Below are 129,246 nucleotides of genomic sequence, written 5' to 3' on the forward strand. Positions count from 1 at the left end.
TGCACACAAGCTGGTTGGCTAATCTCACTGTCAATCAACACATCAATAGCCCTGTTTCTCAAACAAAATGAGCCATCATGGTTTCTTGCATGTGAGCTTCAAAGTTTGGTTGTGTCCCATTTTACCTTCTGGCAGAAGAGACGTTAACAAAAAAACAGCAAAGTGCGGCTTTATTAAAAATGATTCATTTATTTATTCAAGTCTGAAAACAAGACATGGTAAAACACAAAAAAACACTTAACTGTGGTTTTTAAATGCTCTACAAAGGAAGAACAAAACAGCTTCATATCGACTCCTCTTCTTCTAATCCACATTAAATCAACTCCTATAGTCTGAGAAAAGTTGTACACCAGTATACTATTTCACTGAGCGCTCATGGGAAAACTCGTTCGAATATCAAATATCACGAGCTTTCAGAGTCGCAAGACGAGTGTGGACTCCTAAAGCAAAACATGTAGAAGAAAAAAAATACAACTCAAGTCTGTTGATTCGTCGGTCAGTCCATTTGTGTGAGATCAACATAAAGAGCATAAATGCTTGGTCCTTGGTTTGTGTGTCAGATGGGTAAAAGTGTGTGTGTTTAGTCAGACTCTTCCTCTGAGCTGGCAGGTGTGGACACAGCCTCTTCCTCCTCCTCATCAGATTCCTGGTTAAAAATACAAAGAGGGGATTAGTACTGTGCGTGTGTGTATTGTGTAATAAAGACAAGATGGTTTTTGTTCCCTATGCAATCTGAGATAATCCATCAGATTTGTGTAACATACAACTTGGAAGGTAGTTTCCACAGAAATAAAAATTATGAAAAGGCCAATACCATTTTTTAATGTGTACCATTGCCAACGTATAAACTAACTTGTGGCAAGTTGCGGAGGTGAGGTTTTGCAGTAACTGACAAATGAGCAGTGGGGTAGTCACGTTACAAGGCAGAGAGCCAGCTGCAAAATGAGTCAAATTTAAAAGCCTAATGCTTCATCCACACAAAGCACATTGCTATCGCCAGATGAGTGACGGCTTTTTCGGCTCGTTTTCTGTGACAGGTGAGGTGTGGGGGCACGGCGGAGTAAGCAAGCTAACGTTAGCTAACTAACAACTTACAACTTGTCTGCTGGCTGGCTTGCTAGTTCCGCCATCCTTTAACGCTACATTGATTACAGAGAATGAGCCGAACAGTGGGCTGGGTCTGCTGACCTGCTGCCGCTGGGCCCTCCTCCCTACGGCCTGGAGCTCAGGAGAACGTCTCCCACACTGCGTCAGACCGCTCTCCTCCCAGCAAGCTGCGACAGACTTTCCGGCCCCACTGACGCGTTATTATGGATCCCACGTAACTTCTAGGCAAGTCCTGCCCTACGAAGCAGCTCAATTGGTTGGGGTTAGGCATTGACCTTGACTGGTTAAGGTTAGGATAGCCGATTAGTCAGGGGATAGGACCGGAACAAATCCGGTTACCTTGCGTTAGCATGGACGCTTGGCCAATAGTAGTGTGTGAATACTATTGAAGGGTGGGCCTTGCCTCGAAGTTGCGTGGGTTCCTTAATAACGACCCACTGACAGGTGTTGTTCAATGGCCTTTCCATCCATCTTATTCCTATGGTATTCTCCCTCTTATACCACAGCTTCTTGCCAACAAAATGACAGATGCAATCAAATTAAAAAATACCAGTCATTTACTTACTTTTATAACAAATTTTGGTCTTGCTTTTTCATTTTAAATATTACGAAAAATATTTATTGTAACTCTGAATTCCTGCTGCTTGCGTTGCTAGGCTCTTCCCCTCTCTAGCTCTTACCTGCACCTTCTCCTCATCGCTTTATTTTATTTTGTCACAAGTCCTACCTGGTCCTTTCCTTTTCTTCTGCGATCAGACCTGTCGACTATCTTATATAAAAAGTCCTCTCTCCTCCTCCCGCTATTACCATTAGTTGATTTTGATGTGCAGATTTACGCCAACATAAAAACACATTTGAAAATAAAAGCCTTGTTCTCACTGAGCAGCTATTTATCTACTATTACCTTCTTCCTCTTGGACTTGCTCTTATGGTCAGAGTCTGATGAACTCTCGCTGGTCTCGATGAACTCTTTACTTTTGAAGCTGTCGTTGCCTCCTCCCCGCTCCCTGTCCTTGTCTGCACTGGCAGACTTCCTCTTCTTCTCCTCCTTCTTACCTCCAGATTTTCTGCTCTCCCTAACAGGTTAAGGGTGGGGACAAAAGAAGTCAGACATATTTAAGACCGATTTTATCAAAGAAAAAAACAAAACAAACACAAGTTTATGTCTTGTAAGTCTTACTTTTTGGAACTGGAGGTTGCTCCTCCGCCACTCTCTTTGAACTCTTGCTTTGCTTTTTCATAATTCCTCTTTGCCTCTCCAGCCTTTGTGTCCCACTCCTGAAGGAACAGAAGCAGGGAGTGTAAAGGAGAGGAATGAATAAAACAACATGGGACAAATGAATACAGACTGGGTTTGATGAAACCCAGCTCTGCATAGCACAAGTTCAACGTGTAATTAAACCACCCCATCTGGCTGTAGTTCTTTGAGATAATGCACTTCAAAACTTTAATGTCAACTAAATGTATTTAGATTGATTTATATGGGCATACATATGTAACCCATAAAATAAGTGCAGCCTCCCTTCTGACAACTGTGTAAAAAAAGTTTAATTACGTTAATTTTCCATTTTAAATGACAGAAACACTCTTGATGACACACTAAGTAACATTGACTTCAGAGAATAAAATAGGTGCACATCCCAATGTGACATCATGACTTTGCGTAAACATACACGCCACTTTCTAAAGCCAAGTGGCGTGTTATCTGTACACATTTTGAGCTATCCGCGTGTATGTCTACGCCGTATACAGCAGAGGGGTTGGGTTTAGGGAAAGAATAACGGGGTTGACTTTAGTAAAAGAAGAAAGCGACGGTTGACTTTAGGAAACGTGACACGCGGGACACGATCCCCGGTCTCCGGGGTGAAAGTCCTGTGTTGTTTGACCCATCCTCCACCCACCACCCACCTCCCTCCCTATGTGGATTTTCGGGCTTTCATACTACTCGCTACGGCGTAAATTGCCACGCAATTGCAAGGTAATGTAAGTCAATGGAGGCCAAACGGCGTTGATAAACACGCTAAAAAGCGAGTATGTGTCTTGATAACACGCCAATAATGGCATACGAATTGGCGTGTCATACATACGCCACTTATTGAGATCAATCTGTTAAAATTGAAATGATCATACCTACAACTTTCATACTTTGCTTTTATATTATTCTATAGTCACAGCCACTCTCTAACACAATCCTGTCCTGTTGTACTCACTGGGAGCCACAAAGCAAACATAAATGTGAAATGCAAACTAATATTTATCTTAAATATCTAGTGTTGTGAGAGCATAGGAGTAAAATTACAGCAAATCATCTCTCCTCCTTGTTCTCCTGCCTTACCTCCTTCTCGTCTTTGCCTAGTTGTCGCCACATCTCTCCAGCCTTCTTGGAAATCTCGGTGATGGAGATGCCCGGGTTCTCTGACTTGATTCGCTCGCGGCTGGAGTTGAGCCACAGCATGTAGGCACTCATCGGCCTCTTGGGACCGCCGGTTTCTTTCTGCTTCTTCTACTCAGATTGAAGGAAGGAAGGGAATTAAAGGGAAAAGAGTGCAATTACACAGGTTAATATATGCTACTAACCATCTGTTTGCAATACTAGAGGCAAAAAAAGAAAAATCACTGCTGGATTCACGTCTTTTTACAACCTAATATTTCTCTCATGTTTTCTCCCTGTCCCACCTCTTTGCGTGGTTTCCTCTCTTTTTTCTCCTTCACCACTTTGGGTTTCTTGGCCTTCTTCTTCTCGCTCGCATCATCGCTATCGTCCCCATCTTCGCTGCTGTCGCTCGCTGAGGCATTGCTGTCGTACCTGATTGACAGAGGTGGAGAAATGGGGAAAGTTACGTCAGCTGGGTTAAATAAGCCAGAGTGGGTCAACAGACTTAAAACAAATAGAGAGTTTAAGAAGAAGCCGCTTACTCTTCTGCAATGTCATCATCTTCTTCTCCGGGATTAAACGACTCATCTAGAGAGATACAAGGCAGAAAATCAAACCTACTGATCTTCTGAACTCAACATGTGTTGCCTACTTCTGTCATACTGAGACGGTTACCGCTTTCGCCATCTGACTCCTCGCTGTCGTTGCCCTCCTCTCTGATCTTGCCCTCAGCCTTCATCCTCTCCAGGTAGGCGTCGTGCTGGTCGTCGTCTGAGTCACTGTACTCATCAATCTTACCCTTCATGCCCTGAAAGTAAACTGCACGGTCAGAAACAACGAAAACAAACCAACAGTACTCACAATACAGCAAAGCCATTGTAGAGTCTTCCAGGACCTACTAGGCGCCAGGCAACACTCATGTTAGATAGAATATAGATTGTTCATTTATTCAATAAAATGCAAGAAGATACTGCAAAATGTCAATCACAATTTCACAGAGGTCTAGGTACATTTTCAAATTGCTTCTTTTGTCCAACCAATAGTCCATAAGTATTTATTTGAGAAGTTTGTGGGGATTTTTACTTAATATAGGACTTACACGAATAATCAATTATCAATATTGTCTATTTTCCTTTGATTGACTACATTTATTGGCCAATTAATAAAATAAAATAACGCACCATGTTTGGTTGGATGTCATGAATTTTAACATTGGGCCTCATGTAAGTTTCTGTATTCTTAACCAACATCTCTCCTACTGTTTTCTGTGATGCTCCCTCATCGGAGTGTTCCAAGCCGGAGTCAGCAAATTCTCTTAACTTCGTCACCTTGTAGTGAATTACAAATAGCTACCTGAGGCCTCCTGTTCTTCTTTAGTCCTGCCAAATTTATTTCATAAAAGATGCCACCCAAGAGTAAAAAGAAGACTTTCACACCACGGCATTGTCGGTCAGCAGATGAAAACATAGTGTCCCTGTATTGTAATGTTATCTTAGACCAAATCCAAACAGTTTTCCCATGTCCATGCAGCAATATCTGTCTGCCAGGGGACAGACAGACGGCAAGTCAGGGAGGCGCTTAAAACACCAACAGGAAATGGAGAGCAGGCCCATTCATTTTCATTGACCTACTCTACGGACCCTGTCACCATGGCAACAGATGGCCCAGTAACCAGAGACACTGAGTTGCTGCTTGGACTTTGTTGTCAGACAGACCAGGGGAGGTTTAGTGAACATTCTGGGTTTTCTGTTTCAGAAAGGGAGGTTACTTAAACCTGAGAGAGAGTGGGGTCACTCCAGCCCGTTTCAGAAAGAGAGGTAACTTAACCTCCGAGTCAGTTACTATGGTAACTGAGCCTGTGAACCTAACCAGGTCAGGAGCAGGTTTTCTTCAATAAACCTCAAATTTCTCAGTCTCCTCCCTCTGACACAGCGCTCTTTCATTTCCTCATTCATTCATTCAGTCTGTATCAGGCGCACATTAGTAAAGCCAATGTAGCAAAACGCCGACAGAAGAGTGTGACTCGCTCTGAAACATTTTTTAATATTTTTGTAGAGTTCCCTTGACACAAACCAGTAAGAGACATTAAAAAGAAATAAATGATTGTAAATCATAATTCTGTTGATGGTGCTGCAGCCTCAGAATGGGATTAGTAGTAGTTTACTTTTTCGGGGCTAAAATCGGCCTAATTATCCTGCCGTGTGAACCAGGCTTAAATCAAATTATAGGTGTAGCCTACTACCATTCCAGTTTTCACCAGTAATATTATAGATTACCTGTGATTAAATATGAAATTAATACACTATATTAGAGCTTACGCATTGACTCAAGCAGCAATTCTCTCCCACACCAATTCTCGCTATTTTACAGCAGCAGCCGTGTTGCTTTTTTTAACAAAATATATGTTCAATCTCGCTGTGCGCATGAGTATTTCCGGCGACCAGTTTGTTTGTGGTTGTTGCCATGGTGAATCGTAGTATCATGGCTCCATTCATGCTGCCTTTTTATTGTGGTGGTGCACGTGCTTAACTCTGAGTGAACATACTCGGAGTTGATTGAACCAACTCAAATCAGCTGTTCTGGAACCGAAAACCCAGAGTTTCCCATCTCAGGGTAAATCAACTCAGACATCAGGGTTAGACTCAGAGTTTGTTAAACCTCCTTCCTGAAACGGGCCCCAGGAACTTGTACGTGTCAACAGACAGCATTAATGCAATCAGCACTGCCTATGTTCGGCAGTGGTCATGCTGACAGCTGTGTCGAGTGTTAAAGCACACCAAAAGCCCCCGGGCCACACATTAGTCAGCACGATGCAAACAAAAGCGCACACGAACGAACACACACACACACACACACACACACACACACACACACACACGTTATCAGAGTCTCACACTCCTTCACCCCCATGTCCCATGATTAGTCATAAATCACTCAGAATGTATCCGGTTCAACAGCAATTGTACTGGTAACCTCACACCAAAATCAAGATTATAGGAAACAATCCTCAGGAACACACACACACACACACACACACACACACACACACACACACACACACACACACAAGCACGACATGCAAGCAAAAATCAATCCACACCGATAAAACAAAGCGCCTAGTTCACACGTGACGCCCGTGACCATACCCACCTTCTTCTACAGGGGTACAAGGACGGACACACAGGAGAAGGGCAACAAGCATCAATAACTGGGATGGAAGTCTGACAAAACTCATGAAATTTATTTGCTTACAAACTGGGAGATGTTTAAATGACTTACTTCTTTGAACCCTCTGTTCTTGATGTTGAGCTTCTTAGCGTTAACAAAGTCAAACAGTTTTCCATACTCCTCTCTAAAAGAAAAAGAGAAATAAGACCGGGATTATTTTGGCTGAAATTCACTAGAGAGCTTCAAGCTGGACGAGATGATCTAAAATCTATATCACGAGACATTTATCTCAATAACAATGAATGCAACTTTTAAAGTATTTTTCAAATACATCAGTACATGAAATTTCCACTCTCATGCTTGCTTATTTTTTAATGTTTGTATAGATTCATTACAGTATGGATGGATTGGTTGGCTGAACTTCTTCTGAGTTTCTGCGTGTAGGGTCCTCACCTCTCAATGCTGCTGAAGGTGTACTGATTTCCCTGCTTGGTTTCGATCTCAAAGTCAAAGGATCGCGTTGTGGTGGTGCCTCGGGCGAAGTTGACGCAGGAGATCTCCTCAAAGCGCAGGTGCACGGGGGGCTTGTGGACATAAATGAAGCCCCTCTCCAGGGGATAGAGGAGGCCCGAGGACGCCTTGTAGGAGCAGGTAATGCACTGAGCTCCAGAGTGACTGTGGAAGAGTGACGCACATTTAACCGGATTTACTTACGTATATGAGAAAATGTGTTTTGTCTACTAGGTTCTTACCCCTGGAAGTTTCCAGGCACAGTGATCTTGCGGTTGACCAGGGCCTTCATCACCCTGCTGACCATCTCATACAGAGACCCTGACATGTTTTTACTGAGTTTGCCCTCAAAGCGGCGCTCCACATCCTCCCTGTTAGACACAAACACAGGAAAAGACAGGCTTAACATCTTCACATAAACACAGCTTTCTAGTATGTGTAAGCAACAATGCAAACAACAGAAGAAGTAGCTGGTGCCACTGTAAACTCATGTAAATTACTCCATACCTTTGCTTCCCCCTAGTGGATAAATGCTTTACAACATCAAAAAGCAAACTTGTGTTATCATTAAGTTGAGTCCCCATGATCAACACATATATATAGCTCATATTGCACTTGGCTTCATGTAGCCCATAAACTCATGGTGTCCTTTACTGCCATGGACTCACTCGCTCATGTTGAGGGTTAGGGTAAGGTCCTCTTCCTTGGAGAAGAGCAGGATGAGAAAGTGGTAACGCGTCTGACCCTGCTTGATGGGAGGATCCAGACTGATCTATTAAGACAACAACACAATGACAAACAGGGAGAAAGAGTGTGAGAAGGAACGAGAGAAACAGCAAGGGGAAAAAAAGAAGCTTGTTCTGGGTACATATACAATAAAAGTGACAAAATTAGGCACAAAAGTCCACTTACCACAAAGAACATCTGCCTCTGATCCTTGTGTGGCAGCAGGAATAGACGGAGGACGGTGGTGTAGGGAATCTTGTAGTCAAAGGTCTTACCATGGAGGTGAAGGAAAGTTGGGTAGATACGGATGTCGTATCTGAGTGAGGAAAAAAGAGAAATGAGAGATCAGTTTAGCTAAAGTCTGAAGTGAGTGGTGTAAATGGTATAACAAATGAGGAAATCTGTGAGTGACTTTGTTTTGTGCTTAAGTGTTGATCGTCTACCTTCCTCTGGGTGTAAGACACTGCAGCTCTTTGAAGATACACACAGCGTCTCCTGTGGCCTGGATCACATCAGCCTTAGACAACACATTCTCAGCAAACGCCTGTAGGAAAACGCACACTTTTAGCACTATTATCAACGCAGATAAAAAAAAGAAGAAGAAAAAAGGTGATGTATCTGAGAAAGAACTAGAAGTATAAAAGGAAGTAGCCCATCCTTCCTCACCTCCACAGGGTCTTGTCGTTCATCAGACTGGCTGGGCGGGACGTAGAATCGGACCTCCATGAGGGAGACCTCTGTGTCGTCGTTCTGGTGAAACTCCAGAGTGACTTCATTCTTCCCTGTGGCGCACTGGGACACGTTGGACAGCGGGACCTCGAATGCTGTACTGTCATTTACTTCAAATGATAACAGCGGTCCTGCGGTGGGAGAGGCAGAGAGAAACAGGAAAACCTAATGTCAGCGGCAGCTTATTTTTCAAATCTTCAAAAGTAAATATGTTTTGTTTTTTTTCCCACGGAGGTGCCATCATTATAGAGCCTTTTAGTTAAAAGATATCAAACATCAGCACATGAGAAAACTGTCTTTATGCTGTTCTTTACAGATCATTTAGGTTGATAAAAATACATTGTTGAGAATAAACAACCTGACACTGTAGCTGCTAATTTGCACCCTGCTGTTCATTTTCAAAACCAAGTACATTAGAGCTGAAGAACAGAAGTCGATTAACCAATAAGTTTGATAGAAAATTAATTGACAACTAATTATGATAATTGATTAATCGTTTGGGCCATTTTCAAGCAAAAATGCAAAACATTTGCTGGTTTTCAAATGTGAGGACATGATGCTTATCCGTCATATAAAATAGTAAAAGGGAATATCTTTGGACTGCAGGTTGCATTTTTTTTGACAAAATTATCAATTGAAAAAAAGAGTCTAGTTTACGTTGCTACAGTGACCAGAGGCCTATACTACGAAGCAAGATTTGGCGTTAACGAGGTAACTTCAGGTTCAACCCAGGGTTTTCTGTACCACGACGGTGGATCACTTGTTACCGGGTTCAATCGCCGTGGTAACTTATGCTGAACACCTAACCTGGTGAGGAGCAGGTTATTTTGGAGATTAGAGATCAACCGGTGTAAAAGCCCCGCCTACTGACCAATCAACACTCGATTGATAACGGCGTCACCGCAACCGGTGGAAATTAGGACGGTAAGATCAGGCGGAGCTCGGTGTGCGGAGAGGGAGAGAGAGAGGGGGAGAGAGGGATGTGCTCATAAAAGTTAAAACATTTAGAGACTGACAACCCCGTTAACATTCCCTGATCGGTATTTTTATGAAATATATAGATTTTAATGGGAGGGAATTACATATAGGCTATCGACATCTTGAGCCGTGTGTTGCCAATGCGCACATCGGTTTGAATTATGTTTTTATATATTTTATTTTATTTGCTCTCACGATCGCTTCCACTGCCAGGGTTGCAACTGAAATAATAGGCTAAAGCAACGACAGTTTATGTAAAGGACAAGTGTAATTATGGTCAGATCTAGTGCCTGACTGATGGGGAAGATATTGATAAGCGTTGTGATTTATGCATTTACAACGTCGGCTATTTTTTGTCAGCTTTCCTCCTGTTTTAGGAAGCAGCGACTGTATTGCGTTTTGCCTGCAAAACCGTGTCTGTGTTCTTCATATTTATGTAGAATTATAATTTCCTCTTATATAAAATATGCGGCTCTGGTAGATGTTTGCGATTGGTCGTGCTGTGCAAACACCGCCTCTTTTATATGAACACTCACGCTGCTGGATTGGGAAACCCTGGGTTGATTGAACTAGTTGTTAACCACCGTCGTGACACAGCTTATGCAGGACCGCGATTGTTAGGATTAGTGAAGCCAGGTAACTAAATAACTAAATATAGGGCATCTTGATTCGTGGTACAGGCCTCCTGTGTCAAAGCTAATCTTGCTGTAACCTACTGGTGAGGACATTTTGACTGTTGTGTTTTTACCTGAGAACTTGGCTGTTCCCCAGTTCCATCCCTTTACACACATGTCCTTCTCCGTCAGCTCCACCTTGTAGTTGGCCTTGAAAAACTCAGAGATCTTCTCAAAGTCCTGATGGACAAGAGGTAAGAGGGGGAACAGAGAGGTGGGGGGGACATAAGGTAAAGCAACGACGAAGTTGACAGGAGTGGAAGTGTTGAAAAGAGGAGGAAATAAATGAAAAAGAGGAAGGCTTCATGTTAGTAAGGCAGTAACACACTGGCACCGCATGGGTCAAAGCTTAGAAAAACACCCTCCAAGAAGAGTGAGGGGATGGAGAGCTAATTAATCACGACGCAATTATAACCACGCCCACCGCCGAGGCCTCTTGGGAACGCTGGAGGTGAATGTAATCCATCTGGCCCCTCTGTCCTCCTCCCATCCCCACACCGCCGCTGACAATCAGCCTGTTTATTTATCCTGCAGACCCGCTTACAACTGCAAATGACACACACAACCAGTCACACACAGCGACAAACACATGCTCTCTCTCTCACACACACACACAGAGTAGTGCACACACATGTGGAAGTGATTGTGGTGTGCGAGTGTGTGCCGGGTAGAGACTCTGTGGGAAACAGAGTTTACGCACCTGGATATCTGCCTGTCCATAAGGTTATTACAGCCAATTAGAGCCCAGAGAGAGAGAGAGTGTGTGCGTGTGCGTTCATCAGCATGTTTGTTAGCCTGGATTAAGGCATTGTTTATATAGGAGAACATGTGTGAGCAGATGTGTAAAATGTATAAAAAAAAAAAAAAAAAAAAGAGTTTGTGCAGAAGTGGTCTGTTTGTGTCGTTGTGTATGTGTGTTCAGTCCCAGTGTCCTCATCAGGCCTGTTGAGTGTTTCTCTACTCCTCATTACAGTTTTGGCAGATTTGTTGTTGCTCAGTTCATTTAATCATAAAACACAGACCCCCACCCCCCCACTACCCACCAAAGACCCACACACAGTCTTACCCAACATAACCGTCTGTCTTTTATTAGTACATTTTTCAACCATGCTTTCCTTTCAACCTTCAACCTCTCATTTGTTATAAAACTATGGCCGTATCGGGGAAAACTGGATAATGCCTTCCTGCTTCCACATTTTTGGGCACATAGTCAGCCAAATTGATCAATACTCACTAATCTGAAACTAACTTGCCAATACGCCGGCAAATATTTTATATATATATATATTTTGCGAAAGTTGCAGTAGTGATACAAAAAGCTCTTTTCTATACTTTACCTTGAGGAATATACACAAGTTTGACTACAAAACCCTTTTGTTAAAATGTTGTGTACAAACAAGCAGCTGTACAAGAGCTGTGCCTAAATAAGACAGTCCAAAGCTGGCTAATCCATATTTTAAATCAGAAAACTGAGGAAGCCCATGAATTTGACCAAGCATTTTAAACTAATTTTTGATACTTGACGTATTCTAGACATAGATTTTCCTGTAACCAAAAAAAATATTGAGGTTTGATACCCACTCCTAGACAAGACCACTCAAGCTAGATATTATTTTATATAATGGGTACCAGTCTGAGCGAGCATTGAAACTAACGATTATTTTTTCTATTAATTGATTTGAGGTGGTGATGTCTTGTATTGTCCAACCATCCGACTAAAACGATATATAATTTTCAATTATATAAAACAGCAGATACTCGTGTTTGAGAAAGCCAGAACTAGACATTATTTAGCATTTTTTTCATGACTTGAACAGTTAATTGATCAAAGAATTGTTGTTTTTTTCGGACAATTGAATAATCGACTAATTGTATTGGTTGGTCCAAAAAAAGTTTTGTTCAATACTCGGCCCTATTACCAAGATGCAACCACAGCGGGCAGCTGCGTACATTCAATGCCACACTCTTAAAATGTAAACGATGATGTCTTGGGCCAATAACAAACTACACATGTACATGACACAAACAGAAACGCTGGACATGCCTCTGGTCATGCCCTGGTCCTCAAGTAGACAATTGCAGGTCAGCTACATAACAGCCTCTCTGGCAGAGACTCGCTGTCTTGCTCAAGGACACTTCAGAGGGACAGATGCATCGATGCTCCTGTACAGCTTGCCAGCGGCTAAACCTCCAGCCAACTCCCGATTACTGACACTGGCTGTGGGATAATAAACAATGACATCACGCCCTGTGCTCCGGGACGAACAGATCCATCTCCAAAAAAGTATGCTGATTAACCCCAGGAGACGCGACCGCTCGCAGCCACAGACTCCAGGTTATACCCGCTCCTCCATCCCAGTTTTTTTTTTTTTACTTGCGTGCTGACATTCGCCATACACTCAGAGCAGCGGGGGAAAGAAAAAAAAATAGGGTGATAAAAAAACTTTTTTTCTTGTCTGTATTCTGAGCCAAATTGTTTCAGTGGATTGATATAAACACTGACTCACATGAGCCGATGATTACACTGTTTATAGAACACACATGCTAGCGCTGGTTTCCCTCATTAATCCCATTAGGAGCTTTTGAGAGAAGAGCCGACTCATTCACATACTTTTGACACACACACACACACACACACACACACACACACACACACACAGAGTGGCTTTTCGCAAGATGGTAGCGTTTTTTTGTGGAAATATCAGACACGGGATAGAAGTTGTTTATCGGTGGTCTCCTTGCTTGTGTTACATCTCGTCATAAACACAGCGCTGAACAAACCAGCAGTGTGTCAGTCTGTAATATTCCACTGATGCCTTGTTCTCCTCTGTGTAAGGTAACAATTACTTCCCAGAAACAGAAAAATACAACCAGGGAGAAAGATTTAGTCTGTTGAGGTATCACAACAGGAAAAAAAGAAAAAGAGGAGGAAAATCAGTCAGGAGCTCGAGAGCGTGATTCGCCTTCTAAACCTTAAAAACGGTGAAATCGCTGGTTTATTAAACCGCACTCACCGTGTCCCTGAAGCCGTCATATTTGTAGACATGTCCTGAGCTGGTGCCCAGCTTGATGCCATGACCTAAACACACTCGTCTCCACTGGGCCAGGGTGAGCTCTCCTGCTTGGATGCTGTCCACCTTCCCAGTCTTGCTGCTCTTATAAACCACATTTTGTTTGCTGAAACGCAGCCGCCCATCATTCTGCAGCGACAAAGATACAGACACAGACAGACACAGGACTCATGTTAAAAGGCTGGGATTCTAAGGCCAGAGAAAGAGTTTGATTATAGTAAAGCTGAAAAGAGATCGGCCTAGTCAACTGACAAAAATCAATCGGCCCATTTTGGCGATAGATTCATTGTTTAAGCAAAAACGCCAAAAACTTACTGGTCCCAATTTCTCAAATGTGAACATTTTCTGGCTTTCCAAGTCTTATATTAATAAAAAATGTATCTTTGGGTTTTGGACTGTTGGTAAGACAAAACAAATAATCTGAATTCGTCAACCTCGGCTCTGAGAAAACGTGATGTAATTTTCCCCTTTTTCTGATATTTAATAGACTACTTAAAGGAAAGAATTGGCAGATGATTGAAAATAATTGAAATAACTTTTTTGTGGCCCTAGTTCATAAGAATAACTTCTAAAAATGATTTTGCAGAAAAATAATGATTGATATTTTTCCACATCCCAACTTACGATACACAAATACAATTTTGCCCCAAAAAGCTCAAACATAACTTAACTTTTAAATTCAGCATAGAGATGTCTGTAGAGCCACAAATCAACAAACTCAACCCCCTTGCTTCAGTGATTCCTAAAGTGGGGTCCATGAAAAGTTTTCAGATTCATTCACTTAAATTAGCATGACTTTTTTTTTCTTTTACACTTTTACTTGTTTTTTTTTTACACTTTACCTTGGCTAAAAATCTGATAGATAACCTGTGTTCTAGATAATCAATTTAAAACTGGGATGCACTTATAGATTATTTAACTGTATCAATAATTTTGTATGAGTTTCAGTAAATACAAAGTGGGTTCATAGTTTCAAAAACATGCCTATTATACAGCTGTTACATGGTCTTTAATTTGACACGGTATTTAATTTTCACTTATTTCAAAGCTATATTCAGGAACACAACCTTTAGCTCTACAAAGCTTTTTTTAAGTGAATCTCAGTCTGTATTGATAGTATTCCGAACTTCCTTCCAGTTTGGGTCCTCTTTACATATCAGTTTAGAGAGGAGAGGTGGTTGATGAGGGTACTGACCCAGGAGCCTTTGACTTCCTGGTAAATGTCGCTGAACTCCAGTGTGTCTCCCATCTCGGCTACAGGCGACGACTGATGTTCTGCAGACAGAAAAAAATGCATTAGATGGAACCAAACATCCACAGGGCGTATACAAGCACTGCATTTTAAAACTATATTCACAGTTTGGGGCATGAAGTATCCTTAAAGCGGTCATTTTTAATTGCTTCCATTTTTAGTATGAGCTCCTTGATATTGATGAAAACATGATGGAGACACTTAACGTTAGCTAGCTGCTGAGCCGAGCACTGAGTCACACTGAAGAGAGAGAGAAACCTGACACCATGTGATTGTGTAACGTTAGATACTAAACGCAGTATTATATTGTTACCTGTTGGTTATAAATCGATTAGTAAACGGTCAGGTCCAACTGTTTTTTTTAATCAAAGCGATTTCTAACATGCATACTGCTGCGCCACTAACAATAGCTAGGCTAACTTGAACTGCACAAGGTGCGTTTCTTTTACAGAACGATGCTGCACTGACTTCGACTGAGTCCTCAATTTAGTAACAGGCAACACTCGCTACAAGCACCGACCCACTGGAGACACAGTGTACATCAAATCGAGCGCTCCAGCAGAGCTAGGCCGGTGTAAAGAAATCAAGTGATATAACAGAGTTAATTTTGCAAACAGAATAGCTCCAAACAAAGCACGTAGGCGAGCTTCACTCCCATGTTACGTGTACATATCTCAAAAATTAGTTTCTAAACAACCGATAAAACACAATTATAAAACTTCTTACTGTCGATGTGATGAGCAGCTTCGCCTGTTTCCCGCGTGTAGCATCTGGAGCTAGCGCTACGTCACAGGAAAGAACCAGAAGGTGTTTGTAATTACTTCCGGTTTGACGAAGAGTTATTCTTTTCACCATTAAAACCTTATATTTGAAATCATACACACTCTGAAGTGTTTTCTATGCAGGCGTTTGTGTAGTACTTGAACTATCGAATTGATCATGGCAACTCCTGTTTGAAAACATAACGTTGTTGGAGGGCAGAGCACACCGCAGTGACCACCTATCACCACTAGGTGGCACGCAACACATCTAATGAAATAGGCCTATATTCTATTCTATTTTATTCTAATGTCAAATTGTAACATAGAACAGTAGGCTACTGAACACAGAGTAGCCTACAGCACAGCACTCCAAATAGTTATTTAGATGTTGAAACTGCATGATACTGATCAGACTTAATGTGTCTGGGAAGGCCCTGGATCAAATAAAACTCATTGCCAGATTAACCTGCTACGAGCCTTTGGACAAAAATTGCCCACCTAACCCTCTGTTACTATCACTCTCTGTGCAGTGTGTAGTTTTTATACTAGGCCCTGGATTTGCTATAGGCTAATTGGATTAAACAAATCAATATAAGAAAATATGACATTTAGCAAAAGCACAAAACAAAGAAATTAACAAATGGACACTCTTCAGAACAGAGCCTCATTCCATTTAAGGCCCTTATGATAAAGTATAATGGTGTATACTCCCCAAAACTTTAAAGTAAATCAGACAAAACACGTTGGACGGAATTGAAAAGAATAGGCTATACAGCGTCAATAAAAAAAAAAAACTAGAAATGAAGGGAGAAGAAAGAAATGCAGTGAAAAGGAAAAGACTTCATCCGCTCCCTTTCTAAGAAACAGACAGAAAAAACAGAATGTTTCCTTATAGGGACTCAGTGTATTATGCTCCATTGATAACTTGTGTCGTAACTGTATCGCAGTTTATGGGAGGCCTGTACATTTATAGGCCCTAGTGTTCTTATAATATTCCTGTCGACAACTATTCACATTATTGGCTGCTCAATGAAATCTTACCTCGCTTTTAGAACCGTGCTATTGTTGAGGACTTGTAGATATTCCATGATATTTAAAAGTTTTAATCCATATGTCTATTAATTATTTAAAAAGTAGGCTCATTTGGGCCTTATTTCGCGTAAAGGCGAGGAAAAAATGAATTGCACTCAATTGTTAATTATTTTTATTTTTTATTTAGGCCCAGACAAAGGCCCATGCCTGCCTAATAAAGTAGGCTATTGATGGAGAATTGAAAACAATGAATATTGTAGCATATCAAAAGAAAGGCAAGCAAACACCAGATGAGAGATTAAAGTTAAGAGTGAATAGGCTACTTCCTGGATGATTTGCGGGTCGCACGTTTGCCGGTCCTCCTGACCCGCAGTGATCTGAGCCAGCCGGACTCGCACCTTGTTAAAGGGGAGCAGATTAAAGATCAAACGGCCGCAGTCAGATTGCGTTCATGAAGATGACGAGCGCAGAGAGACAGTAATGAGTTGTGACAAGTCCCGTGGTTCAGCGGCTCTGTCAAATTGAGCTGCGATGCGTCAACCCGGTGAATCACCGGCACCGAGGAGGAGGATAACGAAAGAAGGAGAGACATGGATGGAAAGGAGGGGAGGAAGAGGAGAAAGGGGTAGAAAAAGAGCAGGAGGAGGTAGGCTACAAAAAGGCTCCGCCGTCATTCAGTCTGTCACACAGACCACACACACCAAGTCAGCGGAGCGTCAATATTTAAACGTCACCCTTTAATATAATCAATATACCCATTTATAGGATTACCATCACGTGCATTTTTCCTTCATCTTCTTTAGAGTTGTGTGAGGAAGGGCGAACTAATCTACAAGAGGAGAGAAGACATTATTATCGGTTTATTTCAGCTCTAAAATTCACCGGTGGATGAACTTGTGAGAGCGAACTGAACGGAATAAAACGATTTGGAGAAAATGAAAAGGTTTTGCGGAGGTAAGTCAATTGTAATACTTTTAATGGAAGTTTAGGCCTAAAAACTACAGACAAGCACTTATGGGCTACTTTTCTATCATCATCATATGTCATGCAATAGGCTAATAGGCTATTATTATTCCGTGGAAGGTTTCTTGTCGTTCGTCGATATTGAGATTTATTTTCTTGCAAATCTAATTACTGTTGTATATGGTGTAACATGTGGGTTCAGAATATTAAGCCATGTGCTTTCTATTTTTTCACACTTTCTAAATATCCTATCTTATGATTTAATTGCACATACATTTGCAGCTAAAACTAAATAATCTAGCCTAGTTAAACATGCTCTTATATTCTATTGAATTGTCTTTGTAACTCTGGAAAGACATTTTAAACTTTAAAAAAAATATTTTATTTATAAATGTTTTTTAACAGTTTATTTGAAATGTGGTTGTAAATCATTTCTTTACATTAGAAGATTCATGATGAAAAACAAATGAGTTTGGTGGCTCATCAGCAAACCTCAAAGGTTACCAAAGAAATAATTAGACACAGAAAAAAATACATAGCCTATCGAAGAGACTTGTTCAACACAGACTTTTATTCATTTTAGAGATTTTTTTTATGTATTGTCAAAGAAATGTGAAGGCTGTGTGAGAGGAATGTGAGATTAACAGACCACAAAGAGAGAGGGAGTAAAGCCCAATTTAGCTTAGACAGTGTGTGTGTGTGTGTGTGTGTGTGTGTGTGTGTGTGTGTGTGTGAGTTTTCTCACACCCTGACTAACGTGAATCATGTACTTTCTCATATCAGTGACAGCTAACTAGACAGGGGCTTTAGCTGCCTCTGACCCCTCAACCCCTGTCATTTTTTACTGTGAATAAGAACCCCCCCTCTCTCTCTTATACACACACACACACACACACACACACACACACACACACACACACACACACACACACACACACACACTTTTCCCTGTGGGACAGCTGGTGCGGCTGCTGCTCCGTGTCTATGAAAGGAAGGAAAAGGAGGTGAAAGAAAGAGGGAGAGACAGTACAGAAGGATGGCTGTGTGATGAAATGATGCACTGAACAAAAATCACCAAGTTCCTCTCTTCCATTGTCTCCCTCCCTTCCTCCCTCCCCCCTTCCCTGCTCTCCTCATCCCATCTAGGTGGTCATATCATGAGGCCAACTTTTCTGATGGCCGGCTGGTTCACGTGATGTGACCACCTAGATGGGAAGAACAATCTGCTGCTCCCTCTGAAATTCAGAGCAAATAAATATACAGAAAGCTCAGCTGTTGAAGAACATGCCACCTTTGACACACACACACACACACACACACGCACGCACGCACGCACGCACGCACGCACGCACGCACGCACGCACGCACGCACACACACACACACACACACACACACACACAGATGCAGACACACATAGACAAGGCCTGTTATTGCTGGGAGGGTTGAATTAGTGTCGGTGTGTTTCAGATAAAAGCGTTAGTGTGTGTTGGGCCAGAAAGCTCAAACACACCCTCCAATAAGAGGAAACAAAGGAAGAGTGAAAAGAGAGAGAGCATGGGATGTGGAAAGAGAGGAAAAAGTGACCCTTTCACATCTTTTGATTCGCTCAGCGCCATCCTCAATTCTTCACGCTATGGATGTCAGGAGGATTTGTGGAGGTGGGGGCAGGTTGTGTGTGTGTTGGGGGGGTGAAAGAGAGTAAAGAGAGGTAGAGACAGATAAAAGTAAATAGAGAGAGAGGGAGGAGGGGAGAAGGAGAGACAAACTGGCGGTAGAGGGGTTAATGCAGTGCAGATTCCCGATTGACAGAAGTTAGCAGCACCCAGAGGGAAAGACAGAGGAGAGAGTAGGGGGGAATGATATAAAATGAGTCGGTCACGCTTTGAACAGTTACACATGCTGTTTACATTTTTCCCAAATTAACATGGCCCCTCGCTTCAGAAAATCTCCCTCTCTCTCTCTCTCTCTCTCTCTCTCTCTCTCTCTCTCTCTCTCTCTCCCCTCCACCAACTCCTTTTCCTCTCCCTCCTTCCTTTCAAATCCTCTCTTCCTCCTCCTTCTCCCCTCTGTCTCTATCCTTCAAGACCCCAAAATATATTTCCTCACTCTCCAGAATCAGAGCCTTACAATATAAAAATACTCTCAGATACTACTGTTAAAAATGACTCGTTGAAAATGACTTATATTGTATCATCAGCGAAATATGTTCAAAAACATTAAAGCATTAAAGTAACTTATTATGTAGGAAGAATAGCCCCTGTCAACGTTGAATTAATGTGTTGGATTATTTTTATTATTATATTTTATTATTATTATTTTTATTTTCAACATGTTACACATTTTAATGTTGTAGCAGGTCAGGGTGGAGCTGTTTTAAGTTGGATAGTTTAAATGTCAGTATAACAATGCATCATTCATTCAAAAAATGCGAGAGATTTTTTTTAGATAATACAGTAAAATCTGCAAAGTAATTAACTACAGTTTTCAAATAAATGTAGTAAAGTTAAAATTAAAATACTTACCTCGGAAATGTATTTGAAGTACAAAGCAAAAACTCAAATAGATTGATTAACCGATACCTTTTATCTTCAGAGGGGAAACTGTTTGGAACAAATAACAAAAGATACACAAGTCAACAGCTTACATCAGAGATTAGACAAACAACAATAGTAACACAAGACATTAGCTCTGGAGCAACTGAGCCCACCTAGCCACTAAATTAAAGACAATATATTGATACAATCAATTAATTATTGTAATAAAAATACCACAAGTAAAACACCTTAATAAAAGGACCAGTAAAACAGGGGATACATATGAAATAAAACATGTAACAAATAGATTACATATTTAAAAGAAACTTACAATAGGGCTGTAAATAACGTAAATATTTTTAATAGCAAATTTGTCAATTGATCGATCAGTTCTTTGATCTAGAATGTCAGAAAATAGTGACACAATTTCCTAAAGCCCAAGTTGACATCTACGAATCACTTGTTCGATCGACACAAAGTCCAGAACCCAAATACATTCGCAAATAAGAGAAAGCAGCAAATCCTCTCATTTGAGAACCTGGAACTAGAGAATTTGTATTGTTTTTGCTTAAAACAGGTGTTAATGAATCCATTATCAGAATAGTTGCTGATTCATATCTGCCGACTGACTATTAATTGACTTATCGTTTCAGCTCTATACTTCTTCTATCTCAGAACTGTCAGAGCTGTATCTCTGCTACGTTCCACTGCTGCTCTCCTACTTTCTTCTAATAGTAGGGACAGAGCAGTGACTTTGAAATTCATTAGTGTGTTCTTGTGTGATTCTATTTTGCGGTATTATTTAAGAGAAAACCCTGAGGTGGAGATGGGGAGTAGCCGGGGTGAGGGGGGAGGAGGGGTTTAAGAGGTAAATTAAAAACTGAAGGTCTGAAAATGGGGAAGGAGGTAGTGAAAGATGGAGATGGGGGAATGAGTGGAGCCAATTAGTGAAAGGAAGAGAGGGCAACGGTAATTAGGGAGAGAAAGGAAGGAGACTTTAAAATGGAAGTTTGATGTTTCAGGAAGATTTAGGGAGAGAGGGGGACAGATGAAGCGACAACGAAATTGAAACCAAACATGGCGATAAAGCTTGGAGCGACTGGAATCCACAGATTTAAAAAAGAAAAAAAAGAAGAAGAAAAAAGGCATGGATGGATTGGCTTATAAGGTGAAGAGGGAGACAGACATCAGGGTAAAAAGGGGAACTTAACAGAAGACGCTGAGTTTATGACTAGGGAGAAATAGTTTCACAGAGTTTCTGAGCATAAAACTCAATTTCTATTGGATTTTTAAAATCGTTTTCCTTTGTTTCCTTTATTTTTGGGTAATTTATGTAGTTTGGCAACCCCAGTGTGTGTCCGGTGCCAAGAGGATCAATTTAAAATTCAGTATGAACAAACTCCAGAGGAAGGAATCTCATGGGACAAGAGATGGGAAAAGTGTGCGTGTTTATTTTTTACATGTATTTATTCAGGATAACGACTGCGTACATAGATCTCCACTGCACAATCTGGATGCACGTGTGTGTGCATGTGTGTGCATGTTTGTGTGTGTTGAGTTAGTAAAGGAATGCACATTTGATCAAGTACAGACTGCACATAAATTTGGCCTTTAACTGTACACAGACACACAACACCGACCCTGACCCCAGACTGTCAAACCCCCCTTCACCCCCACTCACCCAGCGCGCGTCTCTGTCCACTTCCACTGTGGCTCTATCCCTCACATCAGCCTGTTAATGTGTGCATGGTTTTTGCCCCTGGCATCCTGCACAGGTGTGTTTATGTTTAGGTTGAGTGTTATGACAGAATGCAGAATTGCCACCAGGTACAATGCCACGCAATAATTAAAAAACTATGCAAGAGACAAACAGCTCCTCAGAGTTTGGCTCCGATGGGTCTTTTCTGTCAACAAAGCCACAATGAGCCTCCAGCTCCATCTCTGACAAGTAAGCTACGTGACAATAAATATGCAAGACAAGTCACAGGACGGGTGCATGTTCTTGGAAAAAAATAAACCTCACACTTGTGAGGTTTAAAAATTGGTAACAGATAACAAAAGGTAACGTCTCAGCATAAACAGTATGTGGATTTTAGTGCTATTGAATGATGAACTTAGTTGGGGGCAGTAGCTCAGTGTGTTGGGACTTGGCTTGGGAACTGGAAAGTTGCCAGTTCAACGCCCCGTAGGGACTAAGTATGTAGTGTAGACTTGGTAGCTGGAGAGGTGCCAGTTTATCTCCTGGGCACTGCTGAGGGGCCCTTAAGCAAGACACTGAACCCCCAACTGCTCAGGTTCCCGACCAAGGGCAGCGCCCTCGCTCTGGCATCTCTCTATTTAATTCATGTGTGTAGGTCCTGTTTGCATGTGTGTGTATTTTGGGCCTGTGTGTGTAATGTCTATATGAGAACAAACTGAACCTTGGGGATTAAGAAAGTATGTCTCCTTCTTCTTTTGTTTAAAGACTGTGAGAGAATCATTCTTGATCTTGGGAACATAAATCTGTGATCAAATAAAATAAAGTACATGTTCACTTGCTAGTTTTTTTGGAGTCTTCTTCATTGAATGGAAATTTCTCAGGTCTCGTCAGGTGTCAGTGCAGAACTTTGGTTGGTGGTGACGCCTGAACAAATTCGGTCTCTGTGAGACAATTAAAAACTCTGGAAAAAGCTAATAAGTGAACCTTGAGTTTATGGTGCATTCACACAATGTCAGCAGAATGGGAAGGGCAGTAAAACCTACTGATAGCCCTGTAGTCATATCATTTAATTTGCCTAAATTAGCTACTTATGTGTTGTTTTTTTATCACTGTAACCTTTTCTTCTTATATACATGTAGCAATTTGGAAAATTAACTAATGTTATGAACTCAACTGAGACAGTTGTGTTCAGAATTGCAGCCCAGATCAAATTATCAGATCGTAATCAAATTTTGTGGATAGAAAAAAAACACAATAAACTTCCAGATTTCTGTCTGCAGATTCTCAGATTGAATTTCAATCTTTCTTTCAAATAACTCACAACATGACATATAACATGCATATAGCATGAAACTTTTGCGCCTAACGTTGCATTGTCCTCTGACATAGCAGAGGAGTTCTGCACAGTGACTAGACAACACTGAAGTGTGTGGAGTGGGAGGATGTAGCCTGTAGCATGTTGTTTTGGCTCTGGAAAACACACCACAGATGATGTTTCAACATTTTGTTCCAAAATCAGGCTGCATGGCTTGATTAATGTTACATTTTGTCAAAGTCTCACAATGTATGCTCACCAAAAGTATGGCATCACAATATACTGTAGTCGTCCTAATCAATGTTGCACTGGAAAAATACATAATAAATAAACATCTAATTTGGACTGGATTCTAACATCTACATACTGATGTTTCCTTGCTGTTTAAGACCTCTTTCAAGTGGTTAGAACAATGAATTGCAACCTCTTCTGGCTTTGGAGCTACTTTTTCCTGGACCAGACTGGAGAGATTAACTTGCACATGGTTTTCCCACAATACCAAATTCTGTTTAAGTGCTTGCTTAAAACCTCAAATGGTGATGCATGTTGGGAAAGATGAAATACTAGTCCTCTCGGATGGAAGCGGTACAACACCCACAAACACTGGGTCACTGGTTTACCAAAACACTGTCTGGAGTGTAAATGTCAAGTGTGTTACGAGGCTCTTTTTGCCCCCGAACACAACCTTGCGCACCAAAATTCAACTCTGAACCATGACCCTGTGCTGATGTTTGTTTTTGACCTATTAGAAGCTCAAAAGCTCTGGCGCCCGAACATTATGTTGAGCTCTGTACTGCAGATGGCAGCCAGACAACAGAGTGCCAGATCTGACTTGACAACAGCGAATAAACCGTAGATAAAAAATATGATCTGTTGTGAATAATGGAGCCCCCCTGTGTGTGCATATGTGTAACCCTTATAGGTATGTGTGCCAAAACATGTAGAGATTCACACACACCTAAGTGCAGAGAGGCAGTTCATGGTCGGCTGTTGTAGGGAACCCCTGTGTTGCTGTAATGCAATCCTCCAACACAAAATGTTCTGGTTTCAACCCTGCCCTGCGGAGTGTGCTTCCATTGCCAGGTACACAGCCTCAAGCCTGCAGGGCTCCCCTTGAAGTCGGGCTATATGCCGACTATAGTGTAGTTGCTCAATGTAATATTATTAAACAACAACATGGCTCTTGGGTTGAACTATCTCAGTTTACTCGTACAAAAGAGCGCCTGTTTTTAGCCACAGCAGAGGATGCTTTTAGACATGTCAGCTCTCAATCAAAACAACAAGAGGCTTTCATGTCTGGCAATCATCTCCGAGCATGTGGCTACAGACAAAAGGAAACCGTTTGGAACAGTTTTGGTTAATTTTTGCCAAGGAGACTTTTCTTTCTCCGTCCCAGGCACCTTTTTTTCTGTACCTGTTCATTTTTTCCCCTTTTTGCACAATGTGTGTCCTTTTCCTTCAGGACTGTTTACTCAGCGATGTTGTGTTGATTTTGAGGTATTTTGATGCTAATGTAGGATGTGCGGTGGGAGGAGACTGGTGCTTGATGAGCTCCAAATGCTCAGGCGTTGCTGAAAGATGCTTATTGCTTCTGACAGGTGATGAGGCTTTTGCGCTTCAGGAGATTGGAGAAGGCTTGGCTGACGGGGGTTGTCCTAGTTGACTGATTTCAATGCGTGTGTGTGTGTGTGTGTGTGTGTGTGTGTGTGTGCGTGGGAGCATGTGGGAGTTGCCTGGGCGCAAACACAGTGTTTCAGAAAAATAGTCTGGGAGGAAGCTTTGATGTAGCCGACAACTCAGGGTCAACAGGTAGTGGGAGAGTTACCAGCTATGAAGGAGGCAGTTTTTTACCCTTTCAAATCAAGCAGGTTTTTGACAAGCATTTCTAATCCTGTTTTAATTGCAAACTGCCAGTTGCCTAATCTGTCGTTCAATCTGTCACTAAAACTCAAGTCAATTGATGAGTACAACTTTTTTCATGGAGCTTGAGCTTGTTAGGTTAAAAAAATATATGTAATCACAGTTACTCGTTGCCATGTCATCATTGCAAATTGTAACATAATCAAGGGGATAAACGGTACTTGTCAATGCATTCTGATGATTTGGTTTACTTCACATGTTTGGTTAAAGGCACAGAAGACAAAAAACCAAAATATTAGAATAAATTTCTCTTCATTTCTCAACCATATCTTTTCTTCTATGACACATTTTATAATGCTAACTGTAAGTATAACACATTCTTGTTTTAACACATCAGACTACAGATTTTTGTCTATTGAGTAGTATATAGCGCATAACATCATCAAGTTTCTACCCAACCCTTGTTTGGGAGTGCATACCGATACCTCAAATGTAAGCAGTTGAGTCAGAGGAAAAAGGTGTTGACTGTTTTAGGTCAGAACTTGTTTTCTTAGAACCACTAAAAACGTGTTGAGGGTAAAGGTTTTTCAAGTGTTTCAAGCCATTCACTTCTTCCTCCTGTGGGGCCCGTCCTGATTGATAGATGAAAGAAAAAATGGTAATAAAGGGAGAGAAGCAGAGCTAATCAGGGTTAATTGGCTGCTTTTATTTTGACCTGAGGCAGAAAAGAGATAAGAGCGTCGAGAGGGAGAGGAGAAAGGTATGTTGGGAAAGAAAGCAAAGTTTGAGAGCAGTGTGACAAGGTTAAGAGGAGAAACAGGATAAATTGGTGAAGCAACAGGAGGCCCGAGGTGAGTCAAAGACAGAGAGAAAGTTGACTGACATACATTGTGCAATACATATTTCACCCCTGTTGAACAGCAGCATGTTTTGCCCATAATTACAAGCATGAATCACTGCCTAGTGTCTGGATGTCAGGAGGATGAGAGAGAGCGCAGAGAGGATGGAAAAGGATGTCGGAGAGCAGAGACGACGAAAGAAATGTGTGTAACACTTGAGCGAAGGGCTTAAGAGGTGTCGATAGAGAGTTAGAAAGTATAGGGAGAGAGTGTGAAAAGTGGCAGCGTGCGGAGACAGCAAGCCTGGGACGAAAAGAAGCAGACGTACATGAAGTTCCTAAATGTTGAAAACCACCTTTCAGCTCCAATTTTCTCTGTTTGAAACCAGAGACAGGGGCACTAAAAGGTTTCCAGTGTTACAACCCCCTTTGTCACACACACACACACACACACACACACACACACACACACACACACACACACACACAAACACATTGTATACACTCACAGCGATGTGAATTTCATCCACATATACGATTACGACAAACATTCTCACCAACACTCAGAGTAACATAAAACACCTACACAAACACTCTGATACCTAAACAAGAAGTCCACAGCAAACATACAACTGATACAAACACATTAATGTTTGTGATTGTAAAGAAAGCCACATGTCTTTGTTTTGGGGATTTCGGTCAGGAATGAACGCGTGTGTGTGTGTGTGTGTGTGTGTGTGTGTGTGTGTGTGTGTGTGTGTGTGTGTGTGTGTGCGTGCGTGTGTGTTAAAGCGGCTGTTTGCCTGACAGGCTGGTGCATTGAACATAGGTGTAATTTGTCTGACTGTCTGAAGCTATTAAGCAAGGTTTTATTTGAAGCCAGAGTAAACCTCCGACAGCCAGAAACCTCTAAAATTAGATTGGAAACTGGAAAAGCTTTATTGGCAGTGTCAGTTGACCTGGCAATATGTAAACAGACGAGGCCATCGCCATAGAGACAAAGAAATAAACCAGAATATTGTAAAAAATCTTATAAACAGTGTGATAGTGCAGCGACTGGAAACTGTGGCTGGAGGTGATTTTTGTCTGTTAAGCTCTCAAATCATCAAATTCATTAAAAACCAAGCATCCAAGTTAAATAATCACAACATGTCTGAGAAAATAATGGCCGAGATAAATTTCACCTCATTGTTATGATTACAAATACCTCTGTGGTGTGTGCTATTTATCACTTGGACACGCATGATGTGAGTGCCCTTACAGAAACATCTTTTAATTACTTTTAAATTTCTCTACAGTCAATCAACATCAGCTCGTCTTGCTATTGGCTGCTGCCATGGCAACAGCCCTGGATCCTTCACACAACCTGGCAAGTGAGAGGAGTTCGATAGAAAGCACGTACGAGCTGACCAAATACCTGGAGTATCAGCTCAAGGAAATCAAAGACATATATGTGAGTCCTTTTTTGTGATACCATTCTGTTTAATTTTTATCTCTTTTTTATTTAATCACAATTAGAAACACTGAAACAAAGTGTACCATTAAATCGTTAAAAACAATACTTTTTATAATGATAATGTATCAATGGCAACGTGAAAACCATTTGAAAGGTTACACATGGTTACTCTATAGAGAACTGTCACCTGAATCAGCAGCTCCTCTCAGCTTTACAGAGCTTAATAACGAGTCTCAGCTCATCGTTTAGCTGTCGGCTGCAAGTTTATTGTTTTGGTTCACTTTCACTGCTCTCAAAGCGTCGTTTTTGGCCACAGCAGGCAGTTCTTTTCAGTGAAATAGCAATAAAAAAACACTGTATTCTACCAGCTTTTTATTCCTCACTGCTCCATCCATCTCTCACTGTATTTCCTCTTCACCAATGATGCAGAGGGACGTCTACACCAATCACAGGTTGCAGTGTTTCTAGCTCCACCTTTAAGTACTGGATCAGTGTGCTAAGTACCTCAACAGAGATGAAAAAAACAGGAATGGGCACCTGGGTAGCTCACCTGGTGGAGCAGGCGCCCATATACAGAGGTTTACTCCTTGATGCAGCGGTCTCGGGTTCGACCCCACCCTGCGGCCCTTTGCTGCATGTCATTCCCCCTCTCTCTCACCCCTTTCATGTCTTCAGCTGTCCTATAAATAAAGGCCTAAAATGCCCATAAAATACAACTTTTGACAATGGAAACGCAAAAATAACCGTTCTGATATGTACTAAACTGAACCAGACTGTTTGGTGGAAACTAGGCTATAGTGGAGCATTTAGCAGCTAAATAGCCAGATATTTCCCTGCGTTGGCAGAGACCAAAAACAATTGAAAAAGAGTTATACTGGATTTAGCCAAACTAATTCAGAAGAGAAAACAGAAACAATTTAGAAGTTGACTTCCTGGTTCAACTTTGACCAACTGTACTTGACTTAGATGTGCACACACAGTTGTATATTGAGGGATTATTACAGACATGACAGGAGCACTCACTTTCAGTTTAATCTCCAAATAAAGAGGTTTATAAACTGGCTAAACTGTTGGCTTTTTTACAACCTGTCTGATCTTATGTTTCTTGGCTTGGCTGACTTCACTGTAGCAATGAAGCTGTATAAAGTGTTATGATGAATGATGGTCCAAACTATGAATCCAGAGTTATCCATTAAACCTTTTCATCCTTTCTTCTGATTTTTGTATATCTCCTCCAGCTGACCTACCTAGGCCCCCCATTCAATGAGAAAGACTTCTCCCCTCCTCGACCCAACAGTACCGCTCTGTCCCTGCCCAGCGCCGCCACCCGCCTGGAGCTGTGGCACGGCCTGGAGAACCAAGCTCGGCTCGCCCAGAACCAGAAGGCCTACTCTGTCCTGCTGGCAGCCGTCAGGGAGTTGGCCCGCTCCACCCTCTGCCCCGCCCTCAAGACATCCCTACTGCACTTTTGCACAGGCCTGGATGGGCTGCTGGGCTCCATATCCGCACTGATGACCACCCTTGGTTACGCACTTCCTCCACCATCTGCAAACATGGAAAGTAATGCTGGAGAGCTGCAGTACCCTCAGAGGGGGGTAGGGGGCGACCGACCTGTTCCACTGATGAGCCAGAGCCTTTACAGGTCCAGAGCTGGGACGAGGACAGAGTCCGGTCAGCGTAACAACCAAAGAAGAAGCAGGACAAGGGTGGTCAGAGGAGAGAGGGAGGACGGCGTCACCGTAGACCTGGTGGAAAAAAGGAGAGGGAAAGAAGGAAGGAGAGTGGAGGCGACCGCAGCTGGAGAAAGGAGTGGCGGATCGATGGAGAAGGGAAGAAGAGAAAGAGGAAGGCGAGGGAGGAGGGAAGAGCTGGAGAGTGGGAAATGGACTGCCAGCGAAGAAGAGAGAGTAGCGGAGGAAGAAGAGGAGGAGCTGGAGCATGAGGGAGGGGCGGAGAGATGGGGAAGGAGAAGGTTATTGAGTATCAATGAGGTTGTTGAGGAGAAGGAGAGGCAGCCTGAACCCAGGGTAGAAGTTTCATACCCGGGCACAAGAGGCTCCAGCTCCCTTCAACAACCGACCATCCAAACCAACAACAACAACAATCAATACAGCTACAACAAGAACTCACATCACATAAACGCACTCAGAAAAGAAGATGGATTTATTGTAGAGAGAAGCAGAGGGTTAATGTTGGAGGGGGAGAAGCAAACAGAAATGGAAGCTACCTCCTCTTCCTCCACTTTCCATCTTCAGCGTCGGCCTCCTCGCTCCCTCCTCTCCCCTACACTCCAAGCTCCTCTGTCAACCCTCTCCCTGCTCTACCAGTTCGGAGCAGGCGAGGAGCACACCCTCCTCTCCCAGCCCGTCCCTCTGTCTTTACAAAGGGGCACCTCCCTCCTTTCGCCTCCCCTGACTCCGCTCCTTTCCTCCACCTCCTCTGCCTCTTCTTCGCTTTTGTCAGTGCGGCCGACGATGAACGACTTTGCCAAAAAGGTGGAGGGGTTTTGGATATTGAGAGAGCTGCAGAGTTGGCTGTGGCGGTCGGCGAAGGACTTTAACCGCCTCAAGAAAAGACTCAGAGGCTGAGACATTGAGACACACAAGTGCAGTATATCAGAAATCTATTATTTGCACACAATAACTGGAAGTGGAAACAAATTAAGAGCTTGAACAGACAAAAGCACAAACCCACACTCATGCTTAACACATTCATTCATACCGTACTGGAATAAGTGAATGAAGGACTATTTGGCAGGTCACCAGAAGAGCTAATGGAATATAACACACACAAAGCCAACACATTACCAGCACTGTCACCCGCCTGATGCACACAGCAGCTCATTGAGCGAGACACACTGAGACTGGTTACCGGACTTCACGACTCATAGTTCAACAGAAATACCACTGTAGGTGGTTAGACACACACATTTCTGAATGGGTAAAAGACAAAGGGAGATGAGGAAATAACCAGAGGGATGAAGAGGAGAGGAAGACGGGAGGAGGCGTGAGTCAAGGGATGAGCAGTGGCAATAACGGGCAGAGGGTTATTGCTGAGTAATCAGAAGTCGGCCGGTCAGTTACAGTAACTCTACAACAGTGCTTCACATACTGTCTAGATACACACACACACACACACACACACACACACACACACACACACACACACACACATTATTTTGTGCCTTAACAAACCATTTCTATGCTACTTTTGATTCAGTGCTCACCCATTTGCAACACTTTTTAATGATTTCACTACATAGCAACAAATATTTAACACAATCTTAAAATGTTGTATAACAGAATGAATTCCCCTAAAAATCCCACAGTTTTGTGTGTCTGTACAAACAAATAGTTTGACATTTTGGGAAAAACACTTAATTGCTTTTGTGCTGAGAGTAAGATGAGAACATCAATACCGCTCTCACTTTTGTGCACTTGATATGCAGCTGGAGCCAGCTGCTGGTTAGCTTTGCTTAGCTTAGCATAAAGACTGGACATGGGGGGGAAACAGCTCTGTGCAAAGGTATTCAAATCCAAATACCAGCACCTCTTAAGCTCACTAATTAACATGTAATATATTGTTTGTTTAATCCAGACAAAAACGAAGGTATAAAACAACAAGTTGCCATTGTGAAAACTTGTGGTCACGGTGAGGTTGCTTGGCAACCAGCGGAGACTGCAGGAACTCACTGTTCTGAGCTATGAAACATAAAACCATAAAACCATGTGTTAATTTTAAACTTGTGGTGGGCAGATGGATGTGGCATGTTACTCCCTCTATCACCACAAATTGTCATTTTCTAGATTTCTGTTTGTGTTTAGAGATTATATTTAACATTTAACAGTTATGTTTAACAGATATAAGGTATACGGTAATCTATCTTCTCTTCTAACTCTCAGAAATAATGCAAAAATGCCAAACTATTACTTTAAACACAACACATTAGACACATTGATGTGAATTGTTTGTGCCTTTTAAATCATGAAATCAGATACTTTTTTCTTTGGCAACTCACAGAAGGCTTAATTTCTTTTCCAGAATAAATCTTGTGTTATGTCTTTACAATGTGCCTTGGATGATATGGTTAAAGGTTATGGATCATATCTCTATAATATTTATTGAACAAGATGTTTATTTATTGTTAAATCCAGTGTGAATATACTGTATTGTAACTCAAAATAGAATAAATACTAGCTTTTGTACAGAGCGTGGTGTTATTGGTCATTTGGGAGCCCATCGGGGGAGAGACAAAAAAGAAATGCTTATGGGATTTTTGTTTGCAATGGTTTCAGTTTTATAGGGATGGTTTCGGGTGATTGGCACAAGGGGAGAGGAGTTTGGGGTCGGGGTGTTTTCTGGAAAACAAAGACCGGCTCACATTCATGACAAAAAATAGAACGAGAGAGGCGGGGTATGAGAGAGTTTTTATTTGTCTGTCCGGGTGAAAATTTACGATCTCTCATTTTTCCTTTCATCTCTCTCTTCCCACCTCCCACTGCATCATCCCTCCTCCCACTTTGCTTTCTTTTCTCATCACACTATCTCACGAAGCTCCTCTTCCCCCGAAAACATCCCTCTGACCTGTCACAGTAAGGGATTTACATGAAACAGGCACAGGTACAAACACACCTACTCATAATCCCACCAACCGCCCGGCTCTCTTGTTGTGTCTGTGTTTCAAGGCCGCCGCACTCCCTGTCTCTGTCACCGCCTCTGCCTCTTATCGTTTTTCCTCTTGTCTTCCATACCCACTCTTTAATCGCTTCCTCATTCGTTATCTTTTTTCTTCCTTTCTTGTTTGGCTTTATTGCTCTTAACTACGCTTTTTTCCCACATGCTCTGCAGCTCTTTGGCTTCCTCTCCACGCCCCCAGGCCAGATATTAAAGGATCAATGAGAATCTCCTTTCCATCACCTCCGAGGTACACACCTGCACACAACCACACACGTCCTCCCTGACACACATGCACACACGCACACACGCACACATGCACACACGCACACACACGCACACGTAAGCATGAACGCACGCATGCACGCACAGATGTGGACCATGTGCTGACAAACAAGTGCCCGCATGAACCTTAAAAAGCAGCATTAGCTGAGCAGGAAGTGACTTAAATGGGAGGTTGACTGTGTCAACGCTGACACATCATCACACACACTCTCACTAAGTGGGTGAAAGGGTTAACGCTGACAGAGACGTGACACATATGTATACACACACACATACACACATATAAGACGTGTGTTTTTTACATTCAGTAAGCAAAGACTGAGGGGCCACCATCAGTCAACAAAGGCAGCTTTGTTTGGTCTGTGTGAGTGTGTGTGTGTTTATCTGTGTGTATTGTTTGCGTGGGCTTGCAAGTGCAGCACGTGTGTGAATCATCTCTATGTGTCAGAACTTTGTTGGAATGAGGCTTGTCATGCGTAGCTATCTAACAGCCATCACTCAGCATTGTCTCTCTCTTTCTGTCTGTCTCTGTCAGCGAAGCAGAGACAAATTGCTGTAACTAATATGCAACAGGATCGCCGAGCCCCGTTTGTATGACTCAGCCGGCGAGTCCTTCGGTAATAACTGATACTGTGAGTAACAAGGCATCGACATTATTGACTTGTTCAGTCTATCAGGCAGCTGCTGACAAAAGAAGGCTCTGCTGCTCAGACAGGCCTGTCTGTGTGACTGGCAGGCCGTGATATAAGACTTACGACCTACAGTGGAGTCCATGTGCAGGCCACCTTGTTGAAGAACTTTTATTTGCTCATGGAGAGTACCTCTTCTGGTCTTTTTTCTGGCTCCTTCGCTCCACACATTACCTCCTTTTAGTCTTGAAGAAAAACACCAAGATTTGGGGAAATTTCTCTGTGTTCCCTGTGGTCAAGTATACAAAATACATATACATCATGTTGAATGATAGTAGGCTACTGGCAGCATCTCAAAATGTAGGCTATAAAAAAAAGGAACTTTTTGGAGGACTGCACTGATTTAACACTGCACTCTTATAACATTGTCCGACTTCAATGGACAGTTTAAAAAGAAAATCTAAATGGATGCAGGACGAGCAAAGATATCATCCTTTTTATTACACACATTCCTCTTAGTGAACAGCCCAGTCTCATGGGAGTTCGTGAAATGGTCACGTTATTGAATCTATTGATTTGTGTACTGAACACGTTAATGCCATTATTTTGTGTGGTGAGCACGAATTTTAAAGTAATGTATTTCAATGGGAAACATATTTTGTGATCACAGAACGATTACGGTAGTGAGTAGTATTGATAAGGCGCAAATCCGCGCAGGGAGGTCGGTCGGGCTGGTGGATGGGTCAAACAACACAGGAGAACGGGGAACGCGCCCCGCGTGTTGCAGTTCCTTTCCGTGTTATTCTCTTCCTAACCACAACCGTCCAGTTGTTTTCTGCGTCTCCTGCGTGTGACGAAATAAACAAGAAAATCGTGACCTGTACACAAATCAATAAATCAAAATAACGTGACCATTTCACGAACTGGCGTGAGACCGGGTTGCAGCAAACAGTTAGGTCGGAGATTTGGGACATTACTTGAGGCAATTTATGAGACTTCATGCAGCTCCATCTGGGGCCACAAATGACTTTATACACCTGTTTTTACCTAAACAGCAGTACTCCAGAAGACCTGTAAACAGACTTTCATGTGTAAGATTGTTACAACTTAAGGACTAGCCTATTTATTCTCTCTAAAAGTTGTATTGTAATAGTAAAAGTCTGGATCACTTACTATCGACACTGTAACTGGAAGTCAAAGTACTTTCAATGCTTGAATAGTCAACAGATGAGCAAGTACGTTAACAAAAATATTAGACTCTTTGACAAAATATCAAAGGTAAGGTAAAGGTTTGTGTATAAAAATGTAGGCCTAGCAAAGGTCAAGCATTTCTGTAAGAAACATGTAATCATAAGATAATTCCTTTGTATGCACGGCTAACAATTAGCTAAAGCTAAAGATGATGCTTTGTAAAAAGTTGAGGAATTGAACACCGACTGTGACATCTGCTGGACATCCTGCTAGCCGGTGTGCAGGCGTTGGAAAGTGAGTTCGCTGGCCTCTGTGCCTCCGTGCCTGTTTCCAGCGGGATCTCAGGAGCTGTGTTGTCCTTTCGACGAGCCTGGATCGTGGAGTGCTGGTGCCATTCAACCGGGTGACTCTTTTTCTGTGTGCTGGTCTGACGGCCACATTTATGTTGAAACATGCACAAGTTGAAGGAGTTGATGGAATTACATTTTACTGAAATTGTACCTCGACATTTACATGTGACAAGTATATCACAGTATTTATAGCCCTACTTCTTGACTGAACTGAAAAAAAGAAAATAATTGAATTTGGCAACAACGTAAATGTATTCTATAATTATACGAGAGACTCACTTGTTTTTATTTTATGGAACATTGAAGATATCAGTACAAGAAAACCTAGTAAGTTGCTAAAAGAAGTTTTCCATCAGTTTTGCTTGTAGATTATGAGTGCTTGGATGCAGAGGTAAAACACCTGTTTATACTTCAATCTTGTTGTGGCTTAGTACTCATGTAACAGAATCACAAAACCAAATATTTATGTTAGTTACAAAGTTGCAAAATCTGTATATATCACAAGGGTTAGGAAATGACCAGAGTGTTGTCTGGTTTAAATAAAATGCAGTAATATGCACCAGTTCATGTTCTCCTCCAAAACACCTACAAATATAAATGGACTACTGAAGTAATATATCAGTCAACAGGCCATACAAATAAAGTGTTCCTTATACCCAGATAGCATTCAACATGATTCAACGTGATCTCATCATTGAAGCTGACCAATCTCCCAAAAACCTGTGTATGCCTTTAAGATACACAGATGCGCTGGTCAGACGTTCTCAGACCTCCTCTTCCTCCCTGTCTGTCTTTCTCTCTATTTATCCTTTTTTTTGTTCACACTCTGTCTACCAATCTTTTTTCCATATGTCCCTCTGCCTTCCTTCACTGTGTCCATCCAATGTATGCCATCCTCTCTCTAATTGCATGACTAGTCATTTTGTGTCACTTTTGCTTCATTTTCACCCCATGGGTCCCCTTTTCTCTGCTACAATCAAACCCTTTCACGCTTTCCTCAAATTCCCTCGGCCACCCCCGCATTCACTTTTTCCATCTGTCTCCTTCCAACTGTCTCCTCGTCTCCTCTTCCCTCTCCCTCCCTCCCTCTCTGTTCTGCTCACCTGCAGCACATAAAAATTCCTCTTTTCTTTCTCCAGAGGATTGTTCAGTCGCTTAGGGATTTACTGCATTCCTCTATGCTTTCTCTCCTTCTTTCTCTCCATATCTGTCTGTCTCCGTTTTGGCAGCACTACACAGCGTTTGATTCAGATCTTCTCCTTTGTCTTTTTAACACATTTGTATCCCTCTTTAAGTCCCTCTGTGTTTTCTTTCTCCATCCCTCCCTGTCATTTTAATAATACATACTAATCCTATACCTGTCGTTTCCATGACACCACCCTAATTTTTTTTACTCCATAGCACCCACTATACCTGCCCCACCTGGCCTCTCCCTCATGCTGGGTTTCTGCCATGAGCTGAAACATACCGCCTCCACTTATAGCTGGAGGGCGCAGGGTTGGGCTGCAGCTTCTCACCGCCGTTTTTTTGGGGTTGGTGGGGGTGGAGGTGAAGGGGCGCTCCAGGGCCTGGGGCCTGGGATGAGGTTGATTTATGAGTTAATCAATTGGTCGTCCGTGTGAGTGAGCAAAACCACAGAGGTGGTTGAGCTCTTTAATGTCACTGTCTGTGCTTGTTGACTTAGTCCCTTAGGAAAACACCAGGAGCTGTCATCTCCCATGTTGCTCAGCTCCCCGACATGTTTTCAAAAGCAATTAGGGAGAAAATGGAGCTGGGTGTTCATTCATCTGATGGTTGAATTGCTTGTATGGGTGGATGTTCGTGTATGGTCATGTGGGTGTCTTGCAGAAGTCTTTTACCCGACAATGAAAAGTAGTGACATCACACGTGCAAAAGGTAAACTTTGGCCTCAGAAAGAAACCCAAGCCTTGATTCATAATGTCAATTTATCAACTTCTTATGGGCGATGTGACAGCAAACAACTTTCCAACATGACTTCCACACCCAGCAGACTATCTTCCTCACCTGTTGAAACTTTGCCCAATATCCACATAAGTGTTAAAACTGATTTGGTCTGCGAGCTCCTAAGAAAAATGCCTTTGGCTCATTCATGATAGATTATGAGAGATGATGTAAAAGACATTTGCAGATTACTGTCAGGGACAATTAGACTGAGTGCAGATTTCCATCTTTAATCACCTCAAACTTGAGTAACATGTTCAGATTTGTCCCGCTTAAAGCCCATTAAGAACTCAACGTTTGATAAAATTGTGATGGCTCAGTTTGCTCTGAGGATTGGTCAACAGGCTCAAATCTAAAATAACAACATATTACAAGACAAACCATGTCGATACCTCGGGTCTGTGTAATCTTGAAAATCAGGCGTTGCTGCTTCAGAGAATCATTGTGTTTTTTCATGCAGTTTTGTGTTATTTTTGGGGCATTTTAGGCCTTTATTGACAGGACAGTGGAAGAAATGAAATGGGAGAGAAAAGGGGAATGACATGCAGCAAAGGGCCGCAGGTCAGAGTCGAATCCGGGCCCAATGCACCGAGGAGTAAACCTCCTCTATATATGGGCACCTGCTCTACCAACTGAGCTATCCGGGCGCCCCAGTTTTGTGTATTTGCTTTGCTTGTGCTTTTCTTTCTCTTTCTCTCTCTCTGTCTCATTCTCAGTGCCTGTCAGTCTTGTCAACGTTTGCAATTAACGTATGTTTTTATGGTTATGTGGGGAGAAAGTGATGAAAAGAGAAAACAAGCAAGTGCTACTATAAAGGAGAGAGAAAGAGAATGCCAAGCCAGATGACATGGCATCTAATAAGTCTGATAACTGACATGCATCCTGGCAAAAGCACAGACGCACAAATTCAAAACAGAGGGGGAAACGAAACAGAGCGACGTAAACACACTCATCCAAACACAGGGTATATCTCAGCACCTTTGTTCCTCGAGCCAAGCTATCCTGAGGTGTTCCAGCAGTTTTAGCCCGGAACTTCCCTCTGTGCATTTGTTTTGCTCATTTTATGACAATCATATTCCTCCCCATCCCTCGTAAAATTTCACTTATGATTAATGTCTGCAGTTGTGTGTGAGCAAAAAGGTTTTTTCTTCTCTTTTCTTTTCCCCGAGGCCTTGGGTGGGAGTCAATGAGGCGTTTTACATATTGCTGTGTCGCGGTCTACATTACATGTTTGACGTGTTACGGTTTGTTAGAGACTAAAACGCCTGTTTTGGACCAGCTGTCCACCCACACCGGGAGGACTTACAGTGCTCTGTATCACTCTTTCTCACACACGCACACACACGCACGCACGCACGCACGCACAGAGACACACACACACACACACACACACACACACACACACACACACACACACACACACACACCTCAATCCCACTCTGCGACCTGAAAATGGGAGAATGGTGCGAAAGGTAAATAGAAAGCTTTTAAACTGTCTGCGCGACGCACAAAGACAGAAGATTATGGAAGGACTACAGACTCCCTCACACATACACACACAGTCGCACACTTGTTTTTGTCACTTATGAAGAGACGCTGACTTACATTCATTCCCTGGAGATCTACATGCCACAACCCTTAATAAAACTTAAAAATAAATCTTGTGATATTCTGTATATATATATATATATATATATATATATTCTTTATTGTCAACAAATCACATGAAAAGTCTAAAACGTACAATAAATGTAACTGTTTAATATCCTAATAAAGCTTATTCCTCTGTTTCATAGACCTCTATTGTCTTAAAACACATAAATGAGCCATTGTTGCACTGGGTGACATGTTCCTTTATTATGAAAGTTTTGAGTATTTTGATTTGAGGACATACACCGTCCTGCCTTTGAGTACTCATAAGAGCACCAAATATAGTAGTCCCCAGCAAATGCACTATTCAGTTCTATTTGAGTGAATTTTTCACCTTGCACGGCAGCTGGATTCTCGCTATATCATGAAATCACGTGAGAATCATGGGGTCACACATCACACGAAAATCCTTCTTAACAGGCTTCAAGTAGTCTGGATCAACGGCAGTACATTTCCAGGATAATGCTACTTGGCAGGTATTTGCTGTGGACGAAATACACATGGCGATACACTGGTAAGAGCAAATTTCGTTTCACCATGTATCCAGCTAATTTAGCTCATGTAACTGTATTGTGTAAACAGTTACATTAACTTTGTTTAATATAGTATGAGGTGTTTTCTTTGGCGGGGTGCAAATGTTCCACCAAAACAAATTCCTTCCTTAGACCAGTGGTTCCCAACCTTTTTTCCTTGGCGCCCCCCCTACTCATGTCTAAGTAAGCTGAGCCCCCCCCCCCCTGAAACCGGAGTTGAGGTAACTCTCGAGATAGAGCCTTACTTTCTTTTTTGATACAGAGGGGTTATCAGCACTTTCACGTTTCTCCGCCATGTTTCATTCATAAAATAGTGATGCCGTGGCGGCAGGAAAAACAAGAATGATAGCAGCTAGCAGCTGACCTGATGACAGCAAGGGTCCCAGGTTAAAAAGAAATGCAAACAACCCAGAGCCTTTTTTTCTCCTTTTTGTATCTGTGGTGTAGCCAGACCTTACTCCGCAGCACTGTGGAAATAGGTCGGGCAATGCAAGACTGTGCTTTAAAGTGTAACTCTCGTCAAAATGCAACCTAGGGTCTTTTTGTGAATGTACCCGAGTCAAACTTTCATTTAAAAGCATATTTAGGATGGAATCACCACTTTTAAGATTTACCGTATTTTCGTTTTTCGGTCACGATGACCTTTTGAATGGAAGTGCTAAGGGCACTTCTATGCTAGCCTCAAAATAGCTATTTTTAAAACACTAAGAAGGCTCGACACAACATGAAACTTTGCTCGAAGTATCACCAGGGTCTCTACACCTTAACGAAAGCATTGACAACATTGTTTGTGTACCCAGAGTTTACTAAAAAGAAAGGTTTTGAACAACTCACCGTAGATCTTGTTGTTTCCGGCCGCAGCCATTTTATCAGTCAAAAACAATCGATTTCCGAATGCAACATAACAGGGAGGAGAGTAAAGATGGAAAGCTCCTAAAGCTTAGTTCCATATAAATGCACGGATTATTTCTTGTTTTGTTGTTATTGAAAAACAATATTGACCTCGTAGTTGAAAAATGAGCCTCAGATGGAGTCCGTTCATTCGCATTCGGATATCGACTCGTTTTGACTGCCGAGGTGGTAGCGGCCGGAAACAACAAGACCTACGGTGAGTTGTTCAAAACCTTTCTTTTTAGTAAACTCTGGGTACACAAACCATGTTGTCAATGCTTTCGTTAAGGTGTAGAGCCCCTGGTGATTGGTCCGAGTAACAAACCATCTGGCGCGTCATGTTAGTGAAATCACCCACTTTTGAAAATTAATTTAAGCCTTTTCAAAGAATCAAAGTATATTTCTGCAACCTGTTCTCAAAGATTTGCATATTTAGGAATCAACATCAGGCGTGGGGGTGGAGGATTCAGATGAGTTTGAGCGACAGACTAATTCAGGGGCGATTCTAGTATCAGACCTTTAGGGGGGCTCAACCCCTAATGAGAATGTGACACGGATACAGTACCTTGTTAGAGTTAACCCCTAACGAGTAGGCCTAATAACGACCAATTTGACACAATGTTCTAACATTCAGCAGTTTTAGTTGCTTACGTTTCAATTTGGGTTCTAATCATGAAAATGTCCAACTTCTTCTCTGGGGACTACCAACGTTAAACTTCACAACCGGACTCCTGCTCTCCCTCTGACAGATTAGATAGAGACTCAGCCAAAGGCGGGAGCCTGGCACAACCACCCCGATTGGCCAAAACTATGTTTCTGTTGATGGTAATTGTTTATCCTCTGTCACTAACAGACCCTAAAAAGGGTCTAATCATTGTTGGTTTTTGGGCTTTTCATGGGATTTGTAGACAACAACAAAAATACAGAATATTGCAAGTCTTATTTTTTTTTTACCTTACCTTAACCAAAAACCTGAAATGTAAATGAATTGGTTTCCTTTTTTCAATGGTGTTCGCCCCAAATCAGAGGCGAGTCTCCACAATGTGACCGTATAAAACAGAAGGTCTACTTTGTCCTCACAACATGAGCTATAAAGGAAAAGCTCTGTCTCCTAAAAATTACGTTTACATACAACAAAACTGCATTCTCAATGAGGGAAACATATTTTGTTTTAGATTATGTTTTTTTCAGAGATTTCTAATCAAAGTCCGCGTTCAAAGTCGGCATAGGGAGAAGGTCTGGGTGGATGGATGGGTCAAACAAACATGGGACTTTCATCCAGGAGACAGCTGTTTATGTCCCATGTGAAACCAAAAGTCAGTGTTTTTTTTTTTTAAAGATTATTTTTTGGGGCTTTTCCCTATATTATGAAGTGACAGTGAATATACATGAAAGGGAGAGAGAGAGATGGGGGATGACATGCAGCAAAGGGTCAGCAGGTCGGGTTCAAACCCGCACCACTGCAGGACTCAGCTAACATAAGGCAAACGCTCTTACTGGGTGAGCTAGAGGCCACCCATTATGTACATAAGTTAAGTACAAAACCTAACGTACTTAGCATACATATGTTACTTTAGTTACGTAGCAAACATACTTATTTTAACATAAACCATGACCTTTTTCTAAACGTACACAAGTACTTTTGTTTCAATCCACAACATTAACCACATATTTAAACCTGCGACCGTCTCACAACATGCGCCTGTCGCTGTTACGAGACGTTTAATCTGGGAGAAAATACGTTTTCCCTGGAAAATACATTTCCCTGGAAACGTATTTGAGACTGTATGTAATTTTTTAGGGGACGGGATTGATAAAAGAACACACACGCAGATACACAGACAGACAGACATTCATAAGCAGACCACTTTATTGTTATACCTCTACAGTGTGTTATTCACACCTGCACAATACAGACTCACACTCATTCACACTTCCGCTTTTGCTTTCCTAAAATTCTCACAAACACTGGACCATTTTTTTCCTTTCCCACAGTGCACCATTTCAAAAGCGTAGGAAAAGGCAGAACCAAACATTTTCCCATTCCAGGCCTGGAAAGTACACAGTGCATATCATACATATCTTTTTACGGTCCTCTTAAGAACCCCATGGTAATATGATTCTATTTCTTCATTCCGTCACGCTGTCTGAGTTTTCTTTGCTTTAATTCCTTTTTTTTGTCTTTCACCATTTGAGCACATTAAGACAAGACTGGACCAAAACAAACTCCAGCAAGGCATGCTTGTGTCTGCCTGGAAGGACAGACAAGGATGAGCAAAAAAAAAGAAAAGTTTAGAGAAAGAGAGTCTGGATTTAGCTTTTTTTCTCTTTCTGACCAGATGAATGAGTCTGAGTGGTTTTGATTCACATCCTATTTGTGACACCAGTTTGATGTTTGACAGAGACCTGAACTCTTAAACCTGCAGAACCACCACACCACTACAGTTATCCAGAGGAGAGATTCCCACAGTGCTGAGTCTCAGCGCTGGCAGTTTTAATGCAGAGTTTTTACATCTTGAATATTTAAAAAAAGAGAGTATAATCTCACATGCCATGCAAGTATTTACTGCTAGGAGCAAGAATATTCAAAGGGATCTAGAACAAGTTGTTTTAAATAAGTTTGTGCTTTCATGTTCAGTTTGCTTGGTAGATGGAACAAAGATCAGATGCACTCGTCAGTTTCGCCCTGGGTTCCTCGGTTCTGTGTGACAGTCAAAGAGCTCGGTGGGAGCTAAAATAACGAGTGACTAGAATTAGATTTTGCGCAACGTGCCCCGGCTTGATTGACACATTCTACAATCAAATCAAAGTGCTGACAGCTGGGACTGATTTCCCGCAACTGTTGTGGTTTAGGGACAGAAAACCGAACGAATGGGAAAGAAAAATACAGAGAAACAGTAAAACAGATACAGAGCTTGAAATAAGGGTAAAGAATGGGACTTTTTTTTTCCTTGACATCACATGAGATTATAATTTGGTGCTTGGGTGCTATTTGTTTTCTATTAGACTGACTGTTGTCATTTTTGACAGGGAGGGTGACTGAAAAAGTAGGAAATTGAACTGTACCGCAGAGATGCTCAGATATAGTTGTTTCACAGTCTACAGCAACTGCAGTTTGCCAAGCCAGCAAGAAAGTCCTTGTATTATTTCGTATTATGGGTAACACGTTGGGTTTAAAGTTTCAATTCTCACAAGTTAAAGCTTAGATGAAGCACTTTTTAAAGGAACACGGCAACTTATTGGGACTTTAGCTTATTCACCGTAACCCCCAGAGTTAGATAAGTCCATACATACCCTTCTCATCTCCGTGCATGTTGTAGCGCTTTCCGACGGCTCCACCGGTAGCTTAGCCTAGCACGGATCCTGAAGGTAATTGGTTCCAACTAGCCTATTGCTCCGAATAAGTGACAAAATAACGGCAACATTCTCAGAAAGGCGAAGCACTGCTACTTCTGCTACTTGGGCGGAGTGATATGCTTGCACCTGAGAAGCACCGGACAGAGAGTAGAAATGCTTCGCTTTTCTGAGACTATAGTTCCCAGTTTGTATACGGTTAGAAGATGGCTGTGTCTCATGTGACCTTGTTATTTGTACACACTGTGACTATATTAATCACAACATGTAAATAGGAACATGTTGGCGTTATTTTGTCACTTATTTGGAGCAGTAGGCTAGTTGGAACCAATTACCTTCAGGATCTGTGCTAGGCTAAGCTACCGGTGGAGCCGTCGGAAAGAGCTACAACGCGCATGGAGATGAGAAGGGTATGTATGGACTCTGGGGGTTACGGTGAATAAGCTAAAGTCCCAATAAGTTGCCGTGTTCCTTTAAGGCAACTTTAAACAATTGTTGTTTTTTTTAAACAGTAAAGTTTAAAAAAAAAAAAAAAAAAAAAGCTGAAAGACCCTAAAACGCAGATGGGAATATAGAGTTGGATGATAATTGTCTGTGGGTTAATGGCTACAAGTGACTCACTTTCACATTACACAAAGTCATCTGACCCATTGTTAATATACAAATGTTGATTAGAGCAGCTTTAAGGGTTCAGTTTGGTTGAAATCACTGACTGTAAAAAGTTGAAACAAACTAGGTTTTACAATTTGTGCAATCGCGTCTAAAACAAAAATGTTGATACCTGTTTCCAATGGCCACACTCTAAGGCATGACATCATATCCGTCTGGCTCAATCACACTTCCTCCCTGATCTCTCTTCAAAAGTTCTGTGTATTGTGTGTGTCTCTGTAGTCTCGACACTTTGAATCGTACAAATGGGAGTGCCAGCATGTCTGACCGTCTCTTCTCGAAGACCTTCCTTGTGTTGCACTCGGATGTTGCCTATACACAAAAAGTGATGGTGGTATGTGCAACACTTCTGCATGCTTGCTCGTACTGGAAGAGGGATCCCACCTCTTTGCTCTATCTAAAATGTATTTTTGTACAATTAAAGGGGTTTTATTTGGGAGTTTTTTGGTACCCGAACAGTGGGTGTAATGATGAATGACGTCTTGTGCTGTACATATTACAAAGCTTTTTGAGACAAAGTTGTATTTTGTGTATATAAAACTGACTTTACTTGACTTGGTAGTAGTAGTAGTAGTAGTAGTTGTATAAAGACTGAAAAAAGACTTTATTTGAAGTATACTGAGACCTTCAATCTGACACATATGATTCCAATAAAGGTCAAAGTTTCAAGTTGACTCAATCAGTGTTGATTTGAAGCACAGCGATGAGGTCGCCGTCTCCTTGAATCCTGAATTTTGCTGTGCCCTCTCAAGGCTCCTTTTCTTCTACAAAGAAACTGAAGTTTTAGTTTTTTTTTATGTTTTCCCCCGGCTGAAAATTTTGAAAAGAATGGTGAAGAAAGATAGGAATCCACATGGCTGTTCAGACTGTAAATAGAGAAACATGATGAGTGTAAAGAATGGCGAGAAGGGGATTCAGGGTTAAATGCAAAATCAGGAACTCAAAAACGTCTACCACGAACATGTATTTTCCTAACCTACATGGGACCCATCTTTGCTTTTCCCTCTCTAAAGCTCTCGGTGGAGTTTCATTAAAGTATGCTTTTAAGTTAATGCAAGATCTTATCACGCATCTCCACTCAGCTCAGCTCCTCTCTCTGCCTCTCTCGCTTCATCTGTTATCACTTCTAATCTTCTTCTTCCTTCCACTGTTTCCCACTGCCTCGCTCAATCCACCCCAACCCCCTCTCACCCACACCTTTTCTCTCCCTCCGTTGTTCTCTGTCTGATTTACTCAGCCTGCTTCAAGGCACTCATTATCTACTTGAAGTTATGGAGTTCCTTAAAAGGCAGAAATAGAAGAGGGGTAAGATCTCTGCCATTCTCTCCTCCTTCTTCAATCCATCTTTTGTTTTGCCTTTCACTCCCATCCCTCTGTCCACAGTTTGTGTTACATCAGTAGCCCTGTCTCTTTCTCCACTCGCCTTCTACATGTTTTATTTCCCTGGCTCATCCATCATGTGCTGTCGCCAGCGGTTGTGACGCTGTCATGTAATTATCTTATATTTATGTGAATATGCTTGTCCTGTACTAGTGCTGTAATTGGTTTTATGCACACTCAGAGTTCCTTTGACTCCATGCCCCTGGCTTAAAAAGATTCATGTCATAATTCAAGCCAGAGGGAGACGTTTGATTGCCCCACAGGCCCAACGGCACAGCAGGATCTCTTTGATTTTTCACAGCTCTCAGTGGTAGCTGTCGTTTTCAGACAAACAAGTACGTGCTAATAACTTTAAGGCACCTACTCGCCTCACAGGGTACAAATGCACCATAAGCAATTTGGAGGATACATTTTATTAGTGCTCTTTCAGTACTGTGTACATTTGAGGAGCCACAGTGGGAGTCTAACCCCCTAACCACAGCACGGCTGTTGCCATGCTCTGCCCATTGAGCTTCAGAGCAGGAGCGTGCACAGAAACAGCAGGGAGGGTAATCACTGACTACATTCAATGCCCTGAAGGTCCAAATGCCTCTTGAAAGCATAACTCAGGCCATGTTCAACCTGGACTCCATTTTCACATCTTCTTTCAATTCTGACCAAAGTCTTATTTGCTTATAATAAATCTCTGTACATCTTTCTTGCCAGCATGCCTGGCTCCTCGCTCCAAAAAACAACCTCAAAAGCTCCCAGGGTCTGCTGATCTGTAATGATGGATAATGTAAAAAGGTTTAAAGCCAAAAGCAAAAAATTCAATTTTCTTCACTTTTTGTGGAAAGAAATATAATCTACGATGCAGCTATTGCAAGCATTTTTCCATTTTTCATAAGAGAATAACCCCATTTTTGGAATATCTGTGGAAACTACTATAGTTTCGATGCTTTAAGCCTTGTTTTTTATGCAGCAGCAGCAGCAGCAGCAGCTCACTGACATCTTATGGCCAACATTGCCATTGGTTGTTTACTTTTACAACACTCAACATTTGGGACCAAGATTGTATTTCACTACCAAGCTAGGTTAATTAGCTTACTAGTAAGCCTGATTCCCATGACACATTACTTTTAATTTCAACACCTGTTGAGTGGCATTGTCAAGCTTCCTGCACTAATGCCGCATTTCCACCACAGGGTTTGGTTCGGCTCAACTCAACTACCTTTTGGTACCAGGTCCTTTTCTTTATTTTGTTTTCCACTGTAGATAGTACCTCCTCAGTGTGGGTGTGAAACTGCCATGACATCATTTTCATCGTTGAATCCTTTCATTGGTAACCAAACAGAGGAACTCTGATCTGTCAATTGTACGTAGTAGCTTTGCAGACAGTGCAGTGTTTTAACTCCACCATCTAGTATCGGCTCAGCTTGCTTGGAACCTCGACCGAGGTGGTAAAAAAAAAAGTACCAGGGTCGATCCACATTTTTTGCTAATAGAAAACCAAACAAGAGCGAGTAAAGTTGAGTACAGCTGTACCGTACAGTACCGTACCATGCAGTGGAAATGCGGTGGCTTGTGTTTCACTTTAATTCAATTCAATTCAATTTTATGTAATGCAAAGGAGGGGGTCTAAGCTGTCTTTCTTTGCTTGACGGTGTTTTAAGCCCCAAACGTCTCCTTCCAGGCAGCGCTGCGATCACCTAACCCTAACCATAACCATTGCCTAATCGACTTCAAGGCGGCGCTGCGGCTGTTGACTTCAAGGCACCTAATCCTAACCTTAACCCTAACCCTAACCATAACCATTGCCTAATCCTAGTGCCTTCCAGGCAGCGCTGCCTGGAAGGAGAGGTTGGGGGCTTAAAACACCGATAAACTCTTTCTTTCATGTGGTGATGACAGAACTTACAGAACCAGATTGCTCTGTGACCTCAGCACTCCATTTGTTAACATGTGATTCAAATCTTTGATCAGCTGAATCAACTGTATTAGTGCTAATATTTGATTTTATTTAGGTATAACTGCCAGTGATGATCGCATTGCAACCATGTTGCCAGTGGTTTGTTGACTTTTTTTCCAAGAGTGTGATTCAGAAATTCACAGTTTTTCCCACTATGCTGCTTGTAATACGGTCTAAACTACATGACATAAAAGTGGCAACAAATAGTGCCCACCATACCAGAGACTGTACCAATTAAACTACCAGTACCGATGTTGTCAGTTACCAAAGATTCATCCCCTACAGTAATGTACAGTAGGAGGCTCAACCAGATAAATAAATAAAACCTACATTTCTTCTTTTAGATAATTACAATTTTGAGTCAACACAAATGCCAAGGATGACACCAAATTTTAATTTATTAAAAATTAAAATGAATATTATTAGCAATTCAACTTAAAAAAAACAACATTTTAAAGTAATATGTTCCTCATGGAGTTTTGTTGTTAACTTGCCCACTATTGTCTAAGTAAATGAATGACAGGTGTGCATTAGAACATACTGTGGGGGCTGCTTTTGGGGTTGATGTATGGTAAATCCATTAATTTTCCAGGATTGACAGGCCGTACCCACTTTAGGAAGATGTATGAAGCTCTGCAGTAAAGCAAGTGATGAGATATTGGGCAGAATCAGTGCAATGAAGAGAAATGGGAAAATGCGTTCCAAGTTGGATACGACAAGAGCTTTATGGCTTTAGGAATGAAAAGGATTAGAAAAGCCTCCAAGTTACTGGGGAGAACAAAAGGCTGGCGAAAAAGCCAAAAAGATGTATTCATGCTTTGTTTTTTTTGTGTTTGGAGATCACTGGATTACATTAACAAGAAAGCTCCTGCTCCAAATCTTACCAGAGGGTGAATAACCTCACTGGAAACTGTTTCAGCCCACAGTAAATTTCCTAAATGATTGGCCAGTAGTTAAAGAGGTTAAATATACTCCTCTTGTAAAAAGTAGCACCATGCTGTTTTTATAGGCCTCTGTTGCCCTCCTCTGGTAAACAGTGAGTGTTACTATTAGTGGTTCATGCGTCCTCAGAAGTAGTGACTATGTTTGACCACCTGTGTGTAGTTTTGAGCTGAGAAGAATGATGTGTTATGGTCTTCTGCTAAAAGAATCATGGGATTAGATATGTTTTATGTTTCAGGTACTGTGAGACTCTCCCGCTCCTCTGCCAACCCACCAACCATCCTCACATTAATGAAAATTAAGACCACATTGAGTTTGAGTTTTGAGAGTGTATGTGTGTGTGCATTCACTGATTACTGCCTGGACCTTATTTAAGTAGAAACAGATTGAAGAATGATAATTAGGTCTAATAAGATGGAATTTCCCTAACTATGTCAAACAGCAGCCGCATCACAGGGCTGCTTTTAAAGGGGCTTCAGGTCAATTGGAACCACACACACACACACACACACACACACACACACACACAAAGCGCACACAGCACACACACACACACACACACACACACACACACACAAAGCACACACACACTCAAGTCACATGATACTCTTAACTAGATAACTGCTATTATCTTCATAGTAAAAATGTTTTAAAAATTAGAAATAATGTGGGTTCTGCTACACTTTTCAGGCTAAATGTAAACTTAAAGGTACAATGAGTTTTTTTTATATATATTAATTGCTTTGTATTGACAATGTGTGAACAGATTGTACCGTAACTTAACAACTGAGACCTTCCCCGACTTTCTCAGTTACCTATAACAGCCTGTGGACTGATTTCTATGTGAAGGTTTCGTGACAGTTTTGCTGGTAAAATTCAAAGGATGTGATGTTTATGCACGCTCAGAGTACCTTGTCTCTCTTTAGCTCCCCTACAGCACCAACAGTGTACAACACTAGCTAACATTAGTTCAGAACTGATGCCAACAAACCCACCACAACACAGAGTCAAACACAAAGTCCACTTAAGCACACACAAAAAAATGTTTTATCTAGTGAAGCCCAGCAAGCTGTAACTTGACGAATTCTACCTTGTACGATTTCATGTGACAGATAACAATTGATTGATTAATTGTTTGACTATGTAGTTTCTTTTTGAAATTGTTAATGCATAGTCTTGTTCCTCAACTCTTTAACAAAAGTGGCAGCTATCCTGTCTGTTTGGAGCAGACCTGACACGTATGAGAAATGTTGGCCTTTACCATGAGAGAAATGCACATAAGTTTGAGAACCATGCCACGTCACGATCAAACACAATACATCAACATCTCCAGAGGGATGATGTTGACGCCTGTCAGTCTGGAAATTCTTCCAAAGTCATTCCAAAAGCTCCAGGACTCCACTGAATCCCAGCCAACTACATGTCGTACAAGTGGAGAAACTGTGGGACAGTAGTGAATCTCCCAAGAAGTGATTGTTCTGCCAAATTCTTTCGAAGACCAAAGAATAAAAATTATACAGGAAGTCAAAAAGAACAGCTATTTCAACATCCAAGGGTCTGCAGAATCCTTTTGTCCTTGGCTTCGGTCAGTGTTCATATGTCCACCATCAAAAAGAAGCTCAAGATTCATGGCAGGGTACCAAGACAGAAACCATTGCTCACTGGGAAGAAAAAATAATGCTTGTCTCAAGTTTCCCAAAAGCACCTTGTGATCCTTAAGAGTGAAAACTTTTTCACAAACACACAAACAGTAGGCATACAGTAGTTCATAACAAATCCCTGCTGTTTATGACAGAAAAACATTATTGAGATATATATTATAGTCTAACATAATATGAGTAGCGTTATTGTTGTTGCTTCATTGTCAGTGCATCTGGATTCATCAGACTTTGATTACGCTGATCAGAAAGCCTGCAAGTTACATTATCAAAGCTTTGGAATTGATCTGGATGCTCTATTAAAGGAGAATTCTGGACGATTTTTACCTGAATCTTGATCGCTAGATGTCTCTGAGTATTGTCGATAGGAAAAAAAACTACCAAAATCAGTGCTAGCAAACTGGACTTGCTGCAGCTAATGGCCAGAGCTCCTAGTTAGCTAAAATGCCAGTTGTGGGGGCATGCTATCCCTGATTATGGTCGTTTTTTTTCCTTTTGACAGTAGCCTACTCGGAGACATCTAACGATCAAGATTCGGGTAAAAATTGCCCGGAATTCTCCTTTAAGTCAGTTATTTCTGTTCCTTGTTAATAGGACTGATGTTTTTTCTTTAGAAAGGCAAAAGCATTTGCAGTCAGTTAAGGAGCTATAATAAAAAAAAAACTTCCACAGCTACTCCTGAGGTAATGGGCCTTTTTCATAGCAGACATTTTGACAGGTGTTATTGTGGTGTGGGTTGTACACACCCACATCATCACATGTTCAGTTATTTTAAGTTGCAGTCACATTATGGCAAATAAAAGACATTAGTTTGTTTGGTAATTACTTTATTAGCACCTAGACAGTTTCTACCACACAGTTTACATTGTTTGTCATGTTGCTATTTAGTTTCATTTTATATTAATTCATTTCTCATTGTCTTTGAGCTACCTGGCTGCAGTTCTCTTCTTGGTGAACAAAAGATTGGGCAGACGGTGGAGCCTGATTTTATGCAGAGGCCCCAGCCTTGGACCATTCCAAAAGATCTGACAGCAGGGGGGATCAGGGTTTCTTCCTGCAAGTTATTGTCCATGTTGTCCTCCCCTCTGTGTGTTTTATTGGTCAGTTTGTATATAAGTGTTCGTCGCTTCTCATTTGAGAGGTCTGTTAATTGAGTTAACATATTGATTTTGTTAGCATTATTTTTCAATAGAGATATGTTTTGTTGACCTTTTTTCAAGGGCCCTAAAACTCTTTACTTTATTTGCTTGTTGAATCTTTGTTTTGGGGAAAATAAACCCAACTTTTTTTACTTTAAACCTGTGTTCCTGTGTTCCTTCGCTTGGTCCATGACAGTCATATTGAAGTAATCATAATTACAAGCTTCCGACTTCATTCACGTTAACTTCCAAGTTGTAATGAAACCAAGATTTTAATTAAAGCTTACTAATTGCCAGAAAACTAAACAAATATGGACACCTCACATCAGCCACAGACTGTTGTTCAATGAAATTAAACCCAAATTTAATAGCGCTAAATTCTCTGTAATCACACAACCATTTAGATGATGTGAACATTCTTTTTTTTTTTAAGTCACTTAACATGAGAATCTTTCCCATCTCTACCATCCACCCCAAATTGATAATTTAAAAAACATTCCATTTAGGTGAGGCAGTTTCAGGGTCGTGCGTGCTGGCTCACGGTCGTGGCTTACATCGACACTTGATGGACTCATTGTTAATGACATATGTTCCACTTGTGCTTTTCCTGCTATGACAAGTCAATATGTCTGCTGTGAAAATGCCTGTTATACTCACTGAAACTAAAACAAGCACATCATGCTATCAAACCACAAATGTCTCTTCGGCTCAGAGTGAGAGGAATGCTCACTGTGAGAAAGCGTGAGAAAGTGTTTGGCTGCAAAGGTTAACTTTTATAACTACTGAGTTGTTTTGAGTTAGCAAAATAGATTATTGTAAAATTTACCGCAAAAGAAAAAAGGCATTTTGCAGTGTTTCAGAGGAACATAACAGCCTGTAGATTGAAGGAAATACACAGCCTAAAAACAAGTTGATGTAACTCACGTATCTTGCTTGTAAAGAGATTCTGGTCAAAAAGTCAGAGCACAATATGAATGACACTTCAAATGGTTGAAATGTAGGGCATTGATTATGATGTGTAGAACTGATTACGTTTTGGCATAGATGTGACTTTCTTGATATCTCACAGCTGTTTTATTGTCTGTTTGGGTTTGCACATTTTTCCAATACACTTCTTTTTCTTGCACACATGCAATGAAAAACCCCTAGTGTAACTGTGTAACTGAAATGGACAAATCTGAGTCTGTCACAGTCACACAAACATTTAAATCCATCTATGAATCAGTCAAAACACTCTCTGTGCAGTCCATCTAACTCTATTGAGAGTCATCCATGGAAGTCAGATGCCCTCACTGAACTCAACGGACTCAGTATTGTTTGTCAAAAGTTTGCTGTCTCATGCAGCTACCAGTCTGTGGCAGAAATTTGTGGCTTTAATACCCCACTTTGATGTATATGTGTAGAGTGCACTGACGGCCACATTATACAGCATTTGGTTACTATAACTATTTGAGATAATCATTTCTCAATGAGTATGTTAATGACATATGTCTGTATGGAGAAGCTTCATTAATACATTTTGCAGTTGACTGATTTCCATGTGTTTGGTCTGAATGTGTCAACTATTAATTAATTAATTACACACATCATTCAAACTGCTACTTTGAATCCCCTTTAGGGGCTATGCTGAAGCTGCCCTGACCTGAAAATAAAAGGTGCATTTGGATCCATGTAGTCTTTAGGCTCTTCTGTGACTGTGTGCATGGTTAACACGTTATTCTTCTCTGTGGTGGTGGTTGTTGTTGTTGTTGTTGTGGTACTGCTGCCTGTCCAGCAGGTGGTGCCCTTTATCTGGAGTCCAAAATATGCATCCTTTGCAAGTTTTTTCCTCTGAGTAGGATGAAAAATTATGACTGACTCCAGTACAGAAAAACAAATGAATAAAAATAATCTAAACAAAAACTATGCACCTAAAAAAGTCTATACAGTCATCACTTCTTGTTATTAATGGATTTTCAATAAATTTTGATTTATTTAGATTTTTGATACTCTGTTAAACTTGTACTTATATAAGTTGTTGATGTGTTCAATAATGAAATATAGATGTTTAAATATACATCAAATATGTAATTATATAAACGAAGGCATGACACACACAGTGTGAAGAAATCAGTTCTGGCACTTACAACCTGAAGGGGAAAGACACCACAACAGCAATATATTTACTATATGATGTGACATCACAGTAAGGCCTCCAATATTACTGTAGTACTTGAATCAACAATGTTTCTGACCACAGGCTATAGAAAAACATAGACTGATGTGATCTTTTGAAACCTGGATTTTGGGTTTACTGCTGCCTGTATGGAGTCTCATGCTTTTTGGCTCCCTCCTGGAATTAGTAGAATTTCCACTTTCATCATCAGGATTAACAGTCTGTGAGCAGTTCAGGTTTTAGCAAAGATCTGACAGGGCAGCCTCCATACTCACCTGTGGTGGAACGTAGACCGCTGAAGCTATTGTATTATGTAATACGGTGGAGTTGTTTCTGCATCGTGTCCACTCTGTGTGTAATCGCTCATATTTCTATCAGGCTTCCCTGCTGTGAGGTAAGTAGAGAACAACATTGTCAAACTGAGTATAAATTGACCTGACTTTGTATTTGCTCACATAGACATTGCAGTTTGCAGGTAGGGTTAAAGGTGATATTTCCAGGTGTCCACAGCTGGAGAGAGCTCACACAAATTCCAAAGGGATTATTTTATTAAGAAATTGGGGCCCACAGTTCCTAGTTACTGAGTTGCCCCTGCAGCTGGAACAAATGTTTCATGACCAACTGTAAATCTGTGCCTGTCAGGAACCTACTATGGCAATTTTCTGTATGTTTAAATGGAAAACTGGACACTTCCCTATAGAGCCCAGCAGGGTACAGATTTTGCTTTGTGGCGGGAGCACCATTGGAGTGAACGAATAAGCAGGACTTAATGCTTTTGAATGGAAACCAGAATTACTAGAGAATTACTAGAGCTTGCCTGTCAATCCAAGAAAGTAATAAAGATGGAAGATGAAAGTTCTGTTCATTCAGGAAAGTCAAGATCTCTTGCCTGTAGCTTCCCTTTAATAAATATAATTTTCAAGCTATTTTGTGCTTTATTACCAATGGCCTCAATTGTTAGTGTTTTTAAAGAGCTGCACCAGTGTGTTTGTGGGAATTAGGTATCTTGAAGGCCAGAGATCCTGTATATGCCCTAATAAATCAAAGGATCTAATTGCAATGCCAAGTCACCAGATTTCATCGCCGGCTTTCCCATTCAAACAAAAGGCTTCTGACATGTGACAAAGCTCTACTGTATATAAAAGACGTCTTTCCATTATCTCTCTAAATCCGCCTCTAAAATTCACTTCACGTTCTGTCTGAACACACAGTAAGTGTGTCATCCCCAAGGAAATCTTAAAGGACCAGTATATAGGATTTAGAGGGATCTATTGGCAGAAATGGATAATATTATTTATAATTATGTTTTCATTAGTGTATAATCACCTGAAACTACGAATCATTGTCTTTTAGTTAGCTTAAAATGAAGCCTTTATATCTACACACAGTATAGGGAGCAGGTCCTCTTCCAGGAAGCCTGCAATTTTGCACCGCCATGTTTCTACAGTAGCCCAGAACAGACAAACCAAACAATGGCTCTAGAGAGGGGCTTTCACGTTTTTACGTTACCTGATCCACAGTAGGTTCTCTACACGCTTGGAAAGGGAGGGTTGAGGGAAAGGGTATTCAGTTGGTTGCAATATGCAACCCCACCACAAGATGCCACTAAATCCTACACACTGCTAAAGAGGTACCATGCACACACCAGCACAGCTTCTGACCACTAGTAGCACGATGGAGCAATGTTTTTATGATTGGAACCCATTTAATTGTTTTCGTGTATACGCATGAGGACGCATGTGAAGCAAATACACATTTCTGCCAATGGTTTATAATGATAGACTTTGGATGAGCCAAGAAATGCAACAACGTCCCAACAAACATAGGAGAAAGACGCTAGCAAGTAGACATGGATGTAAACAATGTCGATTGATGTTGTCCAAAAAATCTTCTCTGCAAAAGTTAAATGAGGGAGGAAATGCATTCAACAAGTTTGTAAGGCCTCAAGGAAACAAACAGTTAGCTTTGGTGATTAACAGTGAATGTAAACAGAAACTTTGTTTGTTTATAATAAAACTCCAAGCGCTTTAAATTTTAAGTTTTAACTTTAAGTTTTGAGTGAAGTATTTCTGCTGAAAACCGCCTGCTGAAGGCCACAATATAGGTTTCACAGTAAATATAATTTATATACATTCATATCATTTGTACATTCATTTACAAGTTTTTGTAAGTATATAAGATAACAAAAAAAATGTGTTGCCATATCTGCTCTTTGTTTTGTGTTATTACTGTAACCTGGCTGATTCATTGATTCAAATTTCATAGTAGAGTATAGAGAGTAAAAGTACTAATACCACAATGTAAAAATACTTTTTTAAAAGTAAAACTCCTGCATTGAATATGTTACTTAAAGTGCTCATATTAAGCTTTTTGGCTTTTCCCCTTTCCTTTATTGTGTTATATATCTTTTTTATATACCTTTTTTGTGCAAGTTATAGGTTTATAAAGTGAAAAAGCCCAAAGTCCACCCCAAAGGGACTTACCATCTTCCAGAGAAAACACTGTTCACAAACTGCCCCAAACAGCTCTATTGTAGTCCGGCCTTTACTTCCGTGACGAACGTGCGTCACTTTGTAGCACATGTTATAATGCTCGTCTAGCTGCTAGCATGGCACTCCTTCAGACTAGCTAGCAGTACTTACTGTGCACATAGGCACCGATACCGTGGGTGCTCCGTAGCTCGAGCACCCACGGAAAATACTGAGCACCCAGTGCCAGACTGCCAGTAGGCTACATTCATTTAAAATTAAACATTGCAGTTGGTGCTAAGTGGAGCGTCTGTCATAGTGTGCCTAGGCTACTAGACAGTTGGAATTGATTCTTAATTTCCCACGAAGCTGATCGAGGTTACGTGTTCATCTCCAATCCTATCTGTATTTGTGAGAAGTGGCGTTGTCCTGAGGTGAAAGATAGCCTACTTTACGGCTTTATTATCGAGTCAATAGGCGTGTGTGTTCGTGTCGGCCGCTGTCCTTTTCCTAAGGTTCTGAAATGCAAACATTTTTTGACTACTTTTTTTTAAAAGGACGTGCGCCCGTGACCACCCACGGAGGAAAACATAAATCGGCGCCTATGACTGTGCATGTGCGACTCCCAAATAAGATGGTAAAGAAGTGAGATGCCTGACTCTGAAGCTAAAACAGAGAGCTCAACACACAGGGTGAAAAGAGGAGCTGCAGCAATGTGCAGTAGAACAAATATATGGTGTTTTCTGAAAATTAAACCACATAAACCTATTCTGGTAAACCTCTAAATACAATTATGAACCTGAAAATGAGCATAATATGAGCACTTTAAGTAAAAGTGTGTAAGTATCATCAGGAAAATGTAATTAAAGTATTAAAAGTATAAGAAATATCCTCCCATTTTAGAAACTGTAAACGATCAAAACAGTTCTGTCAATCTGTCAAGTGTTAAATCGGCTGATCATTTCAGCTGTACTTGTGGGCCTGTATATTGTTGGGTAGTTTAATTTATAATTTATAAAATGTAGTAGAGACACATTAATGCTGTTTATTTAACTGTGGTACTGATGCAGATTTTTTGTTTTAGAGAATTCATTGCGCTGCTCATCACTACAATCATCAATTCCTCTCTCTGTTCTGGATCAGTCCCCACAACACTCAAGCTTGCATCAGTCACCCCCATCCTCAAGAAACCTGGTCTAAACTCGGACACCATGTCCAACTTCCGACCCATATCCAACCTCCCCTTCCTATCAAAAATCCTGGAACTTGTTGTCGCTGCCCAAATAGAAACCCACCTCTCCTCCAATAACCTGTTTGAACCATTTCAATTTGGATTCCGCTCACAACACAGCACTGAAACAGCCCTCCTCAAAGTCACCAATGACCTCCTCCTCTCCTCTGATTCTGGCCACCTCACCATTCTTATCATGCTTGACACCATCAACCACTACATCCTCCTGTCCCGACTGAAGACCTACTCCAACATCAGTGGCACCGCACTCTCCTGGCTCCGTTCCTATCTCACCAACAGACAACAGTTCATACACATCAACAACTGCACCTCCTCCATTGCTCCTCTGTCACAAGGCGTCCCCCAAGGTTCGGTGCTTGGTCCTCTCCTTTTCATCCTTTACATCCTGCCACTCGGAAAATACGCAGACATGGTCTTCACTTCCACTGCTATGCCGACAATGTCAAGATCTACATCTCTACCAAATCCATCACCATAGCTATATCCTCCACCCTGACCAACTGCCTCACCAATATTTAAACCTGGATGCAAACCAACTTCCTCCAACTCAGTTACAATAAATCCGACTTGATGCTCATCGGCCCGATATCCCTCACAAAGAACACCCATAACTTCTGTCTCACTGTCAACAACTCCACCCTGTCTCCATCCTCACACATCCGTAACCTGGGAGTCATCTTTAACAGCAACCTCACTTTTGAAAACCACATCAACCATATAACTGCCTTCTTTCACCTCAAAAACACTGCCCGTCTCCGCCCATCACTCACCTTCTTTGCTGCCGAAACTTTGATTCACGCCTTCATCACTTCCAGAATTGACTACTGCAACAGCAATCTCTATGGTTCACCTGCAAAAGCCTTAAATAAACTCCAATACATCCAAAACTCTGCTGCCCGTCTCCTCACCCACACCCGTTCCCGTGATCACATCACTTCCGTCCATCAGAACCTCTACTGGGTCCCTGTTTCCCAACGCATCCAGAAAAACTGGGCTATTAGAATATTTGTGCTGCAGTGAGGAGCTGCTCCCCCTGCGACCCGATACCGGATAAGCGGACGAAGATGGATGGATGGATGGCAGTGAGGTCACTTGAATGTTAAAAAGGTTGTAGGACCATAAAGACAAATAAATAGATAAAACGGAACATGAATCTCAAAGATATATATTGATTTCACACACACAGCAATAAAAGCTAAGCCAGTCTCCTGTCAGTTTTTTGTTTGTATTAGGAGTCAAACAGTGAAAAAATAAACATTGTAACTTATACAGTGGACAAAATATCTACATTTTTTCAAAAAAAGTCCAGACGCTTTTGTCCACATTCACTTATGCCAATACTCAAAATAATAATTTCATATTTGTTGATATCATACACACAGCAATGCCACACAAGCATTTGTGTTGTCTAAAACAGTTCTATATATTTGGAGTCATCCAGTGCAAAAATACACATAATGAACATTTATAACTCATATAAAGGCCAAACTATTTACATTTCTTACAATATGGTGTATCTTGGATGTAACAGTATGGATTAATTGCACAAAGATCCCAAAAATTCTGGACTTCTATGCTGGATACAAAACTTTCTGTAAGGGCTAGGAAGACAACAAAGATATCAGCAGAACAGTGCGACTGATAGCTTTTAGCTCCAAAAGACCGTATGTTTCTACTAGTTATAATTATAAAGTTATTAAGTTATGAATCAGAAGTGCCGTTTGGTGTCGTATATGACGTGCTCGACCTCGTAAGGAGTAAAAGGGCCAAAACTGGTCTACGTTGACTATAGCGTCCCCTAATGGCCGATCCTTGCCAAATTTGGTACAAAACCTCGAAGCGGCATGCTGAACAAGCATCACGAGTTTCATGTTGATAGCATTTACTGTGGCAGAGATTTAAATGCATTGAGTAATTGGCCAAAAAACATAAACGTTGATTATAGCGCCACCTAATGGCCAATCTTCGCCAAATTTGGTACAGAGCATCGTAGTGCAATGTTGAACAACGTTCTCAAGTTTTTAGCTGATGGCATTTAATTTAGCCGAGATATGATAAAGTTTGTGTTTGGTAGCTAGCTAGGTCAATTTGTTTGGTCGTCAAATGCACATACTTAAATCTAGCACAATTGTTTCCATAACTTTTAGTCAGGTCCATCTGGAGGTGCTACCTACCAGGTTTTGTGCAGATCGGTCGCACGGCCTAGGACGAGTTCGAAAAAGTTGGCTTTACACATTGCGCAATATTGCGAAAATTCTTAGCAGAAATGGGCGAGGCCTACATTATGTGATTCAGCTTAATTCAAGGAACACGTGGATGTAAGGTTTTCTAATGTGCGATGTGTAATGTGGGAGTTAAAGGCAAAAAAGCATTATAGTGCCACCTAGTGGTCCACATGTGTAATTTTTGGTAGGTGAGGTCCATGACCCATTGTACATCTACCCTGTAAATTTAAAGTTGCTCACATTAGTGTAAGTGGTGAATCCAAATGTGTCCCATAGGCCACGCCCACTTTGACCAATCAGTACCCCACTGTAGGGGTGGCCTCAGGAGTGATCAAAATCAAATGAACCGTTCATGAGATATAAACTTGTTGTACTCGTAGCGCCCCTAGTGCCAATTTTCGTAAAATGTGTGGGGGACCTCCAGAGGGTCATGGCAAACAAGAATCTAAAGTTTCACGTTGATAGCATTAATTTTGGTTGGTGTTTTGTTTGTGCGTAATTTGCGCAATTATTATCCTATCAAAATTATTTTCATAACTTTTTGTCAGGTCGGTCTGGCTATGCTACTTGCCAAGTTTCGTGCAGATAGGTCGCACGGTCTAGGAGAAGTTCGGCAAAGTAGGTTTTCGATAAATCGCAATTTTTCACGCATAAACGTCAGGCGGAAATGGGCGTGGCCTATATCAAGAGATTCAGTTGGATCCAGGGAACGCGTGGATATGTGTATTTTTAATGTGCGATGTATGGTTTGGGAGTTAGAATCTGAGTAGAGTCCCACCGTCTGTACCCCCCCCCCTGAAAGTTTCACCTGCGTAACTTGTACGGTGTAGGCTGCAGTATGACTTTTATACCAGAAGTAAAAGAATAAAAATCTTTTTTTCCCTCGGGCTTGGACCCCTAATAATATATAGGCTTTTATTCTGAAATGGGTCTTAGCTACATTTACTTTTGGTACTTTACTTTAAGTATATTGTGATGCTACTTTTTTATTTACATAAGTAAGATTTTAAACGCAGGACTTTTACTTGTTTCTAAACTTGCTACTCAAACAAAAGATCTGAATACTTATTATATTGCCTATTTGTTTAATAATGATTCATTATTTGATGAATAGCTAATTTTAATTCATGTGTTTTGTATTTGAAACGTTAAGCTGCAGGCTCTATGAAGGACATTCTTGGATTGAGTTGAGTTGAAAGACATTGTATGTGAAGTGGTAAATGACTTCTCTCCTCCCATAGAAAGAGGGAGGGAATTAGAAGTCACATTAGTAGAAGAGGGGGGCGTCTGTATGAAACCAGAGAAAGAAAAGAAGTGTGGAGTCTCCCATGCACGTTACCTCCACAAGAAACAATTGAAGCGGAGAGAGGAAAGGTTCAGGGGTTTACTACCACCAATCAACAAGAACAATCAGCTGTGAGAACAGAGTTTTAATCCTTATTTTTTCACTCAGTGAGCAACACAAAAAAACCATTTTAATTTCTCTCTGAGAAGACGCACAACTGAAGTAAGTAAATGATTTTCCCCGTATTTTAACTAGGTTGCTACTGTAGGTAGATTATCTGCAATGACTTGTGTGTAAACTGGCGGCATGAAGCGTCAGCAAGACGAACCGGCAGCAGATCCTCACACGTGGCATGAAACTGCGACTTTTACATTACATAGAAAAGGCACAGTGTAGCCTATAGTCTGTATTTATCCTGCAAATATGTAGAATGGGGGTCGCGGAGTGTTTTCACAGAGAGGTGAATGTGTCAGTAGAAAACCACAAAATGAGGGTGAGTAGTAGAGTAGTAGTAACCTGAAAGAAGGAACTGGCTGTTTCGGAAGTCACCATTCAGATGCTGTTAGTTTGGTTATCTTTCTTTGAGGGGTAGCCTAAACTCCCAAATCCTGTCATTATGGTGCTCGCTTTTAGCCCTATAATAAGAACATAGCTACAATTAGACACATGTTTTATCACACAGTAATTCAAATGTTATTACCAAGAAGCAGTGGTCGCAGTGGTTTGGGTTAGTGAAATAGTCTGTGTTGTCTTCAAGGGCACCCCTAAAGTCAGATTTTATAAAAACCTTTTATCATTCGATTGAAATCGTTAAAAAAAATCAATTTCAGAATAAAGACGTCTGTAACAAAGGACGTGTTTAAGTGGGTTGTGTTAATTGCAGTCATTCAGAGAAACTGGTGGTGATAATTAACCTACAATGTTAAAAAAAGTGTCTTGTCTTTTAAAATTAGGGCTGAAACTACATTTTTGATATTGATAAAAACAATGTTGTTATAAAATAATAAAGGGGGTGGCAGTAGCCCAGTCCGTAGGGGGTTGGGAACCGGAGGGTTGCCGGTTCAAGTCCCAGTACGGACCAAAGTACAGAGTGTGGATTGGTAGCTGGAGAGATGCCAGTTCACCTCCTGGGCACTGCCAGGTGCTCTTGAGCAAGGCACCGTACCCCCCCAACCGCTCAGGGCGCTGGTCCAGCACTGGCAGCCCACTCACTCTGACATCTCTCCGGCCTGTGTGTAGTGATTTCTAACAAACAGAGTGTAAATTGTAATTTCCCCACTGGGGATCAATAAACAGTATAAATTATTATTAAATTATAAAACATATAACATATAACAAACACATTTTCTCAGAGCCCAAGGTGACATCCTCAAATTCTTTTTCTTTTCTTTTTTTTAACCATCAGTTCGAAACGCAAATTATAGCCTATATGCCTATTGAATTTACAGTTATAGGCTATAAAACACAGAAAAGCAGCAAATCCCCACATTTAAGAAGCTGGATCTGGCAAATGTTTGACATTTTTTGCTTCTTAAATTACTTGATAAAGCAATTAGCCTATTAGAATCGTTGACAATTAATTTTATATTGTTCAATTAATCATTTCAGCACTAGGCTACTATCCTACAACTGAACTAATAAATCTCTTTTGCCACATGTCCTTGACAGTGATTTCATGTCTCTTTTTACCTCCTACACTGTCACCTGTAGGCACGTGGTATTATGGGAAACAGTAGCCTATACTTTTTGTGTCTTACTTGTGCGTTGAGCTCACAATTCCGACGTTTCGGACAGCACATGGACGCGGCAGCAGACTTGCTCCGGGACAGGTCTTTTCAGCGGCCGCCCCGCCGTTCCGGTAACCGGACCCCGGGCTGAGGTCATGTCCGCGGAGAGACAGCTGCTCGCCGGCCGGGCAGCCTCGGGGGTTGCGTTTTTGGACTCCTCGGGGGACAGAGGCCCCTAGGGCGCGTGGTTTATTTTCTTGGAAACTTGTGAGGATAAATAGTTTGCCCTGCGGTCCTTTATGTCCGGCAGAGGTTAATAAACACGGCTGGTCAAGGTCAGAAACATCCCCACGGGGAAAAAAGAGCAGGGCTGGATGGGAGCATCAACAGAAATACTTGAAAGAAGGCAGGACATGTGAAGACTGAAATGTGTCAACTCACATTTTAATACAGAAGCAGCTGAAAATGTTTTTTTTATCATAATAATCTAACATGTAATATAATAGGCTATATAACCTTCTCCACTATGAATACCAAAACTCTCCATTACCATAACAGTGGAGTTAGTCATGACAACATTGCATCAGCTGCTGATGCTCACTTGGGTGTTTCACAAAGCATCTTCCTTATATGGTGTTCAGCACACACACACACACACACACACCCACCCACACACACACACACACACACACACACACACACACACACACACACACACACACACTTCACAGTGTTATGGCAGGGGATCACAACTGCCTGCCAACCCGATAAGTCTTTACATGTTTGTGTTTAGCTTGTTTGCAAGTCTTTGTTGTGTCACAACACCAGGCCACTCCTTTTTAGCCCAAGACAAAAAAGACACAATTCCTGCCATAACACGCAGCATAAAACAGGCGGGAAACAGAGTGTAGGAATGTGTGGTAGACAGAATCTTGTTAAGAGCTTGAACTTGCATGACTTGTGTGTGTTGTATCAGTCCACATCCTACTAACCTGAGGTCAAATACACACTGAGGAGCGACTGATGCCTTTCTTACAGTTACACACTCTGTTGTCGTGACACCAAGTGTCCATGACTCCGGGTTGTATTACAACATTGTCTCCCAAGCAAATGAGTGTGCATGTGATGTGTATTTACTGTGTGTTGCTGCCACTGGGCCGTAAATCCAATCCATGTGACAGTCTATAAGGCCTCTAATGGACTGTGTCGGTTCAGGTTTGAAAAACTGGTTTGTCTGTCTGCAAACAGCAATGCATAACCTTTACATCTATGTTGTGAGACTAGTTCTGCACTTAACAGTTTTTTCGATTGCTAACAAGCATTGGGCAATACTGATGCCACTTTTTCAAAAACCCTTCATACAGTCTGCATTAACCAACATGTATCTTGGCCAAACAGTTAATCTCACCTCCACAACTCACTCAAACCACCAAAACACTTTATACATGTCTTACTGTAAAATAAACTCGGTGGACCAAAACACTGGCAACAAGTCAGAAAGCAAACATTGTCACTCATAACTCACTGGCCTAAACAACAATAACAACAGGGAGCATTACATAAATGATAAACTTTTATCTTTGAAGTTTTAATGGTTTTTCACATCAGTATTTCATTATAGAATAAGAATAACATTTTTTTTTTACTTTATTGACTGCACCAAAGTTTATGATACAAGAATGAATCCGAAATTTGCTTTACCTTGGCCAATATCCTATTTTTTCTATCGCTCTACATTTGGCCAGAAGTTCTCATCAACATCACATCTGGCGATGCAATCAGCTATTTTGAATGATTATTACTTCATTTTATTGTAAGATTTTCTATATATTTAAATATGGTTATTGCAGAAATGCATCATTCTGCTTTGAATGTGTTTTTAACAGTTTTGAAACTAGTGTGTTATTGAACACTGTTCTGCAGGTACATAGTGTTTTGCAGGTGGTGGAGGATGAAGGTTCATGGATTTTGGTGAATGTGGTCATTGAATCCATTTTGTGTGAAAGCAATAAAAAATGATTCACAGTTTGGTCCACATAGACTTCTGTTTCGCTGACTGTGTGAAGAGTTTTTACAATGTGACTTCAGTTTTGACCAATGCATGTTAGCAATCGGAAAAAAACTGTAACAATTCTCTAACATGTTAAACAAAGATACAAGACTGTATCTTTTAGCTGGTCAGATAGAGGGGATGTGGAGAGGATTAATAGTGCTCAAAGTGACACAAAGCTGTCACTACGCTGCATAGTAGTGGAATTAAAAGAGTTCATGTTTTCAATGTTAGTGTTTTTGTCCCATTCTGCTGATCTGACCCCCTGCCTTTACAGTAAGGTCTTGGTGTTACTAGAAACAGATAATGTTAAATTAAAGATATTCTGATTAACGATATTCAATCAGGTTGTCAGGATCAGTTTTCTGCACTTTTTGCATCTTATGGCAGCATCTTTTTTATGCTATCGTTAGCAGCGGCTGCTCTAACTGATTCATCTTCTTTGGCTTGTTTCCCCGCTTCAGGCATCTTTACCAATTTGTTGGAGTTATAAAACCCTAACAGACAAATGCTCTTTTCGCTGACAGAAAAATAGTTCTAAAACTTTTAAAAGTGTAACTTGATTAATTTATGGATTATACATTTACAGGACTGAGTGAATGAGCACCGTCTCGCGCGTCACCTCGTTGAGAATTGGGGAGTTTGTGTGTGCTGAAGGGGTTTTCAGCATGGGGTGTCAGTTACACAGAAATCCTCTTTTTCAAAGTCTCTTTTCAGCACAAAGGCAGTTCATTGTGCTGTGCATAATCGCATTACATGCACGCCTCATGAGCACATACGCAGACCCATGGACGCACACAGACAAATCTGTCCCATTAGAGCCTCTCGTCTTCTCACACACACACACACACACACACACACACACACACACACACACACTGAAAACATGCCCTCATTAGGAACTACTGAAAGTGTTTCCTGTTTAAGGGCTTGACTTGCCCCCCCATGCGCCTGTCTTCAAATCAAGTGGCTGAGACTTTTCCTCCCTTTGTTACTTTCCACATCTTCTCTGGTTCTCCGCCAAATGGAATAGCTGGTTATATTTGGATCTTTATTTCTTGTTTAGATGTTTCCCAGATGTGTGTGTGATTCTGTCAGGGCGGTCAAGACTGAATCCTGTGTGTTGGTCACTAATGTCCCATTGCCTGTCCTGTGAGAGAGAATGTGTGTCTGTGTGTGTGTGTGTGTGTGTGTGTGTGTGTGTGTGTGTGTGTGTGTGTTTTCCAGGTGGGCATGACTTGTGACTGACCTGACCTCTATTTGGTCAGTCACATCATCAGTTTCTGTATTCTGTTTGTTTGTCATTGTTTACATAAAAGCTGCTCACTCACTCACTTTTTTGACCCATTAATCTCAGTGAGATAAACCCCTAAAGCTAAACTGTGGTTACATGCTGTTAAAAGACTCCTAGAATGAAACTTTCACATTGAAATGTCACCCTTTTAAGATGCTACCCCTATTTCCAAAACAATAGCAGACATATCGAGCGCTCAGAATTTCCTCCAGTCAAAATCAAGGGAAATAGCTGCTCTGTTGGCAGCACTGTGGGAGGATTTCTGAGGACAATGCAGTGCAAGGTGTCAGGTACCCAACTGTGATTTATAAAACAATGACTGGGCAAACTGAGAGAAAAATGTCCCGTCCTGAGGGCCTCCATTAGGTCTCTGAAGCAGTCGGCGAGTTGAAGCAGCCGTGCTGTGTGTGTTTGACCAACCAGCAATGATCATACCTGCAAACCCCACCCCGAAAGTTCCTGTACTTTCAGAAAGTATTACCCTCTGATCAGGGACTTCTGGGGGGTTATAAAGCCCTGGAAAATGTCCCCAGAACTAAATTTAGACCCTGGTTCCTGTGGTTGAAACGCAACAAGTTCCTCAGAAGGTTCCTAGTTCTGGGGTTAAATTCCTGTGGTCGAAACGCGGCTTAAATGAAAGAACTCAGAACTCTTTTTAAACTCAAGTTGCAGCAGATATTAAAGAGCAATTGGTCATAATGAATGATATCATGCTTGTCATTGAGTTTTATGGTTATTTTATTGCATCACATTGTTTGTGTTTTGTGCGTTTGAAAATTAAGCTGCACATTTGAATTGCCTTGTTGCTGAAATGTGCTATACAAATAAAGCTGCCTTGCCTTGCAAACATGTTGATAATCGAATAATAGTTTGAGCATGTTTAAAGCAAAAATAGCTGCAATCATCTGATTTCAGCTTCTAAAAATGTGAATATTTGCTTGATTTCTTACTCTTCTATGAAAAGAAATAAAATGTATTTGTATTTTTGACTTAGGCTATTGGGCTATTATACATGCTGTGGTATGAGGCAGTGGTCTATTTTATATGCTTGTATTGCTGTCAATTAACTTATCCACTAGCATGGCCTTACATCTCAAAATGCTAGTTTGAAAAAACAAATCGATTCTCACCTCCCTCCTTGCCCCTCCTCCATCACAGAACAGCAGCGATGGGGCCCTCTCTCCTCCAGGCCTACAGGAGACGCTGGTGGATGGCGGTGACGGCGGTGATTGAAAACCTGCTGTGTTCGGCTGTGCTGCTGGGCTGGGGCTCCCTGCTCATCATGCTGAAAAGGGAAGGCTTCTACGCCTACTTGTGCTCAGGTAAAATCATAGACTGTAAAAAGTAGTGCACATAGTATGCATGACGTCACCAATTGGTTTGTGGACTGTCGTTTTGAAGTCTCTAGTTTGGCGATACGGGCGTGGCCATCTTGTTTTTTTGGAGGGTGGAGCTGGGGAGGATGAAGCCAGGTTTGTTCATGCTTACAATGGGGCTGCGCTCAGTGCTAAAGGGGGGAAGTTGCTGATTTTCAACCCTTCTGAAGCGAGTCATCCAGTGATTCACCGGCGGGTAAACGCGGACCCCCGGGTGCTGCTGCCAAAACCTGTACGGCAGTACAGAAAATCAGCAAACTTTTCCTTAAGTTACCAGCTAACACCAGCGGTAGCCAGCTAGCTTGGTTGGCAGAACACTGAAGAAGACATTTACTCATAGACTTCTATAGAAACTGCCTCCTTTTGCAACCAATGGAGTCGCTCCCTGCTGTAAATTACCATTATTTTTACAGTCTGTGGGTAAAATCAGCAGCTCTCCATCACTTAACTCTGAATTTAGCTTTTATTCAGAAGAAAAGAGAAAAGAATATTTACTTTTTATACACACTGTACTTAATCATGAGGAAGTGAAGCCGATGTTTAAGACAAGACCAGTTATTTTTAGAGGCAGGATTAGGAAATAATAATAATAATGTATACTTTATTAATCCTGCAAGGGGAAATTAATTTTCCCATTAGTGGCACAATCGTTTCACTCTGTTGTTATTACACATTACACACAGTTTAATGATAGCCTGACATATTATTTTGGGAGGATGAAGGCGTTTAAAAAGATGTCATGTCATGTAAACGGTTTGCCAGATTGGATGTCTATACTAGAAAATGGGGAAAGTACCTGAGCTTTCTGGAGGGCTCCTAAGAAGCTTTGTGCTGGGGAGAGACATGTATGATGGGCTTATGATGTTGTCATTAATGTTTATTTGGTTTATTGTCTATTTTGTTATTGTTTTGTTGTATGGTTTGAATATTGTAGTTACTGAGACATCTTGTTTTTGATTGGTCTTTCTCTGTTCATATACTGACCGCTAACCTCTCTTATCCACCCTCCCACAGTGAATGAGTCCGTGCTCGTGTCATTGGGTAACTCCTCCAGCAGTGAGGTGGAGGAGTGGCTCAGCTGCGTGGACCAGGAGGAGATGCTGAATCTGGGCTTCACCATCGGGTCCTTTTTGCTCAGTGCCACCACCCTGCCACTTGGAATCCTGATGGACAGGTTTGGACCACGCCTCATTCGCCTGGTGGGCAGGTAACAGTTTTAAAATGGTCACAGACATTTATAAAGGAATGTGCACATTTGCTGGGGGTTGACATGTTAAAGTGTCTTTTTTATGTTCAGTATAATTCACGAAAACCTAAATCTCTTTTTTTAAGATACAGATTTGCTTTATGAAAACTTCTTGACTCTGTCCATTGGAGGTTTGACTACTTCCCTTTTTTTTTATAAATGTTATGATGGTGAAGTGAATCTGAAGTGAAAGTCAATTCCTCAACTACTACTGAGGTTATAGTAAAAAACCCGACAGATCACATTCCCAAAGTGGTTTGACAGTATATGAATCAATAAGTGTAGGTGGGGCAGTAGAGAGAGAGTGTGTGTGTGTGTGTGTGTGTGTGTGTGTGTGTGTGTGTGTGTGTGTGTGTGTGTGTGTGTGTGTGTGCAGTAGGTTGTGAAATTCTTTGTCATTGGGTGTGGACACACACACACACACACACACACACACACACACACACACATTCTCTCTCACAGGACAGGTCACTGGGACATTAGTGACCAACACACAGGATTCAGTCATGACAGCCCTGACAGAATCACACATACATCTGGGAAACATCAAAACAAGGAATAAGGATCCCTGACACACACACACACACACACACACACACGCAACTTTTCTCTTTCTCATTCAATGTCAGCAGCTATGACATTGAGTAGGCAGACACTTTGATAATAAGATGAAAGTTGATAAAAACTGAGAAGCTTATCTGCAGTTGCAAGCTGTTAAACCACTGACAGTTTCGGTCTTTGACAGAAAATCAACGACTAAACCGCTGTTTTGTGAATGCTACTTTTTAATCTTATTCAAGTATGAAAATATTGTGTAAAGTATGCCGGTATATTCACATCTGCTGGCCATATTAAACTGTATCTGATCTCATTTGAATCACACTTCCACTGAATAAAGTGGCAGTTGTATGACTCAAGGCATTTGCGTGCTGCGTGACCAGCAGTTAGTTATCCTGATATTTCTATTATGGCCCTCTGGACGTTTCTATACGTGTTGCATTGTTCCCACAAACACTAATTAAATGTGAGTTTCAGCATGCTAAGATATGATATGCAAGAATTTAAAACATCCTGGTTCTTTTGTTACAGTTCGTGTTTCGGTCTGTCCTGTGTTATGATGGCCGCGTCTGCCTACAACCCTCATGGTGAGTACAAACACAAGCACATACACTAAAACTTGCATATGCCAGGTATTAATTAATGACACACTCACAGCTCACAACACATGAAAGGCTACGTTTAGAATACTTAAATATACAACATAACAAAAACTACATAAAACTGTATTACTGTAAGTGGTGCCATTTATGTCTTCATAGGTCCAATGATAAAATGCATAAAAATAAGGGCATATAAATAAATTAATAAACATACAGTGTCAGTAGTAGAACCTTGTAAGCTGAATTATGGTCTTTTACTACATCTTAATAGCATATATTACATATTGTGCTGTTTGGAGAGTTTAAAAGCAGTAAAAGGCTCCTGTCACTGGACAAGACAGTGTGCGCCATGTTACCCAGTATTACACTTTTCAACACAACAACACTTACACCAGGTGCAATTGGACAGGTGTGCAAAGGTGTAAAAATGGGCAGAATCCAAACAATCCACAAATTGCTTTCATAACTGTCCATGTAACTATGCTGATTGCCTCCGGCTGCAATGGAAACACACATTTTTAAAACACAGTGGCTCAGCTGGTATTAAATACACACCAGGAAACGCCTGTGTGCTACCTAAAAATGCAATATTTTATTTACTGTAGCTTGTTTATTGAGCTCTTGTACCAACTGCTACTTCCACTTTAAAAGGACGTCAATATGCTTCAAACAAACTGGCTGTTGGATCGTGCAGCAGCGTCTGACATCCCCCCCCCCCTTTACACTTGACAAATGTACAACAAACAAGATAACAGACACAAGCAAACCCACTAAAAAGAAGACAAAAAAATATAGAAAAATGACAAATAAAAAGAGAGTAAATAAAAAATAGATGAATTCACAATTACACTTTTCAGATGTCAGAATTGGGGTAACTGCACTAAAATGTTTAGTTTTACCCTGTTTATGACAATTAGCTTCTCGCCTCATCTTCGAGTGTGGTCATAAAAAAAAAAGTAAAACGTTGATTTTGACTCTACTGCTTCTGTGTTTCTGTTTTTTTTTCTCTGCAGTTCTGTCAGCGCTCATTTTCTTGGCTCTCTCCATGAACGGCTTTGGAGGCATCTGCTTGACCTTTACCTCACTCACGGTGAGACACACAACTGACAGGAAACATTAAAGTCTCACTGATTAATGGAGGATAATATATATAACTATATAATATTGATGTGTACACATAAGACTTGATATCACCTGGGTAATTGATTGTGATAATTGATAATAATCAGTAGCACAAACATTAGATAGAGCATTAATGTATGGCTGCATAGAGTAAATATATATCTGTATATCTGTGGTCAAACAGTTGATCCTCTTTAATTATATGTTGGTTATGTGATAAATCAAATCCAGTGTCGCCCAGCTTCTGATTTACAACAGAGTGATATCCTCGTATCTTTTCTGGTTTTCATAGTTAACTGATTTGTTATACATGCTTTGGGGAGTCGATTACTCTTTTCTGTGCCAGTTCTCATTGTTTTGGTGGATGAGGTCCTGTCCACATGCTCAGCGACACCGTATTTTGATGGCTATTGTGTTTGTTGTCAACTTCTGTACATAAGACCTGTTCTGACCTTGTAGAGAAAGAAAGTAATGAGATAAAGGGAGAAAAAGAAAATGACAACTGGCCTGTTGAATGGACTGTGTTTGGGAGCTTTGTTGTGCAAACCACAAATTGGATTAGATGGATCTAATGCCTCCGAGGCTGCCTTTGCTTTGACACTATGTACTATATGTGTGTCCCTGACCACCTCCCAAAAACATTTTGTCAGTGGGTCTTATATTTATAGTGTATTTAAAACTGGAACGGACAGCCATAACAAATGTAGTGTTGCAGGGCCAAATGTTTAAGGTGAAACCAAGGTAAAGAAAATAAAACACAAAAATCATTGAATGTTTTGTCAGATTCTCAAAGGAAAATAGGAAGGAAACAGGTCAATTTATCTCTCTTCCTCCTTCTGTCAATGTTTGAGTTGTTGAACATACAAGTCAGAGAATGTGATAAATTAAAACAAGCATATCTCTTAAATCAGCATCATGTTGTCAACAAGAAGACGAGCATCATTTTTAACGGTATTCATCACAATTTGGCATCAAAATTTACCCTTTTTCTTTCTGACAGCACCATGCAGCCAGCGCAAAATTACAGCTCTGAAAGTATCTACTGTGGTTACATAACTTATATTCTGAGAAAGTTGTAATGTAAGGTTGTGTTCCTGGAACAAATGAGCAGAGCAGTTTTGGTAGCTGAGAGTCTCAGTGTGGTCGGGGCCTCTATTAGTCTCAGCTGAGGAAACAGTGTGTGCTGTGATTGGGAGCTGGGTTTGTTTCCATTCACGTCAGGCATGTGTGTTTGCGCGTGATGTTTCAGCTGGTACTAACGTTATCAAGTGTGTTTTATTGTTGCTGCTGCCTCCTGTTTCACGGCAAGCATTCAGGTATGTGTGTGCGTGTTTGTTAACAGTGTTTCAGTCAGAGATGCACATGACTTCTCCCAGATGGAAAGTCTCCCATTTATGTTTCCACCAATAACAGCCTGCAGTTGACCACACACCCTCCCCGAAGCTCAGCCCACTCACCTCTATTAAAGGACTTATGGCCACACTTTCCCTTGTCTCTTCTGTTCCCTCTCACTACCTTCCTTCTTCCTTTGTTCTTTTCCTCCCATCTTCCCACTCTCTCCTGTTTCTGTTCTGCCCAGCAGTCAGCAGAAAATCAATGTAGAACCTTTTCAACTCTGCGTGACTGTGCACACGTGAATGTACACGTGTGTGTGCATGGTTATGTACACACACGGAGACAAACATAAAACAGATGTTTAGATAATGAAGCTGAGTATGGACAGACTATCCTCTCCCATGACCTTCCTCCTGTATGGTGACTGCAGCATGTCTCTGTAGAAAAGAAAAGTGAAGACAACTGTCTCTGTCTCAAATTAAATGGATATTCTGCACTTTTACAGTCAACTGCGCCTGTATATCTCTCTTTAACAAGCAGTGTCCAAACTCATGATGTGCAACCACACGTTGTTTAAACTCAAATGTATTTCAAATTCTTGTAGAGATCCCAAATGTGCCAAAGATACGGAAATATGTTAGGCTGGATTTTGGGGGGAATGTGTTTAAAATGATGCACAAGACATCTGGAAGAGCTGCAATGATTAGGTGATTAATCAGTCGATCGAGAGAAAATTGTCGGCAAGTATTTTGATATGTTCATTTTATTAATCATTTTATCATCATCATTAATCATTAAGCAAAAAAGCCAAATATTTGATTTATTTTAAGTTTTAAGCTGATTTTCTTTGTCTTTAACTATATATATTAATAACCTTAAAGCTTTAAGGGAAACAGAAGAGGAAATGGCAAGTTCGGTTCATAGTTGAGAAAATCAGAAATTTTACACACTGGATCATGTCTTAATCCTGAGCCTGAGACTCATTGGAGCAGCATCACAGCACCATGCAAACTTTGTATAGTATTTGGCCACTAACACACACTCACATAACTCTCACACAGGAAGGCATTGTACTCTTTCTATTCTATTAATCACTCACAAACACAAGTTAAATAATATTACACACACACACACACACACACACACACACACACACACACACACACACACACACACACACTTGAGTAACAAAACAGAGTAACACCCTCCTCCTCTTTGACTGACCTCCACACTGTTGTTGTTGTTGTTGTTATTGTTGTTCTGAAGAGCGAATGACAGCAGAGCACAAGGACTGAGACACATATGCACTCATCCCATCATGATTTAAATCATGTGCTCTAGCTCAAAACAAGACAAAATCTCTGTCGGCCTAGTTATTGTAAAGAACACATGTCCTTTTATAGTCAGTTGTAATGAGGGACATACAGTAACTCCCTGATATAGAGAGTCGGTTAAAAGATTAGACACAATTACATTTGGAAATGTATAACATACAATTACAATATATATGCAACATTATTTGGTGTGGTGGAAATCATTATATAATATAAAACATTAAAAGGAAAGTTTTGCTGAAGAAATAATCTACCTGTATGACCTTGATCAGTGTACTTAACTCCTCTTTGCCCTACAGACACTATTTGCACGCATGTTTTGTGCACATTTACTATGTGTATAGTAATAATACATGAAGTCATGCTGCAAACAAAAGCATAAAAGTGGCAAAGAAATATAAATTCCTCAAAAGGGGCCAATAAATTACAGCAAAGGGACCAACAGATTATGGGTTTTAATTCAAGGAGCAGTGAGGGAAGTTTTAAATGATCAAGTCACTTAGCACCAGTCTAGCAGTTCACCTGAACAATTTATTTTCTGGATAAAATAACATTTTGAAGATTGCGTGGATTTGTCATTTGCAGTCTGTTAACACAATATCTTAAATTGGCTCTCCTCCCCGATTTAACGAGGTTAAAGGTGTTTGCTAGCAGGTGAAAGCCAACCCCAGATTCACCAGCATAGTGTTGGAACAAGCTTTGTATCTCTATACTTCTTTTTAAAGATTATTTTTGGGGCTTTTCCCCTTACTACATAGAGACAATGGATAGGCATGAAAGGGGGAGAGAGAGATGGGGGAATGACACGCAGGAAAGGGAAACAGATCAGATTCGAACCCACGCCGCTGCAGGACCCAGCCAACATCGGGCGAACGTTCTCACTGGGTGAGCTAGAGGCCGCCCCATGTATCTCTATACTTCTACTTCTCACATGATTTATTACCTCAATAAAAGTTTTCATAATGAGTTTATGGTCTCAATCGCTAGTTTCAAGTCTTCTTCATTGCAACATGGTGTTCAATTTGTAAATTATGGTCCCATTTATTTTAAAATAGACAATAAGCTAGAAGATGCTTTGGGGCAGGGCTACACGCCAACCTGTCAATCAGGACTGAGGCTTAGCAATGTTACATAAAAAAAATAGCCGTGAACTTGTTTTTAGGTGCTTTCCATGTTTTCATCTTAAACCTTGACCCTCTCACTGTGTGTTTTCACTTTACCAAAGTTGATTGGAACATTTTGGTCGCCTAAAAAATGTCTAGTTTAGCATTTGGTAGCACCTAGCCAAATAAGATAGCTAGCTTGCGTTAGCTGGTAACTTCAGGGAAAGTTTGCCAATGTTCTGTGTACTGCCGTATATGCAGATGAATGGCGCCAGTGCCCGGAGGACGTCCACGTTTACCCGACAGCAAAACTCAACCAGAAAATTGGCAACTTTACCTCTTTAGCGTTTAGCTTAGCGCAGCACCATTGAAAACATTGGCTCCACCCTCTCATCCAAAATTCATCACTTTTGGTTTTTAAAAAAAACAATGGCCATATTGTTAAACTCAAGGCTTTAAAACAGAAGTCCACAAACCAAGGGGTTAAGTCACAGCTGCTACGTCCAATATTTTTACAGTCTATGGTCATGAGTGATGATTGAGGGGGATTATTTTTGTTTGAGTCTATACATTGCTTTTTTTAGGAAAAATCCTACTCATTGTGCCTTTAACTTGATGAAGGTTTGTGGTTTACCTTGTAGCTCAATGTGGCTGCATCTTTTTTCTTAATTTACAATAATACAGTAACATTTGATAAATGAAAATGTCCAACTCTTGCACCACACCAGTTTTTTAGTTTACTGTAATTAACCTGTGTGAACACACCCCTGTCGTTTACAGAAGCAAATACCAGCAGGATGTCCTGGTTCACTCATACTTAACTAGCATTAATGATTGTTAACTATGACTGTAAGCTTGTGTGTCACATTGGCAGTGAAGGAATGAGGACAGTCTTCTTGCACTTACTGTAACAGATGCAGAATTGCCCTTCAGCAGCACTGGGGCCTGTCTGATCACACGCTAGTGAGAAAAGTGCACTTGGCTGTTCATCGCTGCTTCCACGTGTTAACTCTGGTTTCAGCTATCAGAGAGAGGCTGAGCTTGTTTGAAATTTGCTGAACGAATAGAGGCCACTACAGGAAATTGGGATGACTCTTAGAAAGATGCTTTGGGTAAAATACCAAGAAATCACAAAAGTGAGAGTATGACGTCGAGGGCAGTTGAATCACCATCTTTACTTTAGACTACTTTTTTGTGTTATATACAGTAAGTCTAGTGCAGCTGGACTGTGCCAACGCTGTGAGGGATAAGGGTTTGATCCATGAACAGTGAGAAAGGGCGGCAGAGAACTGAGGTGGAGAGAAGAAGCCGGTGCTAATCAGCTGTGGTTTAGTGTTTCCTGCTGGGATCTCCACAGAGAGAGGGGCTGCAGCTGTGGCTTGGGGAGATCAGTCAAACCGAAAAAAACTTTCCTCCCACTACCTCTCGTCAATCCTATCCTTGCTTATTTTATACACCACTCTCCTTTCTCCTTCTCCTGTTCCCATTTATTCCACTTTCTCGTCCCGCATTTTGCATCTCTTCCACATGTTCAGAGCTGCATCAAAATTTCAATCCTCATTAAGCTACTATTTGGCCCGTAATCAGCGATTAAGGTCTTAATTAAACTCAGTGCCAAAGACATGTGTGTGAGCACAGCAGGTGTAGAGCCTGAACTCATAAGTCGTGACAAGCGAACGGCCAAAACTCCATTTGTCTTTGACTTCCTGACACCAGTTGACCCTTGTGTTGTCTCCATACAGTCACATGTTTCTGTCATTAGTGTTAATATGCAGGACATGTGCTGCAAGGCCCTGTTTTGAAACATGTATTTTATGAAAACTGCCAGAATATCAGCGTCGGCTGCTGGCACATGCACATAGATATAGACATGCACACATTTCACACTTTGTCTTTGCTTTCTCCCTCACACACAAATCTCTCAGAAACATAACTACACTTCTGAAAGCAAACATCAGTTAGCTGACATCTCACATGGCTGGAATATATTTGCTTGAGATGCAAACACCCCTGTGTGCTCAGAGGGCCCTCTCGCTTACATTCCTCCGCAGCCAGAAAGTCCAGCACGGTAGATCTCATGGCCACAGTCGGGCTGTGAAGTATTTCGATTCTCAGAAGCGCTGAATGAGGACTGGTGTTCTCCGGTATGTTTTTCTCGTCTCGCTCAGACAGTCAGGCTCTCTCTTGAATATCCTGTTTACCTGCCATTCCTGTTGTTCTGTCAGCCCTTTGAGTGACCTCTTGCTTCCCCATGCAACACACGCACACGCACACGCACACACACACACACACACACACACACACACACACACACACACACACACACACACACACAGCCAGCCGCTAACTTGTCACCACAGCCTGATCTCCAGACAGCTATACTTAAATCTACTATAATCAATATTTTTTATATTAACAATGGATCAAATGACCACTTGTATGTGAAAGGGGTTACTTGTAGTTACAAACCCTAATCATTATTGCTTAATTCTGCAGTTCCCCTCAGCTCTACGAGACTTTATTTTAATTTTATTGCTTTGGCTTCCTGGCCCCCAAGTTTACTGTTTTGATTCACTCCCACATTCCTAAAAACCCAACTGTATACTAACTGCCCAGCACCAAACGGCAAAGTAAGCAGCTAGCTGGTGATCATAGTAGAGCATTTAGCAGCCAAAGAGCCAGATATTTCCCTAAGCAGTTGGTGAAGACCAGAAGGAGATTAAATAATGGACTTATATTAATCAGGTGGCCCCAAGCACTACTCCAAAGGAATGTCCATATCTGCTTGATGTGTAAATAAGCAACTGTTTGCTAACATGTTATCAACTCTATAATGGGTTGTATTTGCTGCTTGTTGTGCTGCCACCAAGAGGCCAGAAATTAGTTAATGTAGGTTTAAAAAGCCTAAATGGACACTGAAATACTTTTATAGAATCAACACATTTTACAAACCCCATCTTCACCTTTTTCATTTGCAGTGCATGTCAGCAAGGTTTGTAGACTTTGTAATTGAATTGTAATTGTGATCATCCTGCATCCTTCCACCATTCATCTCTCCAGCCTTCATTTATCTCCTTTCCATCATACAAATTAAAGAGTGCCAACGTCAGCATTAGACTCATAAACGTCTGAATTTGTCATCCTGGTGACCTAGTGGTCAAGATGCATACTAAATAGCTGCAGCTATACGCCTCTTTCCACATGTTTTCTGTCTGAATCTTCACTGTCAGTCTATCAGTCTATCCAAGAAAGTAATCTTAAAAGAATGAAATTGGTTGGTTCATTGTTTTCATTAAATGTTAAAAGTAAAAAAAAATGTTTTAATCATTGTCAGCATGTTCCCAATTTCCCAACTCTGAATTGATGGCATTTGGTCCAGTCTCAGACCAGAGGCTCAGATGAGTGAGGAAACTGCACATTGTGGGAGGAAAAAAAGGGGCACTGACACTACACGGTGAAGTCTGACCCAGCAGGGAGATTAGGTGACGCTAGCAGAAGTTTGAAAACTGTGGTCAGTGTTGAGAGAGAATAGTTAGCTTGTCATGCAGCACACCTAAAATCCCACACATGTGATTTGATAATCGTGATTGACTCATTTAAAACCCTAATCAAAGGACAACGAGTGTGCTGGCAGCACAATAGGTCATTGTTATGTTCGCTAAGCTTCTTACTACTGTAAATAGGTCAACATAATATATGATGTGTTAGTGCCTGGTGCCAACCACCTTGTTCTCTTTGCCATGTGTCAAGCATGCCCCCACGCTGGGTCCTGAAGTTCATCGAGAGCTGCCTATAGATCGGCTTCCACAGTTTTTAATCCTGAATCAAAGAATTTGTTGAAAAAGCAGGAATAAAGATGATGGACGACAGTCGACGTATAGCTTAGTCTGTGTTTGAATTATAGGGTTAGGACACAAACTGGGTCAATACTTTGTTTCTAGTTGCCTCATGACATGGACATTAATATTTTTTTAATGAGTCTGCTCTGTGGGGAGAGGGAAGTGTGACTGGGTGCAAACTCCAGAGGCAGGACCAGTTCACAGTCTGGTTCATCGTGCTGACACACAGCTGCTGTCTGCCCTCTGCTGGTCAAAATAATATTCTGCATCTTGATTAAACCACAGTTTTGACTCAGGACAGCCCATATAGGTTACATACAGGTGTAATGTGCTGAGGTCTAGGTGAACATGTTATATTAGTGTAATAACTGACATCTATTGTATCTACTCCTCTGTCCCTGCAGCTCCCCAACATGTTTGGTGCTCTGAGCTCCACCGTCATGTCTCTGATGATTGGCTCCTACGCTTCCTCTGCTGTCACCTTCCCTGGAGTCAAGGTAAATTACAAAGGTTAACAGAAATGGACACTAATATTGACGCATTCATCATGGTGCTTTCAGAATATAAACAATGTTGTGGGTAAAATTAGAGAGCATTATTGGCATTATTTTTTTTTTTAAGACAAACATATATAATTCTTTCAATGAGGTCTTCTGTTGACATCCCAAACAGCAGGATCAAGTGATAGATTTTCAGTGAAGCCACAGGGTGTGAGAAAACAGTGTGTTTCAAATCACTTTGAATTTAAACTTTACAACTGCTCACATTCATATTTTTATAGTAACACTGGATCAAAGGACAGGGGTAAACCCACCGAGAATTATCACCTGACTTCCTTAGCTCTACATATTGTTTTAGTGTCTTTCAGCTAATTAAGCCTGTGTATGCTATATTCACACGTAACTTTACTCGGTGAGACTATGCCAGTGGTGTGTTTACAGCATGTTCTGTTGCCCCCAAGTGGCCAAAAACATCAATTGATGCCACTGTAAAGCAAGATGCTTAAAAACAACCCTTTTCCCCCCCTTCTCTTCTTCCCAGCTGATCTACGATGCAGGTGTGTCCTTCCAGGTGATCATGTGGACGTGGGCAGGTCTTGCTGCCTCTGTCTTTTTAAACTGTCTTCTCAACTGGCCCTCAGAAGGGTTCCCAACACCTGACGAGGTAGACTACAGGTCAGTGTGTCCACCGGTCGGTTACTTCATCTCTTTCCCAGACTCCAAAGCACAACAATATTTATCAGAACAATGCTCTTTCACTCCAACCTCAATGTGTGTGTGTGTTTATCTATCTTTATTTATTATTATTATTATTATTATATTTATCTAACAGTAAGATCCTCACACTGCAAGAGCTGCCTTCATCTGACCAGAAGGCTGTTGGAGAAAGACTTAGCCAGAAAAATGGAGACATCCAACACTCCACAGAGAAACTTTCTAGTGAATCTGACGCTGCACCCAGTAGGTCAACAAACACACACACACACACACACACAGCCTCTCATTATACTCTCAGCCATTTACTTTATACCAGTGCCTCCCAGTATTACCCACTTAAGCAAAAAGTGATTCATTCTCATTTACAAGAAACCATTAAGTTTAGCAGAATTTAGCTTTTTCTGCTTGTCTATCGTGTTAATCATCTTGTGAGACCTCAGAAATATCTTACAAGATGATTAACAGGATGGGTTTAAGGGGTTCGCCTTGGTAGGTTGCATCGCCCAAGTTGGAGACCACTTTTTATTCTTTATGACATAACTGCTTTGCTGAAAGACTGACAGACTGGATGTCTTACAATGTTTACACTCAAACTCTAATAACAAATTCACCTGAGCTCCTCTCACAGGAATATAAAAATAAATACATTCACTGACGTTGGATAAAACAAACTCCTCCTCCTCTCTCAGCTGCTGCTCCCTTTCGTCGGTCTGTGTTCTCTCCCATCTTCCTGTGGAGTCTGGTTACAATGGGGATGACCCAGTTGAGGATCATCTTTTACATGGGGGCGATGAACAAGATGCTGGAGTTTATGGTCACCCACGGTGAAGAGAATCGTGAGTGTCGAACCCTCAACCCCATTCCCACCAAAACAATTACTGTTTTCTATTTAATGTATTGTACGTTATCATTTTACCATTTAAAAGTGACTGACAGAGTGGGTCTTTGTTTTTATATTTCAGCATCTGAGCAGCTGGTGCGTGACACAGAGGAGAAAGGTGAGTAGTGTAATATAGCTTTAAATTTGTAAACTTTATGTAACTTGTCTGGCTTGTCTTTTTAGTTTCTTAATTTGATTTAATGTGTTCTCTTTCAGTGAGTTTCTACTCGTCCATCTTCGGCACGCTGCAGTTGCTGTGCCTTGCTACGTGTCCTCTGATTGGTTACATAATGGACTGGAAGATGAAGGAGTGTGAAGAGGAGAAGACCATCCCCCCAGGCACAGAGCAGAGGTACATACAGTGAGTCTTGGTGGTTTAAAAGTGGTAGAATTAACAATATTGATAAAATTGTGGAGGCAAGAAAATCCTCATTATGGTCCATTTTGTTTGATGTAAGGAGATATGATAGACATAAACATGAATGTTGGATGGTGTCGTTATAATGGTCGTGGTCCAGCATACTTTAATGTTAAAACACCTCTGTGTCTGTGCCCTACCAGACAGACCAGTGTTCCCATGAGAGACCGTAAGATCCAGAAAGTGACCAACGCCATGAGGGCCTTCATTCTCACCAACCTGATGCTGCTCGCTTTCGGATGCTGCTGCCTCATAGACAACCTGCCTCTACAGGTAGCGCACACGCACACATGAGAACACACACGTTATGGCAGCCAGAGAACAAGGTAAGTAAAGAATAAATAGTCCCAACGCTCAGGATCCATTGATTGCGTTGCTTCTTTTTTTCTTTTTCTCTTCCTCAGATCTTAACCTTCATCCTCCACACTATGGTCCGAGGCTTCATTCACTCCTGCTGCGGAGGCCTTTATGCTGCTGTGTGAGTGCTAATTCATCAACTGCATCTTCTGCAGCTCTGTTTAACACATTCACATCTGAGAGGAGATGGGAAAACATAACCTTAGGGGTGTAATGTTTCACAAAATGCACGCTCAAGTGACATCATTGAATATATTTTAAACAAAGTAGAAATACGGAGAAACGTGCCTTTAGTTTCCAGTTCATTAATAAGATAATAAACATTCAGCTTATACTATCAACTATTCAACTGTAACTGTATAATATATGAGGCATGGCCCAGTTTCCCAGCACCACATAAACACCACACACAAAGCAGCACTTTACAGTGTGATAAAAGCAACCAGATGTGTTGACAAAAGTAGGGAATGCTTTATTATATGTGTTAAACAACCACACCACTGCAACCATTCAACACATTCATTTAACAAAATTCATGAACTGCTCGATAGTTTAGTCTTGAACAATGCAGTAGGATATTATAAGATGGATACAGGTCAGTGTTGAACCCCTGTTGTTTACCTACAGAACATGCTGTTATGTAGGATTTGTATATATGTAGTAGTATATAGCTCATTTGATTTATGACATGTTCCTTTATAATCTGGGGCCTTATGTCATTTCATTTGATGTTTCAAACTGTCGGTAAACACCTGTATCTCTCCCACAGCTACCCGTCCAACCACTTTGGCACTCTGACAGGCCTCCAGTCCATGATCAGCGCTGTGGTCGCTCTGCTGCAGCAGCCGCTCTTCATCGCCATGGTTGGAACCCTGAACGGAGACCCCTACTGGGTGAGGACGCACACTTATCTCTAACTCCATACACTTGTGTGTGTGTGTGTGTGGGGGGATGGCACCCACTAGGAACTGTATGACTGTAACTTTCCATGTCTTCATTCTTCAGATCAACCTCGGACTGCTAATATTCTCATTGGCTGGCTTCCTGTTGCCAGGTTACCTGTTCTACCACCGGAGACAGCTGCTGAGGGAAAAGGAAGCCAGAGACAAGCGGGTGGCCGAACAGGAGATGCAGGCGCTCAACAACACCGAAGCCAATGGCTACAAACCTCACAGCAACGGCCTTGCTGCTGTGGAGGCTTAGAGCGACACAGAGCAGAGGGTTGGGGGAATTGTAGGATTTATGTGCCTTTTAAAATGAGCACCAGCAATCGCCTCATCCATATATATTTTGTTTTAATATTTCCAGTGTTTTTGTTTTTGGTCATTGCTGGTGCACATTTTGCTCACAACAAACCATACCACAGAGCAAACAGGATTCCTCATGTTTTGTTATGACTAAGAGTTAGACTTTAAGTTCCCTGTGATTTCGGGAGATGTGTCATCATCATTTGTTGCTGTTTATTTATTCTGGTTTAGTGTCAAAGAGCCAATTTAGTGTGATTTAAAGCCATAGATTTCACGCACACGCAAAAAGACACATGCACACACCCTGGGATGGCCTGTGTGTCAGACTGCGGATGTCACTGTACTTGAAATACTGTTGAATAGTTTTTAAAGACTTCTGATAATCATCACACATCGCTAACACCAAAGAACAGCTTAAAGATATTAGGAAAGTTACACTTTCTACTTCAGTACTATTTTAAAAGTGTGCTTAATGAAACACACTAGGTATATTGTGCTGTTTCCACTGTTTTAGACATCTCTAAAACACTTTAAAAGCATACAAGCAATCAAAGAACATGTAAACTATCTAAATACCAGACTTCTGGTATGTATAGAGAAGCATTTGGGTTATTTTCAGAGCCCAGTTATTCAATTAGACATACACACACACACACACACACACACACACACACGTACATGCGCAGATAGGCTGGTTGTAGAGACACCATATCTACCTCCTCTGTTTCGTTTTTTTTTTTTTTTTTTACTGTCTTTCTGCAACCGACTACTATGTCAGTCCAATTTCTTTTCCACATTAGGAACTATTAATCCTTTCCTTGTCAAACACCCCAAATAACTAATTGAATCAGTACAGAATCCCTCCTTGTGCATTCATGTTCCTTAGAGGTATTGCTGACTCGGCTCTTGCATTTCTGGATTTTTTATATGTAAGTAAAACATTTCTATGGAAAATTCACAAGGAAAAATATGACTGACTTTTACAATTCTGACACACAGTGTGTGTCAATGTTATGAATCACGTTGTATTGCTTTATGCACAGAAATGAACTAGTGTGTGTATAAAATATGTACTTAAGTGTCTTTTTATACTCTAGCTGCAGTAGCATTAAAAAGGGAAGTGTTTGTTTCAGTTTTAGTTATTTTGTAGTGTGCTTATAATGAATGAAGCTCAGATGATTTTCTGTGTATTCTGCTTTTGCCTTTTTGATTTTTTTTGTCATGTATTGATTTTGGAGCAAACAAACCATCAACATTGTTTTTTGTAAATAGAACTGAGGTGTGTTATGTATTTTATTACATATTCTGCTTGCTTTACTATATGTGTGGGTATGTTCACTGATGGCTGAACGTTAAACTTGTTATTTTAATGTGATTTTTCTGCTTGAATGATCAAAGTCGCATTCAAAAGACATTATTTCAGCCATAACAGAAAAATTGACATTCTTCTAAAGTGACAACAATACGTGTCTATCCTGTACATGCTAGTTCTGCTCACAGCAACAGTATCATGTAGATTTATTGAATCAGATGTAGCCTTTCATTTCAGAGTTTTTGACTCAATCCATTTCAGTGTCAAGACAGCTTTAGTTGAGTTCTCCTTTCTTGTCTGATGCATTCCTTCCTGCTCTCTAAATGTGTTCAGCTGCTTGAGTCTTTGCTGATTCTGAGTTTTGTTTCAACTCTGTGCCTTTGCTGCCATATTTGGCTTTATTGCAATATATATGAATGTAAGATTAAAGGGGAACTACGCCCATTTTCAAAATGCATACGTTATTCCTATAGCTTAAGGCAGTCCAAAAATGTTAGTAAACTCCCAAATCCAAAAACTAGAGTGCTAAAAAAGAACTGCTCCATAGACAGTAATTGGGAAATATGTTAGAGATGACACCGAGAGCCTCAGGGGAATGTTCTGAGCATAACCGGCACATTTTGTGTTTCAGATCTGAGTACACTACAATAGAATAAAACTTATTTGGGTACAAAGAAGATAAAAATCAATATCCCATTTATTGTCTATGGAGCAGCTCCAGACTTTAAATACTTGACATCACACATTTGAGACTGACTTATCTGGTTTCTTGGAGAGAAAGTAGGCCACAAATATTGATTGAACTTAAATAGGCCATGGAAATAACATAGTGGAATTCCTAATTTAGGTGATTTTCCCCTTTAATACCTCTACCAAACATCTTTCTCTGTAAACCAAAGCCGTGTGTACTGACTGACTGTAAGCTAATCGACAGCACTTTCCTAGGGAGCAAAATAACAGGAATGCCTTACAACACGATACATTGGTCCTGCAGTAAATACCACTTTGTTTTGTGTTGATCACAAGTCACAGGTGTTGATTCAGTTTGATGGTAATTTCTGAGGCTGAATGTTGTGTTGTTTAAATACTGTTGAGTGAATTACAATCAGTGCTGGTGAGGTTGTCCAGTTTGACATGTCAGTACTTTCCTCATAGTTTTTTGTAATGTTTAAAAACAAATGTACCAGCATCTCCAGCAACAACTATCTGACCCCTTTGTACCTATGTACTCTAAACGTCCCTAAGAACTTAGTGGTTGTAAGACCCGACTCCCTTGTGTTCATGCTTTTGTAATTGGGATTTACAGTAGTTGTTTATTAACACCTCTGACAGTCCACATATTAATTAAATTAAAGGCCATCATATTAAGTGGCTTATCAAATCTTCTCTCACCCTTGGGGTTGAAGTTTTGGTATGTCTTGCTAAATGTAGGTCTTTCTTTCCTGCCTTCAAATCAGTATATCCAGCATGTGCATTTGATAAACAAATAAATGAATGAAAGTAAAGTCTGTGTGGTATTTTTTTTTTTTGCTATCCTTGCAAACAATTCTCTCACAGAAAACAAGGTGCCTCAGCATCAGTAATATTTGTCATTGTTGCTGCTACACTGTATTCTAAACCATGTATCCAAATACCTGATCATATAATCTACACTTCCACAAGCAAAGGTAATAACCAAAGTTTATTTGATTTTGGCATTATGGTCAAAAGATATCACAACAAAATCAAAGAGGGACATACATACAGTGCCTGCTCAGTCATCCATAACACCACACAGCTCATCATTGGCTTTCTGCCTTTTACACCGTAACATTTCTTCAACATCACACACACCCACTGTGTTGCTGCTACTTTTACTTTCACACACATCATACAACCATTTGCATTATTTGATTCATCCCCTCTCAATAAACATACTCGCAATAATACAATTATCTGTAAAACACACGCATCCTCTTACAAAATGCACAGTCACGCACACATTCAAACAGGCATGCACACAGTGGGCTCCTGTCTATCTGAGGCTGTTGCTGTTGGGTTGTGATCCAGCGAGGCCGGGGTGGTCGGGACTGTGGCGGTTCTAGAGGGGGACAGAGATGGCAATAACGCACTGATTAGTCTGGGTCAACGGAAATACATTACCACGATAATTGCCTGACATCCCAATGTCCCTCACCTTCCGCTCTCTTTGTGTTGTCGTCAGGAAACAACAACAACAACAACAACAACAACAACAACCTTCGAGCTAGCAAGCTACATGCTGAAAATAGAAAATTTTAATCGTGCAACAAGGCAGGCCTGCTTGGTTCTTTCAGTAAATGATTGTAAAGATTTACAAAGAAAATATTTACGGAATTTACTATCTAACTGGGACATTTTGGGACCGATTGGAGGGATTGCTAGGACGTAAGTACACACTTGTAAGAGAAAAATTAAATTGGTGTTTAAATGGTTAAATTACTTTTAACCATGCATGATGCTAATTTAAACAACTCACGTTACTGTATTGTGTCAACAGTTAACTTCATTTAATATTGTACGTGGCGTTTTCTTTTGCGGGGTGCAAATGTTCCAACAAAAAAAGTTCCTTCCACAGACCATTTTGCAGAGCCACCGTCTCTACATCTGGAGCCTAGCGTTGCCCAAGACGATTGTGATTGGTTTAAAGAAATGCAATCCTGGAGTGTTCATTGAGCCTACACACCCATTACATTCTGGAGTCTGTTTAACACTGACTACTGAGGGTAACAAATGAGGTTTCCATAATGTGTAAGAAAAGCGATATGTGTTCTCTCAGAAAAGACTTAAGTGTGAAAATAAATGGATCCCAGAGTTATGTACAGAGACTTGGCAAAAGGGCCCATAATAACGACTAACTGGCAACTTTATGAATTACTGGGTTCTTGGCAGATTATCCTACCTTCTTCTTTTTCTTGTCTTTCTTCTTTTTCTTGCGGTCGGGATCGTCGTCCCTCTTTTTCTTCTTCTTCTTGGGATCAGTGTCTGATGGAGTTTCTGTGACATCAAAAAGAAGCGGCTCAGTGGCCTGAAAACAGGTTGCATTCCGTTGGTGTTAGTAAGTGTATACGTGTAGTTTATGTCATACCTTGTGGTAATGGGTCCTGTGGTCGATGGTGTTTGTGCTTGTGCTTGCTCTTCTTCTTTGGAGGCTGTATGTGCATTAGTCTGTACTGTTCTGGTAGCTGGGAAAAACAAACAAAAACGTGTGTAAGTATTTAACTGAACAGTATAATTAAGACAGATACCTGCAACCCAGAATATGCTAACTAAAGACAATTTGCCATAGTCCTGTTAATATATGAACATATTCAGTTAGTACCGGTCCTGTGTGTAGTCTGAAGCCTGTGAGCAGAGCGCCTGTCAGTGGGCTAAAGGAGTTCCCACACACTGGAGGCTTATCAATCAGAGAGCGCAATGAGCTGCCGTCCTGAGTGCCCGGACAGTCGATCATACCTGCAGCACAGAAGAGAAAGGACCAGATGGAATGAGGGGGGAAAGTGACAGAGATCAAAATACAAACAATGGAAAGAGCAAAGTGGTAAGCGCTAACACACTGCTGAAGATGTAAAAGTGTTCACATCAGTCTCTACCTATATTTCAACATCAGTGGTTCTTGAAATTACAGCTGCATTAGTAGAGTTTGGGTTCCTGGCACAACTTTACAGAGGACAAAATTACAGGAACGCTTGTAGCCAACTGCCAATTTATAATGAGGTTAGGGCTATTATAAAAGAATGAACAGCTATCAAGGAACTTGTGTCCTACACTGAACATGAATTACTATCTTCACTTCATTCTAATGAGATGTGTGCAGCCTTCATTATTAACACTCGACTGTCAGAACACGTTTGTTCCTACCCATAACCCACCTGGTAACTCTGGCAGAAAGTTGCTGAGCTTCTCCTTCACCTTCTTCCCACAGAATTTGTTGTAGGCGTGCTCTAGGTTGTAGTGCGTGATGAGGTTGGTGTTGCCCGTTAACTCGTTTCCCACTAAAGACACATTCGTATTAGTGTTCTTTATGCAAACACAACGAATCATGTCATATGTTAACTAATGTATACATCTAGCAAATGAGGTATCAGCTATAATATCACTAGATCCAACTGGAACAAATGTTAAGTTTCTTTAAAACACAAGAGCTGAGTTAAAACATAGTAAACTAGTAGTAAAGGTGGGTGTTTTTGTGTCACACACAAGAAAGAAACAAACCATATCAATATCAAAAACAGATGGGCTAATACCGGTAATGTTAATTAACGTTAGCTTACTCAATGTTTTCAGTAACGTTAACAGCATTGTTTACAAACTGCTTAGCAACCTCTGATAGCAGCTCAACTCTTTATTTTAATTAACAGACAAATACAATACAAAGCATACAACAGTTATAATAGTCCGACAGTACCAGGAAGCTCCCGCAGTAAGTAGAACGGTTCATTCATGGCTCCGGGCTTCCGCAGAGCAGGCCCCTCATCCCCGAGCTGCGGTGGCATCTGCCCCGCCATGGAGCCTTGATTTTGCGGCAGAGGCGGTGGAGGTTTCCCTGGTCCGAAACCCAGAGACGCCGAGCCGGGTGGTCCCTGAGCTTCATTTTGACCGAACAGAGTTGAAAACATTTCCGTCATATCTATCACGAATAATACATTTATATAGAAAGAAAAAGCCGGTTTCTTTGAGCGTGTTGCCTGTTATTTGTTAGGATGTTCACCACGAATCCATTCGTGTGTCAACTACTCCACTCTTCACTTCTTTGTGGCATTATTTTCATGGCCCACGTACCGTAATACCAGACATAAACACGCACGTTACCATAATGATTAGTGTATAAAGTGACCCACACGGATATAATCACTGAGGTCACAACATTTTTTTTATTTCCAAGATTTTAAGTTTATTTCCAGACAAAAAGGCAAAGTAAACAAAATCGATATGTACAGTTAAGTTCGTTGATAAATCTGCAGGTCAAACAAAAAAAAATCTTCAAATTATTTGAAGATCACGCATCAAAGGCATCAGCAGGGCAGAGAGAAGATGCCAGTCTTTCAAACTCTGTGACTGATGCCTAAAAGTGAGAGAGAGACAAACTATTAACACTCAAGGCAAACTTCTATTTTATATTTCTACGTATGTCATAGTGCACAGTATATTTTGTCCATTAGCAACAGTTGTCAGACACTGGCCTCCTTCAGACTGTACCAAAATCCAATACCATCATTCCTTCATTCTTTTTTAATTAAAAAGCATCACTCCCATTTACAATATATTAAAGTTTCTAAAACTTAACTGATAAATACTGTTCAATCATGCAGCTATTACAGAATAGTCTGAAATTACAAGAATGTTTTCTATGCATGTAAAAGACCTATGGTGTATTTATTTTCAGATGACATCTAATGTCACAAATATTTTTTTTAGTAAAGACTCAAGCATTACTTACACATATATCCCCTCTGTGAGTGTAAAAATAAACATTTTGAATATGATTTTTGTGTGAAGCTTATTCTGTACAGCTTTAATGGTTTCTCTCTCACCTTCCACTCATCAACAGCGGTAGAAATACGATGTTCAGTCTGAGCAACACTTTCTCTACCAGCCTGAACCTTCTGTGCTAGGGTAGCATTCTCTGCTTGAATCTTTTTCAGCTCCAGTCGCATGTAGGCCTCCTGCTTTTGAAAGTATGGCACCAAAGAGCTGCAAAGGTCCTGCTCAGGAACCCCACTCGGCCGCCTAACATAACAGAGAGGGTAGGAGATTATATTGTTTTGTATTTTAATCACATTGCAAAATGGAAACAATTAAGTTGGGATACACAGTGCACCTATATTGAAGGGGCGTTAGTGAGACACAATAGTCTAAAAAACAGTGTATACAAGCCAGGCGATAAGATGTTCCTTAATGATTAACACAACAATGCTGGGGAAAATCATTGGTAGTTACCCAACAACTGCCCAAAGTTGCCCTGATAACCATCTTTAACAAATTGTGAAACAAACCATGATGACTCCATCTTAAAGGTCCTATGACGTGCTGCTTTTTGGATGCTTTTATATAGGCCTTAGTGGTCCCCTAATACTGTATCTGAAGTCTCTTTCCCGAAATTCAGCCTTGGTGCAGAATTACAGCCACTAGAGCCAGTCCCACAATGAGCTTTACTTAGGATGTGCCATTTCTGTGTCTGTAGCTTTAAATGCTATTGAGGAGGAGAGAGGGGGGGCAAGGTGGAGGGTGGGGGTGTGGCCTTGACCAACTGCCATGCTTTGCTCATTTTCAAGCCATGATGTCTCTCTCTCTCTCATGGGCGGGCCAAATTCTCTGGGCGGGCAAAGCAGAGAAAGGTGAGGTAACCTTCCTCCTTATGACCTCATAAGGAGCAGATTCCAGATCAGCCCATCTGAGCTTTCATTTTCTCAAAGGCAGAGCAGGATACCCAGGGCTCGGTTTACATCTATCGCCATTTCTAACCACTGGGGGACCTTAGGCAGGCTGGGGGAACTCATATTAATGTTAAAAAACCTCATAAAGTGAAATTTTCATGCCATGGGACCTTTAAATCTTCAAACATGTATCAGGTAAATATCTGATCAACAACAGTTTCCATACAAAACTACAATTATTCTGATATTTAGCCACTGCATTCAGAAATACACAAAAACATATCAGATGCAGGTCAGAAGGTTAGGATTTTAAACTGAGCATATGAAAAGCTGGACATGCAGAAGGTGAAGAGTTTTTAATGCCGTTTACAGACCATGCAGGGTCTCCATTGTTCTTGGCAGCACTCTCCAGTTTGTCCAGCTCATTCAGTTTGAACTCTAACCGGCCTTCTTCAATCAGTCTGCTGATGTCCTCCTACACATACACAGGCATTAAAAGAAGCAAATTAAAAAACAAAGGCAGATAGACAAGTGCATACTGCATACACATATATAATACAAACAACAAGGCAGCAGACCTTTCATGTGTTGATTATTTTTTCATACATGGTATTAATGTGATGTGCTGCATACCTGTATAGTCTTCCGCATCTCCTCAATGAACTGCTTGTGAATGCTCTCCATCCTCTGCGGGTTCTTCTTGTAAAGCGGACGAAATGTGCTGGCAAATCTGTTAAAACTGTGAGTGAAAGCAGTGTCAACCAAAAGTACAGCAAAGTGAGGCTTTACCCAAAACACCTGACCTTTTCTCAATTAATCAATCTAGTACTGAAATTATTAGTTGATTAATCTATAAATTGATCGTCAATTTTGATTACTTCTTTTTTTTCCCCTTTATTTCAGAGTGAGAGACAGTGGATAGACAGGAAAGGAGGTGGGGATGACACGCAGCAAAGGGCGCAGGTCGGATTTGAACCCGAGCCGCTGCAAAGGCCTCAGCCTACATGGGGCGCACGTTCCTACTGGGTGAGCTAGAGGTCGCCCCTACTGAGTACTTCTTAAAAGGTCCTATGACTGCTTTTTGAATGCTTTTATATAGGCCTTAGTGGTCCCCTAATACTGTATCTGAAGTCTTTTTTATATAGGCCTTAGTGGTCCCCTAATACTGTATCTGAAGTCTCTTTCCCGAAATTCAGCCTTGGTGCAGAATTACAGCCACTAGAGCCAGTCCCACAATGAGCTTTATTTAGTATGTGCCATTTCTGTGTCTGTAGCTTTAAATGCTATTGAGGAGGAGAGAGGGGGGGCAAGGTGGAGGGTAAGGGTGTGGCCTTGACCAACTGCCATGCTTCGCTCGTTTGCAAGCCATGTCGTCTCTCTGGGGCCATCCACACGGAGACGCTTTTTGATGCAAACGCACATTTTGCATCGTTTGGGCCGATCGTCCAAACGAATCCTGTAAACGCACTGCCTGAAAACACACTTTTTTGAAACCTGGTCCCAGGGTGAAAAAAATTCGAAAACGGCTCCCTTTTGGCTTCGTTTGGATGGCGAAGCCGCATATGTGCGTATCGATGATGTCATTGTCACACCCCTCGACCTCTAACGTTATGTAGCTAACGTTAAACATCGCTAAAGTAGCTGACGCTCCAGCAGGGATGCTGCTATGGTTAGCTGTTTATAACGTGGAAGTAGACAACTTATCAACTAGCTAGCTAATCTGTCTGCTTATCTCCTTGAACGGATTATAGTAACTTTTAGCACGGCTTATTGTAGAAAGGCTACCCCAAGAAAAACGTGTAGATTATCAAAAAGACATTGGATCATTGATGTTTGTTTGACTGCCGATGTTAGCTAGCAGAGCTAACGTTAGCGCTGCAAAGACACGTTTTCTTGCGGCGGCCTTTATAAAATGAGCAGTGGTGAACGTTATTATTGTCTAGCATGTTATGATCGGGAGTGACTGAAGACTATGCTCTTCTTCTCTGTTTTTGGTGAATTTCTGTAGCAGAAACAGCGGCACCTATAGGCCTGGAATATGAAGTAGCGTGTTGAGTCTTTTACAAATGGATCCGTTTGGACGCACATTTTTTTTCCACACAGTTCCAGGGAAGACGGGAAAAAAAAAAGATTCTTTTGGTACGTGTGGACGTGGCCTCTCTTTCTCATGGGCGGGCCAAATTCTCTAGGTGGGCAAAGCAGAGAAAGGGGAGGTAACCTTTCCCCTTATGACATCATAAAGGGAAGATTCCAGATCGGCCCATCTGAGCTTTCATTTTCTCAAAGGCGGAGCAGGATACCCAGGGCTCGGTTTACATCTATTGTCATTTCTAGCCACTGGGGGACCATAGGCAGGCTGGGGGAACTCATATTAATCTTAAAAAAAAAAAACTCATAAAGTGAAATTTTCATGCCATGGGATCTTTAAGTAATTTGTCAAGAGATGCCAAATACACAATTAACAATTGATATATATATTATTGTATCAAGAAGTCACGGTAAACAACTTTTATTAAACTAGGCATGTCTTTTCAATAGGGTTTGCCTTGGATACTTATTATGACAGATGTGCCAATGAATGCTGCACAGTCACGATCATCATTTAGAGTCCTTCACACCAGCTGTGACCAGAAGAACTGCAGCACTGCTTTTGTAGCTCACCTGTATCTTCATGTTAGCTGGTTTGAACTACGGATCATAACTAACGTTATTTAACTCACATCAAGGTGTGACTCTCTTGCAAATTGATCTATAACTGTTACTAACGTTACTGTATACACGGCTTTCACTGTCGTTTCGGGACACCTTACATCAACGTTACCTGGCATGATCGATGAACTTTTCCAGGCTCTTCTGCATCACTTTGTTGAACAACTTTAGCCTTTTATACCGAGCTTCCGTGTCTTCGGACGGTTTAGAAACTGATCCAGGGTTTGGCATCTGTGAGGACACTTCTCCTGTAGCTTCATTAATCTGGTTTTCAGCGGAGTCTTTAACACAAATGTTATCTACAGTGTCCTTTTGTCTTGCGGCTTCGCTTTCCTCCATTTTCAGCTTCCTCTGTTTACGTTTTGCAGTACCCGCCAAATCTACGGCAAGTCACTGCACCCAGAAACTACGAAATCGTTTTGTTTGGCGCAGGCGCAGTTTGAGTCACACCGGGTAGAGTTACTTGAGCTTCAGCTGTCATTGCTCCTCAAACCCCTCGAGGTTGACTGCTGTCTCTTCCAACATGGGTCTAATCACAGGACTGTGTACTTTCTTGTATCACTTACCTCAGATTTACAAATGGTTGCTGAAACCGTATTATATCACCTCGCTCTTCATGACCGTCGCCTTCTTGGTGGTCCGAAAGGCTCCCGGTCTGTGCGAGCATCTGGCGACCCAGCGGGAGGACGGCAACTCCTGCGACTTTGACTGGGTGAGCATTGTGGGGTTAGTGTTGCGCTGCAGTGCTGTCTGCTGCTAAATATAGTTCGGCTAAGTTAGCTTACGTGAGATGAATTAGCTAATTTACTCACTTATTAAAGTTGTTTCATGTTTTGTCTTTTTGTTTTATAGAGAGAGGTGGAGATTCTCATGTTTCTTAGTGCAATAGTGATGATGAAGAACAGGAGAGCGAGTAAGTACACACACACACACACACACACACACACACACACGTATATGTGTAAACCAACTGATATCACAACATGGCAAGTGTTTGTTTACATTGTAAACAGTCACACTCAATCATTAAAAGTGGCCGATGCACCGAGCAGGTGATGCTCAATTTGGGAGCATGGATGGAACCACCGGGATACATTGAGGCATATGAGAAATGTAGTTCTTAATTAAACCTGTACTTTATACTAAACTGAATACTAAACTATATACAGTGATGTAACTTCGTTCTAACAACGAGGACAAGGTATTTTTGTCCTACAATGTGTTTCTGTTAAACTTCAACCAAATAGGTATTTGTGACCTAATGTGTAACTGTTTTAAATAAACCTGAAACCAGAGGAGAAGCCCTGCAGCAAGCCACATCCAGTGTTTTACTAAAAACTCTGCTTTGTTGTGTAAACATTACCATTGCAGTATAGTCCTGACTTCCTGTGACCTTGTATCAATAGTGTCAATGTTTTTTTTCTCTGCTGCATCCATTGTTCCTTCTCTATCTCTCACTCTTTCTCAGTCACACTGGAGCAGCACATAGGCAACGTGTTCCTGTTCAGTAAAGTGGCCAACGTCATGCTTTTCTTCAGGCTGGACATTCGGCTCGGCATTCTTTACCTCGCATTGTGTGTCGGTCAGTGGCCTTATAACCCTTGTTACAAATACTGCCCCACCCACAACAAAATTTGACTTTGGGATATTTATGGCAAACTGTCTTCCATTAAGAAGGTCACATTACAATAGTGTTCCTTACCAGCAGCAGGGTACCAGCCCATCACCTCCACCTCAAAATGCTGCAATTAAAATGTGTCACTATCAACACTACAGGTGCAGGATATCCCTCAAAAATAGAAAATTGTTTTACAGAGATGGATCCTTACACGTATTTGGTATTTTAGTCAGTTTTGTTAGTAAATGACTAAACAATTGGAAAACTCATTCAATATGTGAAATATTTTTAATTCCCTGAATGTGTATTCCTTTTGATAATGTTAATGTAGTTTTTTTTTATTTCAGGTTATTTACATATTAAAACATAGCAGGAAACCCTCAAAACAGGATATTTTTAAAGCCAAATATTGACTTGGATCTATACATTCCCCTACAGTTACTTTGGAATTATTAGTAGATATTCATAAAATAAGCCAACATTTGGGGAAATTGATAAAAGTGAATATAAAATATACCTGCCAACTGCATCTGGAGCTCCTGTTTTATCACAGATGTTTTAACCTAACACTGGACATCAATACTTAAGAATAAAGGAGCTCTGATTCCAGTGTTTGGGTACCTTTCTTTTATATACTTCTTATTTTATATTCAGATTTTTTTGTATTAAGCACCTATTCCACTAAGGTAACTTCAAACAATACTTTTTTTTTATTTATTAACCTAATCTAAGATTTTCATAGCTTCAGAAAATGTAAAACTTACATTGCCTCTGTAATGTACACTTATCAGTATCTTTATCTGTGCCTTGTCTCCAGCATTCGTCATGACCTGTAAGCCACCTCTCTACATGGGCCCCGAGTACATCAAGTACTTCAGTGACAAGACCATGGATGTGAGTGTTGTACAGACTATGCTGTATTGCAGTTTCTGATGTAAGACGACCATTTGGAAGTACAGGGCTACCTCAGGCCTCTGATATGTTCAAAATATGTTATGTAATACTATGATATGTTTAAAAGCTTTGAAACAAACAACTGTTGGGAATGTTTAATGTATTCATATGCAATATAATACAAACATAAAGATGTGAGCTTCTAGTCTAGATTGTTTGCATTTTGGACAGTGTCCATCAAACATGTGGAATGCACAGCATAATAGCAGTATGCCAATTAATATTATAATATATTAATTCAATGTCAGATATATATTACTAGACTACACCTGTCTAGGTGTGAATGACAGAGATCTATACATGTGTAATCTGTTCTTATCTAATTCTGTGTTATTGACTCATTAGGAGGAGCTGCAGAGAGACAGTCGTGTCACCTGGATTGTTGAATTCTACGCCAACTGGTCCTCTGACTGCCAGTCTTTCGCTCCCGTTTTTGCCGACCTCTCTCTCAAGTAAGACATAAGTAAAATACAGGCCCTTCAGTAAACAAGATACTGGGGAACTGTCTCAGTCAGGGTTTGCCCAGGCCCTGGAATAAGTTAATAAGTCACTCATGTCATGGTAAAACAGATGTAGTTGTGATTGGCTGAGCTGTTTTCATGACAAAACACTACACAAATACACACTTTTTTACTATAAACCTACAAAGCCATACCTGTACTTAAAGGAGAAATCCGGCGCAAAATGAACCTAGGGGTTAATAACACGTGTACCGATTCAACCGTTCTCTGGGATATGTTTTCATGCTAATCGAATGTGACCAGTTTTAGCACAAACCGCTAATTAGCTTATGAAGCTAGTCGTCGGGGCACGGGTAAAGTAAAAAGAAATTGCTATTTCTATACCACTAACAAGTACCAGTCGAACGACGAACACCGTGTAACCAGTAACGTAGCTCAAGCACAGCGTTCGGCGTTCGATTGGTCATGACTGCTTTCCCAAGATGGCGCCCGCCTGTATACGTGAAAGGTACAGTCTTTATAAACTATCTTTTTAATAAACTGTCTGTACACTTACAAAGTTCTCAATGCTTCGGTTTACATGTAGAGACCCTCATTATGCTACCGTGGAAGTGTGGTGGTATTTTGAGCCTTGTTAGTGGTATAGAAATAGCGATTTCGTTTTACTTTACCAGTGCCCCGATGACTAGCTTTATAAGCTAATTAGCGGTTTGCGCTAAAACTGGTCACATTCGATTAACATGAAAACATATCCCAGAGAACGGTCAACTCAGTACACGTGTTATTAACCCCTAGGTTCATTTTGCGCCGGATTTGTCCTTTAAATAAGCAGCCATGATATCTATTTACTTTGTAGGAAGTATGTTGCTTGAAGTAGATATACCTTATAATTAATAAACAATAAGTTTAACACCCACATATTTCTTGAATCGAGTGAGTATTATATAGGCTATAATACTATTTTCTATGTTTTATCGGTTCTGCATTCACTGTAAAATCATGGTCTTTGATGTCTTGGATATGAAACATAAAATATAACTGTACCAGGAGCAGACCCAGGTGTCTGTCAGCGAGACAGACAAGAGCCTTCTGCCACACAATGTTTTGTTTTGAGAGCATTTATTCAATGGAAGATTGGCTTAATAACTCCCTTCCATAATCCATACTGTATTTCTGTCCAAATTTGACATTCATTAAAGTTAAGAATTGAATCTAAATAAGCTGTTAATTATTTTAAGATGCATTGAAAGGTTCTTCAGTACTTACAACCACATTGTTGGTTTAAACCTTTATGTGTTCTGCAGAGTAATCTAAGTCAAATGCTCTCTAAAAAATAGACTACATGTTGAATGTTTGGCCAAGACTTCAGTTTTGACTCGAGGTCTAAATGTCTGGTGAATCTTCCCCTGCGTTCTGTAGGTACAACTGTCCTGGACTCAGGTTTGGAAAGGTGGACGTCGGGCGCTATGGAGAGGTTTCAGAGAGGTCGGTCATTTTCTCCGCTCTGCCACTCTTTAATGACGCAGCAGTAGTTTTAATGCCACAATATCGTTTGTTAATGCTTTCCACAAATTTGACAGATTCTCTGAGCACAGTTATTGACTATCCCATGAATTGTTTCTGAACAGGTACAGGGTTAGTACTTCTCCTCTGACCAAGCAGCTGCCCTCACTGGTGCTTTTCCAAGAAGGGCGGGAAGTTATGAGACGTCCAATGGTGGACAATAAAGGGAGAGCTGTGTCTTGGACCTTCAGTGAGGTAAGTCCTGTCTGTACTGTAAGAAACACAAGGTGCAGGTTCTGTCACATTCACACACACACGCTAACATGAAGCTTATTTCATCACTAGGAGAACATTATCCGAGAGTTTAACCTCAACGAGCTCTTCCAAAAATCCAAGAAGCTGAACAAAAGCCGCGGTTTGAATGAAGAGGAGCAGAACAGCATTCAGCCAGAGGAGGGCAGCAACGAGCTCCCTTCTGAAACCGACAACCTGGAGCAGCCCACGGAGAGCAAGAAAGATCAGTGAAGTGAAGCGGATGATTTAGAGAGGGGCTGCATGAACTCTTTCATTTTCTTCAGACATTGCCATGCCTTACATTATTGCAAAAGTCCCGATTATGGGCCAGAGAGGAAAATAGGTTCAACCACTACTCAATGTCATGTCTACATTAAGTCTTTACTTTAGCAAATAAATACCCAAAACCGCTGGACCACATTTTCCTGGTCTATGACGCAGTGTAGTTTGAATGCAGCTATGCAATAGATAAATGATTAGGCGACATTTTATTACTTAAGTTATTTGTGAACAAATGCCTTTTTTTGTAATTGTTTTTTGGCTACTTTCAGCAACATCACTGTTAACTTTTGCTGCCTGTATTTTGCCACTAGTGTGTTTACTGATGTTTGTTTCAAAACCAAAGTAAAAGGTGAGAGGTGAAACTGAAATAAAAGATAAGCGTGCAGTTAAGACTCATGACACATTCAGTTTTTCATCAGTTTGACCTTTTTATTCTGAGAAGACATTTTTTAAAAAAAATCTTTATAAGGCCATTTTAGAAATGTCTTTAATGTACTCAGATATTTGTGTGAAACCTTTCCATTCATCACAGCTCACAATAGCAATATTTTATCTCACGTAGAAGTATACTTTTACTGTACCCACATAGTTTCAAATTGTTCAGTGGCTACCATCCTCGGCCAGAGCAGGAAGAAAAGTAACACAGGTTCTCTTTTATCTCTGTATGATGGCTACCTGTGCCATTAATGCTTCTTTTCTAGTTACCATGTTACATCAACCATGTGGGCTTTTGACAATATTCTCACAAGTATGCACGCCAGTGAAGCATTCAGCACGACAAACAAAAATCACATGCACACTGAAGACAGACTGGAAGGACTGAAAACTCGTAACACGGTCCTTTGGGTTGAACGATGATACTTGTGTGCTTCAAGCGTTTACTTTCCCCCAAAGACGTGCTACATTCAGCTAGCTTTGAAATTCTACTGCTAACACTCAACTGTAGGGCTTGATAGAAAAAAAATAATAAATAAACTAACTAATGCCCAATCCTGAAACTCCCACACACACATATCCCTCCCTCGAATTATTCCGTTCCTAACATAGCTGAGGAAAAAAAAATTTAAATGTACCTTTACAGAAGTTTTAAAAGTTAATCAAAAAATCTAATCTGCCTTATATTTATTTCCTCGGAATAGTGTAAAAAATATAAACCGATAGAAAAAAATAAAAACGTGCATACTTCACTATGAATGGTCTCCAATTGCAAACCAGTCCCTCCTTGAAATTCTATTCAGTGGCAATTACAGTTTCATTTATAAAGTTTTTTTTTTTTTTTTTCATAAAAAATATTCATACTTCTTTTCTCAAAAAAGAAAGAACAAACTGGTAGAGACTGGTTTGAAGTTGTGCCCAAAAACTAAAAGGTTGTCTTGTCTGGTGAAATAAATAAGCTCGTCCCTCGCTGCCCCTATTTGGCTGGCCATCTTTTAAAAGTTTAAGGTTCTGCTAGCATCTTGACTGACTGACATCACAGAAAAGAAGAAAAAAAATAAACACCAAAAATACATACAATGATCTTAAAGCTACTAACAGATTTTGCATAATGTCTCTAGCATAAACATTACAAGCATACATTCCACAAAGATGCTTGTGCTGCAATCGTAATTCAGAATTTCTTTGTGGCTTTCAGAACATTTTGCTCAATTATTTGCAACTTCAGCTGTCCACCACCTGTCCAACGATCATCATTCCCTTTGGATGATGAACATCTCAGCACGAGCTCATGAGTGGCTGATGCAGCCATTAAATACAAACAGGCAACTGATTTGAAATCGCTTTCATGAATAATTACACACAGTACATCTGCCACCGTCATCCATAGTCATTTTCAATACCTGACTAATTGACCCAATAATAATCTGTAAGATTTTATACATTTATATAAAACAATACTTAAAAAAAGATTTTATAAAACTAAAATGATACTGTTTATAGATTGGACACTTCTCTTCATTACTCTTATCGATATCAGGTTGTGTGGTCCGTTTAGACAGTTGAGAAGACATTTCTATTGGTCAACAGTCCTAAATCTGTCCTCTTAAAAATCCAAATCAACGGGATAAAGGCCAAACTTACCTTAAGTGTCGGACAGGGTGGTCAATACTCTATTTGTATTGTGCTAATGTACCAAATAAAACAGCAAATCATTGAATAGTTATGCGTGTTCTATAGACATGTCTGTACCCAGCCGTGATGATAGTCACATCAGTCTATGGCTCACAAAGTGGCTAAATGGAGACGACTTGATCATGTGAAAAATGAACCAGTGTCTCCTTTTTACTCTTTGTTCAAATCTGAAAAGGCTAGCAGAGAAGAGTGGCCAGTGGCGTTACAAATATAACAAAGTGAGTACCAGACAGGCCTGCTCCTTTAGTCCTTTGCAGCAGAAAACAGTCATTTTCAGGAGGCTGCAGTCATGAATAAGGTCCAGCACAGGAAAGAGACAAGTGGAAGTAGTCCAGTGAATTTTCCCTCTCCTTGTGATAGACCTATGAAGGATGTCTGTCACTCAAACCGATATCTCGTAAGTGGTCCCTCCGACGCCTGTCACCTTCTTCACTCCGCCCCCTGGTTTGGATGTGGTGTGATTGGCCAAGACTGGACGAGAGGTGGATCTGATTGGACAGCCATCAGGAAAGGGAGGGGGAGGGGGGGGGACGACACACAGAGGATAAATGCATGTGGCGGTCAGAGGTTCTACTTTAAAAAACAAAAAAAAAAAACAAGCACAAACAGCAAAATGTTTCTATACCACCGATTTTGTAAGGCATTTGGTAATTATACTTGGTGAGTAAGAAAAGGCTACAGGACACAAGGAGCTTGGTAAGGCATGCTTTCACAGAGCTAAACACATACCGACTAATCCACGCAGTCCAACTTCCATGCACACTTTCAACACTAAACAGGCAAAGACTGACTAAACTGTGGAGGAGGAAAAGGAAGACTCACACAGATCAGGGAGGAAGAGGAGGGCTGACACAAACCAGGGAGGAAGAAGAAGAGAATTAGGAGAAAAGGAGAAGGAGGAAGAAGAGTAGCAGGCTGACAGATCTGGGGATGGATCACTACTCACTGTGGAGCCTGATGCACTCCTCCAGCTCCTCCCCCACCCAGCACAACACCTCCTCCTGTGGGCCGAGGCTTGTGCTGAGACCCTGCCTCCCCAATGTAAGACTGGGACTTGCCGAGGGAGAGGCCGCGAGGTGGGGGGGAGACAGGGGGCTCTAGTGAGCGAGCCCCAGGGGAAGAGGACAAGGAGGAAAGGTTACGAGGGGCTCGGTAAGAGGAGTCCTGGTTATGCTGGAGCAGGTGCTGGATCTCAGGTGGCCCAGAGGAGGGAGAGGGTGGGCTGACGGCACGCAGGTAGGCCCTGTGGGGGGAGGAGAAAGTGGCAGAGCCCTGGAGCAGCTGCCCCTCCCTCTGCTGGGCGATCTGAGCTGAGAGGAAGGGCGACGTGTAGCCCTGCAGCGGGCTACTGGGTGACACCACCTCAGGCTGACCTGAGGAAAACGGAGCACGAGGCTTCTGCGGCGACAGCTCATGAGCGGCTGACTCGAACTCTGGGCTCTCGGATGGTGTCAGAAGGCTGTCATAGGACAGGCTGCCATTCCGAGGCGTTTGATTGGCCAGGCTTTTGTAGCTGGTGTCTGTGGTGCCCTCTGATTGGAGCGTGGCCAGCGGGTTATGTGCCAGGTGCGCTGAGCGCAGACTGGAGGAGTGGGAGCCGCCAGTGGACAGAACCAGAGAGGATGGGTAGGAGGTGTAGGAGCGCCCAGTCAGGGAGTAACCTGACATGCCCCCTGACATCATCCCAGCAGTCCCGCCAGGGCCTCCGGGGCCCTCACCTCTCTCCCCTCCCCCTCTGCGCGCCCCTACACCTCCCCCTACCGCTGTGGTTCCGTCCAGGCTGCTCGGCTCCGAGCGGTAGCTAGGCTGATGGCTGGACAGGAGGATGGAGGGAGAGGGAGAGTCAAGACTCTCGCCACGGATCATCTGAGAAGAAACAGACAAAAAGGTAGAGAGGTGGAGGAAAAGGGTGATGAAGATGAAGGCAGGAGTGAAGAGGAAGGATAGAAAGATGAAAATGACCATGTTACCTCAGGAATAGATAACAAAAAAACAACAATTTTCTACACAGTCTAACAGAAAAAAAGAGTGGTGGGAAGAAATTGGATGCTTGACCAGTGCTCAACTCCATCATTACACTACTGGATTGGAAACATTGACTGGCTTGAACAAGCACTGACATTGCATATCAAAGACTGTGTATCAACACATAAATGGATAGACAAATACATAGGGGACATGAACTTCACATTCCAGTCAATGCAGTCTCAGGGGAAAGGATAGTTCCACTCAAACACACAGAGACAGCCAAAGGGATAGACACAGATGAGACTAGCTGAGACTTACTGATCGACCGATGGCCACTGAATGGTCAATTCAAAGTAAAAACAAAAAAGAGGGGCATGGTATTAACCACAAAGGAAATTAGAAGGACAAAGGCTTTTCAGCCAACAGACCATCTGTTATAGTAATGTATGGGATATGGTTTGTTCTGTCCTCTTCACTTTTTGTGCAATAAGGTTAACGACATCACTCTGTGTTTTACAAATGCTAAAATAAGCTTGCAATGTAATAATCAATATGCCTGTATGGATTTAAAAGAATATATTTAGATTTAAATGAGTCTTACATAGGTCTGTGTTTCCAATTAGGCAAAGACATGATTGACATGATGACAGGATAGCGTCACTCTAAGCTGATTGTTCCTTTAATAGTCTTAATATACAGTATCTGCATAATGTTATGTGAATAGTTTATACCCAATACCTTGAGGTCTGTGCGAGTGTATATGGACATGTACCTTGTTGGGGTGTGTGAGAGCAGTGTGGTTCCTTCCTGGGCTGTTGAAGGCTGGTCGGTACTTGTACATTGACGGCGTATGTGGAGCTTCAGTCAACAAGCTGCTCTCTGAGTGGCAAAAAACACAAAAGTGACATTTGAAAGAAGTGCATTTGTCATTAGAAAGCAAACGTTCATCTGTTCATGTAAGAGGTAAAACACCTAAAAAAGTACCTGGGCTGCACTGGATGATCAACACTAACAGCTGTTGACATGTCAGGTGATATACCTGCAACTACCTAGTTTCACTCATGTATTTGTGTGTGTGTGTGTGTGTGTGTGTGTGTGTGTGTGTGTCTCACCCTCGGTGTCAGCGCGGGGCAGGCCAGGGTAACGAAGCTCTGGCTTTGGAGGAGGTGGAGGCTCTGCATCAGCTGACTGGCTCTCCATCTGATCTAGACTGCTCTTGGACTGGAGAAGACACAAAGAGAAGCCATGTAATACCTCTTTCACACCACTAACCAGGGTTGGGCCAGGGTTGTCTGAACAGTGTTCAACTCTTCTTTTGGAAATTCAAACCAAGCCAACATGGGTATATCCCTGGTCATAACAATTCAGATATCACATGGGTCACAAGTTAACCCGGGAGCAATGCATAACAATTACCTTAAGTGCTAGAAATGGGAGAGGCTTTACACGTCATATTCAGTGAACAGCTAACTTGTCACATACTCCAGTCCATCTGTATACCACAAGAACTAATATGTTTTGTAGCTACTTGAATTTGTCATTGTACAGTAGGGAGAGAGGAATAAAGCTTATGTTGTGTTTGTTTCGCAGTGATTACGTTCTAAAGCTTGTTCTAAAACACTTCAGGTCAACGTCAGATGATTTTGTGCAGACCGATATATCCTCCTCTGCATATTTACCGTGGTCAGTAATAAAAAATAAATCATCATCATCATCAGCCACATGTTAACATGTGCCCATATTATGCAGCAAAAAAAGGAAAGAAATATAATTTGTTTTAGCAAAGTAAAAAGACATCTTCTGTTCCCATTCTTTTATCATTTTGTTTCTGGATAAATAAGACATTGGACATAAGACATGAGATTTTTTTAAATACAGAGAGGAGGAGCAGAACTCCTGAGTTCAGAATAGGTTATTTTGTCTATATTAACCAGAAGTGTGCAGAATTACAACCGACACCGGTATCCATGCCAGCAGCTGTAGCACCAACACAAGCTACATGAAGGTTTGTGGACCAAAACGGTGTGTTTATAAAATGAGCTCAAGTGATGGAAAGTGTGTTACATTTTATATTTGTTTTAATTTAACTATTTTTATCCTACACACCTGTCACTCAGACTTCATGGTGTGCAAGACCTTTTTTGATTTACGACCAGCTAATATTTTTTAGATTTAAAATTTTTTAATATTTTAAAATATAGATAAATAGAAAAGAATTAGGCCCCAAAATGTGATCGACAGCTTTGGGAGGTCCTAGGTGTACAATGTTTTTTTTTTTTTCTTTTCTCATTCATTCCACAGCAAAAATGTATACAGTCAAGCATACAGTATATACCAATAATTATGAATAACATGAAAATCATTGAGAATCTCTGTTGAGTTTCTACATCTAAACTTCCACATGTAGATTGTGTTTGTTAGATTTAGTATTACTCACCCTGGTGCTGTGTCTGTCATTCTGGATGCCGTTGTCCAGGACCTTGGCTTCTAGCTGGGCCTCAGTGAGAGGCGGTCTAACAAATGGTGGCTGTACATCCACTGCCTGAGGGCTCCGCCACCGGCCCATGTATCTGTGAGAGGGACAAGCATTAAACGACAGGCTTAGCAGTATGTTGCTCTATTGACAAACATAGTCGAACACCAGAAACCACTCACACTGAAGGCACTCAAATATTCCATTAACTAAACAGACAAGTGAGAACAATAAAAGAGGAGGCTGCACATGTGGAAGAGGAGAGAGCAATGGAAAGAAAGAGTCAGTGGAAAAAAAAAAAAAAAAAAGTTGTGGAGCAGAGTGTTAAAGGAGAGGAGTAAACAGATGAGTGCAGTGGAGAGAGAAAGGCTGACCTGGGGGCCTGGGAGCTGCAGAGCACATGAGAAATATTCCTCATGCAGCCGTTGGTGAAAGGGTTAACACCTCCCCGAAACTTCCCTGTCACCTGCAGTAAGAGGGGGGAGGGGAGAAAAACGTTCCATGTCACATGTTGATTAAAAATACTGTCTGAACTATCTGGATGAATTCAATGCTGCAGGATTTGATGCATACAGTACAACCAGCTCTTGTATGTACCTGTTCATTTGTGGTCCTACCGCGGGCCACCAACACCATGTGGAACCCAGTCAGGCCAGCAACTGGCACAAAAAACAGACCAGCCACACACATAACGGCCATACTGGGAGGAGAGGGTCAAGGAGGTTACAACAAATTAAGCAAAGAAAAACAAAACAAATACCAGGCTCAAAATCACAAGGCAAATTAAATGTGAAAAGAAAGACACATCATTTGTCCTGCATCTTTATGGCTGCAGTGTGCCGAGTGAAGGATACGTTACAGCAGCATGTGGCGTGTCCAGCTGCTGGCGGTGGTGCAGGACATAAACCAAGCCAAAGCCAAATACGTTAATGATGTGGGTGGTAAGTGATAGCAGGAAGAGGAAGAAATAGCGATAATTCCTCCGACCAATGCAGTTGTTCACCCAAGGGCAGTGATGGTCAAAATCCTGAGAGAGCACAGGGTCAAAGGACAAGAATGTGCAGGCACAATATATACAAAGATATGACAGAGAGGAAAATATTGATAGGCAACAACTACAACACATCAAAATCAGACAATGTCTACCTCCTATGCGCACACATGGAAAACTAAGAATATAGGACAGATCTAGATCGAGTAGACAAGTAATAATTACAAAACCAAGAATGTTCCACTGACATCCAAACAATAAGTCAAAAAAATAGGAACAGTAATAACCCAACTCAACCAAATTTCACTGTATAACTTTCACTCATATTTGTATAATACCGTGAAATAAATACATTTCTAATTAGGACTAACAATACAAGCCCATGATACGTGTGTGTGTGTGTGTGTGTGTGTGTGTGTGTGTGTGTGTGTGTGTGTGTGTGTGTGTGTGTGTGTACCTCCACACAGTTGTCGCAGACGGAGCAGTGCGAGCAGCGCGGCGGGCGGTAGAAGCGGCAGGTCGAGCACCACTTCATGCGCACCTGGATCCCTTTGATCTCCACCGTCTTATAGAGTGGAGCACGGAAATCATCTTCCTTGTCCTCATCCTCCTCAGCTAAAGACAACAGACACAAACAGCCAGACTGCACTAACATCATAATACCTGATCATATGGTCTTCCTGCATAATGTTTTACTCAGTCAATTATTTCAGTCAATTTCTAATGGCTTGTGGTCACTGATTCTTTTCAGTCTAATTTTATCTATCATGTACTCAAAAGTATTGCATAATATGCAATAACATAGTATGTCAGTATGTTATAATTTCGAGGAAAAAGACTTGCATACCAACACTGTTCACATGTGTTTACCTCTCGGGAAGACTCCAGGGTCCATGAAAGTGGCCATACAGAAGTTGGCAAGGGTGAAGAGAAAGATCACAGCAGTGTAGATGGGAATGACAGAGGAGAAATACTCTGACAACCATGGGCACCTAGACAGCATGAAAAAAGATGGAAATAAAATTACAGTGTGACATTTTGTTGCAATAACTACAAGTCTACTACATATTTTCTTGGTCTATCCAAGAGCAGCAAGTAGTTGTTACATAAGCAGGCTTGAATACACCATACAAAGATGGGCAAAGATGAGCAAGTAGCACTCCACACTATGTCTAACGCCTTTGTGCAAGGCAATTTCCCCCGAAACAGCTCCATTGAAGCTGTTCAGTGGCACAAAACAGAAGACTGATTGTAAATAGGGAGCTCACAGGTGTGATTGTGAGGAACTGTGCGGATACAAGTGTTGCTGAAAAGAGGACAACTTTGCTCAGTAAACACTCTCTCTAAATAAAAGTTAAACAACAAAAACAGGATGTCTTCATAAAAATGTTAATGCATAGGGATATTACACACACACACACACACACACACACACACACACACACACACACACACACACACACACACACACACACACACACACACACACACACACACACACACACACACACACACACACACACACACACACACACACACACACACACACACACACACACACACACACACACGTTTGCATTGTGTGTGTGCATTTGTGCATATGAGCGAGTTGGAGATAGAGCTACTTACGTAAAGCAGAAGAAGAGAGTGGTGGATCCGACAAGGAATGTGGTGGCTGCAGACACCGGGACATATCGGCTGGGACGAAATGGACGGGGAGGAGCAGAAGCAGGGACACCTACTCCTCCCCCAACCCCCCCACCACTGAAGCCCGGCATCAGAGAGAGAGAGAGGGGTAGATATCTACGGTCTACCTACTGTAAATGGTGCTTTATAGGTTAAAATGGCAAATATGTGGTTTGTTTGGAAGAAAGGGCCATGACTACAGACTGGAAAAGAAAACACTATGCAATGCAGCAACTGAAAACATGAGGGATTCTAACACTAAAAGTCTCCTGGCACTAATATAATCACTCAAAATCAGAGCATTGCTTTATATAGCATTATACAGCTGTGTACAGCTTGTTGTAAATATTTAACTTGGGTGTATAATCTTAATAAAGGCTTATTAAAGCAAAACTATACAAGAGCAATGTGATACAAAAATATGTGTAGGTAATTCATAAATATTTTTGTATGGCTTTAATGTAACTGTTTTTTGGTGCAACAATATAAATAAATCTAACCTTACTGCTCCCTGGCACCAGTACAACGGTAACACTTCTGTGCTCAAACACAAAAGCGCAGACACCCGCACACACAACTAAAACTGGAGCAATCTAGATTTATCTCCACTCGTGAAACTCAGTTTTTACATTAATGCCCGTCACTGTGCTTAAGTTTTGATTATGCCTCGCAGAGAAAATGAATATAAAAACAAAAGAGCAGAAAATTAAAGAGGTAGTGGGTAGATAGCCAATAGGCTACGAGCAGAAGCACATAGAGGACAACAGGCAGAGGATTGAGAGCAGCAGCTGCTGACGACTCCTGCGATTGTCCCGAGAAGGCTTATTTAGGCACTGGGTGGGTGGAAGAAACTGAGGATGGCAGCAGAAGGGACAGTTCCAGCGTTTCAAACTAAGTCAGCAGGGGAAAACAACTAAACAAACATTCACTTTTAAACCAGTTGCATGATGCCACTTAACATCAAACAAAAGTCCAGCTGGAATTGCTGAAAGTTTCAAGAAGCTGATAAAAAAAATTGTTTAAAAAAAAAAAAAAAATTCTGTCTCTCCTTGCCTTTACAAGAAAATCGTTCAAATAGCCATGCAGAGTCCCCTGGTTCTTGTGAGATCCCTGCTTTCAGTCTTTGTGTCAATATGGGGACAAAATCAACTCATTCCAAAAAGAAGCCCTGTGTATGTCATCAAGGTGTCACCGCACTTGGCCAGGTCTGTGTGTAGAGACCTCTCCCACCTCCAAATTCTCTGCAGATAGACCTCCTTTCCCATTTTGCATCTCTTACACAAAGCCATGGGCAGCAGTGGTGTTATGTAGTCTGAGGCATTTTAGTCTTTTTCTCTTTGTTCCCTTTTCTTCTTTCACCCACTGGCTCTGTGGGTCAGTTGTTGGATGCCCCTGTAAAAATAAAAATGACATTCAGTCAGTAGGCAAAAGCTAAGTAGACAAAAACAAATTAACTACAGCTGAAACAAGTACTTCATTCGATTAATTGGCAGCTATTTCGACAATCAACACAATTTTCAAGCGACAATTTCAAATATTCGCGCACAATTGTAAGGATGTGCCACTTTTCTTCATGTTGCGTGAAAGTAAATCACAAATCTCTGGGTTTTTGACTGTAAGTTGGATAATAAAAGCGGGTTGGGCTTTAGGTAGCTGTGATGGGCATTTGATGTTTCACTTTTTTCTGATATTTTACAGACCAAACGATTAATCGAGAAAATACATGGCAGATTAAGCGTGACGCCGAGATTGGAAATGCAGCATGTGCCAGTCGTCGGAGAGGCATGCAGCGTGTGTTTCACCGGCACACCGTTAACCGGCAGGCGGAAGTGGTAGGCAACTGTCGGTGGCAAACAGTAAAGTCACCGACAGTTGCCTACCATGCCGCTGTAGTGGGTGGCCTGTGCCACCAGGGGATCGGTTTATGCCTCTGTACCACAGTGGCATGCCATCAGCCACTTCAGATCTCGGCACTACTGCAGATTAAATAGATTATATAAATAGCTGTGGCCTCGTACATAATTACAGAATGGACAACAAAAGTACTTACAATAATACCATCTACGAAATACCCACGTTTTGTTAAGCAGGTTTAAAAGGTGCACTATGGTCACTTCTGTTGACGTTCCAAGTACCAAACAAAACAGAGCAAGCTCGCCCCTCCCCCCATGTTTCCGTAACTGTCATGGCTAACTGACTAACTATCACTAACCCCCTCCCCCAACCATCTTGTCGGTGATTGGCTGGAACGGTTTGTTGTATTTTGGTGCACAGCCTGTGCCCCTAGTGTTTGACGTTTACAACCCCTGTGTTGTCTCCCGAGACCGGGCTTTTTCACAGATTATTCAGGGGGCAGGTAGGATCAAGGAGAGATGCCATTCGATTTGAGACAAAAATGAAATTGTGCTGAAACCACGCAGGAACTCATAGTGCACCTTTAAGCTTGATTGTCAAGACTAAATTTTCTTGTTAGTTAAAGCAGTGTTTCTCAAATGGGGGTATGCGTACCCCTAGGGGTACTTTAGAGTACTGCAGGGGGTACGTCAGATTTTTTCAAAATGCTAATTTAAAAATATGTCATGCATCATAATAATGAATACATTTAGTGATGACTCTAAACATTTGAAGTATAGCATTTAAATGTGGTTCAGTTACAACGTTGTTGTTTAGTAAATCTATCATTGACAGCGCTTTATTGTACCCCTTACATACTTTTTTTTCTAACAAATGTTTTGTGCTGCTCAGGGGGTTCTTGGCTTAAAAAACAATTCAAAAGGGGGTACATTACTGAAAAAAGTTTGACAACCACTGGGTTAAAGAACAGAGCTACCTATGAGAAGCAAAGGTTTCACTCTGATTTCACAACAATCAGGCTGACTAACCAACTCTTTAATGTCCTAAAAAGCTTGGGTTACACTATGTGCCTGTGCATTTCTCACATTTACTCATAAACAGTGTTGTTAAACAGCCTCCTGTTGTTACACACACACATGAGTCACATCAATGCCCTCAGGTGGAAAAATGAAACACCTCCCACTTCTGAAAATTCAAAATACCACGAAGACAACGATCTGTGACGAGCCTGGCCTGGACGCCTTTGACACACACATCAGACTAATTTCCCTTATCTCCACATGAAAAACTAGTCCGTGCGGTGTGAACACACTGAAAACGGATCCAGAGTAACCTGATAGTTTGGACACACCCCTCTTTTCAACAATCGACAATACTAACAAATACAGAGCTATGGCCGAGTGTGTCAGTTGTTAATCATCTGACCTGCCCCCCGACTATAATGGATGTTAATCCTAAAATCTCTGTGTCGAGCTTGTCATATCACCACAACAATCTGCAGTACGCAAGCTAAACCCTTAAGGTGCCCGATCGAGCCAACTGAATACATTTCTTCCAGCAACGGTGACACACTTAACAGATGATAGCTGATGTCTTGTTTGAATCTATACCATTTGATTGACTCTCACTTCATCTTTGGATCATACGTTGAAATATACCAAGCGTTGAACAGGCCAGGGCAGTGCTGCTCGGACTCAGTCAAGATAACTAACGTTACCACAATGAACCCCATTAAAATACATTTTTTAAACAAAGTAATAGACGCTGCAATGTTTTAGCTCGATGTAATAACGTTCAATGTAATAATGACAGATTTAAACGTGACCAATACTTAGTAATCATTTAGCTCTTACCTAGCCTCGAAAGTTTTTTTGCGACACTGCTCAGTCCTTTACCACAACTAACGTTAAAAAGTAAGCTAACATTACCTGGCTAGCATGGAAGCTTTAACACTTTCAGTGGCGGCTGGCGACATACACGTACCTACGTTCAGCTAAACAGTCATCACAAAGAGCTGGTAAAACGAGCAGGACATAGCTAATACCGAACACCGGAGCTATCTTGCCTGTAGGGTGTGGGTCTTTACGGTCCTCCTTGAGTTTAGCGGCTAGCAAACTAGTTAACTCGCTTGCTAGGCCGACATCGGAATCCCGGAACTAGTCCGTCGTCTCTCAGGTGGGCTGAACAGCCAATGAGACGGAGAAGGTGTGGTCTCAAGTAACAGCTCAAACAACCCCTGTATGATAATCATATATATCAATAATAATAATGATGATCCTAGTTTGCTATTTCTATTTGCTAAATATCACATCCATAAATGTAAGTTCAGCGCCTCTAAACCTTTCTTTTCTGTGTTTGAAAGTGAAGTCAATGAATATTTGGACTCTATAAGATATCCAAAGAATTGTAAAGCTCTGAAGACTGTGCAGATATATTCAACACTCTTCTAACTGATTGATGTTATGAAATGGACTGCTTATTGATTAACCTTGCTGGACTTTGCAGACTCCCTGGGCTTAGTGGGCTATGAATTGTTTATGTATTTATCTTTGTAGTTGTGTGTATGTGTATTTGTATGTGTTGTTTGTATCTGCAAATGCTCTCAATAAATTAATTGATACAATTATGAAAGATTTATTTGCTAAAGGTCCTTTTCACAGCAGCCATTTTGACATGTCTTAACAGGGCAAACACAGATGAAATTGATCAAATGTATGGTCCCGTTCTATTTAGTGTCACAGCCATTCCAGTGAGCAGGGCCTGCATGCTAGTTCATACCAGGGCCCTGGTCCACCTAAATGGAACAGGGCCATAATCAATGCTATTAATTACACCTGTGTTTTCCCTGCAATGACATGTCAAAATGGCTGTTGCAAAAAAGCCTATTAGAAAAAATGATTGTTGTGACCCTCATACACTACTCACAAAAAGTCAGGGATATTTGGCTTTCGGTGAAATTTCAGGATGAACCTAAAATCCACTATAACCTTTACAGGTGAACTTAATGTGACCTTCTCTAAACTTTTGAATGCGCATGTCCAACAGTTCAATGTTTCAGTACTTTCAGCACAACTTGCTGTTCTCTAACAAGGTGCTTAGCGGCAAAATTCACAACAGGTGTTTGATCCATGAATCGACCAATACATTTCCTGGTTCAATTAGAATTGGTATGTAAACAGTCCTCCTCATCATGCTGTTCACATTTTGACATCATGAGACCAACACGACACCTAACAATTGATCAACAGTACCTGGCCATTGCGAGGCTTCAAACAGGATGTTCTCAGACGGAAGTGGCCACTGAGCTTAGAGTGTCATCAGCAGGTTGCAACAGAGATACAGAGAGACTGGAAGAGTCACAGAAAGGCATAGAAGTGGATGCCCATTGGCCACATCCCACACTGATGACCGCTTCATTGTGAACAGTGCCCTGCGGAACCGGATGATGAATGCCAATCACATCTAAGGGAGGTGAGAGGCACCCAAGTGTCACGTCAGACCATTCAAAACTGTTTACATCAGCGTGGTCTGCATGCTAGACGACCTGCAAGGGTACCTGACCACACCACCAGGCACAGGCATCATCGTCTTGCTGGACGAGGGACCAGTGGCCCTCACTGCTATTCTCTGATGAAAGTCGATTCACGTTGAGCAGAAATGATGGCCGGCAACGATGTTGGAGATGTCAAGGGGAGCGCTGTGCCTCAGCCATTGTTGTCACCAGATGACCCTTTGGTGGTGGTGGTGTCATAGTGTGGGCAGGTGTGTCTAGTCAATACAGAGCTGCCCTACACTTTCTGAATGGTTCAGTGACAAGCCCATACTACATGAATAACTTCATTAATCCAGTCATTGTGCCCCTGCATGAACAACACAGGCCTAATTTCATCTTCATGGACGACAATGCTCCAGCTCATCGAGGTCGCATCATTAGGGAACGGCTGCTGGAGACTGGGGTACTTCAAATAGAGTGGCCCGCACTTTCTTCAGACCTGAATCCCATAGAAAACCTATGGGATCAGCTGAGTCGCCGTGTTGAGGCCCATAACTCTGTACCCCAGAACCTCAATGACCTGAGGGCCGCCCTCAAGAAGAGTGGGATGCCATGCCTCAGCAGACAATAACTCGACTTGTGGACAGCATGAGACGTTGTTGTCAAGCTGTAATTGATGCTCTAGTGTACACGACAAGTTATTGAGACTTTGACATTTTTTGTTGGGGTTATACCCACCACTATTGTTGGCTTTTGTTTCAATACATTTTTTGAGATGAGGAAATCACCATTGCATGCTTCTACTTAAATGCCCTACTTTCATGATATAATACCACTGTAGCTTGGACTTTTTACATTTTCCATAAATTTCACCCGAAAGCCAGATATCCCTAACTTTTTGAGTAGTGTATATTTCAAATCCACATGAAGTTAAATGACTAACATAAATATGATCCGTGTAGCACATTTAAAGGTAAATTTTTTTTGCTCATATGCAAAAATGAGGAAGAGCACTTTTTTCAAAAACGTCCCTACTTTGCCCTGCTGAAGGACCTTAAAGAGTCAGATGTATTTGTTGTGGGTTGTAATACTGGAAAATCTTTATCAGACATCTGTGCTTTCTTGGAAAGTTCCACATTCAGAAATTAAGACTAATTAGTAAGTTAACTTAATTACAACCTAATTTCCCCACGGGGACAATAAACAAACAAATTCAACAGCACGTAGGCCTGTAGCATATTTGATTAGCTCCAGTATGAGCTGGCATGTCAGTTAGGATACAGGTTGCAGTATAGTGCCTTTGCCCCACTTATGTTCAAACAGATGTGAACATTACAGGATAGATACAACAGAGAAGACAGGACACGTCTCCCACTTCACAGACACATAATAAGTTTGCAATGTTGGATGAGGCTTTGTGGAAAAATTTTTGAAAAACCTACTGTGAAGCCATGGAATTGTAAAGACTTTCCCCAGGCTTGATTAAGTTGTAATTAAGTAGAGACACACAAATGTTTTCATAACCAATGCCTTAGGTACTGGACATAAGCAAATAAATGTGAACTGATATACAGTACATATGTAGGATAGGAAAATATGTGACCATGGAATTATTATTGTTGCTTTATTTTTCACATGCTGCCTTTTTAAAATTGTTTTATTTTGTATATTTGTAGTATATATTGTAGATTTTGTGTTGTTTGGCATTCTGTGGACAGCAAAGGAAGAATTGCATTGTACAGGGAAACTTGTTTCCTTACTGTGCATATGACAATAAAACTTTGAAATGGAACTTAATATAATTGACACAAATCAAACTTTGTAAATTTAAAACATGTATTACTCATGAGAAAAACAATGCTCATAAAACAGATTTATCAAGAATATAATTCCTGGACTGATAAAAACATCCAAACATCTGTACAGTGTGGTCTATAAAATGGGGTTTAAATTTACAGAAGCTACCAAATTCCATACTTAAATCTTTTTCTCTTTTGCCATCTGTAGTCCCTATAAAGGTACAAAGAAACAATTAGGAAACAAAATTATTCTTAACAAAACTCCCAAACATGATCCCCACTTCTTTTGCAACAGAGTCCTCTTCCCTGAAATGTTAATTCATTTCATGTCCATGAAGCGGATGTCCATGATAAGTAGAGTGTGTCTGGGCAGTGGTCTGGGTGCTGGGGACAGCACTTTCATTACCTGTGCTTGGGTGTCCACATTAGTCACCACAATAAAGCCACACACGGGGCTTTCTACTATACCCTTTCTAGCACCTTCCTCTCCGTCCTCAGCACTGCTCACACTCAGCACATGATACGTGAGGTCTCTGCCTGGTGTCACAGGCACCAGCTTTAGCTGTGTGTCATCCTGAGACATTCCCAGTGGCAAGCACGAATCTGGGATGGATGGTGCTCCGATCTTGTAGATGCGGACATCTGAGAAACGCACCTCATAGGAAAATGGATAGAAGGTCACGCCACGAAAGCCATAGAAATACTCGCGGATCTTCTCATCACGAGTATCCCGCCTGCACTCCTTGGAGCGCTCTACCACCCCTCCGGACTTGGGTAGGAGCACAACCCGTACAAAGTGAGGGAGGTCTCGTTTGAGTTCATTGTAGAGCCTCTCATGGTCCAGCACCAGCACCACATCCACCTCGAAGGCAGAGGCACAGTGGACCAGAGCCTGGTATCCAGAGCCCTTCACCCAGCCGCAGGTGTTGATGATACAGCCTCCCACGCTAGCCTTTCTGTTCACCTCACAGCGCTGGGAAAACACATCGGCCAGGCATGACGTCAGCTACACATGAGAAAAGAATAGATTAAACTGGGCAGAGAAAAACAGTAACTGATGACAACGCAGACTAAATTTGTAGGTTGACAGTTGGCTTTTGGCTTCATAATTTTGTGTTACACAACGGCCAGAATTTTTCTTTTCTCACCTTATTGTAAAGTTTGATATTGGTCCCTGGAGTAGTAGAGCCAAAGTGGTAGACCAAAGGAGCCTGGACTGAAAAACCCTCCTCCACGTCTGCCGGGCGCTCAATGCACAGTGCCGACACTGTCCCAGGTACAGACACCTGAGGAGCAGAATGTAGTTTACACTTGATATTAATAAGATTTGAGTGGGCCCTGGCACTTTAAAAAACATCCTTGAGAGTGCTAGTTGATTAGGGTGGGAGCACTGTATGATTTTATGGATGAAGAAATTAAACCATAAACCTTGATGGTATATTACAAACTGTAGCATTAATAACTACTCTGACTGCCATATGTCCACTTAATGGACATATGGCAGTTTAACATGATGACTCCAATTCATCTTACCCCACTCTGTCCAACATCCAGTTCCACCAGTGTTGGCCTCCGGCCCACCCTTACAGCATAGCTTAATAGTAGCCGGCACACTGTTGATTTCCCCACATCTGTAGGTCCCACCACCATCACCTGAGATATGATTAATTATTTAAGGTCAATGGAAAATGCATTTTCTGGGATCTTGCAAGCTTGCGTATAAAGACCCCTAAAAAAAAACATACCCTCGGCCCCCTCTCATTGTCCCGCTCTGCTTGTTTTCTCATCTGTTCCAGGGCAGCATGTGTGTTCAGGTAGAGCAGCATGGGAGTATCCTTGGACACATAAGCCACCTGTGGTGATGAGGGAGAGACGCTGGTTATTTAAGCCTCTCATTTATTAAATGTCAAATCAAAAAGCCACACAGGGTTAAATGTGATACCATATCTAACTGGTAAGTTGAATCGCCATATAAGCCAAAATAGAACCCACAAAAAAACTGTCACACATTTGCATGGGTCCTCCTCCAAGTGCTCACCTCTGGCTTCCCATAAAGATTCACACTGCAGCCTTGCCAGGTGAAAACTGCGATCTTGGAGCCTGGTCCAAATGTGTACTTTTTGTTGCGGTTCAGCTCTGAGCCAAACACCTCAGCCATTCCTGTGAGGAGCTCCAGATCAACCTGCTCTGCTGCCTCCCCTGCCTCCACCTCAAACCTAAGTTCAGTCTCCTTCTCCAGGTCAAACCTGGTGCTGGCCTTCCCAGGTACCGGAACATCTTCACTCGTCGTTTCTGCACCCTCTGTTGCCATGACTGACAAGAGAAAGTCTTTGTTACAAATACATAGCAATAACAGCATATTGGAAAAAAAAAAAAAAGTTACATGCATACACAATACATGGATATATTTCTTTGTGACTAATCATTGACACAATAAAATGTCAATAATATTTACAAATGTTTGTCAAAAGCCGGGTTACAAAGTTTATTTAACCAGGAAGTCTCTTTACATCATCTGTTACACAAGAGACCAAGCCAAAATGACAGTGTAGTGTAGTACACAATCACATAAATAAACACTAATAATGTTACATTTGAGAGACAAACTAGAGCTATAAAAAGAGGCGGTTGAACATTTTATAATTGGAAGCCTCATTTGTTGAATGTGGCGTTTGAGTGTTATGTTCAAAGAGTTTAGTTAATCATACCCACCCAGCCAAAGTGTGATAACTAATGTTTTCAGTGGCAACTCTATGTGGTACTCTTTGGCACCATTTTTGTCTTTATCTTTACTTGCACCTTCAATACCTTTTGTTCTTTTCATAGCACATTTTATCTCGTTGTACTTTTGCTATTGCCACCTTTATCTATTTGTTTATTTTTATATGACTTGTTTTAAGTAATGTTAAATGAGCTACTGGAATTGGGATGGATAAAGTATCTAACGATATCTATCTAAACTCTCAACCTGAGGTTTTACGTTAAGCAGACATCTCTGCTCCTTTGTACGAGAGACAATCCAGTCTTTGGGCTAAGCGATGGCTATAGTAAGAGTTATCTGGAAGATTTTATAACGTGTACTTATCGATGCGCACAATGTGAGAAAAAAAAGTTTAGCTCGTCGGTCACTTGCAGGCAATGACCATAGACAGTATATAAGAAAGCAATGACCAGCTAGCTAGCAGTCATCAAGCCGTAGCTAACTTAGCCCTAATAATTTTAGTAGTTAAGGCGGAATGACACAAACGCTCTAAATGTCAATAACTACTCCCATAGTGTTGGGTGTATGTCTAAGAGTTGGTTATTTTTAGTTTATAGTACTTACGGACTAATTTCAAGTCTTACTGTCGGATGAAAAATAGGTTCCCAACCATAGAATGTAAAAAAAAAAAAATGTTGCTGGTCGCGTGATAATGAGGTCACGTCACCTCCACAACCAATCATATTCGACGTTCTTCTTCTTAAGGTTTTTTTGGCGGTTGGCAAAAACGATTTGGTGCATTACCGCCACCAAGTGGTATGGAGTGTGGACCAGACTAGCTGATATGTACAATATTAAAAAATAAATAAAATAAAAATGACTGAAATATCTTCTCATTATATTAATTTGTCTAAGATACTGAAATAGTACTCGATAACACTCATTTCTTGAGTTCTTTTGTAAAATATCTATTATGTTCCATGTTTGCTTCTGTTGGAAAAAAAACAAAACCTTTGTGGCTCAAGCAAAACTAGGTCAAGAAAGACCAAACTAAAACTTACAGCTGCAAGTGAAAATAGTTTTGTTTATTTATTATTTGTTATATGGTGAGAAGTGTTATCCTGAGACTGTGAATGTCACTCAGCTGATCAAAAGTGGATGAACATTTTATTTACATTAGAAAATGCATCATTCCGGAATGTGAGCAGAGATTTGTGTTCAATGTTTGTATCCAGTGACCCTGTACAGCAAAAATGATCTTTGTGATGTTATTGTGACTCTTCTCTACACCAAACACACACCCACACAATAATTACGAAACAAGAAACACTTTATTTACCAAAAACAGATGTAAAAGCACAATAAACTGTTGAGACAGCAGGACTGTGCATCTGAGAAATGTATTCAGAGACACTCCACTAGGTGTCACCATGTATCCAGGAGATGTGAGCTATTGGCGCTTGGATCATCAGAGGAGGGACTGAGAACATCCCATTGGTCACTCCTCGTCATTCTGCTTCCATTTGTCACATCTCCTGAACTCTTGGCTGCACGTAAGACAATAATTTATTTTGTTAAACTCTGTAATATAAACATTCCTAATACATCACTGTTGTGTACTAGTACCTAGTTAACCTATAAGGCCATCAGTCTCAACCAGTAACAGTGGCACTTCTGCAAAATAGGGGGTGAAGTAGTTTTGAATTTTTGAATTCACATGTATGCTTACATTAGCATTCAACTATGTGAGCAAACTGTGGGCTGCATTTCATTTTCAGATCTGCTAATTTCATTTTATAGAGGGGTCCACACCACTGAACGGCTGCAGGTTGTGTCATAAGCTTGACTAACTAGCAGTTAATGCTTTCCCTAGGCTGGGGACTTAAAATGAAGACATGAAAGGAAATCCAAGTTTAGGCTATGACACACGGCTCTGGGGAAAACAGCATCAACTGCTTAAAAAGTAGCTTAGGAGATGCTGGTAAAACAACTAATAAGCAATGAGTAAATGTGTTTTGAGTAATAATCTAAGTGGTACAACATTGAATAAACAAATATTTGTATACAGTTTGGGGAACGCACCTATGAGTTAATTCTTGTCCACAACTAAGGCAGTAAAGAATAAATAGTGAAATCAAATTTCCCTTGTAATGTATCCTATTTAAAAGGAGAAATCTGGCGCAAAATGAACCTAGGGGTTAATAACACGTGTACTGAGTCGACCTTTCTCTGGGATATGTTTTCATGCTAATCGAATGTGACCAGTTTTAGCACAAACCGCTAATTAGCTTATAAAGCTAGTAGTCGGGGCACTGGTAAAGTAAAAATAAATCACTATTTCCTTACCACTAACAAGGCTCAAAATAGCACCACACTTCCACGGTAGCATAATGACGGTCTCTACATGTAAACCGAAGCATTGAGAACTTTGTAGTCGAACGCTGAACACTGTGCAACCAGTAACATAGCTCAAGCACGGCGTTCGACTGGTCATGACTGTTTTCCCAAGATAGCGCCCGCATGTATACATGAACGGTACAGTCTTTATAAACTATCTTTTTAATAAACTGTCTGTACACTTCAAGTTCTCAATGCTTCGGTTTACATGTACAGACCCTCATTATGCTACCGTGGAATTGTGGTGGTATTTTGAGCCTTGTTAGTTGTGTAGAAATAGCGATTTCTTTTTACTTTACCAGTGCCCCAACGACTAGCTTTATAAGCTAATTAGCGGTTTGCGCTAAAACTGGTCACATTCAATTAGCATGAAAACATATCACAGAGAACGGTCAACTCAGTACAAATGTGTTATTAACCCCTAGGTTCACTTTGTGCCGGATTTCTCCTTTAAAATCATACTGAAACAACAAAAGCAACAACTTAAATAACTTTTTGGACAGAAACATTTCCAAAATGAACTCTGCATAACCTGAGTTTTCACAAATATCAAAAAATGTATGCATATGTGGATGTATGTATACTGTAGGTCTATGCTGAATCCATTTTTGGTTCTTAATTTGAAAGCAGAACCGTTTTACATTTAATACCAAAGTTCTCAGGTTTCATTTTACACTGCGTACCTATTTATTCCATCTGAACAAAATTATGATACTATTATTTCATTTTTGTATCTAGCGTTTTTCTGTGTTACATTATTCTGTCTGATTGCATTGAAATGACAAACCTTCACTGGGCGTCTACTCAGCCTTAAGAGCCTCCTGCAGAGCAGCAACTACAACATCAGGTTGAGGAAACTTCAGCTTACGAGGCGGACCCTTCTTTATTCCAGTCCACAGTGATTTTTCTTTAGGAATGAGACATAAGAATACAGTGTAATTTGTAGGAACAATATAGAACACAAGCATTACTATTAGTGTGTTTCAAAAGCCTCTAGAGGATAGCAGTAAAATCACATGCCCAAGACAATTTAAGATGTGTTAAAGAACAACTGAGCCTGTCTCCAGCGCCTCCACCTGCAGGTTGTCAGCTGTGTGCCTGCCTGGTATACTCTCGGACGGCCGATTTAACTCGCTGGTCCTCATCAATATAGTTTCATGTGTCACATAGCTCTCCACAAGCAGAAAAAAGAGGAGCTTAAAAACGGAACTTGCTGGTTCAAAGTTAGGATTAACAAGTTAATTAGCAGTTAAGAAATAGATTGTATAGCTCATTCACATTTTTATCATGCAAAAAACGTTTAAAACTTTAAAACCACAGTGTCCGTTGTCGAATCACAACATTTTTTTATTATTGTCTATTTATCGTTATCGAGGTAAAATGTGCAATTAATCGTGATTTTGATTTTAGGTCATATCGTGCAGCCCTACACTCAACCATTAAGATACCACTCAAAAATTGCAAGAATTATGCCAGTATATACTATTTATTTTCTTCATCTTTTCATGGGCCAACATGCAGTCTGAACAGGTGAGTTTTCAGTTTGCGATGGGGTTTCTGGTGCCCTGATGTTAGTAGGGAGCTTGTTACACCATTGTGGAGCCAGGACAGCAAACAGTCTCATTCTTTGTGCAAATTGTATTCTCTCTGGTGGCTTTTCTGCACTCCTGGTAAACACAGCCTCCTGTTGACTGTTCGAGCAAGGTTTAATGAGGCAGAAGAGACATTTGCACGGCAAGCAGTGGTTAGAAAAATACTGTGTGTTGTTTGTAATTTTGGTGAAGCCCCCTATAAATGAGTAAAAGTCTAAAAACTGAGATAATGATGCTTGTTTTTTTCTTTAGGGACTCCAAATGGCAGAGTTATTCTTAGATTTCCCCTTTTAGTTCTCCTCACCTTTTCCTCCATCCAGCAGAGTGATCTCAAAGCTGTTCCTGCGGGGTTTCTCAGGGTTGAAGACCACAGTCAGTTCAGGGTGGGCAGCCAGGAGAGCAGATTTCACCTCCTCAGCATTACGCCCATACACTCGTCAGCTCTTACTGCCAGAAATAGCACATCAACCATCAGGCGGACATCAGTGCAGTCTACTAAAGTTATCAATGAGGAGCGTGATAAAGCAACTATGTACATTTACTCAAGTACTGTCCTTAAGTAGAACTTTGAATATGAGGGTGCATATTTGGCTGCACATGTGAATCCATAAAGTACTTTGTTGAACTGTTTAGGAGGCTTTGTTTTTTTTCAGTAGGTTTGGTCAAGTCTTGCAACTCTATTAATATAACACCACCTTGATTATATACAAAGGCTGCTGATACATTCATCAGTATCAAGAGTAATAATACATTCAGTAAAAGAAGAAGAAATTCCAAGTACTACTTTTACTTTTGAGTACTTTACAGTTTAGTAAATGTTTTGTTCAAATTTTGAATGTATTACTTTTACACGTGATTAATGTGTTCTAAGTGCTTATTCCAGTAAAGGTTATATATAGCATTAAGTTTCTCACCAGTGTTCAATGACCACCCTTTGGCCTTCCTGGCCGTTGTCCCCCTCTCCTCTGTCCTTCTTCTCCCCCACAGATGGTTTCTCCTCCTCTGCCTGCTCAACCTCCGCTTTGCGCTTCGTCCCTCGGCGACCTGAACACATGTTGTTACGTTTGTTTTCATAACACGGGTTATTTCAATATTGACTAATTAAAAGGAATGTTGAAGAGGATAACGTTAGATAAGGAAGCGAGTCATAGCGTTGAACTATTAAACACTTTTGTGACTAAAATGAGAAACCGGTTGATGTTAGTTCTTTCATCATTAAATCCCCAGTTTGGATGTTTTTGCTCCACTAACGTTAACTCCATCGCAACCAAACAAGCAGCCTACAAGAGGAAAGAAGTCTAACCAAAAAGTGACAAACTCTGCCACAAGTTTTATAACACACTGTACCTGTATATCAACTGGAAACAAGAGACACCACATCTATATCATGCTGCTAAATAACGAAGTTACCTTTGGTCACAGAACGCATTTATAGCGATTTATACTACAAAACACCTACCTGCTTTAGACGCCATTGCTGTTACAAAATTTTCGCGCGCATGTGTGGAATGTTCAAAACTTTTTGGCTGAAGGGGTTTTCAAAATGAAGGACGAAACCATTAGGAAGGTTTCCTCTGAAATCACAGTCATTCTCACATCAAGGCGTTCATTTAGCCTAAATATGACTGTGCCTCCTTACTGATCCTTACACCCTACACCAATGCTGCTTCACTCACCGCTGCTGCTGGCAAAGCTTTGCCTCCACCACCCAGCCTCCACCTTCCTAGTTCAGAATCAGAATCCTAACATGACCCAAAGGTTAAAATGGTTTTCAACTGTCTTACTCTGGGCCCACTCTCTGGTTTTCTGCATTGCGCTCCCTGTTTTAGCTTAGAATGCTGCTTTGCACCAAATTCTGTAACCTGTCGAATTATGTGACTCTAGAGGGCGCTGTTGTATTGGAGTCTATGACTGTACTGAGCTTTAGTCTACTGACACACACTGACGAGGCACTTACGCAAATAACGTAAGCTCATAGAGGACTAAATACATATGAACGGGCTACTAAAGAAATGAACTACTTACTGAAATTCGAATGCAGATCTATTTACTGAAATTCTAACGCACAGTAAACGTAATATAGCATAGTCTATTTTCATCGACAAACAACCTACCGGTTCAAACGGGAGATCGGAATGTTCCAACAGTAGGCCTAGGCTATCCGAAATGCCACAGAGAAAATAATTGCTATATAATAGGAGACTGCAACCAAACAGCTTCCCGAATCAACAGGTGAACTTGGGGAGGTTAGGACACAACAAACCATCAGATGACTCCAAACAGCTCTCATCACTCCAGTAAACAGGTGGACTCACTCAACACGCAGTTCACTGTTACTTCGATCAGTGTTACTTCAGCCAGATCGGTCACATATTTTGATAGGCCTACTGTCAAATTATGTTACCAGCTGCAGAAATTGACTGATACACACATAAAACCATAAAACCATCTCAGGTGACTCCTCTTACAGCCCCATGTTTAACCAAACAGCTTTCAACATAATTTGACAGTAGGCCTATCGAAATATGTTATCTGCCTGAAGTAACACTGAAGTAACAGTGAACTGCATGTTAAGTGAGTCCACCTGTTTAGGCCTACTGGAGTGATGAGAGCTGTTTGGAGTCATCTGATGGTTTGTTGTGTCCTAACCTTCCAAAGTTCACCTGTTGATAGGGCAGCTGTTTGGTTGCACCAGAGTATCTTTAATAGAAGATAGAAAGTCATCCATGCTGTTGCTGCCAACATCATGCCAACACATTCAACGGATGCTACATCCACAGTTTGCGGTGTTTAATGATGTGACAAAGGAGCTTGAGATAGAGGCCACCAGTTAACTTGTTTCTAGCTGTTCTTTTGTTTCCAGCAATTGTATCACAATTGATTTGCCAATGACATAAAATGCTGCATATAATGTAACACATTTTAGGTTTACAGTCTGCCACTACAAAGGACAAGGGCAGACTGCAGTGTTTCATTCAGTCTGCTGAAATGGTGATTGGCTACAATCTTCCGTCCCTCCAGGACCTGTGCGCCTCAAGGAACCTGAGGCGGGCAGGGAAGATTGATCAAAACCTCACACCACACCACCCGACTGCAGTGGGGCTCATCAACAAGGCCCAGGACCCCAACTGACAGACTTTTAACCACCCACGCACAGTCACCACACATTACATTAATGCACAATTTGGACTTACAGTGCACATATTATACGTACTGTGTACTTTTGCACATCCCCTGATCAACATTTCTGCACACCCTGCACAAAACCGTAAAGCTTTCCTTCTTTCCCTTTCTAAAACAGTTATATTGTACGTATTTGTTATAGTAGCCTATATTCACTTTTCATTGTAATATATCTATTCAGTATTTATGTTTGTGACTGTAGCAGTACTTTGCTTTATTGTTTATTCCCTTAATATGTTTATTGTGTGCACCAAATACACCGAGGCAAATTCATAGCAAGTAAATACGTTGACAGTAATTCTGATTCTAAATAAACCACTTCTAATACACAAATGGTATATTGGGACATCTGACAGAATTATCAGACAGACTTTGTTGGCCTTATATTTGCATCATCCCATTCATCTAAAACCTAGATACACTTTGAGATTAAATCCCCCTTCTGGCTATTCCAACTGAAGATCTGTGTAATGTCCTTTGCAAACACTGGGACAGATGAATGCAGGTCCCAAGGGTTGTGCTCCCATGTTCTCTAAATGTTTGCTTAATTCCCAATTGTAGAGATGTGAGAGATGGCAGAAAGACAGCATCCAAAACAAACAAGAGAAAGTGAAAGAAAATCTTGCAGAGCAACAGACGGATGTGTTTGAGTACTCCAAAGTCAAGAGCAAATATGGTGTTACCGGAATAGCAATACCCAATGCACGTGTCTTTCACAGTGAATGTGACAGTCACATTTTTGGGCACTCAAACAAATTGTCTAAAGGACGTCACAAGCTGCGTCTCTGCCAACAAACATGGGCTATGCAACCTCCCGGAGAGAGGCGTTGTGACTGACTCACAAGCGCTCATATAATAGGCCTAACTGTTCTTTTGTTCACAACAAACTCAAGACCTCCCACTTCATCTTCACCGTGCAGTCACTTTTAGTCTTTGCCAAATCAAATCTTTCACTCAGTGTGTCACTCTCTTTGAAACAGACCAGACACAAAGACACATCAAATCTCTACTGTGTCTTTGGATCCCAATCTGTCTTTGCAGTCTGTTGCAGTGTATTTTTAGCCGTATGCGTAAAGCTTCTGAGGAACGGACAGACTGTCGGACAGATGTGCCCTGTCTTCACCCCGCTCTCCTTTTTTTTAATGTCTAACTGACTCAAGACCGGATGCAGAGCTCCTGGTTGCCTCCACTGCACAATTTGTAGTCCTGTGATCAAGTGCACTCACTCATGCATGCACGCAGATATTTTTTATTTATATTGCATACAAACAAGCAAGCAGAGGAGCAAAAACAAAAGGCAGATATTTCATTCATTAATTAAGGTCTTTTTTTGTACTGTATGTTTGCTGCTCTCAGCTACCACATCTTATCTCCTGATTCTTTAGGACTCTCCAGCTGGTAGATATATTCTGAAGTTTAATTGTTTGATAATCCTGCTGTGCTGTTTTCTTTTTCAATGGCTCAAAGTTAATCTGTTAACCACTTTGTAATATACATTATACTGTGAAACATTGCAAGCTGGTTCAACATAAAAACATGTTCCCCTGCTGCTTTGAAAATGTGAGTTAACTGAACTAAACATGGATAATTATGAGATATTTGTAAAAACCAACTAAGTTAAGTTCACTGGTCAAACAAGTACAATAAACTTAAAGGAACACGCCGACTTATTGGGACTTTAGCTTATTCACCGTATCCCCCAGAGTTAGATAAGTCCATATATACCCTTATCATCTCCGTGAGTGTCGTAACTCTGTCTGGTGCACCCACCACTAGCCTAGCTTAGCACAGATGCAGGAGGTAACCGGCTCCAACTAGCCTACTGCTCCCAGTAAGTGAATAGTGCAGTAGGCTAGATGGAGCCGGTTACCTCCAGGCTCCATGCTGCTCACATCTTGTGTTTATTAGAAGAAACACAGCAAGTTTCCATCATGTATGTCTTTTCAAACAAGATAAAAGAGTCTAGAGAGTTTCAAAAACTCAAACCATACATGCTGGAAAGCTAATTGTTTCTATTCTATTCTAAAGACATTTTAAATTAATTAATAAAAGTGTTGTATTTATGGTAGATTAATAATAAAATATTAGTTGTTTCCAGTAAATTCTTGAATGATGTTCAGTGGCTTAGTGATGAGTAACTAAACTAAGTACATTTACTCAATTACTGTACTTAAGTATGGGTTTGAGATACTTGTACTTCACTTGAGTATTTCCATTTAATGCAACTTTATAATTAAACTTAACTACATTCATCTGACAGCTACAATTACTAGTTACTTTTAAGATTTACATTTTACTTAAAAAGCATATTCATGTAATGCTTTTAACAGAAACCACACAAAGCGATAAGTGGCTTTGTAACAATGCATTGATAAACATTAAATCAGTTTGGGTCATCTGACATCAGGGTGCGAGTCTCGGTTCATCCTCTGCAACTAACAATGTGTTAGGGTGTACGTCAGCAAACACGCCAATGACACGCAAACGAACGTCGACTCACAGGAGCCAATACACAGCCTTGGCTAAGACGAGCATGGGGGAGACTGAGTGACGGGCAGAGAGAGAGACAGAGAGAGAGAGACAGAGAGAGAGAGAGCGAGAGAGAGAGAGAGAGAGAGAGAGAAGTGCTGGAGTGATAGGGGTTCAGACAAAGACTGAGTGACAGCATATGAAAATCAGGCAAACACAAAAGCGAGGAAGAAAGGCAGAGGCAAGAAAAATAGGATAGAGAGTTGGGGGAGAATGAGTGGGCACAGTTTGTGATAAGCACACATCATCAAAGTCTGACAACTTCAGAGAAATTCTCTCTGCTAATAGCCTATTTGTGTTCCTGCACCAGAAAAAAACAGTAAAGATGTCCCATGACCACCCAGGCAGCTGCTTTCAGGCACAGTGAGCAAACGCCTATACTTCTGCCATGAAATAGCAACTAGAAGAAGAAGCACTTGGCCACGATTCAAGTTTTTGATGTTAATTTCTGGAGGTGTTTAACCCTGTCAGTATAGACGTCCACAGTCATCCATTACTGCCATCTGCACATTTCTGTGAAATTATGGCCCACACTAAATGTCCTTTTACATAATGTAACTTCATAGCTGCCTCAAAAGCTGTTTTACAATGAATTTGTACCATGCCATTGGTCATAATTTGAAATATTTATGATTCTTTGAGTGGAACTTGGTCATTAACTGCATGTAACTGTTCGTCAAAAGCTTAAATAGCAATAGGCCAATGTCCTTTGACAATTTTGGACAACAGCAGTGATATTTCACTTGTTTGATTACAAAAAATGTCCATGACAAGTCTAAACCCATGGATGAATGAAGCCTTGTGCCGTCAGAAATTATGCTCTTGTTCTATTAAATCCTTAAAGCAAAAGTTAGACATTTTGGGAAATATGCTTATTCGCTTTCTGGTGGAGATTTAGATGAGAAAATTGATACCACTTACCCTTAACCTGTATGAGTGGTAACACTCTTCTCATCACCCTGATGTCAAAGAAAAACTCACTCTTGGATTGCCTTGCATTATAATACTGGATGCCAAGCACCAGTGAGCAAGTGTAAAGTTGTCACAGTCAGTAGCCTACTGTGGGATGAAAAGAGAAATAACTGTGAATAGCACCAGTAGCATGTTGGGAACAAAGATAGTTAAGAAAAATGAGTTGTACTCCTTTCTCAAAACACAGCATGGTTTGTGCCGGTGTTGCATTCCTATCTTTTGATGGACATATGATTCTTTTGCCTTCTCTATCTTTAATAAGGTTAGACAATGGTCTTGATATTGTAACCTAAACAACTGGAGATGTTTTAGCTGAATTTGTGTGGTTGTAGTCTATATCCACGACGTTCCATTTCCGGGATTGCTCCGGTGCAGTTGAAAATTCCGCCAGATGACTCTCTTTTCGGCCGGATGTCCGTCACCTTTCGCTTTCTTTGTGTCGGAATTTTAAACTCCGGTCGATTTATGAGGACTACGGTTAACTGCTCCTCAGATCTCTGCAGGGTAAATCCAGACAGCTAGCTAGACTATCTGTCCAATCTGAGTTTTCTGTAGCACGACTAAAACAACTTTTGAACATACACATGTTCCACCAAAACAAGTTAATTCCCGAGGCTATTTTGCAGCGGCACCGTGGCCCTGTGGCTTAGCTCAGCCCATGGCAATTGTGATTGGTATGCCAATAAACCAGAGCATGTTTTTCTCAGTTCGCAGTGTGGACTAGCCAGACCCTCCTTTGCAGTGCTGTGGAGGTAGGTCTGGCAAACGATGTGTGTGCAACATCCACTGCAACTATACTGACACAATATTGAAATTACTGCACGGTACCTCATTTGTATCCACAAGAAAATGCACGAAAAACACCCCTAGACAGGAAATTTACACACCACCATACCTAATATAATATATTATATATAATATAAATGCAGCCTGACAGAGCCGCTAGCAAGTTTATAGACTCTTTAAGTGTTGTTATTTTAACAGCAACAGAAAGATTTTGTTGCTAACACAAATAGCAGATTTTACTGCTAGATTGGGATTGGTTTTAAAAAAAAACCTTTGTGGTCAAAATGTGCATGTTAAATTTAAGGAAATGAAAAGTTCTAAAAGAAAGATGCTGCTAAGGACAAACATGTATGTGTGTTTGAGAATGTATCTACTGTAAACTATGACTGGAAGGAGTGAGGGAGCTTTAGGAGAAAATTAAAAGAGAGAAAAGAAGAAGAAGGAAAGTGAGGTGTGAAAGTGTTGAATAATTAGTGAGTTAAAAAATATTAAAAAGTGTGGCTAAACCCAACTTCTCTGAACTTTATAATGTGTGTGTGTGTGTGTGTGTGTGTGTGTGTGTGTGTGTGTGTGTGTGTGTGTGTGTTTTTGCACATGTATATGTGCAATACATGAGTGTATGCATCATCATTATCATGTTGAGAGTTAATCTGTTGAGGGGGTGTGCTAATTCCAGGACATATCATCACATTTTCATCCTGCCATGTTCCCTATTCAGCCCCTTTTTTGAATCATAACCCCCCCCCCCCCCCCCCCACACACACACGCACACACACACACACATAGTGCGTGGCACTATCTTTGTGGGGACCCATCATTGACATAATGCATTCCCTAGCCCCTTACCCTAACCTTAACCATCACAACTAAATGCCTAACCTTAACCCTTACCTTCACCCTAACCATAACCTAATTCTAACCCTAATCCTAAAACCAAGTCTTAACCCTCAAACAGACCTTTAACCTTGTGGGGTCCAGCATTTCGGCCCCACAAAGCTGTCGGGACCCCACAAGTATACTGGACTCCCGGTTTTTGGACCCCACGAATATAGTTAAACAAGAATACACACACACACACACACACACACACACACACCCCTAGACCTATATGTAATATCTAACCTGTACTCCATCTCTTCTGCTTTATTACCTGATCTTGAGGAGCATTCTTGTGTGAAACTCTTGTCTATGCTTTTATCTTCAGTAGACAGTGTCTTGCAGGTCCGCTGCAACTCTCAGTTCTTTTACTGTAAATCAAGACTGAAGACTTTTCTGTTTGACGCTGCCTTTTATTAAATCAAGTAATTGTCCATTTCCTACACTGCACTGTAACTTTTATTATTATTTTTTTAATGTTATACCTGTCTTATTCTATTTTAGAATTATATTTTATAGATTTATATATATATTTTATATATATATATATACTATATATATGAACACAGTCTACACACACTCCAAATACCACCAGGTTTGACAGGATTACTATGATGTGACTGTGTTTTAAAAAACAAAGTCCAGACTGTTGACTTAATTGCACAAGGATGTCAAGGCTATCAGATGTCAAAATTAAAGACTAATCTGATGATACTGACCACATTCATGCGTATGATTCACTTATTTTACTGTGCTTTAGTGTGAAAATTAAACACTACACTTACACTAATATAGCTCAGTGTAAATTCTGTCAGTCTTTAACTGATAAGCTGGGCAGTGGGTGTTACGGTTCTGTATACCAATTAGAATCGGTCACGTATGTTCTAACCAATCA

General features: G+C 41.1%; 9 protein-coding genes across 18 annotated transcripts; 3 read left to right on the top strand and 6 right to left on the bottom strand.

Annotated features, from left to right (window-relative positions):
• Positions 1–173: 173 nt before the first annotated feature.
• ssrp1a (structure specific recognition protein 1a) lies at positions 174–15,525 on the bottom strand. Of its 3 annotated transcripts, XM_031303356.2 has the most exons (20): positions 15,316–15,525; positions 14,533–14,612; positions 13,281–13,466; positions 10,341–10,446; positions 8,552–8,745; positions 8,329–8,429; positions 8,072–8,201; positions 7,828–7,931; positions 7,402–7,530; positions 7,103–7,324; positions 6,761–6,833; positions 6,632–6,637; positions 4,157–4,289; positions 4,024–4,069; positions 3,784–3,913; positions 3,443–3,610; positions 2,288–2,385; positions 2,012–2,183; positions 1,794–1,796; positions 174–646 (listed from the first exon to the last, which is right to left on the bottom strand). In XM_031303356.2, the coding sequence occupies exons 2-20, from the start codon at positions 14,584–14,586 to the stop codon at positions 581–583; spliced, it is 2,121 nt and encodes a 706-aa protein (XP_031159216.1). In that variant the 5' UTR covers positions 14,587–14,612; positions 15,316–15,525; the 3' UTR covers positions 174–580. The 3 variants fall into 3 exon arrangements, with proteins under 3 accessions (XP_031159216.1, XP_031159218.1, XP_031159217.1); XM_031303358.2 differs by lacking the exon at positions 6,632–6,637; XM_031303357.2 differs by lacking the exon at positions 1,794–1,796.
• A 1,355-nt stretch (positions 15,526–16,880) lies between these two features.
• Positions 16,881–29,971, top strand: clcf1 (cardiotrophin-like cytokine factor 1). Its single transcript, XM_031303497.2, has 3 exons — positions 16,881–17,336; positions 26,891–27,045; positions 28,287–29,971. The coding sequence occupies exons 1-3, from the start codon at positions 17,318–17,320 to the stop codon at positions 29,634–29,636; spliced, it is 1,524 nt and encodes a 507-aa protein (XP_031159357.1). The 5' UTR covers positions 16,881–17,317; the 3' UTR covers positions 29,637–29,971.
• Positions 29,972–52,696: 22,725 nt separating this feature from the next.
• On the top strand, positions 52,697–84,215 carry slc43a1a (solute carrier family 43 member 1a). Of its 3 annotated transcripts, none has more exons than XM_036002474.1 (15): positions 52,697–52,852; positions 65,918–66,081; positions 67,150–67,342; positions 68,471–68,526; positions 69,555–69,631; positions 77,679–77,771; positions 78,316–78,449; positions 78,607–78,734; positions 79,181–79,327; positions 79,454–79,489; positions 79,588–79,723; positions 79,924–80,062; positions 80,194–80,267; positions 80,916–81,039; positions 81,152–84,215. In XM_036002474.1, exons 2-15 carry the CDS (start codon positions 65,928–65,930, stop codon positions 81,347–81,349), a joined length of 1,689 nt encoding a protein of 562 aa, XP_035858367.1. In that variant the 5' UTR covers positions 52,697–52,852; positions 65,918–65,927; the 3' UTR covers positions 81,350–84,215. The 3 variants fall into 3 exon arrangements, with proteins under 3 accessions (XP_035858367.1, XP_031158964.1, XP_031158967.1); XM_031303104.2 differs by lacking the exon at positions 52,697–52,852 and adding an exon at positions 59,664–59,910; XM_031303107.2 differs by lacking the exon at positions 52,697–52,852 and adding an exon at positions 59,664–59,910 and having other exon boundaries at positions 79,933–80,062.
• Positions 84,216–84,368: 153 nt separating this feature from the next.
• Positions 84,369–87,507, bottom strand: med19a (mediator complex subunit 19a). Its single transcript, XM_031303109.2, has 6 exons — positions 87,132–87,507; positions 86,596–86,718; positions 86,046–86,179; positions 85,812–85,908; positions 85,626–85,720; positions 84,369–84,785 (listed from the first exon to the last, which is right to left on the bottom strand). The coding sequence occupies exons 1-6, from the start codon at positions 87,349–87,351 to the stop codon at positions 84,720–84,722; spliced, it is 735 nt and encodes a 244-aa protein (XP_031158969.1). The 5' UTR covers positions 87,352–87,507; the 3' UTR covers positions 84,369–84,719.
• A 76-nt stretch (positions 87,508–87,583) lies between these two features.
• On the bottom strand, positions 87,584–92,194 carry si:dkey-6i22.5 (polyamine-modulated factor 1). The gene is made up of 5 exons (XM_031303110.2): positions 91,922–92,194; positions 89,734–89,839; positions 89,475–89,575; positions 88,258–88,453; positions 87,584–87,788 (listed from the first exon to the last, which is right to left on the bottom strand). The coding sequence occupies exons 1-5, from the start codon at positions 92,146–92,148 to the stop codon at positions 87,723–87,725; spliced, it is 696 nt and encodes a 231-aa protein (XP_031158970.1). The 5' UTR covers positions 92,149–92,194; the 3' UTR covers positions 87,584–87,722.
• A 76-nt stretch (positions 92,195–92,270) lies between these two features.
• On the top strand, positions 92,271–97,104 carry tmx2a (thioredoxin-related transmembrane protein 2a). The gene is made up of 8 exons (XM_031303108.2): positions 92,271–92,521; positions 92,662–92,722; positions 93,278–93,391; positions 94,245–94,321; positions 94,727–94,833; positions 96,262–96,327; positions 96,471–96,600; positions 96,691–97,104. Exons 1-8 carry the CDS (start codon positions 92,333–92,335, stop codon positions 96,868–96,870), a joined length of 924 nt encoding a protein of 307 aa, XP_031158968.1. The 5' UTR covers positions 92,271–92,332; the 3' UTR covers positions 96,871–97,104.
• Positions 97,105–97,628: 524 nt separating this feature from the next.
• zdhhc5b (zinc finger DHHC-type palmitoyltransferase 5b) lies at positions 97,629–110,203 on the bottom strand. Of its 6 annotated transcripts, XM_036002468.1 has the most exons (13): positions 109,877–110,203; positions 106,113–107,561; positions 105,354–105,475; positions 104,941–105,098; positions 104,347–104,519; positions 104,090–104,192; positions 103,867–103,958; positions 103,457–103,589; positions 102,132–102,240; positions 101,792–101,898; positions 99,998–100,917; positions 99,874–99,897; positions 97,629–99,539 (listed from the first exon to the last, which is right to left on the bottom strand). In XM_036002468.1, exons 2-12 carry the CDS (start codon positions 106,259–106,261, stop codon positions 99,879–99,881), a joined length of 2,085 nt encoding a protein of 694 aa, XP_035858361.1. In that variant the 5' UTR covers positions 106,262–107,561; positions 109,877–110,203; the 3' UTR covers positions 97,629–99,539; positions 99,874–99,878. The 6 variants fall into 6 exon arrangements, with proteins under 6 accessions (XP_035858361.1, XP_035858358.1, XP_035858355.1 ...); XM_036002465.1 differs by lacking the exon at positions 99,874–99,897 and having other exon boundaries at positions 110,068–110,200; XM_036002462.1 differs by lacking the exon at positions 99,874–99,897 and having other exon boundaries at positions 110,011–110,200.
• Positions 110,204–112,994: 2,791 nt separating this feature from the next.
• Positions 112,995–116,758, bottom strand: clp1 (cleavage factor polyribonucleotide kinase subunit 1). The gene is made up of 6 exons (XM_031303443.2): positions 116,641–116,758; positions 115,354–115,628; positions 115,061–115,168; positions 114,849–114,968; positions 114,464–114,601; positions 112,995–114,321 (listed from the first exon to the last, which is right to left on the bottom strand). The coding sequence occupies exons 2-6, from the start codon at positions 115,624–115,626 to the stop codon at positions 113,635–113,637; spliced, it is 1,326 nt and encodes a 441-aa protein (XP_031159303.1). The 5' UTR covers positions 115,627–115,628; positions 116,641–116,758; the 3' UTR covers positions 112,995–113,634.
• Positions 116,759–117,328: 570 nt separating this feature from the next.
• Positions 117,329–121,570, bottom strand: selenoh (selenoprotein H). Its single transcript, XM_031303492.2, has 5 exons — positions 121,465–121,570; positions 120,920–121,049; positions 120,310–120,452; positions 119,201–119,320; positions 117,329–117,563 (listed from the first exon to the last, which is right to left on the bottom strand). Exons 1-4 carry the CDS (start codon positions 121,478–121,480, stop codon positions 119,214–119,216), a joined length of 396 nt encoding a protein of 131 aa, XP_031159352.1. The 5' UTR covers positions 121,481–121,570; the 3' UTR covers positions 117,329–117,563; positions 119,201–119,213.
• Between the last annotated feature and the right edge of the window lie 7,676 nt (positions 121,571–129,246).

This window comes from Sander lucioperca, chromosome 1 (assembly GCF_008315115.2).
Source record: "Sander lucioperca isolate FBNREF2018 chromosome 1, SLUC_FBN_1.2, whole genome shotgun sequence".
Classification (NCBI taxonomy): Eukaryota; Metazoa; Chordata; class Actinopteri; order Perciformes; family Percidae; genus Sander; species Sander lucioperca.

What these genes read in the sequence shown, in the direction of transcription:
- clp1 (XM_031303443.2), bottom strand. Translation starts at nt 115,626, where the DNA reads ATGGCAACAGAGGGTGCAGAAACGACGAGTGAAGATGTTCCGGTACCT. An exon ending in ATCTTTATGGGAAGCCAGAG is followed by an intron (nt 115,169 to 115,353) that starts GTGAGCACTTGG and finishes TCATCACCACAG; the next exon opens with GTGGCTTATGTGTCCAAGGA. An exon ending in ATATCAAACTTTACAATAAG is followed by an intron (nt 114,322 to 114,463) that starts GTGAGAAAAGAA and finishes TCTCATGTGTAG; the next exon opens with CTGACGTCATGCCTGGCCGA.
- med19a (XM_031303109.2), bottom strand. Translation starts at nt 87,351, where the DNA reads ATGACGGAAATGTTTTCAACTCTGTTCGGTCAAAATGAAGCTCAGGGA. An exon ending in CTTTCTGCCAGAGTTACCAG is followed by an intron (nt 86,180 to 86,595) that starts GTGGGTTATGGG and finishes TCTGTGCTGCAG; the next exon opens with GTATGATCGACTGTCCGGGC. An exon ending in TCAGACTACACACAGGACCG is followed by an intron (nt 85,909 to 86,045) that starts GTACTAACTGAA and finishes TGTTTTTCCCAG; the next exon opens with CTACCAGAACAGTACAGACT.
- slc43a1a (XM_036002474.1), top strand. Translation starts at nt 65,928, where the DNA reads ATGGGGCCCTCTCTCCTCCAGGCCTACAGGAGACGCTGGTGGATGGCG. An exon ending in TGAATCTGACGCTGCACCCA is followed by an intron (nt 78,735 to 79,180) that starts GTAGGTCAACAA and finishes CTCCTCTCTCAG; the next exon opens with CTGCTGCTCCCTTTCGTCGG. An exon ending in CACCCACGGTGAAGAGAATC is followed by an intron (nt 79,328 to 79,453) that starts GTGAGTGTCGAA and finishes TTTATATTTCAG; the next exon opens with CATCTGAGCAGCTGGTGCGT.
- zdhhc5b (XM_036002465.1), bottom strand. Translation starts at nt 106,261, where the DNA reads ATGCCGGGCTTCAGTGGTGGGGGGGTTGGGGGAGGAGTAGGTGTCCCT. An exon ending in ACGCCACATGCTGCTGTAAC is followed by an intron (nt 104,193 to 104,346) that starts GTATCCTTCACT and finishes CTCTCCTCCCAG; the next exon opens with TATGGCCGTTATGTGTGTGG. An exon ending in GTAGGACCACAAATGAACAG is followed by an intron (nt 103,959 to 104,089) that starts GTACATACAAGA and finishes CTCTTACTGCAG; the next exon opens with GTGACAGGGAAGTTTCGGGG.
- si:dkey-6i22.5 (XM_031303110.2), bottom strand. Translation starts at nt 92,148, where the DNA reads ATGGAGGAAAGCGAAGCCGCAAGACAAAAGGACACTGTAGATAACATT. An exon ending in AGATGCGGAAGACTATACAG is followed by an intron (nt 89,576 to 89,733) that starts GTATGCAGCACA and finishes GTGTATGTGTAG; the next exon opens with GAGGACATCAGCAGACTGAT. An exon ending in AACAATGGAGACCCTGCATG is followed by an intron (nt 88,454 to 89,474) that starts GTCTGTAAACGG and finishes CTGTTATGTTAG; the next exon opens with GCGGCCGAGTGGGGTTCCTG.
- clcf1 (XM_031303497.2), top strand. An exon ending in AGGAAATCAAAGACATATAT is followed by an intron (nt 27,046 to 28,286) that starts GTGAGTCCTTTT and finishes TATCTCCTCCAG; the next exon opens with CTGACCTACCTAGGCCCCCC.
- tmx2a (XM_031303108.2), top strand. Translation starts at nt 92,333, where the DNA reads ATGGGTCTAATCACAGGACTGTGTACTTTCTTGTATCACTTACCTCAG. An exon ending in TCAGTGACAAGACCATGGAT is followed by an intron (nt 94,322 to 94,726) that starts GTGAGTGTTGTA and finishes TTGACTCATTAG; the next exon opens with GAGGAGCTGCAGAGAGACAG. An exon ending in TATGGAGAGGTTTCAGAGAG is followed by an intron (nt 96,328 to 96,470) that starts GTCGGTCATTTT and finishes GTTTCTGAACAG; the next exon opens with GTACAGGGTTAGTACTTCTC.
- ssrp1a (XM_031303356.2), bottom strand. Translation starts at nt 14,586, where the DNA reads ATGGGAGACACACTGGAGTTCAGCGACATTTACCAGGAAGTCAAAGGC. An exon ending in GATGATGACATTGCAGAAGA is followed by an intron (nt 3,914 to 4,023) that starts GTAAGCGGCTTC and finishes TCTGTCAATCAG; the next exon opens with GTACGACAGCAATGCCTCAG. An exon ending in GCAACCTCCAGTTCCAAAAA is followed by an intron (nt 2,184 to 2,287) that starts GTAAGACTTACA and finishes TTAACCTGTTAG; the next exon opens with GGAGAGCAGAAAATCTGGAG.